Here is a 144,179-nt window from a genome sequence, read left to right on the forward strand (position 1 = left end):
TTAAAAAAAAAAAAAAAAGAGATTTTTTTTTTTGGATTTAGTATCTGGGGGGTCTAAAAGGTGTGCATGTGAAGTTTCAGCTCTGTAGCATGTCCAGAACCATGAAAAAAAAAAAGATAATTTTTCAGTAGAACAGGGATGTGGTTCGGGAGCCTCCTTTAACTTTAACACCTATATGATCTTTTTTTTCTGGTTCTGGACATGCTACAGAGCTGAAACTTCACAGGTACACCTTTTAGACCCCCCAGACACAAAATCACACAAAAAAAGTTCTTAAAAATTGTCATTTTTGATAAAAAAGCCAATTATTGAAAAATTAAAAAAAAAAAAAAAAGAGATTTTTTTGATTTTTACTTTGGATTTAGTATCTGGGGGGTCTAAAAGGTGTGCATGTGAAGTTTCAGCTCTGTAGCATGTCCAGAACCATGAAAAAAAAAAGATAATTTTTCAGTAGAACAGGGATGTGGTTCGGGAGCCTCCTTTAACTTTAACACCTATATGATCTTTTTTTCTGGTTCTGGACATGCTACAGAGCTGAAACTTCACAGGTACACCTTTTAGACCCCCCAGACACAAAATCACACAAAAAAAGTTCTTAAAAATTGTCATTTTTGATAAAAAAGCCAATTATTGAAAAATTAAAAAAAAAAAAAAAAAAGAGATTTTTTGATTTTTACTTTGGATTTAGTATCTGGGGGGTCTAAAAGGTGTGCATGTGAAGTTTCAGGTCTGTAGCATGTCCAGAACCAGAAAAAAAAAGATCGTTTGTATTAGAAAACTTTAAGCACAGGAATATGGCTTCTCTGCTGTAACACCTTGCCGGTTTAATAGCAGGCATTTTTTTGGGTTCTTTGCAGTCAGGAAAAACATCTGAACTTGTGTATAGTGGTACTGTGCACAAGTTCTGATGTTTTGCCTGCCTCCAAAATTCCCCAAAAAATGCCAGCAAAAACACACCTGGGCATTTTTTTATTTGACGCTAGCGTTTTTTTTTGGCATTTTTTGGGGTTCTTTTGAGGCAGGCAAAACATCTGAACATGTGTATAGGGGGGATATATAGACATATATGTCTGAATATATACCCCTAGACATATATAGGTGTGATAGTAGCAGAAATAAATGCTTGCGCTAATGAAATCATTTACAGTAATATATTTCTGCTACTATCACACCTATATATGTCTAGGGGTATATATTCAGACATATATGCCTATATATACACCCTATACACATGTTCAGATGTTTTGCCTGCCTCAAAAGAACCCCAAAAAATGCCCAAAAAAACGCTAGCGTCAAAAAAAAAAATGCCCAGGTGTGTTTTTGCTGGCATTTTTTGGGGATTTTGGAGGCAGGCAAAACATCAGAACTTGTGCACAGTACCACTATACACAAGTTCAGATGTTTTTCCTGACTGCAAAGAACCCAAAAAAATGCCTGCTATTAAACCGGCAAGGTGTTACAGCAGAGAAGCCATATTCCTGTGCTTAAAGTTTTCTAATACAAACGATCTTTTTTTTTCTGGTTCTGGACATGCTACAGACCTGAAACTTCACATGCACACCTTTTAGACCCCCCAGATACTAAATCCAAAGTAAAAATCAAAAAATCTCTTTTTTTTTTTTTTTAAATTTTTCAATAATTGGCTTTTTTTATCAAAAATGACAATTTTTAAGAACTTTTTTTGTGTGATTTTGTGTCTGGGGGGTCTAAAAGGTGTACCTGTGAAGTTTCAGCTCTGTAGCATGTCCAGAACCCCAAAAAAAGATCATATAAGTGTAAAAGAGGGGTCCCACCATCCCTGCTCTACTGAAAAATTATCTTTTTTTCTGGTTCTGGACATGCTACAGAGCTGAAACTTCACAGGTACACTTTTTAGACCCCCCAGACACTAAATCCAAAAAAAGTCATGCCTGCCTCCAAAAATGCCCGATAAATGCAAGAAAAAGCGCCGTAGAGAAGCCGTATTCCTGTTCTAATAAAAATTATAAGAAAATGCTAATTTTTGGGGGGTTCTGGACATGCTACAGAGCTGAAACTTCACATGTACACTTTTTAGACCCCCCAATCAAAAAATCTCTCTTTTTTTTTTTTTTTTTAAATTTTTCAATAATTGGCTTTTTTATCAAAAATGACAATTTTTAAGAACTTTTTTTTGTGTGATTTTGTGTCTGGGGGGTCTAAAAGGTGTACCTGTGAAGTTTCAGCTCTGTAGCATGTCCAGAACCATAAAAAAAAAGATCGTTTGTATTAGAAAACTTTAAGCACAGGAATATGGCTTCTCTGCTGTAACACCTTGCCGGTTTAATAGCAGGCATTTTTTTGGGTTCTTTGCAGTCAGGAAAAACATCTGAACTTGTGTATAGTGGTACTGTGCACAAGTTCTGATGTTTTGCCTGCCTCCAAAACCCCCCAAAAAATGCCAGCAAAAACACACCTGGGCATTTTTTTTTTGACGCTAGCGTTTTTTTGGGCATTTTTTGGGGTTCTTTTGAGGCAGGCAAAACATCTGAACTTGTGTATAGTGGTACTGTGCACAAGTTCTGATGTTTTGCCTGCCTCCAAAACCCCCCAAAAAATGCCAGCAAAAACACACCTGGGCATTTTTTTTTTTGACACTAGCGTTTTTTTGGCATTTTTTGGGGTTCTTTTGAGGCAGGCAAAACATCTGAACATGTGTATAGGGGGTATATATAGGCATATATGTCTGAATATATACCCCTAGACATATATAGGTGTGATAGTAGCAGAAATATATTACTGTAAATGATTTCATTAGCGCAAGCATTTATTTCTGCTACTATCACACCTATATATGTCTAGGGGTATATATTCAGACATATATGTCTATATATACCCCCTATACACATATTCAGATGTCATGTCTGACATCAAACATGTCCTCAAAAAAGCACTGGCAGTGGCAGCCCCTGCAGCATTAAAAAATGCTTGCTGGTGAGAAGCCACATTCCTGTCCCGAAGCAGAGAAATGATCATTTCTCTATAGCGGTCACCCTGCTATGGAAGGGTTTTGTCACCCTGCCATAGCAGTCACTGTCAGTTAACCCTACACTACACTACGGTCCCCTGACACTTAACACTTTCCCTACAGAAACTAAATTTTTGAAGCTAACTTAAGTGTAAAGGAGCACTCTAACTACACTAGATATCCCTTTCCTCACACTAAAAATAGCTAAATGACACTTTTAAAGTAAAATTAACAGAACTGCTTCCACTCTCTTCCATGTCCAGTATAACAATGCTGGGAATATGGCGGGGGCGATCTTATATACTGGGGGGCGTATTCACTAATGATTGGTCTAGGGACCCCCTAGTCACTCCAATCACATTCCTAGCATTCTTCTGCCCCCTCAATTGGCTTTTGCTAATGGTTCTGGTCCAATCACGGGCTTTTAAAGCCCATTTCCTGAAGCATTGCATTTTGGGCGGTTCTGGTTGCCGAATTCCGAACTTTTTGGGCAAAAAGTTCTAAATTCGGCCGAACCTCGAACACCCAATGTTCGGGCCGAACCGATGGTGGACCCGAACCGTTCGATCATCCCTACTGATCAGTACATCTATTGCAATTTACAAATATTTATAAAGCTTTGAGTTTAAACCTAGAACTAGCCTAGTGCCTGTTAGCCACAAAACATACCATTTTCCAATATTCTACAAACTGTAGCTCCAGCAGACTCAACCTGCATGCTCCCCAGGCTATATAGCACTGTCAGTAAGTATGCTCATGTATTCACCTGCCTGCTTAATTGCAGCCCAGGACTGGCGCAAAAGTGGGGTGGGTCAGAGGCTCTGGAATGCATATGAAAGCAGTCTGGGTGAAGTATAAATCCCAAACAGGACTTCTCCAGGCTCTCTGTGAGATGTTCTGCTATAATATACATACATATAAAGTGAGAGAGAGAGAGAGTAAATGTAAACAATCACGTATATAAGAATCTTAAAATGTTATACCAAAACAAAATACAGTAAAACCTTGGATTGCGAGCATAATTTGTTCTGGAAACATGCTTGTTATCCAAAGCACTCTTATATCAAAGCAAATTTCCCCATATTAAATAATGGAAACTCAGATTATTCGTTCCACAGCTATTTATTCATAAATCTTTCAGTTTACAGTCCATATAAAAAGATTATAGTAATGCTATAGGTTGTGTAACCATAAAATGTCCATCCACAAATGGCACCTCCACAAGGAGATTAGAAGCAAAATCCAGCAGGAGCCACAGTGTATAAAAGAGAAGAGAGGTGCCTCTAAGTGTAGCAATATGAAAAAGAAAATCAGGTGCGCCCCCCAGCCTCGCCAATCTTTTTATGGCACTCTGGGAAGACAGGAATATTTTTTCCGAGAGGATACAGGAATTGCTGTTCTGGCGACGTTATATAGACGATGCTATCTTTATTTGGAAAGGAAACGAGGAGAGTTTACACAAGTTTATGGTCCATCTTAACCAAAACAGTTGGGGCATTAGGTTTACCTATTCCTGGAGTACTGTGTCAGTACATTATCTTGATTTAGTCATCTCAAGAAGAGGGAATGGATTCGTAACAAGTGCCTACCATAAACCCACAGATAAGAACGGGTTTATCTAACTCGATAGTTGCCATCATCCAGCATGGCTAAAGTCTATTCCCAGAGGGCAATTCAGGCGGATACGAAGGAATTGTACAGAACGTTCTGACTATTACACTCAAGCAGAAATTCTGAAACAACGCTTCACAGAGAAGGGCTATGATCCCATTACATTGGACAGAGAGATGAAGGAGTTAGAAGATTGCACACAAGAAGAACTGACCGTTCAACGCGATGAAGGAACAACTAAGAAAAGTTTTGACTTTGCTTTCATCACGCAGTTCTCGGGCAACTACAGGTGGATGAACCATGTTTTTCGTAAACATTGGAACATATTAAGGCAGGATAAAGTATTAGGTCCAGTCCTCCCCACGGGTCCGCAGATGATTTTCAGGAAAGCCAAAAACCTGAAGGAGACTAAAGCTCGGACATACGTAGAACCACCTGTAACCCCAATCCTCTTTCCCAACCTCAAAGGTTATTATCCATGTAAGAATTGCAATCTCTGTCGAAGTGCTAGGACCAGAAGAACCAATTCCTTCACATCAACTGTCACTGGAGAAAGTTTTCCCATAAAAGACTTCATTACCTGCCATACTAAAGGGGTCATTTATCTTGTGACCTGCAGTTGCAAAAAACAATATGTAGGCAGGACCATCAGGACAGCTAGTATCCGCGTTTGTGAACATCTGGCAAACATACGGAAAGGGTTTCCAGGTCACAGCTTATCCCAACATTGTGCTATATACCACCACAAAAAACATCATGATTTAGAGGTGGTAGTAATAGAGAAATATACTCCCCACTGGCGAGGCAGCGATCTGAGAAGAACTATATCCAGAAGGGAAACCTTCTGGATTTACCAGCTGAAGAGCTCCCGCCCCCTAGGACATAATGTAGATCTTGACATTAACTCATTCATTAATAATAGGTGAATGTTTAAGAGATCCGCCAACCCTTTGCTCCCTTTTCCTCTTTACACTTAGTGACACATCTTGTTCTGGTAACAGGCAGGTAATTTACCCATTGGCTTTCTTTTTCTTCTTTTATCTATTGCCCAAATCAGGTCAATATTTGAGGTAATATTTTATTGATTTTATTATTTTAAACATGTGATTTAAATATTATTTAATATTGTGTAAAATTTATTTACCTGCCTACATTGATGGCAGGGTTTTACATTGTTTTATTGTATAATGGCTGCATTTAGCTGGGAAGCATTGCGGCATTTTATTTCAATTTTGCACTGTACGGAGTTGTAATAGGCATTTCATATATGACCTTTTATTTGTATGTACAGTACTAGATAGTCCAGATCCCGACTTCCTGTGGCGGCGGGATCGGTCCCCAATACATAGGTGGCGATCGTGCTGCTTATAGTGACATCATGGACTTTGATCCGGATGTTTACTTTTCATGACAGGAAGTATTGGGACGGACTCCTTGTGTGAGGTCACTTCCTGTGCGCGCACAGGAAGAAGGATGCTGCGGACACCGGAAGTGCGTCACACATTTGCTTCTTAAGGGCGGTAGATGACGGTGCAGGCATACTCCTATCTCTGTAGACGACTATTTAGTGGAAACGCGTCAGAGAGGAGCGCCGAGCCGTCATCGTTGGTCGCTGGACCGCACTGCAGGTGGTCTCGGCCTCTCTATTATTGGAATTGGTTTTTGTGATTCGTAACGGACCGTCTAAATGTAAGTGCGTCTACTTTTGTTAATAAAACCACCCAAGATACTGCACTATGGTCTGATTTATTTTCATGAGCCACAAGTTGAAGCCTCCATCCGGGATAATAGAGAGAACTCCCAGGAAGATAGAGGACCGGGATTGGGACATAATACCAAGAGTGAGACAACTTGACCACACTTTGAGTGATCTGGTAAGAGGCCAATTTTGTCTGCACATCCCAAGGTGATCCCCGGGACCCCTAGGACATCACTGGGTTGATTATCCGCCCTTGACCTCTTTCCTATGGTAAGAGGCCAATCCCCATCAAGGTGGTGGAACCATTGCACCCTCACAGTTTTACCCAATACACCTTTGTGGATTGCATTATTATTTGTGTGGGAATTTGGGACTTGTGTACCCCTCAGGGGTTTATATACACTTTAGGTGGTTCACACTGGAGTTTTGGACTTTATTTTGAATTATTTGTGAAGCACCATTTGATTTGTTGATATTATCACATTAAAAATCATTACTTCATCCATCACTTATTATTTGCTAGCACCAGGGTATCTGGTAACACCATATACCCTCCTAGTGCACATCAACTCAGGTACACACTACAGAGGTTGGTTGGTCACTCATTATAGTGTCACACCCAAGTCTTGACGTGTGACATATGTGAATTTAGCGCACCTGATTTTCTTTTTCATTTCATATCACCTATTGGCTCTAAGGTTGCTGCTTTTTTCACTTACCCCATCCAGCGCACTTTTTCTTTATACACAAGTGTAGCAATATGGTCACATTTAATGAAGGTACAACATTTAGCAACTCACATGGTTGATGATTGAAACAGGCACATCACACATTGTAAGCGGGAGAAATATCATAAGACCTGGATACTTTGGAACATCTTTATTCTATCTGATGAGGGTGTCGCTCTACTCAACTCCTAAACAGTTGCGTAGCGGTGGTCTCCATCGCCGGGGAGGAATCTTAATTTTCAACTTCTTCTTGCTATACTCCTCTCCCACTGCCTTTTCTGCCCCCCCCCCCTCCTCTCTGTTCTTCTTTCCTTCTTTCTTTTCCTCCACTTTTCTCTTCCCTCACCCCTCTTTTTTCCCTCTATGTCTCATCTAAAAGAGAGGGGGGGGGCGTACACTGGGTGGTACGAGCAACCTAATGATCTACTTTACTGTCGGTCCTGAACTGTAATTGCTGTAGGAATGTACTTCCATCGTGATTTCCACGCACAGGCCTCTTGGAGGGTGGAGGCTCAACGCTGCATACTTTATACGATTGTTTGGTTTCCTCTGTTTGTAATCCTTGAGTGTATTCATTTCACCCTGCTGTGCCCTCCTCTGTGTTCTAATAAAGTTATATTTGAAAAAAAAAAAAAACAGGCACATCTAAGTATGCAAGAATCGGGGGTAAAGCTGTCCACATAGACCATCCTCCTCACTGCCGGCTCTGACCGCTGTCAGTCTGAAATTGTGACCGGGAAGACTACCCCGCCCTAGAGCGATCTGAAAGCAAGGCTTGAAGCACTCATGGAGCGAATCATGTAAGGGATGATGTCGATGGCAGTGTGGAGGATGGTCTATGTGGACAGCTTTACCCCAGATGCCTGCATACTTAGATGTGCCTGTTTTAATCATCAGCCAAATGAGTTGCTAAATGTTATACCTTCATTTAATGTAACCATATTGCTACACTTAGAGGCACCTTTCTTCTCTTTTATGCTCAGTTGTGACATGATGCTACTTGTATATCAAGACATCGCTTGTTTATCAAGTCAAAAATTTAGAAAAATATTTTGCTTGTCTTGAAAAACGCTCTCAAACCAAGTTACTCTCAATTCGAGGTTTTACTGAAATTTCATTAAGATCTTTCCTAACATTATTAAAGAAATATACAAATTTAATAGACAAGGAGTGATTCTTTTCGTCTTTTCATTTTCATGCTGCTTCAGTGTTTTTAGATCTTTTTGTCAGATGTTACTATGGTATACTGAAGTATTATTACAAGCATTTCATAAGTGTCAAGGCTTTTATTGACAATTACATTACGTTTATGCAGAGTCAATATTTGCAGTGCTGACCCTTCTTTTTCAAGACCTCTGCAACTTGCTCTGTCATGCTGTCAATCAACTCCTGGGCAAAATCCTGACTGATGGCAGCCCATTCCTGCATAATCAATGCTTAGAAATTGTCCGAATTTTTGTGTTTTTTTCTTGTTCACCCGCCTCTTGAGGATTGACCACAAGATCTCAATGGGATTAAGGTCGGGGGAGTTTTCTGGCCATGGACTCAAAATTTCGATGTTTTGTTCACCAAAGCCACTTAGTTATCACTTTTGCCTTATAGCAAGGTGCTCCATCATGCTGGAAAAGCCATTGTTAGGCAAACTGTTCTTGACTGCTTTGGATAAGTTGCTCTTGGAGGATGTTTTTTGTACCATTCTTTATTCATGACTGTTATTAGGCAAAATTGTGACTCCCTTGACTGAGAAGCAACCACACGCATAAATGATCTCAGGATGCTTTACTGTTGGCATGACACAGGACTGATGGTAACGCTCACCTTTTTTTTTCTCGGGACAAGGTTTTTTCCAGATGCCCCAAACAATCAGAAAGAAGATTTATCAGAGAAAATGACTTTACCCCAGTCCTCAGTAGTCCAATCCCTGTACCTTATGCAGAATATCAGTCTGTCCCTGATGTTTTTCTTGGAGAGAAGTGACTTCTTTGCTGCCCTTCTTGACACCAGGTCATCCTCCAAAAGTCTTTGCCTCACTGTTCATGCAGATGGACTCAGACCTGCCTGCTACCATTCCTGAGCAATCTCTGCACTGGTAGTGCCCCGATTCTGAAGCTGAATCAACTCTAGGAGATGGTCCTGGCACTTGCTGGACTTTCTTGGGCATCCTGAAGCCTTCTTCACAAATACAGTGGAAATGTTTTTTATGGGATTAAGTTCATTTTCATGGCAAAGAGAGACTTTGCAATTAACTGCAATTCATCTGATCACTCTTCATACTATTCTGGAGTATTTTTAGATTGGCATCATAAAAACTGAGGCAGCAGACTTTGTAAAAATAAATATCTGTGCCATTCTAAAAACTTTTGGCCAGAGGTGTATATACATACTATGGTCATTATGTCCCTTCAGGTCCTCTACTCATACTGTCATGAGTTTCTTTCCACACATATCATTCCTATCAGTGGCGGCTGGTGCTCAAAATTTTTGGAGGGGCGCAAAAAGAAAAATGTAATAGGTATTGCTTCGCGTCAAAAAACGCAGTAAAAAATTGCGTGACTTTGAAGTCATGGTACAGGCATGGCACAGGTGATGGTATAGGCATGGCACAGGTGATGGTATAGGCATGGCACAGGTGATGATATAGGCATGGCAAAGGTGATGGTACAGGCATGGCACAGGTGATGGTACAGGAGATGGTATAGGCATGGCACAGATATGGTATAGGCATGTCACAGGTCATGGTACAGGAGATGGTATATGCCCCCTTTCAATGCAGTGACCAGCGTACATGCCCCCTTTCAATGCAGAGACCAGTGTACATGCCCCCTTCAATGCAGAGTTCAGCGTGCGTGCCCCCTTCAATGCAATGAACACTGTGCTGTGCCCCCACAATGCAGAGTTCAGCGTGCATGCCCCCTTCAATGCAACTGTGCTGTGCCCCCTTCAATGCAATGAACAATGTGCTGTGCCCCCTTCAATGCAATGAACACTGTGCTATGCCCCCTTCAATGCAATAAACACTGTACTGTGCCCCCTTCAATGCAATAAACACTGTTCTGTGCCCCCTTCAATGCAATGAACACTGTGCTATGCCCCCTTCAATGCAATGAACACTGTGCTGTGCCCCAACAATGCAGAGTTCAGCGTGCATGCCCCCTTCAATGCAATAAACACTGTGCTGTGCCCCCTTCAATGCAATAAACACTGTGCTGTGCCCCCTTCAATGCAATAAACACTGTGCTGTGCCCCCTTCAATGCAATGAACACTGTGCTGTGCCCCCTTCAATGCAATAAACACTGTTCTGTGCCCCCTTCAATGCAATAAACACTGTGCTGTGCCCCCTTCAATGCAATAAACACTGTGCTGTGCCCCCTTCAATGCAATAAACACTGTGATGTGCCCCCTTCAATGCAATAAACACTGTGCTGTGCCCCCTTCAATGCAATGAACACTGTGCTAGGCCCCCTTCAATGCAATAAACACTGTTCTGTGCCCCCTTCAATGCAACGAACACTGTGCTAGGCCCCCTTCAATGCAATAAACACTGTGCTGTGCCCCCTTTAATGCAATAAACACTGTGCTGTGCCCCCTTCAATGCAATAAACACTGTGCTGTGCCCCCTTCAATGCAATGAACACTGTGCTATGCCCCCTTCAATGCAATAAACACTGTGCTGTGCCCCCTTCAATGCAATAAACACTGTGCTGTGCCCCCTTCAATGCAATGAACACTGTGCTGTGCCCCCACAATGCAATGAACACTGTGCTGTGCCCCCTTCAATGCAATAAACACTGTGCTGTGCCCCCTTCAATGCAATAAACACTGTGCTGTGCCCCCTTCAATGCAATAAACACTGTGCTGTGCCCGCTTCAATGCAATGAACTCTGTGCTGTGCCCCAACAATGCAGAGTTCAGCATGCATGCCCCCTTCAATGCAACTGTGCTGTGCCCCCTTCAATGCAATGAACACTGTGCTGTGCCCCCACAATGCAGAGTTCAGCGTGCATGCCCCCTTCAATTCAACTGTGCTGTGCCCCCTTCAATGCAATAAACACTGTGCAGAGTTCAGCGTGCATGCCCCCTTCAATGCAACTGTTCCGTGCCCCCATCAATGCAGAGTTCAGCGTGCGAGCCCCTTTCAATGCAGAGCGCCACAGCATTGTCCCCAATCACTGCAGAGCGCCACAGCATTGTCCCCAATGATTGCAGAGTGCGCCACAGCATTGTCCCCAATCACTGCAGAGCGCCACAGCATTGTCCCCAATGATTGCAGAGTGCGCCACAGCATTGTACCCCAATGATTGCAGAGTGCCACAGCATTGTACCCCAATGATTGCAGAGCGCCACAGCATTGTACCCCAATCACTGCAGAGTGCCACAGCATTGTACCCCAATGATTGCAGAGCACCACAGCATTGTCCCCCAATGATTGCTGTGCCCCCTTCAATGCAATGAACACTGTGCTGTGCCCCCACAATGCAGAGTTCAGCGTGCATGCCCCCTTCAATGCAACTGTGCTGTGCCCCCTTCAATGCAATGAACAATGTGCTGTGCCCCCTTCAATGCAATGAACACTGTGCTATGCCCCCTTCAATGCAATAAACACTGTGCTGTGCCCCCTTCAATGCAATAACCACTGTTCTGTGCCCCCTTCAATGCAATGAACACTGTGCTATGCCCCCTTCAATGCAATGAACACTGTGCTGTGCCCCAACAATGCAGAGTTCAGCGTGCATGCCCCCTTCAATGCAATAAACACTGTGCTGTGCCCCCTTCAATGCAATAAACACTGTGCTGTGCCCCCTTCAATGCAATGAACACTGTGCTGTGCCCCCTTCAATGCAATAAACACTGTTCTGTGCCCCCTTCAATGCAATAAACACTGTGCTGTGCCCCCTTCAATGCAATAAACACTGTGCTGTGCCCCCTTCAATGCAATAAACACTGTGATGTGCCCCCTTCAATGCAATAAACACTGTGCTGTGCCCCCTTCAATGCAATGAACACTGTGCTGTGCCCCCTTCAATGCAATAAACACTGTTCTGTGCCCCCTTCAATGCAATGAACACTGTGCTAGGCCCCATTCAATGCAATAAACACTGTGCTGTGCCCCCTTTAATGCAATAAACACTGTGCTGTGCCCCCTTTAATGCAATAAACACTGTGCTGTGCCCCCTTCAATGCAATGAACACTGTGCTATGCCCCCTTCAATGCAATAAACACTGTGCTGTGCCCCCTTCAATGCAATAAACACTGTGCTGTGCCCCCTTCAATGCAATGAACACTGTGCTGTGCCCCCACAATGCAATGAACACTGTGCTGTGCCCCCTTCAATGCAATAAACACTGTGCTGTGCCCCCTTCAATGCAATAAACACTGTGCTGTGCCCCCTTCAATACAATAAACACTGTGCTGTGCCCGCTTCAATGCAATGAACTCTGTGCTGTGCCCCAACAATGCAGAGTTCAGCATGCATGCCCCCTTCAATGCAACTGTGCTGTGCCCCCTTCAATGCAATGAACACTGTGCTGTGCCCCCACAATGCAGAGTTCAGCGTGCATGCCCCCTTCAATTCAACTGTGCTGTGCCCCCTTCAATGCAATAAACACTGTGCAGAGTTCAGCGTGCATGCCCCCTTCAATGCAACTGTTCCGTGCCCCCATCAATGCAGAGTTCAGCGTGCGAGCCCCTTTCAATGCAGAGCGCCACAGCATTGTCCCCAATCACTGCAGAGCGCCACAGCATTGTCCCCAATGATTGCAGAGTGCGCCACAGCATTGTCCCCAATCACTGCAGAGCGCCACAGCATTGTCCCCAATGATTGCAGAGTGCGCCACAGCATTGTACCCCAATGATTGCAGAGTGCCACAGCATTGTACCCCAATGATTGCAGAGCGCCACAGCATTGTACCCCAATCACTGCAGAGTGCCACAGCATTGTACCCCAATGATTGCAGAGCACCACAGCATTGTCCCCCAATGATTGCAGAGCGCCACAGCATTGTCCCCCAATGATTGCAGAGCGCCACAGCATTGTCCCCCAATGATTGCAGAGTGCCCACAGCATTGTACCCCAATGGTTGCAGAGCGCCACAGCATTGTCCCCCAATGATTGCAGAGCGCCACAGCATTGTCCCCCAATGATTGCAGAGTGCCCACAGCATTGTCCCCCAATGATTGCAGAGTGCCCACAGCATTGTACCCCAATGATTGCAGAGTGCCACAGTATTGTACCCCAATGATTGCAGAGTGCCCACAGCATTGTACCGCAATGATTGCAGAGTGCCACAGCATTGTACCCCAATGATTGCAGAGTGGCCACAGCATTGTCCCCCAATGATTGCAGAGCGCCACAGCATTGTCCCCCAATGATTGCAGAGCGCCACAGCATTGTCCCCCAATGATTGCAGAGCGTCACAGCATTGTCCCCCAATTATTGCAGAGTGCCACAGCATTGTCCCCCAATTATTGCAGAGCGCCACAGCATTGTCCTCCAATGATTGCAGAGCGCCACAGCATTGTCCCCCAATGATTGCAGAGCGCCACAGCATTGTCCCCCAATGATTGCAGAGCGCCACAGCATTGTCCCCCAATTATTGCAGAGTGCCAGCATTGTACCCCAATTATTGCAGAGCGCCACAGCATTGTCCCCCAATGATTGCAGAGCGCCACAGCATTGTCCCCCAATGATTGCAGAGCGCCACAGCATTGTCCCCCAATTATTGCAGAGTGCCAGCATTGTCCCCCAATGATTGCAGAGCGCCACAGCTTTGTCCCCCAATTATTGCAGAGTGCCAGCATTATCCCCCAATGATTGCAGAGCGCCACAGCTTTGTCCCCCAATGATTGCAGAGTGCCAGCATTGTCCCCCAATGATTGCAGAGTGCCAGCATTGTACCCCAATGATTGCAGAGTGCCAGCATTGTACCCCAATTATTGCAGAGTGCCCACAGCATTGTACCCCAATCGATGCAGAGACCAGCGTGCGTGCTCCCTTCAAACTTACCTGGCGGCGGCGCGGCTCAGCTTCTTCCTCCTCTTTTGCGGCGGGTCCTTCTCCCTCGTCTCGGCGGCGGGAACCGGAGGGCGGCCTCTCCTCTTCTCTGAGCGGCGGTGACAGTTAGTGACTGACGCACGCACCGGCACCGCCCCCATTGCGACGTCAGTGATATCCTGGATGATGATTGGTCCAGGCTGTAGACTGGACCAATCACAGCCAGGATATCAGAAAGTGGGGATGTCCAATCGCAAAGACTTGCGCGCAGGTTACCCCCCAGAAGGCAGCCAATCTGCGCCTCTTCTGGGACGTAACCCCCCCCCCCCCCCCCTAGCCACCAGTTCCTTCAGGCGAGGCCGGCGAACCCAATTTTTTTTTTGTACAACTTTATTTGTTCGTTTTTTTTTTATTTTTATTTTCTTTTTTTTAGGGGTAGAGGGGCGGCGCCCTGGCGCCCCCTATGCACGGGCCGCCACTGATTCCTATTATGTATCTAAGACTGCTGACTCCAAGTGGGGTCACAGGATACAATTGTGAGGTCATCATGACAAGAAGTGGCACATGTTATTAGTGCATCCTGGATATGGGTGGCCCTGCTTATCTAACACTTATGCCCAATAACAAAGTAGTAATGTGTGGTGTGTGAGAGAGTCTGTCCCTCTGTCACATGTTACTATTGAACAGGTTTGGGAAGGTACTGTAATTCAGGGCTTGGAAATGGTACTGGACTCCACGCACCATTTCCCAATGCCTTTGTCCTGACTGGGCAGAGAATGAGAAGAAGGGGTTCTAGGGACTGTCGCTATTGATATAAATAGTGCAGTTTTGGTGCTATTTCAACAGAGAGAACTGCCGTAAAGCACATTTTGTTGTGTTTCTGCTGCAACAGCAAATTCTAAACTGATGAAAATTATTCTTTAACCACTTAAGCCCCGGAAGATTTTACCCCCTTCCTGACCAGGGCCTATTTTGCGATTCGGCACTGCGTGACTTTAACGGACAATTACGCAAGTTATTGCGTTTACTAACAAAGGGAAAGATTTTTGTCATTTTTGTTGTTTTTTTTTTAACGCGTTATGGCGGCGATCTGTGATTTTTTTTGCGGGACTGCGACATTGGGGCGGACAGATCGGACCCTTGACTGACATTTTTGACACTTTTGGGGTTACCAGTGACATTACTACAGTAATCCGTGCTATACATATGCACTGTTACTGTAAAAATGACACTGGCAGTGAAGGGGTTAACTTTTTTTGAGAGGGAGGGGTTAAGTGTGTCCCTAGGAGCGTGTTTCTAACTGTGATTGGCTGTGGCTTGATGTGTAAGAACAGTGATCAACGGTCCTACATAGTAGAACCGTTTGATCACCATTCACAGGGAGAACTGACAGGCGGCTTTGTTTACATTAGCCGCCTGCCTTTCTCCCGCTGTCACGGACGATCGTGAGTGCCACGCGCGGGGGGTCCGTGACCGAGCGGGAGCGCGCATCCGGCGGGGCGCGCTCGCTCCCAAAACCCTTACAGGCTAGTGATGTAGCCCTACGTCGCTCTGCCTGTGAGGGGCTGACCGCCGACGTAAATAGTCGTGCGGCAGTCGGCAAGTGGTTAAAGTTAAAAAGCACATCTAGGTGGTAGTAAAGGGTACAAAAATTGGAAGTTTAGGAATTTTAAAGAAGGAAATAAGAGAAGAGTTTGAGGTTAATTATTGTGAGAAATGATGGTGGCAAGTTTGAGAGGCAACAGTTTCATATATCTTTCAGTTATACATAAAGGGAAGTTTTATGAGCAGTTTTATATTTCATGCAATTATGAGGCAAGATTTTAAAACATTATGTCCCACTACAACCTCATTTCCAGTTACAGAGACTGTAATCACTGTTATATTTGTATTATTTTTATTTGGTAGTTCTGAATATATGAAACAGAGGCTCTCAATACAGATCTTCTGAATATAAATCAAAATTTGCATTGCCACTTCCCTTAAAATACATGACTGTAACATACAATGGAATCCCATAAACTTTTCTAGCTGTTTTTTGGGGCCTTGGGCCTTAAAAAGGTTTAGCAAAACTGATCTAAAATATACAGTAACGCAGTGTTTTATTTCTGAGGAAAGATGCTGAATGTTTCAAATTACGGAAATGAAATAGAAAAGGTTATAACAATTGCATGCCCTATTTTTGTTCGCTGACCTTGTTATTCATCTTGTACAATTGTCATTATGACCTTGCCTTAGAAATTGGATGTGACATCTTATTACAGATCAGTCTATATTCTGAAGCTCACTAATACGGTGGACATCTCCCCCTGGTCCCTAAGGTGAGGCCTGTGGTCAGTTCTAGTCAAGTTGCTCCAGAAAATAGATTGAGTAGAATAATGGAAAATAAGACCAAGATTAAAAAAAAATGTGGCTAGCCCGTTATTAAAGAAAGATGGGGTTTATATGTTGTTTGATACTAAAACATTTTTATTACAGAACTTGTTTATCAATCATTTGGTTTCTTTAATTAGCTTGATACGTTTTCAGTAATTGCTTTCAATGTACAAAACTACCAAAACATTACCAAACAGTACCAAAACAAGTTATTATGCACAAGACATGAATGTTTCATGACCCATTTTTGTATTACTATTTGTTAAAAAATTCTTATGTTGGACAACAGATAGTTTAGCAGTGGCTTTCCTTCCTCTCTTTACTCTTCTAAAAGAGTTAGCAGCTCTTTATTCCAGAAAGTTCATTCTTCACAGGGCTGGCAGGACAGATAGTATGTACCAGTGCCTCCAAGCCTGCTACCAGGCCTTGTTTGTAGTTTTTGCTATTCAGATATATGTAGTCTGCACCACTCTTGGGGTTTGGCTTCTTGTTGCGAGCATGTCAACTTAGTTGGCAAATGACCATTTATGAGTAGGCATCAATATTCAAACTACCCCCGCCAATCTCTTGTTGCTTAGTTTCCCTTGTCATGTTAAATGTAACCTTATCATGTTAAACTTTATAATCAGTTGATGTAGTACACAAGTAGGTGTATGTTATTGTGAAAAAAATGAGGTAAGAGTGTGAGCTCTACCACTGGTCCAAATCATTAGGTGGAGGGGGATTATGGTGTGGGGTTGTTTTTCCAGGGGTTGGACTTAGCCCCTTAGTTCCAGTGAAGGAAAATCATGAGGCGTCAGCATACCAAGACATTTTAGACAATTTCATGCCCCCAACTGTGTGGGAACAGTTTGGGGATGGCCCAAGGGCGTAACTACAGGGGTTACAGGGGTTGCAATTGCAACCGGGCCCCATGCTCCAGGGGGCCTGTGCGGCTCCCCTCTACACCTGGATAGGAGGGGCGGCGGGGGCAGCATGTAGAGAAATAACCGTCCCCTTTTTTCCTTCTGTAGCTGCAGGAGGAAAATGGAGGAGATCGGTTCCCCTGTATGCTGCTCCTGCCGCCCCTCCTATCCAGCTCACTTGTGTTCTGCTGTCTCTGGGCCCCTGTGTGCTCCCCTGGCCCCCCCCCCTCACTGTGCTCCCTTCCTTCTCCTGCCGGCTGCTGCAGGGGATGTGTCACAATAGGAACCAGAAAGGGGGTCGGTAAATATGTAATTTACCAGCTCCTTCCTTTTCTGAATTCTGAGTCATAGTCAGTGACATTGTAAAAAAATAAAATAAAATGATAAAAAATAATACAATTAAAATACCAAAAAATACTGACACCAGTGGGTGAACTTCCAGGATCGCAAAGGTCACACTTGCGACCGGGCCCTGGCATTCCACCACCGTGGGGAGGCCCCAAGATGGCAGGAAGGGGGCTCATTGCATAATTTGTGAAAGGGTCCCGCTGAGGGACCATAATAAAGGGCTCCACAACAAGAGTAAAGGGCCCCAGGATCAGTGGGAAGAGCCCCAGGCTTGAAGGGAAGGGCCCGGAGCAGGGGTCCGGGGGACCCTTCATGGTTTCTTGCACCGGGGCCCTGAAGGTTCTAGTTACGCCTCTGGGATGGCCCCTTCCTGTTCCAACATGACTGAGCACCAGTGCACAAAGCACGGTCCATAAAGACATGGATTAGTGAGATTGGGGTGGAGGAACTTGACTGGCCTGCACAGAATTCTGACCTCAACCTGATAGAACACATTTGGGATGAATTAGAGCAGAGATTTTGAACTAGGCCTTCTGATCCACATCAATGCCTGACCTCACAAATGCGCTTTTGGAGGAATGGTCAAAAATTTCCCATAGACACATTCCTAAACCTTGTGGACAGCCTCCCCAGAAGAGTTGAAGCTGTTATAGCTGCAAGGGGTGGGCCAATTCAATATTGAACCCTACGGACTAAGACTGGGATGCCTTAAAAACAAACTTGTCATTCTTAAAAACCCACCAACTCCAGTGCATTCCACATCCCTAAACACAATTCTCTGAGCTTCATTAGCCAATATAGATACACATACTGCAGAGGGACATGCCAGAGCACTGACTTCTAAGCCCAAAGTCAGTATTTGTATTAAAGTATAACTAAAGGCAAAACTTTTTATTTCTCTCCTAAATTTTAAATAGAGAGTAGGGGAATTAGAACACCTGTCAATTTTAATTGCTGTCTGTGTCCCCTTGTAGGAGATTAACCCTCTCTATGTTTCATTAACCCTCTTTACCATTACATTTTGGGTTCTCCCCAGAACAATAATAGAGGGGAAATATTCCAATGGTAACACTTATTCTGGGGACTCTGGTGATAACTAGGGATTCCCCTACTTTAGAGGTAATTCCCCTCACTTCCAGTTTTGGCTATGGGACAGGAAGTAAAGGTAGATCTCCCCAATTGGACGCAGATGACAAAAAAAAGACTCAACAGTGGTTATCTGTGAAGGCTCACAGAGTCAGTGAGGTATCATCCATGTATGCAGGGTGTTCACTGCACATCGGCCCCTGAGGGGGGCCCCACTGTGACCCACCCTGCACACATGCATTTTCCCCTAGTTCACAGCTGGTGCAACAGGAGGGACAGTTGTGAGCACCAATCTCCCTGGATGGCTTTTTAGCTGACAGCCGCTTCTCCTCCTCTCCCTCCCGCTGCTGTCAGTGGAAAAGCACTGCAGGGAGATTGGTGCTCATAGCTGTCTCTCCCACCACACTGATCCCTGGCTGCTCCCTGTGTCCTCCTTCTCCGGCCCCCTCCGTGTGCTCCTCTTCCTCCTCTGGCCCCCTGTCCTCCTCCTCATCCACCCACCTCATCCCCCCGCAGCCAGTTTCCCTCCTCTCCTCTCCCGCCGGCTGCTGGGGGAATGTGTCAAGATGGAGAGCGGAGAAAGGGGTCGGTAAATATGTCATTTACTGGCCCCTTGCTATTCTCAATTGGACATAGTGAGGTTTCGCTACTGATCTCTCTTGCTTCCTGTGTTAACTGAGCAGAATTTACTCTGCTTCAGTTTAAGAATGAACAGGAGACTCTGTCTACTGTTCATTCATATTTAATGCTGAGGCTGCTGAAAAAGGAACTGGGGAATCTCTGGCCTCAGTCCATTTCTCTGACTCAAAGGGGAGATGTCAGGGGTTTGTTTAGACCTGTGCTATCTCACCAAACCCACCAATAGGGCTGATAAAAAAATAAATAAATATTAAAAAATGAAATGGTAAAAAATGGTAAAAAATTTAATTGTAAAAAAATAAAATAAAAAACTACTGAAACCACCCTCCCAACCCTTTCCCCCCAAAAAAGCATTGTAAAAAAAAAAAAAAAAAAACGAATTAAAAAAATAAATACATAAAAATGAAAAACTACTGACACCATCCACTGCTCTACTGACAATGTCCACTAGCTCAAAAGTCTGGTGAGTAGCTCCCTCCAGCCCTCCACTGACTGAGGTAGCTCCTTGTAACTGCTAGTGCTGCTGCAGCTCTTCACACTGTACACATTAACTCTTCAGGGCCCAACCGCTGGCGCCCCCCCTCTACTACTTCAGGGTCCTCTGACTAGGCACCCCCTCTACCGCTAGCTGACTCCTGGATCCCTGGAACCTTCTCCGGAGTGGTCCCCTCTACACTAGGCAGACCCCCAGGGACAGTTCACAGTACTCACGACCTTGGAAGGCTTTCATGGAACTGGACCCCTCTCTCTCTGCTGGTTCTCAGCACACCGGATCTCCTCTGCAGCTCAGCTCAGCCCACTCTGCAACTCTCAGGCAGCCACCCGAGACTCCCGATCCTTCTGACAGGAGGAGAGACAGCCATACTCTCCTTCCTGGGACGCTGCTTCCCACCAAAGACGCTGCGTCATGCGTTCCCTCCAAACATATACCCACTCCCAGAATCCTCTGCGGCAAAATCTGCCTTCTGGGTAGATACATGCCTGGATGTGTCTCTGATTGGGTTTCCTCCACTGCCCGATGAGAATCCTCTCATGGAGCCAGTGGGGAGTCTCCCCTCTCAGCAGATACACCTGGGAGACATGACAACCCAGCTGAAATCATGGCCCTGCTGTTAGGCAGCTAAGGCCCACTATACTTTTACCTAGCACCTACTTGGTAGGGTGCTACACTATGATAAGGCTTACCTATAGGTACTGGAAAAATCTCCTAAACCTGTACCATTTAGGAGATATTTACTGTACATGCAGCTGATGACGTCATCGGCGCATGCACTCTGAAGGAACATCCACCTGTGCTGTTTCTTTAGAACCCCATGCAGTGACTGGCGGCTCCCACGCACATGCGCGGGAGTGAAGTTACGCAGCACCGGCCAGTCACACAGCCCGAGTCTGCGGACCCGGAAGGAAGACGGGCAAAGATGGATGCAGCCTCTAGTGGTGACAACGAGGGCTTCATTTGCAGGAAAGTTTCACATATTGTGCTAGTATGTGATGCATACTAGCACACTATGCTTTTAGTTTGCAGGTCAGGTAAAATAAGAAAAAAAGAGGCAGAGTTTACTCCCTCCTTAATTTAATTTCAGATGTATCAGCTGCTTTGCCCTAAAGTAGAAAACTTTTTTTTTTTTTCATTTAGGATAAAGTAAAGGAGGGTTATAACCCCCGTCAGTTTTTTTTTTTTTTTTCACCATCTGTGTCCCATTCCAAAGATTTCCTCACAGGTTTTCCTGTTGTCATTACTGATGTCACTTCCGGTTGGACACTTCCGTGGACTTGGAACACACTCCGGCTCCCTACGAGCATCCGTGCCAGTACGCAGTGAGGCTGTCTGTGTAGGTGCTCACTGAAGCACCTTGCTATGTAAATGCAATACTTTTATACTTATATTTCCTTATTTTAATAAAATATTACACCATGGGGGTATTTACTAAAAGTGAAGAGTGCAAAATCTGGTGCATCTCTGCAGAGAAACCAATCAGCCTTCAGGTTTTATTGCCAAAGGTTAATTGATGTTACAAGCCGTTTGGCTACCATGCCCAGCTGCTCAAGATTCTGAGTGAAGCAGTTCTAGTAAATCTTCCCCTATGCTTTATATCATCTTTTTTGGGCATGTGGATTATTACATTGGTTGAAAGATTTTTAGTTGGAGTGTCTTACTGCTATGAATCCATTATTCCTTTGCCCTGGGGCTATCTGAAGAGCGACCTAAATAACTTCATTTGAGCATTGTGAAAGACGATTGAGGCCTTTAGTGGTCATTTCTGGTTGGTGAGTGTGCCTTTCTCTCTCATTGTAGTGGCACAATTAAATGGCAGTAAAAGTCACTTTTTATAACAAGGCAGGTTGATTGGAGGACTATTGATTGACTTATTGTTTATTTGTTTGTAATAGTGTATACATGAGCTTTTGGGTTTGTATTAATACTTATTAACACTTATTTTCACCTAAAGAGCAGCACCCAAACTTTTTCATATTTTTGTTTATTATAAGTGTTTATTACTCCCAAAGGGGCAGCTGAACTAGTATTGTTGATGTATTTGAATTATTATTGTCAATTTTATCATATTTTTTTCAATAATGTCCTGAAGATAGCACTGGGTACCAGCAAGCATACATTGGAACAAGGTAACCAGAGGCAAGCCTGTTTGCCCCCCCCCCTCCTTTACCCATTGTCTTGAGCTGTAAGGGAATAGACTGTACAGTAATCACATTTACTTTGGGAGTAGATTGTCCTCTAGCTGTTGTTTGAGTATCCCATGCCAAAATCCCTCTCCTGTTTCAAGTTCTTCAAGCAATAAATCTTAAAAAGACAACCCTTGGGCTGCGTTCACACTGATGCGAATTGGATGCAGGTTTCCCCGAAGACAATTCTCATGACAGGAGACTGTGACGGGCTCTCAATGGAGCTGGTTCACACAGATCAGGGGTGGGGGTGGCCGCGGACCGCATTGCACAAGGGTCCTGTGCATCATTGGCTTCATTTCAGGTCCAAATTCAAGCAAAAATAGGTCCCTGAAATGGAGAACAGGTACACACTGAACCCCTGCTGGATGCCCCCCACCAGAACACTCTGGTCAATGCTTTCAGCCATTGGCTGAGAGCACTGATCTGGAGCCGGTCGGCCGCTGGTGTTCCAGCATGCATGTCCGACAGAAGCTAGCCGAACCGGCCGCCATACAAACGGGTTAAAAGTCAGATGGTTTTTATTGAGCCAGCCAATGCCGCCCAATATTCATCCCGAGTGTACTGGGCTTTAGAGTGTTTAGTGGAGCCAGCCTGAATGGAGTGTTGCTTGGGTGACTGGAAGCATCTATACAGTTTGCAGAAGAACTTGTTAAACTCAACGGCTCCTGCGGGCTACACCTAAGAAATATTTTTTTCTTTTTTTATTTAGTCCATACTGTAAAAAAGAGATACACTACATTATATACAAAACACCCATACATCCCATTAAAATAAATGCCATATAACCTGTGATTCAAAATCAATGTGATTTTAATTCTTTTGTTGATTTGGCAATTCACTTTCAATTCATTTAACGCATTTTACCTTATTAAGAATTATTATAGAATTTCTTGAATATATCTTTTATGGTAAGGTCTTCTGGAAGAAAATTTGCAAGGAGCCTTTTTTTACAATAAGCCCAGATATAGGCTAATTCATATTCATGGAATAGAGTGAGTTTAGTACACCAATTTAAAAAATGATTGATGAAGTGCAGGCTGAGTAGTCTAAGAAGACAGCTGCAGTCCTGTACCTGACGCACAACTGTGTATTTACATTTGTTATTTTTTTAATAGCAGGATGTTCTGTCATTTTACCCTACCTGAGATTTGGAGGATATTGACATTCTGAGACCGAGTAGCATCATAAAGAAACACATACAAAAATGTAACAACAGGGTTCCTATTACTGACAGCATGATAATTATTGTATATTTATATATGTTCTTAATTTTATTGCCATTGTTTAATAAGTGCAGTAATGAACAGTAAACCATAGCAACAGATCTGTTTTCAGCAATTTAGCCAGAATTACCATTTCCTTTGTTTAATACAAATTGCCCTTATGCTTTTCAAATAAACACTTTTTCAGTTTTAATTACAGTAAAGAAGAGTTAAAATCTAGCAAGGTTTTTTTTTTTTGCCTCCTGTTAGGGAGATTTACTCTTACTTCCTGCCCTGAATACCCAGCAGGGAATGAAAGGAAAGCTCTCTAAATCATGCTCTCTAAGTCTAGATTCACATCTATGCTGGCTGTGCTTGATGTTTTTTTTTAGACATGGTTTAATGCATTTTGCATTGAAGCCGGCCGCCGCGTCCTTAACAACTGACGAGCCATCAGCTGTCAGCAAAAAAAAAAAGGCGTGGGGTTCCCCCAGATCCATACCAGACCCGAAGTTCTGGTATGGATTTGTAGACCAAAGTTGTTTTTTAAAATGGCTTGGGGTCCCCCCCCCCAAAATCCATACCAGACCCTTATCCCAGCATGCAGCCTGGCAGGTCAGGAAAGGGAGGGAACGAGTGAGCGAACCCCCCTGAACCATACCAGGTTGTATGCCCTTAACATGGGGGGTTGCTTTGGGACAGGGGCACTCTACACACTAAGACAGAAAATGTGTTACTGGCTGGATCACCAGATAAAAATAAATGGAAAAAAATAAAATAAATAAATAAATTCGGCACTGTGCGATTTAACTGACAATTGCGCGGTCATGCAACGCCGTACCCAAACAAAATTTATGTCTTTTTTTTCCCCCAAACAGAGATTTCTTTTGGTGGTATTTGATCACCTGTGCGATTTTTACTTTTTGCGCTATAAACAAAAAAAAGCGACAATTTTGAAAAAATAACAATATTTTTCAAATTTTTTTATATGAAATTCCCCCCCCCCAAAAAAAATGTAAAAATATTTTTTTTTTTATCATTTTAGGCCAATTTGTTTTCTGCTACATATTTTTGGTAAAAAAAAATCGCAATAAGCGTATTTTGATTGGTTTGCGCAAAAGTTATTGCGTTTACTAACTAAGGGAAATATTTCTGTCATTTTTGGTGTTTTTTTTTAACAAGTAATGGCGGCGATCTGTGATTTTTTTTGCGGGACTGCGACATTGCGGCGGACAGATCGGACCCTTGACTGACATTTTTGACACTTTTGGGGGTACCAGTGACATTACTACAGTAATCAGTGCTATAAATATGCACTGTTACTGTAAAAATGACACTGGCAGGGAAGGGGTTAATTTTATTGGAGAGGGGGGGGGTTAATGTATGCCTGGTGCTTACTGACGTGTGTGGGGGGAGGTGATTGAGTGACACAAGGACAGATCGCAGGTTCAGCTATGCTGAACCCTGCAATCTGACCCTGCCTGTCACTTAGGAGATCCGCTCGCTTTGTTTACACAAGCGGGCGGATCTCCACACTCGATTCACAATCGCCGCTGCTCCTCCCCTGGCCCGACTCCCGCTGTGACTGAATACAGCGGGAGCGAGCCTCCGGCGGCACGCGCACCGCCGAGCAGGGGGAGTGTCTGCCGACGTAGGTCTACGTCGTCAGACCTACAAGAGCCACTTTGCCGCAGTAGAGCTCTAGTGAGCAGACGGCAAGTGGTTAAGGATTGGTAGGCTTCAATATATTACATTTTGTAGTTGGGTTTAATACTGCTTTAAAAACACTTTTTTTTTTCAAATGTGGTCAGTGTTGGTGTTGGAAAGTTAACTTCAATTCCTGTCCGGTAGAACAATGTCACCAAATAGGAAGTGAGGGTTTATTTCTTTAATGTTTATGTTAATGTAATCTTTAATGAGTCCCAGATAGCACTAAAAACCTAACAGAGGCTCTAACCCTCCACCACTCTATACATAACTATGAACAAAGTTTCGTCTGGCTATCATTATGATAAAAATTGCAATTTACAATATTTAATCACAGAGAAAAGTGACATAAAACATTTCTAGAAGTATTCAGAGGTAAATTAAGTGAGGAAATAAAACTTTTCAACTGTAGAACAGCTGGGGTTGCATTCTTTTTTATCCCTAAAAAGAGCTGCAGATTAGGTGTCAGAGGGCCATAAAACATTAATCTGGCATGCCTGCTCTAAAGTGAGGTGTTACCATTGGAACTTTTCCCCTTACCTCCTATTCTGGTGACACCTGTATAATTTTGTATTTCCACCTACTATTCTGCAACCTTCCCGACTCCACAGATAGCAAAGGCAAACTTCCTGTTAGTGCAAACATTAGTATGCTGAAAACAAATACCAGATTGCAGAAAGATTTATATAGCTATTCATTTGGCTACAAAGTATTCCTGGCAACCAAGCTACTGAAAAAAACACGATAAAATACCATTTTATTGATAAAAATTAAAATAATATCATCAAATATCATAAAATCATTTAACCAGCAGGCTGAACAAAAAAAAATCAAAAATCTACCTAATTCCCCCATCCGCACATTTTTGGTGAATGGGGGGAACATTTTCCGCTGAAGTATTGTACTTTTACAGCAGGGAACCTCCCCCACTGTCACAATACAATGACCTGTGTTGTTGGCTACAGCTGGTGGCACTGATCATTAGGTAAAAACCAGACAGATTGACATGTGTACAACCAGGCTGCCCATACATGGATCGAATCTCAGCTGGTCCCTGCTGAACAGATGAATCTTGATCCATGTTTGGCCAGCTTTAAACTTAAATTGGAACTTCGCTCAAAAAGTGAGGTCCCACGGGTGCCCTGCAGCCTGTAACTGAGTTACAGGTTGTTTAGCTGGGGAGGGGGGTTAGTACCAATTGTCATTGGTACCTGTTCCCTTTTCTACAATGCTTGCCAAGTCGTGTGACGTGTCCCATGAGGCTATAAGATCATTCAAAAAGTATTGTGCAGCGGGAAGCCTGCTGTGGTTTCTCGGGAAGCCACAGATGGCTTCTGTATCAAAGATGCCGACACTGGTGACCCTCGGTCCTAGGAAGAATTGGCTGTGGGAAAACAGCACTAGTAAATACCTGATTTTTAAAAGTCAGTTGGCTGAAGTTTCGAGATCCAGTCGCAATGTGAATATTTCCATTGTGTGAATATCGTGCATTAGAAGTTCCTTTGGCTTCCACAAGATCCCCTGCAAAATCCATGGGGTTTGTTGTCCACCAGAATTTCTATCACTTCACTTTACAGCATGCATGTCAAACTGCTGTTTATGAACTGGTGCCCAAAAAATTAACTGATTGAAGATGAAGATGTAACTTTGTGTGTGTGTTTTTTTAGGACCAATGTTATGTACTGTATTTCTTTTTTGGCCTATGCCCCAATAAAGCCAGAAAGTATGTTATATATGTAGTTAATTCTTTTGCCTGTGGTTAATATGCCTATTTGACATATCTTCTCGCGTTACTAGGGAATAGACTTAAAAGGAATATAGTACATCATTTTGCCCCTATAAAAATAAATTATATGTCTTCATTTTCAAACTACAGTTCATTTCTTTTCTTTTTTTTTTTTGGGCACCAGTTTATAAAAAGAATATGTAAATGGAAAGAGTGCCCAGAGATGTAAAACTAAATTTAGAAGGGAAATAAAGCATCTCAATTATAGGGAAGGGAGTAACAGATATGGTAGATTGTTTCAAAAACAACAGACACACAGTAGAGTGTTTAACACAATGATTTGGCCCCTTTCCATTAGGGATCAGGGAGTTATTATTTTGTCTTCTTTTGGAATAATGTTTTGCATTTTTCGTGCTTTTTTTTTTTTAATCAAATTTTATTTATTGAAAAGTTTTTACAGACTTTTTGTCCAAAGCAAGTAAACAAAAAGATACAGACTTCAATAGTATCATTAACATCTCAAGAGATGTACAGGTGCATCTCATATTCAATTGCAATATCATCAAAAAATTAATTTATTTCAGTAATTCAATTCAAAAAGTGAGAATCATATTTTTATATACAGTATCTCACAAAAGTGAGTACACCCCTCACATTTTTGTAAATATTTTATTATATCTTTTCATGTGATAACACTGAAGAAATGACACTTTGCTACAATGTAAAGTAGTGAGTGTACAGCTTATATAACAGTGTAAATTTTCTGTCCCCTCTAAATAACTTAACATACAACCATTAATGTCTAAACCGCTGGCAACAAAAGTGATTACACACCTAAGTGAAAATTGTGGCCATAATTATTTTCCAGCACTGCCTTAACTCTCTTGGGCATGGAGTTCACCAGAGCTTCACAGGTTGCCACTGGAGTCCTTTTCCACTCCTCCATGACGACCTCATGGAGCTGGTGGATGTTAGAGACCTTGCGCTCCTCCACCTTCCATTTGATGATGCCCCACAGATGCTCGATAGGGTTTAGGTCTGAAGACATGCTTGGCCAAGCCATCACCTTTACCCTCAGCTACTTTAGCAAGGCAGTGGTCACCTTGGAGGTGTGCTTGGGGTCGTTATCATGCTGGAATACTGCCCTGCAGCCCAGTCTCCGAAGGGAGTGGATCATGCTCTTCTTCAGTATGTCACAGTACATGTTGGCATTCTTGGTTTCCTCAATAAATAGTAGCACCCCAGTGCCCGCAGCACTCATTGAACCCCAAACCATGACACTCCCACCACCATGCTTGACTGTAGGCAAGACACACTTGTCTTTGTACTCCTCACCTGGTTGCCGCCACACACGCTTGACACCATCTAAGCCAAATACGTTTATCTTTGTCTCATCAGACCACTGGACATGGTTCCAGTAATCCATGTCCTTAGTCTGCTAAGTCTGCTTGTCTTCAGCAAACTGTTTGCAGGCTTTTTTTGTGGATCATCTTTAGAAGAGGCTTCCTTCTGGGATGACAGCCATGCAGACCAATGCAGTGTGCGGTGTATGATCTGAGCACTGACAGGCTGACCCCCCACCCCATCAACCTCTGCAGAAATGCTGGCAGCATTCATACGTCTATTTCCCAAAGACAACCTCTGGATATGACGCTGAGCACGTGCACTCAACTTCTTTGGTCGAGGCCTGATCTTTTTTTTTTTTTTCAAAATATATTTATTAGTTTTGCAAATACTGTAAAGAATACAAAAGAACAAATCAATATGCATATGTATTACAGTTATTCTGATCGGAAAATAATGAGCTATTCACAACAGCATATCAAAAAGAGTGAAACAAGTCATATTAAACAAGATTACAGAGTAAGTAAAATAAAGAAGGACTATAGAAAAGAGTAAATTTGGAAGGAAACGGTAGAAGTGTACCTTGTGTGACAACTCATAAGGGATTGCGTTTTCATTGTATGTTAAAGTATGTGCACCATGGCTGCCAGGTTAGATTCATTATGGTGATGAAGTCGTCCCTAAAGGCCATACTCGTATGCATAAACCTCAATAACCTGTCTGACAACCTCGGCTACCTCAGGAACCTCATTAGACTTCCACTTTCTCATTATTGTCCCTCTGGCTGCGGTCGAGGCCTGTTCAAAATGGAGCCTGTCCTGTTAAACTGCTGTATGGTCTTGGCCACCATGCTGCAGCTCAGTTTTAGGGTCTTGGAAAACTTTGTATAGCCTAGGCCATCTTTACCTAGAGCAACAATTCTTTTTTTCAGATTCTCAGAGAGTTCTTTGCCATGAGGTGCCATGTTGAACGTCCAGTGACCAGTATGAGGGAGTGGGAGCGATAACACAAAACTGAGACCTTGTAACAGTAATGAGTCACATGACACCAGGGAGGGAAAATGGCTAATTGGGCCCAATTTAGACATTTTCACTTTGGGGTGTACTGACTTTTGTTGCCAGTGGTTTAGACATTAATGGCTGTGTGTTATGTGCTGTGCTAATGTGTTGAGTTATTTTGAGGGGACAGAAAATGTACACTGTTATACAAGCTGTGCACTCACTACTTTACATTGTAGCAAAGTGTCATTTCTTCAGTGTTGTCACATGAAACTATATAATAAAATATTTACAAAAATGTGAGGGGTGTACTCACGTTTGTGAGATATTGTAGATGCATTACACACAGAGTGATATATTTCAATAATTTCTTTCCTTTATTTTTGATAATTATGGCTTACAGCTAGTGAAAACCCAAAATTCAGTATCTTAGAAAATTAGAAAATCATATAAGACCAATAAAAAAAAGGATTTTTAATACAGAAATGTTGGCTTACTGAAAAGTATGTCCATGTACAGTATAGTATTCACTCAATACTTGGTTGGGGCTTCTTTTGCATGGATTACTGCATCAATGCGGCGTGGCATGGAAGTGATTAGCCTGTGGCACTGCTGAGGTGTTACGGAAGCCCAGGTTGCTTTGATAGCAGCCTTCAGCTCATCTGCATTGATGAGTCTAGTGTCTTTCATCTTCTTCTTGACAATACCCCACAGATTCTCTATGGGGTTTAGTTCAGGAGAGTTCATGCAAAAGACATGTCATCTGCTGGTGTTGGTCCACTGTGTTTTATCAAGTCCAAAGTCCCTCTACCAGGAAACTCTAGAGCAGTGTTTCTAAAACTTTTTTCAGTCAAGGCACCCTTTAAAAATTATGGATAGTCTCGAGGCTCCCCATTCTAAAATATAAAAACTATTCTAATAGCAACATTTACAAGTCCAAGTAGGGTACCCAACGTTAGTGGTGATTTATTCTTCCAAAGCAAATACATTTTTGTAAACTGGTTTGACTAGTATTCCAATGTTTCTCTTCTCCCTCAGTTTTTCTCTATCATTCAGATAAGGTGAGGGGCAGGGGAGGGTCAAACAAGAATGCTATGCAGGCGACTGACATCCTCCTTATCAACTGATTATGCCAATGGTCATTAGGATGCCGGCAGTTAGAAGGTTGTAAATGTGCACTATAAAAACCTTTTTTTGAAAACAATTTCTGGGCAATTTTTAGCCATTTTGCCAAGGCACCACTGAAGAAATCTCAAGGCACCCCAGGGTGCCTGGGCACACTGGTTGAAAAAGGCTGCTCTAGAGCACTTCATGCTTCCCTCTGCTGACCAGCTTTATGGAGATGCTGATTTTATTTTCCCGCAGGATTTGACATTTGCCCACAGCGCCAAAAGTACCAATACCTGGTTTACTTATCATGGTATCGCTATGCTTGATTGGCCAGCAAACTTGCCTGACTTAAACCCCATAGAGAATCTGTGGGGTATTGTCAAGAGGAAGATGAGAGACACCAGACCCAACAATGCAGATGACCTGAAGGCCGCTATCTAACCATTCTGGGCTTCCATAATACCTCAGCAGTGCCACAGGTGTATAGAGCCAAAAAGATTAGAATTGTGTCGATGTCCCAATAATATTGGACCTGACTATATATGATTTTCATTTTTTGAATTAAATTACTGAAATAAATAAAATTGTGATGATATTCTAATTTTATGAGATGCACCTGTATGTGGAAGCATGCGCATCTGAAAATCATAGACATTTCAGTATGTATGTGACTACATGAAATACACTTCTCAACATATTCTGTATAAACCCACCAGAAAAGTGATAAGGGCACTGTTTGGAAAGTGAACATATTTAACCTTAGAGATTTAATCTCGCAACTACAAATTCCACTTTGAGAAAATGAACTTTCACCCTAACTGCTGTGAAATCTCACATGTTTCTGAAGTCATGCTGATTTTCATAAGGCTGAACTGCATCTGTCAGCTGGAAGATACCCAATGCCAGGGAACTCTTTCACTAAGATGACATTATTGGCTGTTTGAGTTGTAAAAAATTAGCAGCTCTATTACACCCCACCTCTGCCTGAACAGAAAGCAGAATGGAGGGAAGATCATGTTCCACTGGGATGTAATAGATAAGAGAATTTAGGAGGGATGACAGCAGAAAACGGGGAAAAATTGATGACAGTCCTTTTGTATTGTACTTCTAAGGAAGCTTTTCTACAATAACTATATAATTATTTATTGAGTAAAACTATCAAAGGGAATTGCTTTGCAATCTCTCTGCTACATGTAGTAATTGATGTGAAGTGAGGCGTCACATCCTCTCCTGACCTGGAGCTGCTTAAGTCAGATGGATGACATCTCTCTCTATTATAATTGATATTATCACATTCTAGAATGCACAATACACCGTATCAGGACTTCTGGCCTGTGCATTGATTTGTTTTCCTTTGTGAATGGCTCTCTTGGTAGAGCTTTACAGTTATGCATTGAAGATTGTTAAGTTGACAAATCCCGATGCTCCTGCCTTCAACTCCGATATTATTCACCCTGCTGAACCTGTATGAAAACTGCGCCGCATAATTACTAATGAAATCTGTTCAAGTACAGTTTTTATTACAAACATTATTGACCTGTAAAATATTTTATCCAAATGTAAACATTCTACACAAATTGTTTTTGTGAACAGTTTATTGCATGTAGCCCAAAAAATTTTCATACATTGAAAACATTATTCCCAGAAGATATATCATCTGTTTGGGGGGAAAGTTCTAATATGAGAACTCCAGAAGAGGAGTTTACTGTAGTTACATGAGCATGAAAGTGGACCTTGCACTAAAACGCCTAATAAATCAGGCAACTCAAATCACCTCATGATAAGAGGTATGGAGGAGCCCAGCTATGGGGAAAGATTAGCGGAACTGGATTTATTCTCTCTTGAGAAGAGAAGATTAAGGGGAATATTATCAACATATATAACTACATAAGTGGTCCATATAGTGAATTTGGTGTAGAGTTATTCACTTTCAGGGCATTACAGAGGACAAGGCACACTTTACGTCTGGAGAAAAAGAGCTGCAAAATGTGGAATAGATTCCCTGAAGAACTGGTTCCAGCCCATTCAGTAGATTGGTTTTAAAAAGGCCTGAATGCATTCCTAAATCCACATGATATAACGGGATACTATTATTGAATAACACTAGGTGTAGTTGATCCAGGGAATATTTATTTGCCTTGCCAGTGGATTAGAAAGGATTTTTTCCCCCCACTGGAGCAAATTGGATCATGACTTATTGTTTTTTTTTTGTCTTCCTATTGATCAACAGTGGGTGTAGGATTGGATATATGGGGGATTTCAATATCTGTTTCTTGTTGGATGAACTTGTGTCTTTTTTTAACCTCTAAATATGTAACTGAAAGAGTTTGAAAACATAACTTACAGCCAGCTTCACTAACCTTTTTACGAGAGCCTGGGAATGTTGAGTATCCCAAACCTCAAGAGAAAGTGCCTCAGCAGTGCAGGGGCGTCTTATCATGAAATTTGGGATCCTCAGCATTCCTGGGATCTTGCCTAGGTGCCCCAGGCAGAAGTAGCTTGGTAAATAATTCTATTTTTTAACTTTTTCTTTTTCTCACAAGTTGTTTTTTAGGTTTTTATATTGTGATGTGAGTTGTGGGAGACTGAAAGTAAAGGTCTCCTTTAAGCTAAATATGGAATGATTTAGGTAGACTGAGGTAGGGTTTAAATGCAATGGTAGAACTAACACTTAACAACCAATGCCTTAAAGTGTTTCTAAACCCAGAACAGTAAAATCTGTCTGTAGGTGCAGAATAGCATGCTTGTTATACTCACTGTGTAACTTAAGTAATTAATCCTCTGCATTGTGTAAAAAGGCTGTGTGATCCTGTATGAACAGATCCTCCCGCTCCTGCTTGTTCACTCTGGGCAAGTTCAGATAAGCCACAGTAAGTGGAATTCAGCAGAACATGCTCAGTTTGCTGGATAGAATACTTCCTGGTTTTAGTTGAACAATTTAGGTCACATGGTATTACCATTACACATTTGGGTGTTTATACAGATCCTAAATGACAGCCCAGTCCCTCCCTCCTCCTCCATGCCCAGTACCTACCATGCCCAGTACCTAAAAAAGAACACAGTGGGTGGGATATCACATTTTGATTGATGGATGATCCGCCTCCCATAAAAGCATAAGGACACAGGCAAAAGTGGATTTCAAGAGGCAGTGATTCCCACCACTGTACATGTTTTTGCAGTGCTTTTTTTTACTTCTCAACAGCATCAGTTACAGCCTGCAGACATGTATATTGAGGTCATAGATATTTCCAAACTTTTATAAATACATTTATTTCAATATTTCTAAATTCATAAATATTACAGAACATGCCAAAATTGTGTTATGTTTTCTTCTTTTCATATTTGTGATCCTTCTTTCTCTCTTTCTGTTCCTTTCCTTTTTTTCTCTCTCTTTCCCCTGTCATCCTCATCCTACCTGGCAACTAACACCCCAACCCCTGTCATCCTCATCCTCATTTTCATCACACCTGGCCACCCACTGCAACTTTGCTAACACCCCAACCCCTACCATCCTCATCCTCCTCTTTATCAGACCTGGCAACCCACTGAAACCTTGCTAACACCCCACCCCCCTTCTCATCTTCATCACAACTGTAGATAGGCACCAAATAGGCTGACCGTGACATGGCCAAACATCCCAGGGAGCCAGGAGCCTGTGCTCACACAGCCTCCTTTAAATATGGCGGCAATCAAAGAAGGGGGACGGGCGGAAATGCAGGCCACAAGCGTGACGTGTGTGTTCCAGCTTGTTCCCCGTGCGAGCAGTGTGGGACACCGCCCCGCCCATGGGGTGGAACGGTGGCCCGCATCGTAAGTACGCCAATGCAGGTGATTGGGGATGGATGAGGGGAGGGCCGCTGGTAACAGCAGAAAACTCAACCCTGCCAGCCAGAGCCACGTGATGGAAAATGTCAAATCGCAGTGATGCGAACGGCCTGGGTGCGCCGGGTGGACTCCAGGAGAAGCATCAGCCACACAAGCAGAGAGACCAGGGTTCAAAACTAGCAGGTGGACATGCTACATATACAATGATACAAAAAAACAACAGTTTATAAATAAATCCATAACCATGATAGCTTGCAATACAACAACTTAAGATAGATACCCAATCCAATACAGATACAGAACTCAATGTGACAGGACATGCATATCAAAAAAAAAAATATATATATATATATATATATATATATATATATATATATATATATATATTAATATATAAACAAGAGAGATAACTTCACATAGAAAAATTTAGTGGCAATCATTATGATGGTTAATGATGGTAATCATGATTGGATTAGCAGCATTTGGTGTTCATTTTTCAAACCCCCCTGAGGAAAAGCCCTCCAAAAAGGGCTTAAAATGAATAGCATCATTCAACCCAGGGGGAGAGGTGGTTGCAAAGATTATATATCCAACGGAGTTCATAATATAATAATAATTTGTTCCAATCACGGCCACGGGCGGGCAAGTGGACACATCCAAAATAAGAAATTTTATCCTGGGAAACTTTCCGTCATGCACAGCCGTGACATGGCGGCCCCAGGGAAGATCTGGATTACATGTCTTCATACTTAGAATGTGGTGATAAGCTCTCTTCCAAAACTCCTGGATAGTTTTGCCAACGTAAAAGCAACCGCACTCACAGGTCTTACAATTAGCATAATGTTTATGTTTGAAAAAAGTGCCATTGGGAAGTCATATTTTCCTCTCCGTTCACATAAATTGGCAATAATTACAGCCACCATAGCGAAAGATACCCAGATGTTTACAAGGGTCACCTCTTTTGTCATCCCTGAATTCACTGTGAACCAGGTGATCACCAATCGACTTTGCTCGTCTGTAGGTGATTGCTGGTGTGGCTGACACTAAGGGGCCATTCAAAGGGTCCATACTAAGAAGATGCCAGTATTTGGAGATAATGTTTTTGACCTGTGAGTGCTGGTTACTGTACCAGGTAATAATTCTGATACTGTCATTGGTTTTAGTTTTTTTAGGGCCAAACAACAGAGTGTGTCTAGAAGGTAAAATTGCCATCTTATATGCCTTTTTCAGGCAAGTGCTTGAATACCCCCTAGCCAATAACCTACTACATAGAATATCAGCTTCCTTTTTGAAGGTGGCATGATCGGAACAATTTCTGCGAGTACACAGATACTGACTATATGGGATCGATTTTAGTAAAGGTTTAGGATGGAAACTGGAAAACTGGACAATGTTATTCCCTGCTGTGGGTTTCCTAAAGAGGGAGGTAGATAGCTCCCCCTTTGGACCCTTAGAAATGGTAATATCCAAAAATGTAATGGATGTTTAACTGTAATTCATCGCAAAGGTACGATTGTACGTATTGTATGTACAAGCCATCAAAACATCATCAATATATCTATACCACAGAGAGACATGTTTGGAAAATGACAAAAAGTCATCTGCCGAAAAAAGTTAATGCTCCCACTCCCCAAGGTACAGGTTGGCATATGAGGGTCCAGCACCTGGAGGTAGTGGGAGCCATGGAAGGAAAAAACATTGTGGGTGAGTAAAAACTGCAAAGTCTTAATGATAAAATCATTAAATTTCCATGCAGACCTGTCTCTCTGTGATAAAAACCGACCGACGACAGAAATCCCATTTGGTGAGGAATTGAACAATATAAGACTTCTACAGCAATAGAGAACAAAATGGCATCCTCTGGAATATATAGACCATCGAGTATCTGCAGCAGATGTGGGGTGTCCCTGATGTAACTTGGGAGACTAGTTACATACGGTCTGAGTTGTTTGTCGACAAATCAGATAAGGTTTCCCGTCAGGGAACCATTACCAGAAAGAATGGGTCTCCCTGGTGAATTACTTTGGTTTTTATGTATTTTTGGAAGTGCATAGAAGGGTGGAAGTACTGGAAAAGTTGTGCATTTGAATTCCCAAATATGTTGAGGAATAACATTGTCCAGGTATGCCAAGTCTACCATTTCGTAAAACTCATCATTGAATTTTTTGATATGTGACATAGAGAACGGACAGTACCATTTCTTGTTATTAAGGATATTCATGCACATCTGCACATACTGATTATTGTCCTTAATGACTGTATCCCCCCCCCCTGTCAGATGCTTTGATGGTAATATCCTTGAGGGTGGTAAGATCAACCAAAGCTTGTCTCTCACCTGGGGACAAATTGTCCCTCGGGGATTTGGGCTTGAGGGCTTGAATCTCTTTGATTGTTAATTTAAGAAATGCCGCTAGATTGGGATTTAAACTTGGTGAGGGGTATATGTCAGATTTTTTCTTCAAAGAAGATACTTTGGTAGATGAATGAGTAGAGGTAGCCAAAAGAGAGTCCAAGTCTAAAGTGTCAATTAACTCAGGAGGCTCATTGTCATCCAATAGGCTAATTAGGTTGTCAAAAGCTTCTTGATTAACCTTAGAAGCCTGTTCATCTGAGTTATACTTTTTGCCATAAAGCATTTTTAATAAAATTTTCTGTGCAAATAATTGGAGGTCCTTTATGGCTTCGAATTTGTCAGTATTATTGGTGGGACAAAAGTTAAGACCACTTTGTAGCAACTCTAACTCATGAGATGAAAGATTATGCCCAGACAGGTTGATGATATTAAGTGACTCAGAGTTGTGTGGAAAAGTATGAGAAGAATCAGTGGTGTCAAAGTGGCGTGAAGAGCTGGCGAGTAAAAAAGGTCAGGAATAGGGATGATCGAACACATTGGGTGTTCGAGGTTCGGCCGAATTTAGAACTTTTTGCCCAAAAAGTTTGGAATTCGGCAACCAGAACCGACCAAAATGCAATGCTTCAGGAAATGGGCTTTAAAAGCCCGTGATTGGACCAAAACCATTAGCAAAAGCCAATTGAGGGGGAAGGAGAATGCTAGGAATGTGATTGGAGTGACTAGGGGTCCCTAGACCAATCATTAGTGAATACGCCCCCCAGTATATAAGATCGCCCCCGCCATATTCCTAGCATTGTTATACTGGACATGGAAGAGAGTGGAAGCAGTTCTGTTAATTTTACTTTAAAAGTGTCATTTAGCTATTTATTAGTGTGAGGAAAGGGATATCTAGTGTAGTTAGAGTGCTCCTTTACACTTAAGTTAGCTTCAAAAATTTAGTTTCTGTAGGGAAAGTGTTAAGTGTAAAGAGACCATAGTGTAGTGTAGGGTTAACTGGCAGTGACTGCTATGGCAGGGTGACAAAACCCTTCCATAGCAGGGTGACCGCTATAGAGAAATGATCATTTCTCTGAGTTGCTTCGGAACTGGAATATGGCTTCTCACCAGCCAAGCATTTTTTATGCTGCAGGGGCTGCCACTGCCAGTGCTTTTTTGAGGACATGTTTGATGTCAGACATGACATCTGAACATGTGTATAGGGGGTATATATACAGATGTTTTGCCTGCCTCAAAAGAACCCCAAAAAATGCCAAAAAAAACCGCTAGCGTCAAAAAAAAATGCCCAGGTGTAATTTTGCTGGCATTTTTTGGGAGTTTTTGGAGGCAGGCAAAACATCAGAACTTGTGCACAGTACCACTATACACAAGTTCAGATGTTTTTCCTGACTGCAAAGAACCCAAAAAAATGCCTTCTATTAAACCGGCAAGGTGTTACAGCAGCGAAGCCATATTCCTGTGCTTAAAGTTTTCTAATACAAACAATCTTTTTTTTATGGTTCTGGACATGCTACAGAGCTGAAACTTCACATGTACACTTTTTAGACCCCCAGATACTAAATCCAAAGTAAAAATCAAAAAATCTTTTTTTTTTTTTTTTTTTTTTTTTAATTTTTCAATAATTGGCTTTTTTTTTATCAAAAATGACAATTTTTAGGAACTTTTTTTTTGTGTGATTTTGTGTCTGGTGGGTCTAAAAGGTGTACCTGTGAAGTTTCAGCTCTGTAGCATGTCCAGAACCAGAAAAAAAGATCATATAGGTGTTAAAGGAGGGTCCCACATCCCTGTTCTACTGAAAAATTATCTTTTTTTTTTTTGTCATGGTTCTGGACATGCTACAGAGCTGAAACTTCACATGTACACATTTTAGACCCCCCAGATACTAAATCCAAAGTCAAAATAAAAAAATCTCTCTTTTTTTTCAATAATTGGCTTTTTTATCAAAAATGACAATTTTTAAGAACTTTTTTTTGTGTGATTAATAGTTAATGGGGCATGACCCAGAACCCTAGGCACTTTTTAGGGGCATTTTTTGGGTTTTAGGGCTTAAAAATTGTGTTTTTTGATTACCGAAGTTCGGGTCCCATTGATTTCAATGGGGTTCTGAAATCCGGGCCGAACTTTCGGGAAGTTTGGATGTTCTGGCCGAACCAAACTTTTCAAAAGTTCGATCATCCCTAGTCAGGAAGAGGCTGTGGTATTATTGGGGCCTGAACGTGAAGCCAAGATACAACAGGAACTGGATAAACCAGTTGCAGCTAAATTTGAGACAGAATCAAGAGTAGTGGAATTGTGCCCAGTGAAAGTGTTACCTGTACCACCTTATGAAAAAAGGGCAAACATAGGTTTGGATGGAAGAACATCTGAAGAAGGTGATGGGGATAGATTAATGGTGCGTTTTTTTGGGAGACCGAATAGAAGAACCTTAAGGCATAGATCGATCTTAACAGATCTCAGCATTCATAAGTCTTATATACCAAGATCTTGGCAAGCAGAATGATCATTGCGTGCTGCTGATTACCAGTCGCTTTCTTGTTTACTTTCTAAAGTTCCAAAGATTTATATGCTGGGGTGGACTGGGTATTATAGATATTTCCTTTATTTATTTTAAAAGAAAGTGCTTATTGCGAGGTTATAACAAGGTTTTTTTTTTTAATATCATTTTATGGTTATTTTTTGCATTTTCAGAGAGCAAGATATAAGTCTAGGCCAGGGGTAGACAACCTTTTGTGCACAGTGGGGGTTTATTTACTAAAGCTGGAGAGTGCAAAATCAGGTTCACTTCTGCATAGAAATCAATCAGCTTCCAGGTTCTATTGCCAAAGTTCATTTAAAGAAGTTGAGGTTAGAAGTTGATTGGTTTGGATGCAGAAATTAACCTGATTTTTCACTCTCTAGCTATAGTAAATAAACCCCAGTGTGCCGAAAAATATTCATATTGAGCCTGCCAGCTACATAAAAAAAAAGTAAACTTTACACTTTCAGTCAAGAAAAGGAATCTTTAACCTCTTAGCACCGGCACCCCCAGGCCCTTTAACAGGTTTATGATGCCGGGGGATAGGGCGGGGCTTAGGACCACGTGACCGCCTTGATTAGCTGTCACAGCGTTTACGTTACCAGAAAACTCCCGATAGCAAGGACGGATCGCAAGCTTTCGGTCAGGCGACCGTAACTGTGTCAGGAGCAAGCAGCAAGCGTGCTCTCGGCACAGATGTTTTGGCAGCAATTCATGCAAATATATGCCCCCTCGGTGCTAAGGACCTGGCAACAAGAGTCCGCATATTTGTGTACAACCGGCGCCAAGGGGTTAAATAATAAATGCTGTAAATAACTTGAATAATAGTAAGAAATAAATATTGAACTTTACATCTTTACATCTCAAATCACCCCAATTCCTGCACCTTCACATCTCAGGTCACCCCAATTCCAGCACTTTCACATTTCAGATCACCTCCAATTCCTGCACCTTCACACCTGAGATCACCCAATTTCCTACACCTGCACACCTCAGATATTCCAAATTTCTGCACTTTCACACATCAGATCACCCTAATTCATACACCTTCGCACCTCAAATATTCCAAATTTCTCCACCTTCACACCTCAGATCACTACAATTCCTGCACCTTCACATCTCAGTTTAGGCCCAGTTCCTGCACCTTCACACCTCAGTTCACCCAAATTCCTGCACCTTCACCCTCAGATATTCCCTATTCCCATACCTTCACCCTCAGATATGCCAATGCATATGCACCTTCACACCTCAGATCACCCAGTTCCTTCACCTTCACACCTCAGATCACCTCCAATTCCTGCACCTTCACACCTGAGATCACCCAATTTCGTACACCTGCACACCTCAGATATTCCAAATGTCTGCACATTCACACCTCAGGTAACCCTAATTCCTACACCTTCACACCTCAAATATCCCAAATTTCTCCACCTTCACACCTCAGATCACTACAATTCCTGCACCTTCACATCTCAGTTTCGGCCCAATTCCTGCACCTTCACACCTCAGTTCACCCCAATTCCTGCACCTTCACCCTCAGATATCCCCAATTCCCATACCTTCACCCACAGATATGCCCAATAGCCTCAGATCACCCCAATTCCTACACCCTCACCCTCAGATATCCCCAATTCCTGCACTTTCACATCTCAGATAACCCAAATTTCTGCATCTTCACACTTCACATCACTCCAAATCCTGCACCATCACAACTCAGATCACCTCCAATTTCTGCACCTTCAAAATTCAGATCACTCCAATTCCTGCACCTTCATAACTCAAATCTGTTCCAATTTCTGCAACTTCACACCTGAGATCACCTCCAATTTCCTTCACCTTTACACCTTAGATCAGTCCCAATATCTTTGCTTTCAGATCTCAAAAAAACAATGCATATGCACCTTCACACCTCAGATCACCCGATTCCTGCACCTTCACACCTCAGATCACCCAATTTCCTATACCTTCACACCTCAGATATTCCAAATTTGTGCACTTTCACACCTCACTCAGATCACCCTAATTCCTACACCTTGACACCTAAAATATCCCAAATGTCTGCACCTTCACACCTCAGTTCAACCCAATTCCTGCACCTTCACCCTCAGATATCCCCAATACCTACACCTTCACACCTCAGATATCCCATATTTCTACACCTTTACACCTCAGTTCACTCCAGTTCCTGTACAATCACATCTCAGATCACCTCCAATTCCTGCGCCTTTACACTTTAAATCAGTCTCAACTCCTGCAACTTCCCACCTCAGATCACCTCCAATTTCCTACAACTTCACACCTTAGATCACCTCCAGTTTCCTGCACCTTCATAGCTAAGATCAACTCCAATTCCTGCACAAAAGAAATAGAAAAAAAGTAGGACTTCAAAGGTTGCATCGGTAATCCCATAAGGAAACACAAGTACTCAGCAAATAAAAAATATGAAATTTATTATGACAACATAGTAAAAGTATTTTGTGTTAAAACCATATCATATGGAAAAAGTACATGACGAATACAAAATTATATCTCCCAAATGAGGTACTGTAGGTATGCATAGCAAAGGAACCTGTTACATGCGCGTGTCAGACTATGGTCTAGTATGTAATGGAAAAGCTCAGAGTCTGCAATGGTCTTTAGCATATCCGGGTCGAACAGCAATCTTAAGCATCATACCCCAATCGATCTCTATGCGTTTCGCTTATAGCTTCCTTTGGAGATCCTATTGGTACTGGGAGATACAGTATAATTATTAAATTATGCAAAATGCATATCTCTATTTTCACACCCTTAACTGACATGTTACATTTTTTAACATATATTGTAATTTAAAAATATCATATACATATATTAGTATACCACATAGTACTCAAGGGTACCTACCCAAACCCCAAAGGGGAAAAGAAAAAAAGTACATGAAGCACCCGGACCAATACATTGACATAGGGAAGGTCCAACGCACATCAGTTCCAGAGGGGGATGAATACACCAAACACTCTATAGCCTAAAACATTTGATTGGAGGGATTCCTGATTTTGGAGGGATGACCTTGCTACCATCTATTATATATTGGATAGAAACGTACCCACCATTTGTGGCTGCTCTGAAAGTGAGTCCCATTTTCTTGACATACTAATGCTTACATACCTCAGGCACTCTAATACGATTCATAGATACTGACCTGTGGCAAAGCACTTGTGGCAGCGTGAGTACCCTTTATTTCCCTGTTATCCAATGGGGACTTCTTCCATCTGGATTACCTTGTATATCTATATATTGACCCATAACTACATTATACATTTTTTGATAGATTTACATGGCCCTAGGATGAGACTCCTGTTGTTTTTGGCTATAGAATGTTTGGTGTATACATCCCCCTTTGGAACTGATGTGTATGGGACCTTCCCTATGTCACTGTATTGGTCGGGGTGCTTCATGTACTTTTTTTCTTTTCCCCTTTGGGGTTTGGGTAGTTATCCTTGAGTACTAAGTGATATGTCTATATACAGTGGGTACGGAAAGTATTCAGACCCCCTTAAATTTTTCACTCTTTGTTATATTGCAGCCATTTGCTAAAATCATTTAAGTTCATTCTTCTTCCTCATGAATGTACACATAGCACCCCATACTGACAGAAAAACACAGAATTGTTGACATTGTTGCAGATTTATTAAAAAAGAAAAACTGAAATATCACATGGTCCCAAGTATTCAGACCCTTTGCTAAGTATTTAGTAGAAGCCCCCTTTTGATCTAATACAGCCAGGAGTCTTTTTGGGAAAGATGCAACAAGTCTTTCACACCTGGATTTGGGGATCCTCTGCCATTCCTCCTTGCAGATCCTCTCCAGTTCTGTCAGGTTGGATGGTAAAAGTTGGTGGACAGCCATTTTTAGGTCTCTCCAGAGATGCTCAATTGGGTTTAAGTCAGGGCTCTGGCTGGGCCATTCAAGTACAGTCACGGAGTTGTTGTGAAGCCACTCCTTCGTTATTTTAGCTGTGTGCTTAGGGTCATTGTCTTGTTGGAAGGTAAACCTTCGGCCCAGTCTGAGGTCCAGTGCACTCTGGAGAAGGTTTTTGTCCAGGATATCCCTGTACTTGGCCGCATTCATCTTTCCCTCGATTGCAACCAGTCGTCCTGTCCCTGCAGCTGAAAAACACCCCCACAGCATGATGCTGCCACCACCATGCTTCACTGTTGGGACTGTATTGGACAGGTGATGAGCAGTGCCTGGTTTTCTCCACACATACCGCTTAGAATTAAGGCCAAAAAGTTCTATTTTGGTCTCATCAGACCAGAGAATCTTATTTCTCACCATCTTGGAGTCCTTCAGGTGTTTTTTAGCAAACTCCATGCGGGCTTTCATGTGTCTTACACTGAGGAGAGGCTTCCGCTTCGGGCCACTCTGCCATAAAGCCCCGACTGGTGGAGGGCTGCAGTGATGGTTGACTTTCTACAACTTTCTCCCATCTCCTGACTGCATCTCTGGAGCTCAGCCACAGTGATCTTTGGGTTCTTCTTTACCTCTCTCACCAAGGCTCTTCTCCCCCGATAGCTCAGTTTGGCTGGACGGCCAGCTCTAGGAAGGGTTCTGGTCGTCCCAAACGTCTTCCATTTGAGGATTATGGAGGCCACTGTGCTCTTAGGTACCTTAAGTGCAGCAGAAATCTTTTTGTAACCTTGGCCAGATCTGTGCCTTGCCACAATTCTGTCTCTGAGCTCTTCAGGCAGTTCCTTTGACCTCATGATTCTCATTTGCTCTGACATGCATTGTGATCTGGAAGGCCTTATATAGGTGTGGCTTTCCTAATCAAGTCCAAACAGTATAATCAAACACAGCTGGACTCAAATGAAGGTGTAGAACCATCTCAAGGATGATCAGAAGAAATGGAAAGCACCTGAGTTAAATATATGAGTGTCACAGCAAAGGGTCTGAATACTTAGGACCATGTGATATTTCAGTTTTTCTTTTTTAATAAATCTGCAACAATGTCAACAATTCTGTGTTTTTCTGTCAGTATGGGGTGCTATGTGTACATTCATGAGGAAGAAGAATGAACTTAAATGATTTTAGCAAATGGCTGCAATATAACAAAGAGTGAAAATTTTAAGGGGGTCTGAATACTTTCCGTACCCACTGTATGTATGTGATATTTTTGAATTAAAATCTATGTTATATTTATTGAATATTGAAGATTAAAAAGTAACATGTCAGTTAAGGATGTGGAAATAGAGATATGCATTTTGCATCAATTAATAATTATACTGTATCTCCCAGTAACAATAGGTTCTCCTGAGGAAGCTATAAGCAAAACGTGTAGCGATCGATTGGCGTATGATATTTGAGATCCCTGTTCAGCACAGATATTCTAAAGACCATCGCAGGCTCTGTGCTTTTCCATTACATACTGGCCCATAGTCTGACACGGCATGTAACAGGTTCCTTTGCTATGCATACCTACCTCATTTGGGATTCTGTGAGTACCGTTGGAAGTACTGGTTATGATTCTGGCAGGGAGTTTGAAAGTATCATAACAATTGTATTGCTACCCAAGCATGAGATCGAAATAAAAAGTTAGATAAAAGCTATTACATATACAGTGCCTTGAAAAAGTATTCACACCCCTTTTCCACATTTTGTCATGTTACAGCCAAAAACATAAATGTATTTTATTAGGATTTTATGTGATAGACCAATACATAGAAGAAAGAGTAAAAATCCGCGCTTAGGATAAAAAGACAGGGTCTGGCTGCTGCCCACCTCAAAAGTATACCCCCAAGGGGGTGTACAAATGCAATAAAATAAAAGTGAGGTAAATGGCGCTGCCAATAATATATGAGTAAATGAATATAAAAATATATAGTTTGTAAAATCCCAAAGAATATAGGACCTTAAGACACAAGCCTAGAATAAATATAGGTAAAAATGACAAATAAAAGGAACCAGGTATGTAAGATGATAACAGAATGGAAATAATCAAAAATGCAAATCAAATGAAAATCCTAAAATTAAAACCTTCCAATGGATAAACAAGGTGCATTGAAGTGTAGAGATATGGTAAGGTGCACAAATATATATAAAGTGCAAGAGGTGAATATGGTAAATAATTGGCCAAGAAAAGATTGCTAAAACGGAAAATTTGAATAAGGTGCAACGATAAATAAAGTGCACAAGTGAAATAAATGTCAAAAAAATGCCAATGGTAGAGAGTATTGATAGGTGATAAGTGAATGAATTAATATTCCAAGAAAATCATTAAATAAATAGAATTAATAAGCAAAAGAAGCGAATAAATAGTCCAATAATAGTGTTAAAGTGACAAAGGTAGGAAAGAGTTATCCGCTTTCCCCATCCGGAATACCTCCTTGTATACCCTGGCATAATATTGATGTCCCTTGGAGCTCTTACATACATAAATCTGGAGTGAAGGTCCTGTGGCTATATTACTTTATACTGGAGTCCATAGTGGAGAGGAGCCCCTAATTTCCCTCGAGATTTACAACGCTGTTTACCCCTGTAGGGGTACGTAGTTCCGGTGAGTGCAGGCATAATCATAAGGGAGGCACTCTTTACCCCTCACCTGCACCCTACGAAGCAGACCACACTAGGACCCACCCTGTATTTCTGGGCTAACACCACTGGAGCACCATTTTGGACTTTTTTTTATAGTCACTACATTATTGCTCATTTGAGCTTACAGCACTGGTCACTTTGCCTTTATCCCTGGATCACTAATTATATATTATTAATTATATATTTATTCTGGTCACGCTTTCCTACCTTTGTCACTTTAACACTATTATTGGACTATTTATTTGCTTATTTGGCTTATTAATTCTATTTATGTAATAATTTTCTTGGAATATTAATTCATTCACTTATCACCTATCAATACTCTCTGCCATTGGCATTTTTTTGCCATTTACTTCACTTGTGCACTTTATTTATTGTTGCACCTTATTCAAATTTTCCGTTTTGGCAATCTTTTCTTGGCCAATTATTTACCATTTTCACCTCTTGCACTTTTTATATATATTTGTGCACCTTACCATATCTCTACATTTCAATGCACCTTGTTTATCCATTGGAAGGTTTTAATTTTAGGAATTTCATTTGATTTGAATTTTTGATTATTTCCTTTCTGTTATCATCTTACATACCTGGTTTCTTTTATTTGTCATTTTTACCAATATTTATCAAAGTGCCACATAGATGTGAAGTGGAAGGAAAATTATGAATGGTTTTCAAAATGGTTTACAAATAAATATCTGAAATGTGTGACGTGCATTTGTATTCAGCCCCCCTGAGTTAATGCAGGGTAGAACCACCTTTCGCTGCAATTACAGCTGCAAGTCTTTTTGGGTATGTCTCTACTAGCTTTTCACATCTAAAGAGGGACATTTTTGCCAATTTTTCTTTGCAAAATAGCTCAAGCTCTGTCAGATTGGATTGAGAACATCTGTAAACAGCAATTTTCAAGTCCTGAAAACAGATTCTCAATTGGATTTAGGTCTGGACTTTGACTGGGCTATTCTAACACATGAATATGCTTTGATCTAATCCATTCCATTGTAGCTATGGCTGTATGTTTAGGGTCGTTGTCCTGCTGGAAGGTGAACCTCCGCCCCAGTCTCAAGTCTTTTGCAGACTCTTACAGGTTTTCTTCTAAGATTGCCCTGTATTTGGCTTCATCTATCTTCCCATCAACTCTGACCAGCTTCCCTGTCCCTGCTGAAGAAAAGCATTCCCACAGCATGATGCTTCCACCACCATGTTTTATGGTGGGGATGTTGTATTCAGGGTGATGTGCAGTGTTAGTTTTTTGCCACACATATCATTTTGCTTTTAGGCTAAAAAGTTAAATTTTGGTCTCATCTGACCAGGGCACTTTCTTCCACAAATGTACTGTGTCCCCCACGTGGCTTCTCGCAAACTGCAAATGGGATTTCCTATGGTTTTCTTTCAATAATGGCTTTCTTCTTTATACTCTTCCATAAAGGCCAGATTTGTGGGGTGCATGACTAATGGTTGTCCTGTGGACAGATTCTTCCACCTGAGCTGTGGATATCCACAGCTCCTTCAGAGTTACTGTGGGCCCCTTGGCTGCTTCCCTGATTAATGCTCTCTGCCCAGCCTGTCAGTTATAGGTGGACGGCCATGTCTTGGTAGGTAACCTAACCCTCTTTTTAACTTCTACACAACGTTATCCCTGACATGTCTGATGTGTTCCTTGGCCTTCATGATGCTGTTTGTTCACTAAGGTTCTCTAACAGACCTCTGAGAGCTTCACAGAACATCTGTATTTATACTGAGATTAAATTGATTAAATTACACACTTGGACTCTATTTACTAATTAGGTGATTTCTGAAGGCATTTGGTTCCACTAGATTTTAGTTAGGTATGTCCGAGTAAAGTAAGATGAATACAAATGCATGCAACGCTTTTCAGATATTTATTTGTAAAAAAGTTTGAAAGTAATTTATCATTTTCCTTCCACTTCACAATTATGTGCCACTTTGTGTTTGTCACTTTGTGTTGGTCATATAAAATCCCAATAAAATATATTTACATTTTTGGTTGTAGCATTTCAAGGGGTATCACTATCACTACTTTTTCAAGGCACTGTAATATACTGTATATATTTATACACTGCTCAAAAGAATTAAAGTAACACTTTGAAAACACATCAGATCTCAATGGGGAAAAATATCATGCTGGATATCTATACTGATATGGACTGGGTAATTTGTTGGGAATGAAAGGATGCCACATCCTTTAATGGAAATAAAAATTATCAACCTACAGAGAGCTAAATTCAAAGACACCTCAAAAATCAAAATAAAAAAATGATGCAGCAGGCTAGTCCATTTTGATGAAATTTCAATTGTTTATAGTTTGTATGGTCCTCACATGCTTGTATGCATGCCTGACAACATCGGAGCATGCTCCTAATGAGACAAAGGATAGTGTCCTGGGGTATTTCCTCCCAGATCTGGACCAGGGCATCACTGAGCTCCTGAACAGATTGAGGTGTAACCTGGTGGCGTTGGATGGACCAAAACATAATGCCCCAGAGGTGTTCAATCGGATTTAGGGCAGGAGACCATGGGGGCCATTCAATGGTATCAATTCCTTCATCCTCCAGGAACTGGCTGCATACTCTCACCACATGAGTCTGGTCATCGTCGTGTATGAGGAGGAACCCAGGGACCCACTGCACTAGTGTAGAATCTGACAATGGGTCCAAGGATTTCATCCCGATACCAAATGACAACCAGGGTGCGATTGTCTAGCCTGTAGAGGTCTGTGCGTCCTTCCATGGATATGCCTCCCAAGACCATCCCTGACCCACCACCAATCCGGTCATGCTAGATGTTTTTTACAGGCAGCATAACATTCTCCACTGCTTTTCCAGACCCTTTCATGTCTTTCACATGTGCTCAAGGTGAACCTGCTCTCATCTGTGAAAAGCACAGTGTGCCAGTGGTGGAACTACCAATTCTAGTGTTCAATGGCAAATGATAATTGAGCTCCATGGTACCAGGCAGTGAGCACAGGGCCCATTAGAGGACCCTCAGGTCACCCTCATGAAGTCTGTTTCTGATTCTTTGTAAGAGACATTCACACCAGTGGCCTGCTGGAGGTAATTTTGGAGGACTCTGGCAGCGCTCATTCTGTTCCTCCTTGCAAAAAGAAGCAGATACCAGTGCTGCTGATGGGTTAAGAACCTTCTACGGCCCTGTCCAGCTCTCCTAGAGTAACTGCATGTCTCCTGGAATCTTCTCCATGCTTCTGAGACTGTGCCGGGAGACACAGCAAACCTACCTCTCATGTGCCATCCTGGAGGAGTTGGACTTCCTGTGCATCCTCTATAGGGTCCAGGTATCACCTCATGCTTCCAGTAGTGACACTTACCCTATCCAAATGCAAAACTAGTGAAAAAAATTTGCCTCCACCTGAAAAACCATTCCTGTTTTGGAGGTTGCCTCATTGTTGCCCATCTAGTGCACCTGTTTTTAATTTCATTAACATCAAAGCAGCTGAAACTGATTAACAACCTCCTCCACTACCGAACTGATCAGATCAATATCACAGGAGTTTAATTGACTTGATGCTATACTCTAATTAAAAAGTGTTCCTTTAATTTTTTTGAGCAGTGTATATTTGTGGCGATAGATAGATAGATAGATAGATAGATAGATAGATAGATAGATAGATAGATAGATAGATAGATAGATAGATAGATAGATAGATAGATAGATAGATAGATAGATAGATAGATAGATAGATAGATAGATAGATAGATAGATAGATAGATAGATAAATAGATAGAAAGATAGATAGATAGATAGATAGATAGATAGATAGATAGATAGATAGATAGATAGATAGATAGATAGATAGATAGATAGATAGATAGATAGATAGATAGATAGATAGATAGATAGATAGATAGATAGATAGATAGATAGATAGATAGATAGATAGACTGAACAAAATTATAACGCAACACTTTTGTTTTTGCCCCCATTTTTCATGAGCTGAACTCAAAGATCTAAGACTTTCTCTATGTACACAAAAGGCCTATTTCTCTCAAATTTTGTTCACAAATCTGTGTAAAACTCCTTTCACACGGCCGCTCCGTGTGAAAGGTCCGCTGCGGGACTTTTTTTTTTTTTTTTTCCACGGAGCGGATGACATTTCTGTCATCTGCTCCGTGTGTCGGAGTGTTTGCGGATGATATGCGGACCTAATGTAAGTATATGGCACTGCGGATGTCAGCGGATGACACCGCTGACATCCGATTTTCCTTCCTTTCCGTTTTTTACACGGAAGGAAAAATGGGGTTCTGTTCCATTCGTAAAAACGGAACAGAACTGACAGGAGGAAAATCGGGTGTCAGCGGATGGTATTCCGCTGACACCCGCAGTGCCATTCACTTACATTATGTCCGCAAATCATCCGCAAACGGATTGGATGATTTGCGGACACACGGAGCGGCCGTGTGAAAGGACCCTTAATCTGTGTTAGTGAGCACTTCTCTTTTGCGGAGATAATCCATCCACCTCACAGGTGTGGCATATCAAGATGCTGATTGGGCAGCATGATTATTGCACAGGTGTGCCTTAGGCTGGCCACAATAAAAGGCCACTTTAAAATGTGCAATTTTATCACACAGCACAATGCCACAGAAGTCCCAAGTTTTAAGGGAGCATGCAATTGGCATGCTGACTGCAGGAATGTCCACCAGAGCTGTTGCCCATGTTCATTTCTCTACCATAAGCCACCTGCAAAAGACTTTCAGAGAATTTGGCAGTACATCCAACCGGCCTTACAACCGCAGACCACGTGTAACCACACCAGCCCAGGACCTCCACATCCAGCATCTTCACCTCCAAGATCGTCTGAGACCAGCCAGCCGGACAGCTGCTGCAACAATCGGTTTGCATAACCAAAGCATTTCTGCACAAACTGTCAGAAACCATCTCAGGGAAGCTTATCTGCATGCTCGTTGTCCTCATCAGGGTCTCAACCTGACGTCAGTTCGTTGTCGCGACTGTCTTGAGTGGGCAAATGCTCACATTCGATGACATATTGCACTTTGGAGAGATGTTCTCTTCATGTATGAATCCCGGTTTTCACTGTACAGGGCAAATGGCAGACAGTGTGTATGGCGTCGTGTGAGTGAGCGGTTTGCTGATGTCAACATTGTGGATCGAGTGGCCCATGGTAGCCGTGGGGTTATGGTATGGTTATGGTATGGTATGTTATGGTATGTTATGTTATGTTATGGATAACGAACACAGGTGCATTTTATTGATGGCATTTCAAATGCACAGAGATACCGTGACGAGATCCTGAGGCCCATTGTTGTGCCAATCATCCACGACCATCACCTCATGTTTCAGCATTATAATGCATGGCCCCATGTTGCAAGGATCTGTACACAATTCCTGGAAGCTCAAAACATCCCAGTTCTTGCATGGCCAGCATACTCACCGGACATGTCACCCATTGAGCATGTTTGGGATTCTCTGGATCGGGGTATATGAAAGCGTGTTCCAGGTCCTGCCAATATCCAGCAACTTCGCACAGCCATTGAAGAGGAGTGGACCAACATTCCACAGGCCACAATCAACAACCTGATCAACTCTATGTGAAGGAGATGTGTTGCATAGCATGAGGCAAATGGTGGTCACACCAGATACTGACCGATTTTGACCCCCCCCCCCCCTCGATACAATAAAACTGCACGTTTTAGAGTGACTTTTTATTGTGGCCAGCCTAAGGCACATCTGTGCAATAATCATGCTGTCTAATCAGCATCTTGATATGCCACACCTGTGAGGTGTATGGATTATCTCGGCAAAGGAGAAGTGCTCACTAACACAGATTTACACAGATTTGAATAGTTGAGAGAAATAGGCCTTTTGTCTACATAGAAAAAGTCTTAGATCTTTGAGTTCAGCTCGTGAAAAATGGGGGCAAAAACAAAAGTGTTGCGTTTATAATTTTGTTCAGGATAGATAGATAGATAGATAGATAGATAGATAGATAGATAGATAGATAGATAGATAGATAGATAGATAGATAGATAGATAGATAGATAGATAGATAGATAGATAGATAGATAGATAGATAGATAGATAGATAGATAGATAGAAAGATAGATAGATAGATAGATAGATAGATAGATAGATAGATAGATAGATAGATAGATAGATAGATAGATAGATAGATAGATAGATAGATAGATAGATAGATAGATAGATAGATAGAGTCTCCATAGTTCTTTTCTAAATATACCCTTCAACCAAATATATGCTTTTTGTTTCTAGCCTCTGCCAGCAGAAATATAATTGGTTGCTATAGGTAAAACTGACAGCTTCTAAGAGTTTTGATATTAGGACTTACTATTCAAAAATTAGTTAATGAATATATTATTTATAAATTGATATACCTAACAGTACATAGACATTTTATGAGCTAAAACACAACTGCCTTACTCTAAGGCAAATGTCCCATCCATGGGATGACAGAATGGCTTCTCTTCCACTGGAATTTAATGAGATCTCACAATAGAGTACAACCAGATTAAAATGAAAAACGGACCACATTACAATCTGTTTCGACAATTATTATCAGTCGCCTGTAATATAAATATGCAAATTCCTCAGTGTGAACTTTAGCATCCTTTGTAGAGGCAATTCATCTCTTTAAGGTATTAATTTAAGTTGTAAAAAAGGATCCATACATCACAGCGTGTCATTTTGAAAACAAATATTAATCAATTTTACACTCTGCAATGAACACTGTGCAGACATAATGTGCATTATTTGAGAAGTGGAAAGGAATTTACATATTCACCCTAATCATACGATAAAGCGGGAACAAGCCTAAGACATTGAAACCTTATCATGTCTTGTGTAACAGCATCACAGACTGCAGCCAGATTTCCAACATTCCGCTATGCAGATGAAGTGTATATATATTCTGTGCCCCTATCACAATAACCTTGAATTTGTTGACAGGAGAGTCATAGAAGTGAGCTTTAGCTACTTCACAAAAACTTTACTGAAATTATTATTTTTTTTTTTTACTTCTGGTCCGTCAAATAAGAAACAATGGAGGTTCGCTGACTTAGAGTTTACTGAAAATGGCTTTATGTTTTGCAAATATTTACTTTGCAAAGAAAACCTTTAATGGGGCATTCTACCAGAATTTCCTTGTATTTTACAGTCCACTGGCGATGTCAGTAATGAACAGATTTTGTGACATTTGTACTGCATTCACATAAGGCTAGAATCTCCACCATATTGTTTTGGCAGGAGAGGCTTAGTTATATAAGTAACAAAGTACAAAGGTTGAGAAGTGTTATATAAATCAGCCTTTTTCAACAAAGGTGCCCAGGTACCCTGGGTTGCCTTAAGGTTTCTTCAGGGGTGCCTTGGAAAAATGCCTAAAAATTGTCCAAAATTTTTAAACAAGCCAGCGTGTGGATGAAGGATGCCTTTTTTGTTTCAGTAAGTCACAGGTTTTCATTGTGCACCGTTACAACCTTCTAGATGTCGATCAAAGGCATCATCAGTAGGGATGATCGAACTTTTCAAAAGTTAGGTTCGGCCAGAACATCCGAACTTCCCGAAAGTTCGGCCCGGATTTCAGAACCCCATTGAAATCAATGGGACCCGAACTTCGGTAATAAAAAAAACACAATTTTTAAGCCCTAAAACCCAATAAATGCCCCTAAAAAGTGCCTAGGGTTCTGGGTCATGCCCCAGGGACTATTAATCACACAAAAAAGTTCTTAAAAATTGTCATTTTTGATAGAGAGACAATTATTGAAAAAAAAAAAAATAATAAAACATTTTTTTTTTTTTTGATTTAGTGTCTGGGGGGTCTAAAAAGTGTACCTGTGAAGTTTCAGCTCTGTAGCATGTCCAGAACCAGAAAAAAAAAAAAGATTGTTTGTATTAGGTCACTTATAGAACAGGGATATGGCTTCGCTATTTTCACACCTTGCCGGTTTTGTAGCAAGCGTTTTTTTGGGCATTTTTTGGGGGACTTCGGAGGCAGGCAAAACATCTGAACTTCTGTGTAGGGGTATATATACATACACCCATGTCTGTATATATACACATACACATATATAGGTGTGAAAATAGCAGAACACTATGCTTGTGCTAATGAAATAATGAACACCAATAGGTCTCCGCTCCTATCACACCTATATATGTATATATATACATATAAGTGTGTGTGTATATATACCCCTATTGAGAAGTTCAGATGTTTTGCCTGCCTCCAAAGTTTTGCCTGCCTCCAAAGACCCCAAAAAAATTAGTGCAAGTATAGTGTTCTGCTACTTTCACACCTATATATGTGTATGTGTATATATACATATAAGTGTATGTGTATATATACCCCTATAGAAAAGTTCAGATGTTTTGCCTGCCTCCAAAGACACCACAAAAAATGCCTAAAAAAATGCCTGCGCCAAAAAAAAAAATGCCCAGGTGTATTGTTGCAGGCGTTTTTTTTTGGGCATTTTTTGTGGGTCTTTGGAGGCAGGCAAAACATCTGAACTTCTGTATAACTTTATATATACACACACACTTATATGTATTTTACACATATATAGGTGTGTTAGGAGCGGAGACATATTGGTGTTCATTATTTCATTAGCGCAATTATAGTGTTCTGCTCCTTTCACAAATATATATGTGTATCTGTATATATACAGACATGGGTGTATGTATATATACCCCTACACAGATGTTCAGATGTCATGCCTGACTCCAAACATCTCCTCAAAAAAGCCCTATAAACGCCTGCAGCAAAAAGCAGGCTGACCGGCGAGAAGCCATATCCCTGCTCTGAAAGTGACCTAAGAGAAACGATCTTTTCTCTATAGCGGTCACCCTGATATGGAAGGGTTTTGTCACCCTGCCATCGCAGTCAGAGTCAGTTAACCCTACACTACACTACGGTCCCCTTACACTTAAAACTTTCCCTACAGAAACTAGATTATTAAAACGAACTATAGTGGAAAATAGCACCCTAACTACTCTAGATATCCTGTTCCTCACACTAAAAATTGCTAAATGACACTTTGTAGCAGAAGTCACAGAACTGCTTCCACTCTCTTCCATGTCCCTGTATTACAATGCTAGGAATTTGGCGGGGGCTATCTTATATACTGGGGGACGTATTCACTAATGATTGGCCTATGGACCCCCTAGTCACTCCAATCACATTCCTAGCATTCTTCTGCCCCCTCAATTAGCTTTTACTGATGGTTCTGGTCCAATCACGGGCTTTTAAAGCCCATTTCCTGTGCCATTGCATTTTGGTCGGTTCTGGTTGCCGAATTCCGAACTTTTTCAGCAAAAAGTTTGGAATTCGGCCGAACCTTGAACAGCCAATATTCGGGCCGAACCGATGGTCGACCCGAACCGTTCGATCATCCCTAATCATCATTTGACAAAGAGGATGTCATTTGCCTGCATGGCATCCTTGTTTGACCCTCCCCTGCTCCTCTCCATCAGTGTCGAGGTCAGTGAGTGATAGGGAGTGATTGGGAGTGATAGAAAGAAACTGAGGGAGAAGAGAAACATTGGAATACTAGTCAGTACCAGTTTGCAAAAGTATATTTGCTTTGAAAGAATAAATCACCTCTAACATTGGGTGTCCTATTAGGACTTGTGAATGTTGCTGCATTATGTAAAACTATTAGAATAGCTTTTAAATTTTAGAAGGGGTGCCTCGAGACTGTCCATAATTTTTAAAGGGTGCCGTAACTGAAAAAAAAGATGAGAAACACTGCTATATATTTACAGATCCTTAAAGAACTCTTAAAGTGTTACGAAAGCTTTGTTTTTTTTCCCTAACAAACATGTCTATACTTACCTGCTCTGTGCAATGCTTTTTCACAGAGCAGCCCCAATCCTCCTCTTCTGGGGTTCCCCGTGCTGCTATTGTGCATGTCCCTGGATCGGATCGGGCACAGGTAAGAAAAAGGAGGGTCTGGAGGAGGGGGAGCTGCAGCTCAAAAGGTTTTTTTTACCTCATTGCAAAGAATGCATTAAGATGAAAAAGGAATGCATTAAGGTGATGTCAGACATTGCATGTGATTCGCAGCGCACTGCTCTGCAAATTACATGCGATGTCTGTGCATTGCGAATTCAGCCATACAGATTGTATGGCTAAATTTGCATCGCCTTCGGACCAAAATCGCACAAGGCCCTTTTTTTGGTCCGCGATATGCAAACTTATCTTATCGTTAACTCTGTATTGACACCCCTAGCGATTCACATATGGCAGTGTGAGCTGCCTGCGAGTCGAGTGTGATGGGGGAACCCGCAATGAATTTGCAGGGTGCCCACATTGCATATGTGTGAACCGGCACTAAGGCTTTACCGCCACTTTAACACTGAGGCTATAACAGCAACAAATCGGGCTTGCACCGTGCTGGAGAATCTTCTAATGAGATTTAGGATCCTCAGCATTCCCAGGATATCATCGTAAGGTCAATGATATCGCTTTCACTCACTCACTGCAGGCAGAAGCGGTGGTTTAGGGTAAAAGTATTTTTACATTTGTCTCATAAATTGTTTTTTTTTTTTTTTTTTTTTAATGCAGCACTTTTATTGGGGTTTGAGTCAAGCTAATAAGTGGTCTTGCATTTTGATGCAAAGTTTGCTTTAAAGCGATCCTTTCACAAAAAAAAAAAAAAAAAATCATAAAAAGTAAGACCTTCAAAAAAGCATAGAAAATACTTACCTGTCCCCCTGCATACTTAGAGCTGATCTGTTAAAAAGGAACTACCCCCAGAGTCTTCTTCTTAAGACTTTGGTTGTGTTGGTTTCCTGGTCCCCCTCAGCACTCAGAGGTTCTTTCCTCTGACTTATCTAGATCACTAGATATTATTTTATTTAAAGCTGCAGATTTGAAAGTATTTAAAATAACATTTAAAATCACATTAACATGTTGAAGATAATATCAGATTTTAGAGATTGGGTTTACTTTAACCACTTAAGCCCCGGAGGATTTGGCTGCTGAAAGACCAGGGGATATTTTGCAATTCGGCACTGCGTGACTTTAACGGACAATTGTGCGGTCGTGCGACGCTGTACCTAAACGAATTTGACGTCCTTTTTTTCCCACAAACAGAGCTTTCCTTTGGTGGCATTTGATCACCTGTGCGATTTTTTGATCATGCGCTATAAACAAAAAAAGAGCGTCAATTTTGCAAAAATAACAATATTTTTCAAATTTTTTATATGAAATTCCCCCAAAAAAATGTAAAAATCAAAATTTTTTAACATTTTCAGCCAATTTGTTTTATGCTACATATGTTTGGTAAAAAAAATCGCAAAAAGCGTATTTTGATTGGTTTGCGCAAAAGTTATCGCGTTTACTAACAAAGGGAAAGATTTTTGTCATTTTCGTTGTTTTTTTTTAACGCCTAATGGCGGCGATCTGCGATTTTTTTTGCGGTACTGCGACATTGCGGCGGACAGATCGGACCCTTGACTGACATTTTTGACACTTTTGGGGTTACCAGTGACATTTCTACAGTAATCAGTGCTATACATATGCACTGTTACTGTAAAATTACACTGGCAGTGAAGGGGTTAACTTTATTTGAGAGGGAGGGGCAGTGTGTGTCCCTAGGGGCGTGATTCTAACTGTGATTGGTTGTGGCTTGAGCTGTAGGAACAATGATCAATGGTCCTACATAGTAGAACTGTATGATCATTGTTTCTACACAGGGGAGAATGACAGGAGGCTTGTTTACACTAGCCCCCTGCCTTTCTCCCTCTTCCTCGATGATCGCTGAGTGACATCGGGTCCGCCGGTCACACACGCAGGGGGCTCCGTGACCGCGCGGGAGCGCGCCGCCGGTGGCGCGCGCTCGCTCCCCAGAGCCTCACAGGCTAGTGACGTACCGATACGTCACTCTGCCTGTGAGGGGCTGACCGCCGCAGTATATGTACTTGCGGCGGTCGGCAAGTGGTTAATGAAGGCCCCTTGACCCCATCATCTAGGAAAAGGGAGCCTTGACTGCTGGAAGCTTGGCAGCTATGTGGGCATTGTGATAAATGGGGAGTTTAGGTGGATTTGACGGAATTGGCCACTGAGACACGAGGTGATGGGGTGGAGCCTGAACTCTAGAAAAGGGGGCTACGCAAGGGCATGTCCCACCACTCTGAGGAGATTCTGACATTACAAGAGTTGCCCGCCCACCCATTGCAAATTTGTCACAGCCTTATTAGTGGTTTTACCTTGCCATCGATGGATATTTCTTTATGGGCCATGCCCTCAAGTTTAAGTCTGGGAACAATTTAATGCCTGTCTCGCACTGATGATGGAGACAAGCTTTTTAGACTATCTGTGTTTGTTATGATGCTCATAGTATAGACCGTGACTGGCATCGTTATGTGGTAATTTAATATTGTTACAGTTGATAAGTTCAAAAAAACTGTGGCCTTGCCCTAATTCCAACTTAAACAAGTCTGTGTGTCTTTTCTGGGGGGCAGGGTCTTGTGTTCATAATAACTGGTCAAAATGGCCCTAAGCTTATCAGCAGTCATGTATTATCCTGTGCAAGAGTGAACATTTTACTTCATGTACATGTTATGATTTTGCAGGTTAAGATGTTTACACATAACGTCCACTGTGCGCAATTTCCTAAAAATGACTTCTGTCTCTAAAGCTTTAACCTTTTCCATTACACATTTCCCACAGCTGCTTATACTATAACGCTATTATTCCCTAATCTGTATTGTGTTAAAACCATCAGAGTCTTTGTTAGGACATATCACTATTTTAGCCGGTCTCTTGAGCACTCCGACAACCCCCTGTCCAAAGAATTAGCATACTGGGTAGTATAAAAGCTGGGCTCATTATGCAGTTACCTCAGGGAATATATACAATCCTGGGCTTAGGCACCACACATGATGAAGTTATGACAGCTACCAGGCCCTAGAGCCATCAATGTCAACTACAAGCTGTCTAAGCAGCAGATAAATGATGATAAAGTGAGCCCCTTAGTTTAGAGTCAATAGAAATTGACATGATACTCTCCCCTCCTAATAAATGGCTAAGACTTAGCATAGCAATATGCTGAATGTTCAGTGATTATATACATCACAGCAAATGTACTACATTTTTTTCTGAATTAAAGGGTAGCTTTAACTTTAAAATAATAATAACAAAAAAAAAAAAAAATATGACTAACTCACGCTGCCTAGCCCTGCTGAACTAATCTAAACTAAAACCTACCACACATACTTCTTACTTACTTGAGTAGCACAGCAATGCCCACCACCAATTTTGTATGGGGGGTTATAGGGATTATTCAATGCTACAGGTCACCAATGATTTTGGGGGGGGGGAGAAAACTTACTGCCACTGATCACCAATGATTTGTGAAAATGGATCGAGAGGATTAATTACTGCTACTGGCCATCAATGATTATGGGGGGAGGGGGGAACTATTTACTTACATTGACCATAAATGAGATTTTTCCAGCCACTGACTACTAATTATTCAAGGGTGATTTTTACTCTTACTGACCACTAATGATTAAGGAGGCTTACTGCCACTGACCAGCAATGTAGGGGACAGGATGTTACATACTCCTGTCTGCTCTATGTTATATACTGTGTTGAATCTAAAGGCCCGTACACACGTACCGATCGTCAGCGAACGATCGGCCGTCTTTTGTCCCTGGGCTGTCGGTGTCTGTTGAAAAGTGCAAAGACAGCACAAGAATTTTGTCCGCCGACTACAGCCGACTGCAGAAGTGATGTCATGTAATGGTTAACTTTCCCTGTGTTTTTTCTTTTCTGAGCATGCCCAGTCTTGCAAATCTGCGGTCTGTCGTCTGAATTCTGTACTGACTGGCGAACAATCGGCCGCTCTGGTGTCGGCATACAAAAATTTTAATGCTTGCAAGACAGACTCTTGTCGGCAGAATGTGCGCTGACGGCTGTCGGAGGCACCATACTAACAAGCGTACAATCGGCAGATCTTTCGTCCCCCGACGTTTGTATGCCGACGATCGGTACGTGTGTACGGGCCTTTAGATTCTCTGACAGCTGCACTCTATACATTATGTTGTATGTTGCATGCTTTGACCACCGCATTCTGTACATTATGTTGTACATTAAATATGTTTATTACAGTAAATTCCTGACTGCTACACATTATATGTGATGTTGTAAATTACATAGTCCTGACCGCTGCACTGTATATTGCTAAGGTGTTCACTGCACACTTTATACAACTGCACTCTTTACAATATATTGTATGCTACATAGTCCAGACTAAGGTGTTTATTGTCCCAGCAGTCACTGGTAAGTAGACCCACAAATGTTTTATTGACATTCTTCTAATGGTAGGCTAAGACAAAGTGTTACAGCGCTTGCACAAAAAATTATAAATCACATAAAAACAAATGTGCCATAAAAAATAATAACAGTCAAAGGACATCTCCTTTGATGACGCCCTGGGGGAGGGGCAAAATGCGTTGACACATTTCTGTTTTTCGTCCAACCAACGACGTCACTTCCTGTCCTCCGTGGAACGCACGCTACCAGTGGTGAACCCAGAAGAGCCTCTGATATTGCTATATGCCTGTGTTTTCTGCAAATCTTGTAAGTGATTTTTTATTCTGCGCAATAAACTTTTTTTTTTACTGTACTTCACTATGGGTACCATTTATCACATTGAGCCCAAAGGTCACCAAAGTCACCCCAAAACCAACAATTGGTGGGACCCGATTTAATTGTTTAGCGGGCTGGATTCCATCTCACCAGAGACAAGCTTGGTTGACCCCCAGACTAAAAAGCTGTGGGTCCATTCTTTCTGGTGAGTGGGGATACAAGAGGAGAGTGTGACACTTCACGGCATGTTTTACATGAAGCACTTCTGCACCTTGTAATTGAGCACTTTATATTATATTTTGAAAGACTTTTCATTATTTTTTTATGGCACATTTGTTGTTATGTAATTTATAATTTTTTGTGCAAGCGCTGTAATATTGTGATTGTCATTTTCTGAGTTTTGCACTTGGTGTACAGCAGCTGCACACTGATGTTTTGATTTATTCACATAGCATGAGTTATTAAATGATTTTAAAGACAAAGTGTTAGCTCTCTGTCTGTGTGAAGAAAAGCATATAAAGCATGCATGTGAGACTTTCACATGTGGCACAGTACTTGAGTATTTTGTGGTTACTTAGATTTCAGGATATGTATGCAGTGCATACTGTAAGTAGGTACAGATTATTATATTTTAGAGCACATGTGTAGGGCCTTCTTTACTCTCTTGTCTTGAATTGTATTATAACTTTACTGTCAACCTGTATTTTGTAAAACTTGTGCAAAATATTGGCACAATATAAATATAGTATTCCCATATTAGCCATATTCCTTAAAACTTTGCCTAGCACTCAACACAACATAGTCACAACACATTTTTAACTACAGAACGCCAGCTATATTAGCATTTAGCATGTCCTTATTCCCGAGTTCTAAAGTTCACATGTATGACCCAAACTTCTCAGTTCATTTCTTCCCACATCCATTGGAACTTTGCACATTTGGAAAATTGACACATAAAATCTATTTAAATTTTTTTTTCTTGGTTCTCTTGGATTTTCTTTTCTTTTTTTCTTTTTAATCTTCTTAATCTTTATTTAATAAAGTCCTGTGATTTTTGAAGTTTGAATGATCAGTGTTTAAAGAGGGATGCTCATAAAAAAAAGTCTGTATTTCTGACAGCATCAATGCACAGTCTTGAAAAGAGAGATGCTTATACAATGGCACAGCTGCACATTAATAAATATTGCAAGTTTGATTAAAAATATGGATAGTCATTTTTGTTTCCTTTTCTTCCAGAAAAAAAAAAGTATGTTCAGACACAAGATGTGATCTGGCTTTCGCTCATGTTTACTGCCTGCAAAATACAGAATAAAATGTGTGTCTTGCCCAGCTGTTAGCTATTGTTCTTGTTTATCAGCTCTAAGGGCTGAGGAGCAGAATAAAAAAGATACGCTTGAGTTTGAAATGTGCCAGTCAGTCCATTGTTAAAGCAACAAAGGCTAATTGTCTGTGCTGGCAAAACTGTGCTTTTGGTAAAAGTCCAGTTTTTTGTTAAGAAAAAGCTATTGAGGCATGCAATTTATTTAATATGTGCAGAGAAAAGAATCTGATTTCACCCTAAAAAGAAAAAAAAAATGTTACCCCATTCATACATGCTGGTCAGGCTCTGGATTCATTGCTTGGTAAAGAGAGAAACAATTATTTAAGCCTAATTCAATGCTTGTCAGTCATTAAATATAGCTGTGGCTGTGCAGATGTAGTGGAGGTCTATTGGCAAGGATCTTCCCACTTGCGGAGGATTACTTATTAGGTAAATGACAATGTGAAATTCAGATTAATGTGTGGATGGGGTTAACAAATTTGCATATTAGTCCAGGGAGGAAACCTGTTGGGTAGATAAATCTTCTGATACATTTTTCCCAGGCTACAAAGACAAACCCCTAATGTTTTCTAACTGTCTGTGTGATTTAGGTTACAGGAACACAGGCGTCAGCCCTACATTGCCTCCTGGGGTTAAGCGCCAGTGCACCCTTTGCAATGGGTTAAAGAGACATCACAAGAAAAAAAAAAATAATTTAAAGGAATTATACTGTCTACTGCCTCTGCAGGTGGTGAAACAAAAAAACGTTAAGAGTGTCTAAACTTACAAAGATTGGTAGGTATCAGATCTAAAAAATCATAGACCTAGTTTAAATTTCTCTTTTAGTGTGTTTTTTTTATTCTTTTTTTTTCACGGTACAAAAAGGTGTAAATATTGCCTAATGGCCCGAAAGAGAAAAAAGAGTACATTAAAATCCTAATTGACATCATATGATCCCAGTAAGTGAATAAATCATGATAACATAAAGAATTTCAGAGATGAAAACTCTATATACTAAAACATAAATACTCTTCAGCCAAAACCTGTTGAATGTTTTTCCGTTTAGTGCTTCCAGCTGGTAAAAGTAGCACCTTGAAAATACTGTAGGTAAGGTGTATCCGCTCATTATGCTTTTATTGTCATTGGAGAAAAACCAAAGTAATCAAAGACAATAAAAAAGGAAAGTTATAAAGAATAACACAAGACATGGAGAAATGTATAAATCAGAAGAATGGATGCCCAAAAGAACCTATGGATTACTTAAAAGGGGTTGTAAAGTCAGAAGGTTTTTTATCTTAATGCATTCTAATGCTTACCTGAGCCCCATCTTGATCAAGCGATGTCCACAACTGTCTCAGCCATCCGGGACTCCACTCCTTATTGGCTGAGACACATTAGCAATACCATTGGCTCCCACTGCTCTCAGTCAAAGTCAGGTAGCCAATCAGGAGAGAGAAGGGGCTGGGCCAAACTGCAGCTCTGTGTCTGACTGGATACACAGACCTGTGACTCAGCTCGGGTGCCCCCATAGCAAGCTGCTTGCCGTGGGGGCACTGAATGGGAAGAGTGGCCAGAAGAGACAAAGAGGGACCCAAGAAGAGGAGGATCCAGGCTGCTCTGTGCAAAACCAACTGCACAGAGCTTGCAAGTATAACATGTTTGTTATTTTTAATGAAAAAAAATAAGTCTTTACAATCACCTTAATGCTGTCAGGCTGAATAATGTGCATGTAGGTATGCAGTTCAGCATACCAGCTGGACAGTTCCCATCAACAACACTGCTCAAGTAGCATGAGCATTGCTTGACTGGAACACTGTGCAGGGAACGTGCCATGGGACAGTACAAAGGACTAAAGATAAAACCTGAAATGAAAAACAACTTTTGTTTTAATTCATGAACTATCATGGCAATTGTGTTTATTAAGGGGTAACCCAAATAAAATTATAATAATCCATAAAACTTCATCAATATATTTTACCTTTAAAGTCACATAAGTATGATAACTCAGTTTATTTACTAATCGTTTTACATAGTCCATCCAAAACTCTACTGGATGACAAACCCCACTAACAAATGGAATGACAATTTTTTTAAAGAAGGGAAAGTGGGTTCAAGCAACCTTGGCGCTCCGTCCTCTAGCAGGATCTCCTCAGGCAGCTGCCAGAGAGGGAAAACAGCTGCTCTTATATCTTCTGTGCATGCTAGCCAGCACAAATTGGCCAATAAGGAGATGTTGCTATGCACTCCGGTCTTCTGCCATCTCCCAGGGCAACCTGTAACAAAAAAAAAAGGAGTGCCCAGATGGGACTTTGAATGAGGTGCACGCAATAGTTACTACTATGGAATAATGAATGTATTTATTTATTATAAAAACATAATTGAATATGAACAAGTACCGACAAGTAACAGATGTCAGATATTAATACAAAACATGATCAACATGACAGGATTACAGAGCAACATACATATGAAGCAATAAACTTAGTATATAGCTTAAATTGAGTAAAAACATACAATAAAAGTATAATGGTTTATGCACAGGCCAATGAGCATCAGTGCAAGGCATATGTAGCAGTAATACATGAATAGAATGTCTTGGGTTAAAACTCAACAGAATATCTTGTATAAAACTCGACGCGTTTTGTGAGTCTGTTGGCCCACTCATCAGGAGTAAATAAATATGTAAGCCTGTCAAAGACAATAGTGCACATGTTATAAAATAACCAGCAAGCATGGAATATCAACAAGTGTATGACCCAAGTGGGGAAAACCATACTTACATACGGCTAAATATGACTAGTGGAGGGAATGCTGTCATGTGGTGGAGGTACCATAAGTCTGACCCGGGAGCTGAAGGGACAAGGATTGGTGGCAAAGGGATGGAGAGCCAGGCGAGAAGACGTGTGATATGAAAGTATGATGATAGCAATGTGACACCAACTGAAAAACGCATGGATAAAAATCTCAGTGTTAAAAAAAAAAAATGTGTAAACTGTATCACCTAGTGATAACAGAAAAAAGTATTGGTATCCAAATATATTACAAGTATATATATATATATATATATATATATATATATATAGTATCACATGGTGATAGCAGAAAAGGGTAATGGTGTGAAAAAATGTTGCAAAAAAACAGATAAAAATAAAACCAAGAGAGAAAGGGTGAGAAGACTGAGATCACATCACCTGGTGCTGATCTGATAGACATAGGAGTGAAGGGAATAGTACAAGGTGTAGAAATTAGTAGAGCTAGGTGTGTGATCCAACTTGGTAAATTGGCACTGACTGAACGTTCATAAAAATGTAACAAAGTATTCAAAGTTTATAAGCTGTAACACAAAAGTGACAGCATAATAACGAGATATAGAGTATCTTAGTACATATAAGAAAAAAATATATATATATAAAATTATTTTTTTACATATATGTATGTAAAAATATATAATCCAGTCAGAACCCAAGAGGGACCAAAAAACAGAAATAAATTGTGATATCTACACCATATAAGTGGTGGGTGAACAGAAAGTAATGATAAAAAAGTGAGAATGTTGAAAGTGTATTCCTGTGGGTGTCTCTGGTGGATAGTGTGGAAGCATTGTCAGCCCATCATATTTAGTTTCATCTATCCCTGCATATTCGATATTTTATTAGCAGGATGTTATTGGCATAACTTGAGCAGGGATTGGTTTCCCCTGTTTTTGTTATTGCAGCTTGGAGGATTTTTCTATTTGGGTTTAAAATATTCTCTTGCTTATTTTTTAACAAGTCTCACTCATAGCGCTGCACATCGGCATTAATCATCCTTTGGTTTTTTCTCTCTCTCTTTTTTCACATTGGAATGAGCTGCTTCTGTGTGCAGAGCTGTGGGTTGTTTAAAAGAAGTGCCTTGATTCCAACTGATTGGTTCCAGACGGTGCCTTCGGAGTGGCTCCTGACGGAGGCTTCATGTTGGTAAGCTAGTGCACTTCCTCTTTGTATAAGGAATGTGTGGTTAGTATTTGCATTAGAGGATGAGTCGGCTGGAACGCATGCCGCTCCTCCCCTTCCGCTGTTTTTGGGCCATTTAATGTGGGTGATCGGTGGTGTCTAGCCACGCCCCCTGATGACATCAACATCTGACGAAACCGGTAGGGGACCGGCAACGTCCGCACTGTATGCATCTCCCCAGCATCTACCTGTCTCCAGCTAGAGGCTACACGACTGCAGCTACCACACTGCCCACTACATGACTTCCCTACAGGAACCTGACTTTTGATGCTTGTTTTACCCAGATTAAATGTGAGTGTTACATTGGCTTTTAAGCATTAAAGTGTTTGTGTTTCAACAAACTACACTATGAGGAGTTTTTCTTCTTCTTTCATATGATATTTGGGTTGACACCATTTCCTGTGAGGGGATCATCTCTGAGCGTGCAGAGGTTTTACCTGTAGGAGAAGATTGCACATCCATCCATTGCGGGGTGTGAGGAGTTCCCTTTAAGGCATAATGAGATCCCTGTAATAGGGATCATATGCTTTTGGTAAGAGGCCACACTTGTTGGTGTCTGGTGGAGGTTATCTCTTCAATTTCATCACCTGGTTCAATCTTTTTCTTATCCTATCTAAATAACGAAGGTTGCTTGAACCCAACCAGATAAGTCTTGGCACCATTTCTGAAAATACCAACACTGTAAATGGAAATAATAACTTAAAGGAGGATAGATCCCTTTTCATTTCTCAAATGAGATTCCAAGTCCTAATCTTGCCCAGGTCTTGAGCTCCGGCATGAATAATAAGTACATCTGGAGAAGGCCATTGTCCAAGGAGATACATTAACTGATCCCTGGTCTTTCATCCAAACCAAGATTTGTTTTAGAATATCTGAATGAAGCTCTTTTTTTTGCCCAGTATATAAAGGAGTGGCCAACTATCCAGATGACCCATCTGGCAGAACCTAAATTATTATTATTATTATACAGGATTTATATAGTGCCAACAGTTTGCGCAGCGCTTTACAGTATGAGGGAAGACAATACAGTTACAAGACAATTCAATACAGGAGGACTTAGAAGGCCCTGCTCGTTAGAGCTTAGAATCTAGAAGAGATTAAACAACGACAAGATCAGGACGAATATATGACTTAAATCTATTACTTTTCCAGCATCCCAGCTTTTTTAGCTCATCACCAGAAAAGCCAAGGAGACTGGCTTCAGTAGCCACACCTTTCTGAAAAGAGTGTGAGGAAAATTGAAAACTAGATAAATTGAGTTTTTTCAGGCAGGAAGAAAGAACAGAAGAAAACTAAAATCAAGTTAAAATGAATAAAAAATGAACCTGAAAATTGTGGACAGATGTTGAGAAATCCTGAAGACTCGACAAATACTCCGAGAAGGGGCTCTATAAAGAATAACCAAACTACCCTTTCCCTATTGGTCGGTCTTAGACCTATGAAGAAAGAACCTTACTGGGTCTCCAGATACCAAAGTGTCAGGATACAACAAAAAGGGGAAGAAGATTTATTTGGCGCTGTGAACTCCCCAATTCGAAATGCACCAAAAAATACAAAAACAAAAGCTGTTCTAAAAAAAATTGTGTTGAATGGGGAGAAGCAAACAGAATCCAAAACAGAAATAAGCTTCAACAATAAATCAGCAGAGATTGGACGTCTCCAATCCACAGAAGGGTAAGACTTTTTAAAACCCTTTAAAATTTGTCTAACTGGAAAAAAGAAAGATAACAAAGGCAGTCCTAAAAATTTTAGAGAAAAGGAGACCCCTGCCAAAATTTTGATAACTGATGAATAGCTGAGATTTGCTTGATTTAAAGAAGAGACAAAACCTAAAGCCATGAAGGGGTTCACTGTATTAGAGTAAAGATTATTAATGGAGCAAAAGGAACACCATTTGGACCAGGCTTCAATATAGTCCTCCAGGTTTTGGGGGCAACAGAATTCTTTAAAATAACTGCGATTAGTCCCAAATCAAGCCCCAGGTAAAACCCGGGCATGGAAATCCTTCCCGATCTGCCTCCAGAGCAAGTTCTCAAAACCACTGGAACTGCAAACAAATTAATGAGTCAGCAATTTCATTAGTAAAACTGGGAATATGTTTTGCTTTCAACCAAATGTTATAAGTCATACACTGTAATACTAAGAAACAAAGTAATTTTATAACTAACTTTTTACTATAAGCATTTTACCGCAAAGAATATGCCTTTGTTGTCCGTGTGCAAAATGATGCGTCCATTCTGAAAAAATTGAGGTCAAGTTACTATAGATACCAGTACTGGAAATAACTCCAGCAGAACTAGATTGCAGTTAACAACAGGAGATTTCCAATACTGATGCCTATTACCGGCACACCAGTGACCATTCAGAAAGGCACTAAAGTGAATAGAACCTGATGCATCTGTGAATAGGTATATATCCAAATCTAAGTTCTAAACTTTGCAGGTATAACACAAACAACTTAGTCCATTTCTTCCAACATGCATTGTAACTTTGCTCATTTGGAAATATACACATAAAAAGAATTAACATTTTAGTTCATACAGATTTTTTTCATTCAGCCTGCAGGCTAACAGAAATCTACCAGATTTCTGCATCCAAGCTACAAATTTCAGATGAACAAATCTCCAGCTGTGGCTATTTTGACAGTTGGCCCTACCAGCTTTCAAAATACCTGAACAGTACCTGCATCTGATTAAATGCAGGTGCTATTCAGCTGACAATTTTCCAACCGCTCTTTCCACTGTTCAATCAGGGCCACTTACTGAGTGAAATTCAGCTGGTTGACCAGCAACTGGCTGAAACTTGTTATGTGTATACTCAGCTTTAGGCCCCTTTCCCACTATCCGTCCGTCAGACGGATTCCATTTTTCTCAGCGGGGGATCGAGCGGAGACACAGCTTTCAGTTCCTCATGCATCTCTATGGGGGAAATCGAAAGGGAGCGGACCATCGGTCCGTTCTCATCCGATCCCATCCGATCCGCTGGATCGATGGAAAATAGGGTTTCCATCCGTCCAGATTTGACGGATCGGATCGGGTCGGATGTCAGTGGACATGTCTCCGCTGACATCCGACGCCCCATAGGAATGCATGGGGGGACCGTTCAGATCCGCCAAAAAAACAAACAGGCGGATCTGAACGGTCCGCCTGTGTGAAAGGGGCCTTAATCTCCTGCCTTTAAATTACCCTGTCACATGCTCTCCTCCAGAAGAAACTATGCACATTGCCCTGAAATCCTTCCCACCCCCAATTTCTTCAAGATAAAACAGTTTTTTGCTATCCACAGGACATTCACTAAGGGTTTATATCTACACTAATTTTCAGTCTGACTTCGGGGGCGATTTCCCAGATATCTGTGTGGGTTCCTGCACAGATGTCTATTGAAATCGCCCCCCAAAGTCGACAAAAGTGGTGCAGAAACTACTTGCCGGCAATTGGCTCTGATTTGACATGTCAAATCGCATGTCAAATCGGCCCAACGTGAACGTGGGCTAAGAGAGCAGATGGTGCCTACAAGACCTACGCTATTCAGCCCTTATGCACTTTATCAGCAGCATGTTCTATGTTTTCCCTATGTCATTGTCAATATGGATGCTGGTAACTCAACCTTTTACAGTGATGAGACTGACTTATCCAAAAGCCCCCTTTTTTGCCATTCTAAGACAGATGACCTAAGTTCAAAAGCCGTAGTTTGGCAAGTCCCTGAACCATGAACAAGCAGGCACCTCAAAACCATGGTAGACCCAAACCTGAACCTCATGCTTAGATAACAGTAGGAGTTTTTCAAGATGTTGCTATGAAATGTTTAGGTACCAATATGCTGATAAACATCTATACATTTGTTATTTGTTATTTCATGGCAAATTAACCTGTCATAGAGAAAAAATGTAAAACTTAAGCTCCTCACTAAATTAGGTTCTAATTTTCCTTGTTGACATGGGATCTATATGGGGGTCTATATGCTAAAGAAATGTTTTATATATATATATAAAATTCTACAGTAAACGTTTAGATTTAGGGTAATTCCATTTATTGGTTAACTCAATAGATTGTAATGCAAGTTTCGTGGCACACTGGCCTTGAAAGTTTGCACTACAATCCATTTAATTAGCCAATAAATGGTATCATCCTAAATCCAAACTTCTACTTTGTCAATACCTAACACAATACAACTGTCACGATCAGGGGTCAGGCTCAAAGACTAGTAGCTATAGCAGTGGCAGCTCACACAGGAATTAGCAGGATAGGAACACAGGCAGCAGTGGTGGCTTGCAGTGGCGGCTGGTGCTCAAAAATTTTGAGGGGGGGGGGGGCGCAAACAGAAAAATGTAATAGGCATTGCTTTGCGGCAAAAAAACGATGTAAAAAAATGTGTGACTTTGAGGTCACAAAAGTGTGAAAGGGGCCTTCAGGAATTAAGGTATAGCTTGCCCCCTTTCAATGCAGAGAGACCAGCGTGCCCCCTTCAATGCAGAGATCATCGTGCCCCCTTTCAATGCAGAGATGCCAGCATGCCCCCTTTCAATGCAGGGATGCCAGCATGCCCCCTTTCAATGCAGAGTGACCAGCGTAAGCGTGTGTCCCCCCAGCGCGAGACCAGTGCACTAAACTGGATACAATATCATTAAAGTGAACCATAAAGTAACTTGATACAATCTTCTCATAGGAGTAGATGAAGCATAAGTGACATTCTGATACTTTCCCCATCATGGGTCTACGAGCCACCAGTGACTTATCTGGATACAGTACAACCACCCTTGCGGTCATCCGTGACATCTCAGTATATTTGTAATTTTGGGGTGTAAGTAACTTCAACTCTGGTCAGTTAGATACAATGTTACTATTGTGGGGGTAATCAGTGTGATCATTCCCAGTATAAAAGAATACAGCTGCAGCCAGTTGCTCGGGGGTCGACCCTTATGTTGCAGAAGGTCGTTCTTTTATAACCTCTATAGGATATGATTGATCTCAGTCTCCCCTGTAAAAAACACTATAGAAGAACTCCATTATTGGGGAGGGATACGAGTGATCCCTGTCTCCCCAGTACAAACCAGTATAGAAGAATCCCCCAACAATTAGGTAGGAGTGATCCTAGTCCCCAGTACATACCAGTATGCAGGTATTCCCTATGGTGGGGTAGGAGTGATCCCAGCCCCCCCCCCCCCCAGTATATACCAGTATAGAAGAATCCCCCTATTGTGGGGTATGATCCCAGTTCATACCTGTATAGAATAAACCCCCCAATGGAGTATGATCCCAGTTCCTCTTAGTACATACTAGTAAAAAAGAACCCCCCCCCTATGGTGGAGTATGATCCCAGTTCCTCCTAGTACATACCAATATAGAAGAATTCCCCCCTATGGTGGGGTATGATCCCAGTTCTCCCAGTACAGAAGAAATCACCCATGGTGGAATATGATCCCAGTACATACTAGTGCAGAAGAACCCCCCCCCCCCCATGGTGGGGTATGATCCCAGTACATACCAGTATAGAAGAATCCAGCAGCAGCCAGTTGCTGGGGGCTGAGGCTGGTGTGTAGCGGCCAGTTGCGGAAGGTCCCCATGCGGCTGGTCATGTCCAGTAGCTCGGGGTAGACAGCGGGGTCCTCGTTCTCCCGCTGTCCGGGCAGTCGGTGGATCTGGCTGAGGATGTGTCCGTCCGGTAGGCCAGGTTGTTGGGGGATGGGGATGTTGCTGGGCTCGGTTCCCCGGAGGAAGGGACAGGTAGGAAAGTATTTTCGGTGCTCGGTATCTGGTCGGTCCCCAGGATTCCCCCGCAGGAGAAGCACTGTACCTGATCCCCGGTACCCAGATAGAAGAAGCCGGCCCGGGCCAGGTGATGGGGGGACACCGAGCCAGCGGCGGCTCGTGGCTTCTCTTCGTGGCGGCGTCTCCTCAGTCCTCCCGGCTCCCGCCTCCTCCCCAGCCAATGGCATGGGGTTTGTCTTTCGGCCAATCAGGGAGCACGTATCGGACCTGCTTCCTGATTGGCCAGGAGAAGGATCTGAGTCACAATAGCGAATTTTCATTCGCTATTGTCACACAATGGGTGGGCTCAGGGCGCACTGCTCTGCGCCCTGGGTCCATCCTTTCCTGAAGCCTATTAGAGCCTCTGGCTCTAATCAGGTGATGGGAAAAAAAGCCCCATTGAGCTCCATGTGTCCGGCGCCCCGCATGCAGATTAGGGGGCTGGACACATGGATAGGGGGATGGCGCCCCTGCGCCCCCAGCGCACCGGCCACCACTGGTGGCTTGTCAATAGGGGGGGCAGGGGCGCCGCCCCCCAAGGCTAGTCATCACCAAATTCACTATTAAAAAAAAAAGCGTTCCCTTAAGTGTGTGCAGGGCGCCGGACACACTGCTGTCTATGGAAAGTGAAGGGGTTTTGTCAGCACAAGATTGTGTCTGGGGAAACGTATTGGCCGCCTTAGAATTGTCCTTGGAGCGCAGAGCAATGCGCCCTGAACACTCCCACTGTACATTGGCTTCCTGAGTTTGGTCCAGGAAGCACCCCCCCCCCCCATTCAGATATTCCCCATTAGTAATAAGGAATATCTTAATATATTGCATGGCACAATTCCTGTACTAATAGGTAATATATGAATACATAGCAAGTGGTGGCAATTCCTGTACTAATGGGGAATGTCTGAATATATTGCATGGGACAATTTTTGTACTAATTGGTAATATATGAATATATAGCATGGGGCAATTCCTGTACTAATGGGGAATGTCTGAATATATTGCATGGGACAATTCTTGTACTAATTGGTAATATATGAATATATAGCATGGGGCAATTCCTGTACTAATGGGGAATGTCTGAATAGATTGCATGGGACAATTCTTGTACTAATAGGTAATATATGAATATATAGCATGGGTCAATTCCTGTACTAATGGGGAATGTCTGAATATATTGCATGGGACAATTCCTGTACTAATAAGTAATATATGAATATATAGCATGGGAAAATTCCTGTACTAATGACCTATTAGTACAGTAATTGCCCCATGCAATATATTCAGATATTCCCCATGAATACTTTTTCAAGGCACTGTACCTTGATTTCTGAAGGCCCCTTTCACAATTTTTTGCCGCGAAGCAATGCCTATTACATTTTTCTGTCTGGAGCACCAGCTGCCACTGACAGGCAGGTCACTCTGGCAGATGATGCAGGCTCACCTGAGGTGCAGAATCTAAGTACTAACCGGTGTTCACCAGCGCTTCTGATGGTGGAGCTGGATTTTGCTGCATGTTAGTAGCAGGTCACGGTCCTCAGGATCGCCCCACCAGAAGGTGAGCAAGCCAGGGTCCGGTAGCAGATATAGCAGGTAGGAATCAAGCAGAAGTGTAATCAAGGAGTAGCCAAAGGTCGGTAACGAGTAGTTGCAGGTTGGGATTAAGCAGAAGCGCAGTCGAGGAACAAGCCAGATGTCGATAACGAATGGTAGCGAAAATACAGACGGCAGCAGGAGAGACAACCGAGATATTGGCTGGTGAAGGCACAACCAGGAAGTGCAGAGACATGGCTTAAATCAGGAAGTTCATGGGAGGAGCAAAGGGATCAAGGTTCAAGGCAATTAAGATTCACAGAAGGATCATTCAAGGATTTGTCCATGGAGCTGTTCAGCATTCCAGGTGCCTCAGCAAGTATAGTCATTGCCAGACACAGTGGAGATTCCAGGTTCAAGTCTGGGTCCTGACAACAACAACATTCTGCTGCTGCTAACATTCTACAGATAAATATGAACAACTGCAGACAGCTGTTTCTGTCATAACTGCAGACAACATTTGGCATATAGTAAATGTCTATAGAAACATTATGGTGCAAGAGTTCCATAGTTCAAACTCACATTCTACAGCAGCCACATACATTAACCACATATTTTTAGCATGTAGCTTTAGGGAAGATTCCCACTTATGTACATGTAATAAAAAACTGAGAATTTCTTTAAATGAGAAGGTAATTTGTAAAAAAAAAAATCCCAGAAGATACACATCAAACTCAATGATTTTGGAAGACTGCAACACATCTAAGAGCATCATTGGGATAAGGTAAGACGTTCAAAGGACCATTTTACTAGTTCACTTTGCGAAGAGCAAGTCATTTCTTGCCATGTGCTCCAATTTATATTGAAAATACCACAATGACTAAATGTTTCAGAAGAATACTGAAGCTCATGAGGAAAGACATAGGTAGCACACAATTATGAGGCACATTTTTACTGTGATGCTGTATTGTGCAGAAACTGTTAATAGCTAGAGATGTCCCGAACTATTCGCCGGCGAACAGTTCCCGGCGAACATCGCTTGTTCGCGTCCGCTGCTGCCGGCGAACATATGAGATGTTCGGTCTGCCCCCTATACTTCATCATTGAGGCAAACATTGACCCTTTACCTCACAGTCAGCAGACACATTCCAGCCAATCAGCATACCTCCCTCCAACACCCTCCCACCTCCTATAAAAAAGCAAGGGCAGCATCCATCTTAGATCATTCTGAAGCAGTGTGTTAGTGAGAGCAGGGAGAGCTGCTGCTGCTGCTGCTGTTAATAGGGACAGTTGTTAGATAGTGTTCTCAGTCCACTCCTGCTGTAAGGACAGCATTCTGACAGCACCCCAAAAAGCCCTTTTTAGGGCTGGTATTTCAGTATTATTTTATATATATATTTATTGTGCAGTTGCCTGCCCGCCGTGTGTGAGAGGCCACAGACCCACCACATACTGTACTGTGTGCACACCACACTCATATCGGGTGGCACAGTACCTTGCAGTTTAAAAAATATTTTTTTTTTCCTCTGTCATAATTGCAGTTGCCTGCTGGCTGCCAGTGAGTGTCAGGTCCACAGAGTGTACTGTGCCCACTGCAGTGCCCACCTCTCATATATATACAGTGGCACAGCACCTTGCAAATTAAAAAAATATATATTTTTTATAATTGCAGTTGCCTGGCCTGCCAGTGAGTGTCAGGTCCACAGAGTGTACTGTGCCCACTGCAGTGCCCACCTCTCATATATATACAGTGGCACAGCACCTTGCAAATTAAAAAAATATATATTTTTTATAATTGCAGTTGCCTGGCCTGCCAGTGAGTGTCAGGTCCACAGAGTGTACTGTGCCCACTGCAGTGCCCACCTCTCATATATATACGGTGGCACAGCACCTTGCAAATTAAAAAAATATATATTTTTTATAATTGCAGTTGCCTGGCCTGCCAGTGAGTGTCAGGTCCACAGAGTGTACTGTGCCCACTGCAGTGCCCACCTCTCATATATATACGGTGGCACAGCACCTTGCAAATTAAAAAAATATATATTTTTTATAGTTGCCTGCCAGTGAGTGTCAGGTCCACAGACTGTACTGTACCCACTGCAAATGGACTGTTTGCGGTTGTTTGCAGTGCGTTAAACAGGGAGTTTAGTCTGTCAGAGTTTGGTCTGTCACTGTGAAGCAGGCGTAACCCTTACACTACCTGATTGATACAACATCATACCTGGTCGTATACACACACTGGATGTTTTAAAGCACGTTATTCCAAACAATTTAGGAATGTTAGGTGATTTATGCCCTTTATGGATTAAAACCCGACTCTGCGTCAACTACGTAATTTTCCATGGGAGTTTTGCCATGGATCCCCCTCCGGCATGCCACAGTTCAGGTGTTAGTCCCCTTGAAACAACTTTTCCATCACTATTGTGGCCAGAAAGAGTCCCTGTGGGTTTTAAAATTCGTCTGCCTATTGAAGTCTATGGCGGTTCGCCCGGTTCGCCCGTTCACGAGCATTTGCGGAGGTTCGCGTTCGCGAACGGCAAATTTTAGGTTTGCGACATCTCCATTAATAGCATGATGTTAATTTGAGGTTCTTGAATTCAGTTACGAGCCATTAGAACTCGTGGGGCTATTGTGTACTTTTTATTCTAGTGTATCCTTTCTCAGCTAGGGTTCCTCCGAAGTTTTCTAGGGGTTCCTTGAGCCATTAGAACTGCTGGGACTATTGTGTACTTTTCATTCTAGTGTAGCCTTTCTCAGCTAGGGTTCCTCCAAAGTTTTCTAGGGGTTCCTTGAGCATTGAACAATTTCAACCTCTCAGACATGTGACCCTAACACCAATGATCTTTTTAGATATTTATATATATAAATATATGTGGGACATTCCTCCTACTGACCACCAGTGTAAGAGGCATTCCTCTCACTGACTACTATAATAATGTATCATTAGTTGTTGATATAGTGGTTATTGGCAAGGGTTTCCTGAGACCTGAACATTATTTTAGGGGTTCCGCAATGTTAAAAGGGTTGAGAAAAGCTGATCTAGAGGTGCAGGTTAGAGACAGAGCGTCTGTGGCTGTATACCAAACTTTAAAAAATTTGCTCAAAGAAGGATTAAGGATGCTAGGAACTGAACACACAGATAACAGACTGTATAAACAAAATAGATTTATTCATAATCATCAAAAGTTAGTTTAGAATAACAGAGCAATTACCTGAATGCAAAATATGTGTTAATCCCAACACCACATATAGACACCTCATGCCAACAAGATACAGACAAATTAAAAACAGAGCTGTAGATTAGACAACTTCTTATAAACCCACCTGGCTAGTCTTAATAGGAAAAAAAACCCATATGGAGTTTTTTAATTGGCTTACACACCAAGCCACCAATCCACCATCCACCAATGTGTATGTTTGTGTAGACTCCTTTCAGTGGTGAGGTCACAGGGACATATCTCAATTTAAAGCGTTTGTTACCCCAACACTTCATATTTCTAATATGTGCCTGCTGTACAATGTACTTTTATGAGAAAGTATCCTGTTCTCTTTGTATTGCTTCCTTTATGTGAAATCCCTGGTGTTCCTACCAGTCCCTCTGCTTTCCTATTAAAAACTGACCACACCAAGCAGGAGAGCACACCATAGTCAGTTCTCTAGCTATGCTTGGAATTTATTATCAATTATCAGACTTGTCCTGACATGCCCCCACTACACAGCCATTCACTGGGAAGCTCAGTGTGCTGCTGCTGCTTCTCCTCCCCCCAACTTTTATGCAGCTGAGAACAGGGGGAATGTGATCACCTAGAAAAAGGGGGGAAATGTATTTAAAATGTATTTTTATATCAATACAAAAATGTTTTGTCTTTCATTTCTATTTTAAACTTTACAAGGTGATCATTTACAATCACGTTCAGGTTGTATAGGTGTAAGAATTCCCTCCCCTGAAGAAGGATTTGATGAAGGGATGAAAAGCGTTGACTTGTTCTAAGGCATTACAGTGTAAGTGAACATACACTGTAATGCCGCGCTATTAGTGCTCAATTTGATAAGTAGTGTCAAAAATTCTTTATTAAAAAAATATATTGTTGGTACTAATTATAAATAATTGCAAGTGTCAAAAATCATAAAGGCCAAACCATATATCACAGATATTTCCAATATACTCAAACTAAAACAAAAGTGAGTGCAATCTAACATAAATATAGTGCAATCCAAAAAATGTTTGTGCAGTCCCAAAAAAATATATTTTATAAATGTCCATGCAAACATAAAAAACATGTGTAACTTTCTCCAAATAATGATCCACAAACGGTGCTTCTCAACCACTCAACTTCTTTCCTGTAAAAAATCATGGAGTGCTCCCCCCACCAGGAATAATCTCACCTGGGATTGTGTGACCACCAGAATCAAGTAGGGCCAGAAATAGCCTTTTAGCCTATCAAGGGCTACATCCAGCTCCTCCAACCTTCTTCTCTGTTATCTCCTCATAACAGGATCATGGCATTCAGAGAGCATATATATAAAGGTAAAAAGACCAATAGTGCTTAACCACTTAAGCCCCGGAAGATTTCACACCCTTCCTGACCAGGCCCTATTTTGCGATTCGGCACTGCGTGAATTTAACGGATAATTGCGCGGTCGTGCAACACTGTACCCAAATGAAATTGACGTTCTTTTTTTTCCCACAAACAGAGCTTTCTTTTGGTGGTATTTGATCACCTGTGCGATTTTTACTTTTTGTGCTATAAACAAAAAAAGAGCTACAATTTTGAAAAAATAACAATATTTTTCAAATTTTTTATATGAAATTCCCAAAATAAAAATGTAAAAATCAACATTTTTTAACATTTTTGGCCAATTTGTTTTCTGCTACATATGTTTGGTAAAAAAAATCCCAATAAGCGTATTTTGATTGGTTTGCCCAAAAGTTATTGCGTTTACTAACTAAAGGAAAGATTTCTGTCATTTTTGGTGGGTTTTTTTTAACGAGTAATGGCGGCGATCTGCAATTTTTTTTGTGGGACTGCAACATTGCGGACAGATCGGACCCTTGACGGACATTTTTTATACGTTTGGGGGTATCAGTGACATTACTACAGTAATCAGTGCTATACATATGCACTGTTACTGTAAAAATGACACTGGCAGGGAAGGGGTTAACTTTATTGGAGAGGCAGGGGTTAAATGTGTCCCTAGGGGCGTGTTTCTAACTGTAAAGGGGTGTGGCTTTTCGTGTAACCACAGAGATATACGATCCTACATAGCAGGACCGTATGATCTTTGCAGTTACACAAGGGAGAATGACAGACGGCTTCATTTACATTAGCCACCTGCCTTTCTCCCTCTGCACCGGACGATCGCGAGTGACCGGCGGACATCGGGTCTGCAGGTCACACGCACAGACTTGTTAGGGAACGAATGGGGGCGGGAGCGTGCCTCCGGCGGCGCGCACTCGCCCCCTAGAGGCTCACAGGCAAGGGACGTTGCCCTACGTCACTTTGCCTGAACGGGGCTGACCGCCGCAGTAAATAATCGCACGGCGGTCGGCAAGCAGTTAAATCCTTCTAAAACTATTTATTGAAAAAACATACTCAGGGTACTCACTTTTATCTGGTGCTTCTAGCACACCAGACTAATACAGGCATATAGACTCAGTTTCTGGGAAGATTCCATTGCTCTCATAAAAATCACAAGCCTCACCAACACTATCTGGCATCCAGCTCCACCCTGGTTCCTCGTGTCAACACCCTCCTGGCCCCTCCCCAATAGTAGGTGAGCCTATTAGCTGCGGAATCCTGTGGTGATCTGCTGTGGTGTGCTCTAAACCCACGTGGGTGTCAGGAAAGGGCTCATCTGCTGGTGGCACTGTGGCTCCCAGGTCCATAGGCTGCAGTTCCAGCGTCCACCAGTGGGTGTCTCTCAGCAGCCAGAAGCTCATATTGTTACTCATCACCTGATGCTCATTGCATAAAGTATATATTTATAAGTCCTGTCTGTCCTTCTCTTGTTGCCTTGGTGTTGTCTCCATGTGCTCCTGACCTGTGTTCCAGTGTTCCTGTATCTTGCATCCTGTATTCTGTTGCTGGACCCTTATACCGACCCTGCGGCCTGATCCCTTCCCTGTCTCCTGTTACCCTCTCCCTGTCCCGTCCTGCTCCCAGCTCCCTCTGCTTGATCTCTTGTGCATGACCATGACTCTGTTACCATTATGTTTGCATTGCCTACTTGCTGTATATATTTGGTTTAGTCCCTTTTCACACTTATGCGACCTAAAAGACGCGCAATTTTACTACAGTTTTTTTTGCCTCGATTTTGACTGGACTTGAAGCAATGCCTATGTCTATGAACCTCAAAACGCATTAAAAACGGCCCAAAGTAGTGCAGGGACTACTTTATAGTCACTGCACCTTAAAGTCGCACAGATATGAATTAACACACATGAAAAGGACGGCTGGCGCTCTGATGCACTGGGGTACAGCTGATGTGGGAGAAAAATATCAGACAAATGTATAGCAAAAAATGGAAATCGGTATATGAGAACATTACCTATATAACTAGAAGTGGGGCAAAGTCCATGTGGTAAGAGAGAGGGGCTGTGGGATGAACGTATGCACGAAGGGCCGGCTCAGCTACACAGGAGTCAATCTGTAGACAGGATAAAGAAAAAACAAGCGGAGCGCCTCTAAGTGCAATACGTTTAATGAAGAGATACACATACAGTGTGAAATGACTCACTAGATACGAGGAAGTGAAGGCTATGGTGCAATGTCCTAGGTCGAGCTGTCCAGTAACTGATGCCGAGAGTAAAGACGTCCAAGATGGTGCTATCCGGTGGATGGGATGGCAGGGAGATGCCGGCTCTTGCTTCCCCGGGACCGGACTCTCAAGGCGGGCTGTGACTCAGCGTCGACCATGTGACGAAGGCAGGGTCAAGGTGCACACAACGCGTTTCTGAGCGTGCGCCAAGCTCGTGAAGAGAATGCGCGCTCTTTCTTCAGGTGTAGATCGATATGAATGGTACTCATTGGAAATCATTGGAAAACACCAGAGGCGATCAAGGGGTTAAGTGAGCTCCTAGGGAGTGCTTTCTAACTGTGGGGGGAGTGGATGCACTGGAGGAAAAGAGAGATCTGTGTTTAAGCTTAGCTGAAACACACAATCTCTCTTTTTCTCCCTGATAGAACAGTGGTCTGCCTTGTTTACATAGGCAGACCATGGTTCTGTCATTCCCCTGAATGATTGGCAGGTCCCGGTGGCCATCCTAATCGCCTGACCCACTGATTGGCTCCCACTTTGTCCAATCACAGCAGGAGCGGCGCTCCGGGGGCAGGCACGTGCCTCCTACATCCCCTGCACAAAATCACATACATGTACATGTTTTTGCGCAGCCGCGCCACTCTGCCGCAGTATATTTGCGGTGGGCGGTCCGGAAATGGTTAATTGAACAACATGAGGTTTGAGGCTGATTGGTTTCTATGCAGAAGTGAGCCTGATTGTTCACTCTCCAGCTTTAGTAAATAAACCCCAGTATTTTCTAACCAACGGCTGTCTTCACTGTGTATGAATGACAGATACATTTAAAGGATTTCTCAGGATCCTGAACTGCTCCAATACAGGAAATGAGTCACTCCTCTGATCATTAAACGGGGCCTTTTAAAAACCAGTATCTGACTTGTAATAAATGCAGAGCCTTCAATAAGATCAGTGCTGCAAAATTACAACATTAAGCCTAAGCCAGCAGAATGTACTCTTTTTTTTTTCTCACCTTGCTCCTTATAGAATGGATTCCATTGTTAATTACAGTTACAGCATGCTGAGATATTGAAGGGCTCAGATTGCCTACATATGCGGACTTTTTCCCCCTATCTCAGGTAATGAAATGTCAGCACAGTTCTTTTTCTGGTTTTGTAGCATGTTGATCAAAATGACCTTTATTTTTATACCAGACACAGATCAATAAGCAACTGCGCAGTGTTTGACAGAAGAAAGGTACAATATACAAGAGATGACAGGACAGACAGCCGGGGAAATCTGGCCAGTTCATTTTTGCTGGTTTATTTTCAGACAATGTAGCATGTTTCCTCTCAAAATGAAAATTCATTTTGTCCATTTAATAGGAGGTGAGGATATTAAAAGACTCTATTTTGTTTAACGTAATGTTTCAGGTTCTGAGAATAATTTACACACCAGTCACTATCTGCCCTGATGTTAAATTTATTACATTTTGGTAAGACATTGTAACGTTCAGGAAGTGAATAAAATAAATAATAATGTTTTCTTTTTTTTTTTTTGTTCTTTTTTTTCTTTTATTCTTTGTGTGAGCCAACTGTACAGTATCTAATTTCCTTTTTGATTTTGTGTTTTTCATTAAAAAGTTCTTTCAAAAATTGCTTAGAAATTTCAGGTCAATTAATATGGTATTTCCCAACAGAATAAGAGATGCTGATAAAGATGAACTCTAGGCAGGTTAAAAAAAAAAAAAAAAAATCAATTAATACAATTATCTATTTAGTAAAAAAAAAAATATGAAATATTACAAATGCAGTTAATATAACCTGAAAATGTATTGATATTAACCTCCTATGGAGTCATTCATCCAAGTGGACTAGCACTGTGCCAGAAATGTAAATGAGCTCAAAGGATTGGAAACAGGCAGGTAAGTTTATTTTGTTGCATGTCTCTTCTGCAATAAAGAGCCTCCCTGTCTGTACTTTTTTTTTTGGATCCACTTTAAGTAAAATGCACATTTTTTTAATGGGTTCGCATTGTGACCATATGTTAGGGGAGTGGCTTAAAAAAAAATATATATATATATATATATATATATATAAATAACTTTTGCCTACTAGGCACACAATATACAGTAGAAAAAAAGTAAGATGGTGTGAGGACAATTAACTCAATTTTCTTGGCAATAAACCCGTAACATTAGGATCAAAACATAATGAAGCCCTGTCCCTTACCCATCCGTGCACAACTTGATTGCCGCAGCTGATTTTCTGGGGTTCCAATACATTTTACAAAAAAATTAACAAACACACATAATTACAAAATGTGGGGTGTACTATGTCTTTTTCTGATTGTCATCTGCAGCAATACCAACATGATGAATGTTGCACATCTTTTCACAGCAGGGGAGAGCGACTACTTTTAATCAGAGTAAGTATATGGGGATGATTCACTGCTAAAAAAAGAATTGTGAGCAATTGCTACTATGTTATCTAGAGCTAACAGAAGCAGTTAATTGAGGCAGACTTTATTACAATGTACAATGAACAAGGCAAACATTTTATGGAATTTTTGTCTTTTTACAGATAAAGGTAAATAGCTTTTGAATGTATATATTTTTGTCCGGATACTATGTTTTGCCTGGAGTTATCCTTTAATGGCCATTAAAGAGAAGAGAAGGGAAACAGATCTTTACTTAAGAAGAACTAAGGTTAGATTTCATTTTTCTGGTTGTTGTAAAGCAGAGATTATAAACTAGAGGTAGGAATCATACTCCTAGTGGGACTTTAGACAGAATATAAATTCAATATTTAAACAAATAATATGTATTACTATCAAATCAGTTTATTTTGTCAACTTCATGGGGAATGTTTAGATTTTCTTTTGGTGTTATAGAGGGTTTTAATGTGCAATCCAATTTGGAAAAAAAAAATCAAGTGTACTCTGATAGACTGTACCTTGGTTGGTGCGGCAAACTAAAAAGCAAAATTTGCACGCAATCTTCTAAGCCAGTATGAACTATAGGGAGCCCATAGTAATGAAATAACAATCACTTGATCCAGCAAATTTTTGTCAGATAGGGGAACAATTTTATGTCGGTGGGTAGCAACCAAACCAGCCCTTTTATCTACTACCATTGTGAAACTTTGGTTGGAAAGATAGAAAACTTCCTTCCTGCACCTGGCAGCCTCATTCGTCTCTGTCCTCCTCCTCTCTCTGTTCCTATCATAGGCGTGCGCACAGGGTGTGCCAGGTGTGCCTGGGCACACCCTAATCACCTAGCGCACATTAGCATTATCGCTCTGTGTGCGGGTGGGGAGATGAGAAAAATCTCACTCTTACCAGCTCAGCCATAAGAGAAGTGCTTAAGCACTTCTCTTTCATTGTGCCAGCAGGGAGATCAATGCACCGAGGCCATATATATTTAGACACACACTTTGCATGTGTGTTTGAGATTTGGGGTGCACACCATAATGCAATAGGCTGCGCACACCTATGGTTCCTATGACCAGGAACATTCTGCCCGCAAAGCGTTTATGTTCATGGGTTCATCTGCCAATCCATTCTATACAGTGGAAATGAAGGAGAAATCGGCAGCACACCACCAGCTGCTAGGAAGATGAATTCTTTATTAACATACGTCAAAGTAACACAGGATACAGAGATAGATGCATTTCACACTTACAAGTACAAAGTGAACAAGAACTTTGTAGGTGTGAAACGCATCTATCTCTGTATCCAGTGTACCTTTGACGTATGTTAATAAAGAATTAATCTTCCTAGTAGCTGGTGGTGTGCGGATGAGTTCTCCTTCATTTCTACTGTTGCAGCGGTGGCGAGTCGGGGCCAGCACCCACAGCCCTTAGATTGCTCACCTAAGTGGTGGTTGTCTTCTCATTTTCACCATTCTGTACAGTGAATGAATCCTGAAGTGCTCTGATATGGGGGACTCCGGGTTTACACCTTCGTTGTGCCAAAACTGTAACCTGACTGAGTTCCACATTGGGGACTGCAGGTGCAATACATACATTATTATAGGTATTTACATTATTATAGGTAGAGAAATAATTTTAGGGCATTTCTTTTTAAATCCATAATGTGCAGTGCATGTATATCAAAAATGGAAAACTGGCCTAGTAGCACAAGAATTATTATCTGAGAAAACAGGAATGAAAAGGAGTATTTTTTGGTGAATATTCCGTATAATGTATATTGTATCTATAGCTTTTTATGTCTAGTTGGAGAAATGTTGCTTCTTTTTCTGTCCAAGAGACACAACAAAGGGAAAAAGGCAATCTCTACAAAGTGAGCGGAAATTCCCTCTTAGAAAGTTGTCACCAGAACATTTGTCCCCATTGACATTTGCCCTCACCACGATTCTGTGACAACTGTAAAATTGTGGACTTCCCATCACTTTCTGTCCCATTGACAATGGTCACCAAGATCAACAAAGTTGAATTACCCTAGAAAGCAAACAGACAATAAAAAAAGCTTGGCTTGGTTTTGATTGTTCTGCACTCTATACAAAACAAACAGAAATATTTTACTAGGAATACACATACAACTATCATTGTAATATTTACCTTAAAGCCTATTTTTAGCCAGTGCCCCACTTATCACCCAACTAAGGAGGAAAAAAAAAAACAGACACACACATTAAAGCTCTAAATAATCACCTTAATGCTGAGTACATGCAGAAAGTTTTTTTTTGTCCAACCTAGCAGGCTAAACAAAAAAAAAACGTACAAATTGTTATACTAATACATCCATTGTTAATGTGGCCATCTCCCCACTAAGCTATTGTGTTTGGACAGGGGGAATGTGCCCCCGCCAGAACACAGTGATCAGCCTTGGCTGCAAGCGCTGTTTGGATTATGGTTGTCCAGCATGCTCATTTGACAGAAACCATTCATGAGACACACTTCTGATGTACGAGGAGCTGTACAAATGAGCCAAACCGACTGTTTTCAGCGGATTTTCGGCCTGTGTGTACCCAGCTTAATCCTTAATCCATGGTCAAGTGATGTACTGGGTCCTGAGCTTCCTATGGATTACAGAGTGGGAGGGTCCCTCTTCAGTTGTCCACATCAATAGTTGGGTGTCGTAGACACTTCCTATTGGCTTTCCAGTAGAGCAGGGGTGTCCAAACTACGGCCCTCCAGCTGTTGCAAAACGACATGTCCCATGAGGCATTATAATTATCTGACATTCACAGACATAACTAGGCATGATGGGAATTGTAGTTCCTGAACAGCTGGAGGGCCATAGTTTGGACACCCCTGCAGTAGGGGGTCCTCTCAAGCTCCAGACTGCAGCAGCATGATGACATCTTGACAAAGGGCAGCAATGAGACTATTGAATGTCAGTCCCAGACTGTGGAACTGGATCACCAGACTCATGTCCCAAAAGAGGTGCCAGCAAGGGACACTGAAAGTGTTTTGACAGTGAGTGAGTTAAAAACAGCTTTGGAAGTTTTTTATTCTATTTCATTTGGATTGGTGGAAGTGGAGTAGGTGGGTAGCAAAGTATGTAGTGATCTGTAGAGTGGTTCATTAAGGCAGCAAACAATCAATCTGAAAACATTTTCTTCTTAGATCTTAAAGTAAACCTGTTTTATGAAAATTATGGAAGATAAAACACTATCACTTTTTAAGAATACTAGTCCCTTGGCTGTCATGCTAATGCATTAGCTTCAGCACTATCTAAGATGCTGATCCAGGACAAGTATAAAGAAGAAGGACTCTTATACCAGTAGAGTTTTTTTTAAAGGGGGCCACTAATGGTAGCCCCAGTACTTTTCTAATGACAGGTATGCTTTATTGCCTCCTTCACATGCGTGCCTCTTACAGGGCCATGTTTTGTCAGCACGGGGATGCACAGGTGTTGCGTGCATCCTCCTTCCAGCAGTCCCATTGTTGCCTAGTGAGACACAGTGGCTACATAGCCCCAAGCACCCAGACAGATGTCACATAGATAACAATGGGACTGTTGACATGGGAATGCACGCAACACCTGTGCATCTTCATGCTGACACGGCCCTGCATGGGCATGCATGTAGTTGCCCTATGGGAACGAGGCCTAACAACTGTTGAGATATCTTCGAGGAGTGTATTGTTTTCAGTAAGTTGGCCAATTGGTAGACATGCATTGTGAGAGGAAGCAATAATGCACACCCACAATGAGACCCTGAAAACAAGAAAGCAGAGATTGCATATGTAATAGTAAATATACTTAGTCCCATGTGTATATATAGCTACAAATTATAGTTTTTTTAAAAAACATAAAATCTATTTTCTACTTATATCTAAAAATAAGCGAAAAATATCTTAAAAAGGCCCTGATTTTTATTTTCAACTTTATATGCATCATAGGGTATGTAGGGATAAAGAGTAGACAACTAATCCGCAAAGCATCATTATTTGTATCAAAAATTTGCTTACATATATTTAAGGGATTCTGGAAGTAAATGTGCACACTATAGGAGTAAAGGGGTTGTTTTCATTTACTTTACATTGTACAACATCATAACACAACTGCTTTAAACTCTACTGTATATCATTAAAGGACCTTGGTCTAATACTAAATTTATGAGAGTGCATGTAATACAAAAAAAACAATAAATGTAAATGGCTCATAATTGAAGAAAGAATAGGCAACATCGCAAGACTGTTCCTTTTTAGTAATCTTTACCTTTGGGCTGATTACAGGAATTTTCTACAGTGCCATTTTATTAAAGCAACACTTTCTACACAGGCAGGTTTCATACAATCCTACACGAAGTGGAGGAAATTTCACTCTGCCTCCCCGGTGTGTAGTAAATGTAAAGAGATAGATCAATGTCTGTGAACGCCTGCTGTCTCTCCACAGTCAAATATTGGGACACTAAGCAGACGTGAGCCATTAGCTGGTGAAACTGTGGTGTCGTTATTGTTGGAGATTTTAGTCAAACAAATTGAGTTGAACTGTTGTCCATGGGGATCAAGGGTTCATTTACATGATCATACACCCACCAAGGTTTGATAAACTTTCTGAAGATATAATCAATACGCTTGGTCTCTTTTAATGTTACTACCCTCCAATGTAAATGAATACTGAAACAAGTAAATAGTATTCCATGTTGACTGCCTCCAGAAAACTTGCAGATATAGAAATAATTATTTATAATTTTTACTATGCGAAGAGTGTTTGGGGGACATTTTCTTTAATTTGGAGGGTATGTATAAACTCATTTTAAAAGTGTGTGCATGTTAACCACAACCATACAAAATTAATACATGTGTGGCTGTCATTAATACAAACAGTACTGTGTAAATTACATACATCTGCAACTGTCTTTTGGGATCTGTGCTACAGAAAATGGGGGGTCCAACACAGACATTTCTGAGAAAAATCCCAGTGTAAACTAGGTGGCCTACAACATCTAGGCACTCCAAGAAGGTTTGCACTTTGAAATTATACCCTTTGATTTCTCCCATCATGCAGACCCTACTGTCATTAAATATTATTATGGAGATACCCTCTTTCATTGGGATTCCTATTATACAGCCTCCTCATTTATTGTTGTAGCACTGCCCACTTGAGGACTGCTGGATAATACACTCTCGGGTCCCCCTGGGTCACCGTTAACTACATTAGCATTCACAGATTAATACTTTACTTCTTTGGCTCAGTCAATGTCAGTCCAGGGGTATGTAGTTGTTTTTGGTGTTTTATTTTGAATAGGGATGGGAGAAGGGAAGAGTGGGATACTCCAAATTGAACTATTCACAATGGATGAGGACTCCTGTCTGGAGAAGCAGCCAGGCTCTGATGATGTCACTTCCTTGACGACACGCGTCAGGTGATCCGGATCGAGCAGCATAATACCGCGGTTTTATTGTATTATGCTTGTATACATCCACCGTTGTGTGAGTATGTTTTTATACATCCATTAAAACTAGAGTCTGTACAGTCTACACTATGTCCTGCCCCTTTCTTTTGAGGTGAATTGATTATTGCTGGGACCATATATTCAGTCTGGTGGTACGTTTTGAGCCTTCATTGCCCTGTTACCATGATCTGCTGAGGCATTGGGAATTGATGATATTGATCCGTTGGCACTGTCTGTGATTGATGGCCCAATTTGAGTTTAGTTCATCGCCTATATCCACCTAACATCTGGTAAGCAGTTGGCATATCTCCACGCTTGGGTGTTGGCTTCTTTTCATCCGCACGGCTCTGAAACTGGGAATTGGTCTCCACTACTTTCATCTTTTTTGGACTGTTGGGACTTTCTGTGAACACTCCACATTGACAAATCTAGTTTTATAAGTTTAGTGTTTGGCGCTACTACACCTTTTTATCTAGGCTGCAGATTCACCTTGCCACTAGATGAATTTAGGTTAACTCTCTGTTCAGACAACTTATTTGGGTAGATTATCTTCCGGATACCTTCCTAGTATCCCCTTTCACTCCACAGACTGACACCCGTCCTCTGACAATCCTACACCGGGGTGGCCCCCCTCAGGTCAGGCCCCTAGACACAATCCCCTGTACTCACGATACTGTTTTTCGAGGGTCTCCAGTGTCTCTACCCCTCCAGTCAGTTCTCCTGGACCTGTGGATTCAGTTCCTTTCCTCTGGTCCCCAGGCCGACTGCCTGTGACCACGTGCCACTGCTACATAGTAGGAGGCAGCCGCCACCCTTCCCTCCGAGACTCTGCTCACCAGCCAAAGACCCCACATGTGCCCCTGGCTTTTATACAGTATCTCATAATGCATAGAGACAGCCAGTCTCTACCAATCACTGGGACTGTATCAAGGCCTGTGCAAACATTGGTCAGGCTTCCTCCCACTGTCCAACATGCCTCCCTTTTGGACCAGTGTGGAAACGCTATCTAGACTCAATGAATCACACACTGAGCACACTGAGCAGACCTAACTCACAGATCCTTCTCTCTGGTGGACAGAAAGCAACATAGATTTCCCCTCTGCTCCTCTGATAGGCAGACAGAGCCAAAAACGTTACTCTCTCACTAGCATTTACCTAGGAGGGTGCTACATTGTTATTTGATAAGCACCAGCAGTCCTTTTTTGGGACTTTTTCTTCCTTCCTACATGTGTGTCAGTGATGGGTTTTATTGCTAAGTTGCTTCTGTTTCCCTTTTTATTTTTTGGGTGATGTTTTGTTCACAAAAGCTCCCCCTTGTTTGCAGCAGAGCCCTACTATTGTGGTGCAGTTTGGTCCTCTAAAGCATCAGAGTGTCAGGTGCACCAATGAACCACATCCCCCATACAGCTCTTGCTATGGCTGTTAATAAAACTAGGGAATAACCACTTTACAATCATGTCTGGGACAACTAAAGGCAGAAGTTTTTCTATGTAGCTATCATAAGGTGAGCAACTTCTGCATCCCTGGTCCAGCAAGCATGGGCAGGAACATTTTATCTCACTCACAGCCCACTTGGTCACTTTGGCCGCTGGGAAGTGCTGGACCTGGTTGTGCATCAGGATACCTGGTGATAGTGACAGATCAGTCACCTCCTCCTCTTCCTCCATTCCCTTTTCCAGTGAGTCATCCTCAGATCCAACAATACCCCCCAAGCGTTTTAGTAGCTATGTAGTAGCTCAGGCAAAAAAACTGCCATGTAGATTTGCAGCTGGCATGTCTAGGGCATAGGAGCCACAATGGGACAATTACTGTCAGCTCTGCAACAGCAGGCCCAGTCCAGAGGTGGGTTATTGTTATGCAATCTTGTGCCAGGAAAGATTGTGTGTGACAATAACACCAACCTGCTGTCCACCCCTTGGCAGGAAAAGTTCACACCGTGCCTTGTCTGGCACACATTCCCAGACTGGTGGTAAAGCCATTCCTGGTTAGGTACCCTGGCTTACAGGATCTTTTTAACGCAGGCCAAACGAGTTTTTAGCCATTTTAAGAAGTCATACCCTGTCAGTGTTTAGCTGGATGAAATTAAGCAAGAACTCCATTCCCCCTCAAATCGCCTGATGTATCAAATGCCTACCTATTGGAACTCTACCTTGGCACTATTGCAGCAGCTGCACATGCATCAGTGGGCCATAAGAGAGTCTTTGTGTGAAGTTGAGGACAATTTTGTCCTCATTGACCCCAAGGACACAGGTTTTTCTGCCTCCCCAGGATTTGTGGCATTAAGGAGAGGGACCATTACTGGTTGGCCACCCTCCTGGATCCACTTTATAAGAGGAAAGTTGCAGAGATCACCCTGCCCTCTTAAAAGAAACAAAAGATAAGACGCCTGGAGGATGTTCTGTGGAGAAACCTGTTAGCCTCCTTCCAGAGGCTGGCTGTATACAATTTATTGGACAACATGGCTTGAAGCCTCCTGTCGGTCAAAGGAGGAGCAGCAGTGGTGGTGGCAGTCTAAGTGAACTTTCAAGACATTCTTCTATACCCTGAGCCCAGGGCTGTCTGGTGCCAGTAGCTTCAGGCAGCGGCTGAATAATATGGTGGAAAATTGAATTGGGTAAAGTGCAGATGTTGACATCCTTCCAATTGATAATCCCCTCGAGTATTGGGTTACAAGGATGGACCATTGGCCAGAGCTTGTCTAGAATTAAATTGAGCTGCTGGGCCTCAATGCAGCCAGCCTCCTTTCTGAACATAGATTTAGGTCCTATTCAGATATTACGTTGCAGGAATGAGCATTCCTTCTTGTGATTTTAAAAGCGTGATTTATGTGAAGTGAATTGATTCATTTTTTTTGCTAGGTAAACACTGCATCGGCCAGTATTTATTGTTGCATTCAGGTGCAATTTTATTTTTGTACATACTGCTCCTCAGTGGGAAAAACAATGTTTGGCTTTGATGCAGGCTACATCATGCTGTTTTTAACAATCGTTGGGCCTACTTGAATGCACTAGCATGATCTTGAATTTTTTGGGGATACACAATGTTTAAAGTAGTGTGACTTAATGAGAGCGGAGCTGTGTGTTAGGTACAAACATGAGCCAGGGATAGTTTAGGGAAAAAGGACATTGGGTTCTCTAACCCCAAAAAAAAAAAAAAAGACCAATTTCTACCCTCACACTTTGACTCTGCTCTATTACTACCTTAACCGGACTTGCTCCAGGTGAATCTACAGTTTCTTGGCAATCTACTTGAAGGTGATCCCCAAGAAACCCTGTCTTCTTCTCTCCCCCTCTCTCACCAACCCCAATCTGCTAATTGTTTATTGTACTTTTGTAACTTAATGTTCTAATAAAACAAAAAGAAAAGTTGTGAAGTCACTCTCAAATTTCATCCAAGCATGAGGCCCCCCCCCCCTTAAATCTCACACCAAAACACTTATTTGAGAATGCAGGAAAAGAGGGAAACGAGTGTGCAGCCCCTTCCTGAACCATAGAAGGCTGCATACCCTCAAAATAGGGGGCCCCTTGCTGAAATTCCATAATGTCATTAACCAAATATAGTTATGTTCATATATGGTCAGTAATGTTTCCTTAGAGACTCCACCCCCTTGTATATAACAGTTGTCATCCGTTTGTCCTGTAATTCAGTGGGTGGGAATTAAAATGACTAGCTGTGTCTGGGCATGCAGCTTTTTTTTTTTTATCTCAGGCATTAAGATAGATTTTTTTTTTTTTTTTTTATATAGGGATCCCCCTTAAAATCCATAGCACAGTGGAAGGGTCTGGCATGGATTTCCTGAGGAACTTCACTCTTTACTTATTGTTTGGTATGCATGCATTTTGGTGGGGCATTTTTTTTCTTCATTCCTGCTGTAGGATGGGCTACAGCAAAAGTGATATTCTGTTGTAAGAATACAAGATATTCTGTTGTAAGTTACATCTGCAGACACATTATATTTCATTGAATTCTTTAAAAAAAAAATGCACACTGACCCCCCCCCCAAAAGTCCTCTAAATTATATAGTAGACCATCAATGGTCTGCTTTTTAAAAGAAGAAGCCAGCAGGGAAAGGTAATTTTCAAACAATTTTAAACACTGTTTTCCTTTAAAAATGTCAGTGCTTTAACAAATTACAGCTCCCCGCCAACAATATTTTTTTTTGCATTGGTGCATATTCCCCAAGACAGTGTCCACCCCCACCTCAGCACCTTTGCTTTTTTTTTTTTACAACCCTTTGCCTATTAGCTCAGAAAATTGGCCTTTTTTAATATTTTACATAGTTACATAGTCTGTGAGGTTGAAAAAAGACATCAGTCCATCCAGTTCAACCTATGATGTGTGTGTGTGTTTGCTTTTAACCGTACATTGTATACCCCTTTATGTTGTGGTCTTTAAGGTGCCCATCTAATAGTTTTTTTAAACTATTGATGCTCCCTGCTGATACCACTGCTTGTGGAAGAGAATTCCACATTCTTACTGCTCTGACAGTAAAGAACCCCCTACGTATTTTAAGGTTAAACCAATTTTCCTCTAGTTTTAGTGAGTGGCCACGTGTCTTATTGTATTCCCTTTCCCTAAAAAGTTTGTTCCTTATGCTAGGGTCCTCACCAGTACAGTATTTGTACATTGATATCATATCCCCTCTCAAGCGTCTCTTCTCCAGAGAGAATAAGTTCAGTGCTTGTAGTCTTTCCTCAGAGCTGATGTCCTCCATTCCGCTAATTATTTGTGTTGCTCTTCTCTGGACTTTCTCCAGTTCCAGCACATCCTTCCTGAGGACCAGTACCCAGAACTGGACAGCATACTCCAGATTTGGCCGGACCAGAGTCTTGTAGAGTGGGAGAATAATCTTTTTATTTCTGGAGTGAATCCCCTTTTTTATTTTGTTGGCTTTGCTTGCAGCGGCTTGGCATTGCATGCCACTGCCAAGCCTGTTGTCCACTAGTACCCCCAGGTGCTTTTCCATCTTAGATTTACCCAGAGGTTCCCCCCCTAGTGAGTAGCTTACTTTCGTGTTTCTGACGCCCAAGTGCATTACTTTACATTTTTCAACATTGAACCTCACCTGCCATGTAGTTGCCCACCCCATTATTTTATTCAGGTCCGCTTGTAAGGTTTCCACATCCTGCATAGAAGATATTGGCATGCTTAGTTTAGTATCATCCACAAATACCGAGATTGTGCTGGATATCCCCTCCTCTAGGTCGTTTATGAATAAATTAAACAGGATTGGCCCCAGGACAGAACCTTGGGGGACTCCACTTTCCACACCCGCCCAATCGGAGTACTCCCCATTTATCACCACCCTCTGTGCTCTCTCCTGGAGCCAGTTCTCTAGCCAGGTACTCACCCTATGGTCCATACCTACGTACCTTAGTTTGACACAGTCCCCCACAAACGCTTACTGTACAAATGCCTTTGCAAAGTCCAGATACACCACATCTACAGGCCTTCCTTTGTCTAGATGGCAACTCACTTCATCATAGAAGGTTAATAGATTGGTCTAGCAAGAACGATTTTTCATTAATCAATGCTGGTTACTACTAATAATACTGTTTTCATTACTAAAGTCTTGTACAGTATATAGTCCCTTAACATCCCCTCTAAAATCTTTCAGACTACAGATGTTAGGCTGACCGGTCTAAAGTTACCCGGGATAATCAGCTGGCACCATACCTGTCTGTAGACTATCCTTAAAGATCAAGAATATTGGTCTGGCTATAACCTGGCTGAGTTCCTTAAGTACCCTCGGGTGCAAGCCATCCGGTCCCAGTGATTTATTTATGTTAAGTTTCTCTAGTTTAGTTCTAAGTCTATCTTCTGTTAACCGTGGCGGTACTTCCTGAGGTGTATTATTTAATTTAGCATTATGAGCTGGGTTAGTGTAGCCCCCCGATTCTTTTGTGAATACTGAAGAGAAGAAATTATTTAACACTTTCGCCTTCTCTCTGTCCTCAGTGGCCAGCTTCCCTTTGTCATCTTTTATGGGGCCAATGTGTTCTGGCCTCGCTTTCTTACTATTTATATATTTAAAGAATTTCTTGGGGTTTTTTTTTTAATTCTCTTCCGCTATATGTCTCTCGTGTTCAATTTTAGCTGCCTTGATTTCGCCTTTACATCTCTTATTGCACTCTTTGTAATGCTTGAATGCTGACAATGAACCCTCAGCCTTGTATTTTTTTTTTTAAGGCCTTTTCTTTAGTATTTATATGCTGGAGTTTAGCCACCCAGGGTTAACTTCTGCTCTTTTAAATTTATTCCCCTTTGGAATGCACTGGCCAATCCCTTTGTTTAGTATGCTCTTGAAGCAATTTTTCCTCCGTGTTCTTTGTTCCCAGGCTTCTATTCCATTTGACAGAATTTGCTCTAAGTGATTTGATTAGGGGATTCAACATCTGAAGTTTGCAGAATCCTTCTCAAACCGAACCTAGAGCAATTTGGTTCATCCCTACCTAAAAGTGATTCCTTAAAAAAAAAAAAAAACACTTGGTCCCACACTCTACTTCTGAAATTTGTGGCCTATTAAAATCTGCACTGATAATTTGTTCAACATTTTTCTCCTTTGTCAAAAGGAGAACAAATCTTTATTTGTAATTAAAGTTAAAGTCTGCTTGTTCTCTCCCCTTTGAATTTCCTCCCATGAAATGGATTCTGTCAAGCAAACCTGTATAATTTTCAGATTCCGACAATTAACAGTCTCAAATAACAGTTTGGGTGAAATATAGCCCTCTCCTTCAACAATTATTTTTTTTTTAGAGTTTTACATTTTGTGTGTCAAATCTTTTCAATTGTGTACAGTCTCTCAGCAAAATTAGAGTGTATATGAATTTTTCTGGCTAAAATATCTCTCTGCTTTTGAAATTGTCTCTTATTAAGGAAAATTAGATCATGTGCAGTAAACCAGTACAATTTTATAATAGTGTTTGATAAATAGTAAAAAAAAGTCTTGTTGATTTTTTGGACGGATATACGGCTTCCCCCTGCTTCTGAAATGACCTTCTATTAAAAAAAGCAATTCTTTTCATTTTTTATGAAGTGGGTCAGAAAAAATAAATTGTCTTTCTCTTAAAATTGCCTCAAATAAAAAAGGATGAGATTCAAGTTTAGCAGATCTGTTCATCTTTTTCAAAATGTTCTACAGTTTAAGTTAATTTTCAAGCAAAACATCACAGCCATGGCATGTGTACACACCACTGCCTCTGCAGCCAAAGGGGGTAGTAATTGAAGGGCCGTGGCTCAACCACTAGGGATGATCGAACTTTTGAAAAGTTTGGTTTGACCAGAACACCCGAACTTCCTGAAAGTTCGGGTCCGGATTCCAGAAGCCCGTTGAAATCAATGGGACCCGAACTTCGGTAATCAAAAAACACCATTTTGAAGCCCTAAAACCCAATATATGCCCTAAAAAGTGCCTAGGGTTCTGGGTCATGCCCCAGGGACTATTAATCACACAAAAAAAAAATTCTTAAAAATTGTCGTTTTTGATAGAGAGACAATTATTGAAAAAATTATTGAAAAAATGAGATTTCTTTGGATTTAGTGTCTGGGGGGTCTAAAAAGTGTACCTGTGAAGTTTCAGCTCTGTAGCATGTCCAGAACCAGAAAAAAAAAGATTGTTTGTCTTAAAATTGCAGTAGAGCAGGGATATGGCTCCGCTATTTTCACACCTGGCCATTTTTGTTGCAGGCGTTTATTGGGCTTTTTTGTGGACTTCTTTGGAGGCAGGCATGACATCTAAACTTCTGTGTAGGGGTATATATACACACACACACACACATATGTATATATACACATACACACAAGTAGCGGAACCCTATGCCTGCGCTAATGAAATTATTTGCAGGCATAGATCTCCGCTCCTATCACACCTATATGTGTGTATGTGTACATATACATATATGTGTGTGTGTATATATACCCCTATACAGAAGTTCAGATGTTATGAAAACGCCCAGGTGTGTTGTTGCAGGCGTTTTTTTGGGCATTTTTTGGGCGTCTTTGGAGGCAGGCATTACATCTGAACTTCTGTATAGGGGTATATATATACACACACATATATGTATATGTACACATACACACATATAGGTGTGATAGGAGCGGAGCTCTATGCCTGCAAATAATTTCATTAGTGCAGGCATAGGGTTCCGCTACTTTCACATACTGTGGTGCGATTAGCTCGGTGGCGGGTGTGGATGACCCCTTGGGGGGGTTCGTTACACAAGGAGATAGCCGAGAAGTGGTTGCAAACAACAGTTTGGTTTATTCATGCAATTTTCTTCACCAGACTGCAAGCGTCAAAAACATCCAAAAAAAATTAAAACACAAAATAAATCCTTGCCACTGTGGGCGGCTACCTTCTCACACACAGGAACCTACCTACGGAAGTCTGTCTCCAACATACTGTTGGGTGGACTTTGCTGATCCTACAGCAGACCATCAATAGTCCATTTATTTTCTCTTCACACAACAAATGTCCATTGAACAGGTCCCTTTTCTCTTCACATAGAACATGTCCCTTTTCTCTTCACATAGAGGACATTCCTTTGGTTTTCTCTTCACACAACATATGTTCATTTATTTCTTTTCACATAGAAATAGTCCAAGACCTCACCTTGAGTAGTCTTCACGCTTTTTACCCTCCTCAGCGCACATCGCTCCAGGAGGTCTTCCCCTCCCATGCTCACACAGCTTCAGGGGGCACCCATCTGACTGTCCTCCTCTACCCACACGGCGTCAGGAGGCAGCAATCCTTCTCCCATGCTCACACAGCGTCGGGAGGCACACATCTGACTATCCTCCTCTCCCCAGCTCACACAGCGTCAGGAGGCAGCAATCCTTAGACTTCCTTTGGACAAATTATAGAGGCCTTAATTTCCTCATTCTGAACAGCTGAAGTCTGTTCAACGTCCTTAGACAGTTCTGGCTACCTTTGCAGCCGACACCCTATAGTAATTGGTGAATTTTCTAAACCAGGTGGAAATGTATCTCCTGTCTGTGACTACATCCACAGATTTACCTGACTTCCTGTCACAATACATATATGTGTGTGTGTGTATATATACCCCTATACAGAAGTTCAGATGTTATGCCTGCCTCCATAGACGCCCAAAAAATAACCAAAAAAACGCCTGCAACAAAAATGCCCAGGTGTGTTGTTGCAGGCCTTTTTTTGGGCATTTTTTGGGCGTCTTTGGAGGCAGGCATAACATCTGAACTTCTGTATAGGGGTATATATACACACACACATATATGTATATATACACATACACACATATAGGTGTGATAGGAGCGGAGCTCTATGCCTGCAAATAATTTCATTAGCGCAGGCATAGGGTTCCGCTACTTTCACACCTATATGTGTGTATGTGTATATATATCAACAAAATCGGGTATACTGGCGCTCCCGGACAAAGTAACAGAAGGACAGAATGGATGCTGCTCAGGATCTTGAAACATTAAAACATATTTATTAAAATGGGTTTAAAAAATGCTCCTTGACAGACAAAAGCCGGCAGTGTGCCCATGGTATGACAGTCAAATGGAACAGCAGTCGGATGATGTAGCAGTCAAAAAATACCTCAGAACAAGGGAGACCCAGGAGCGGGAGGACAACGACTATCCAACTGTGGAGCCTGGATGGTGTGGCGCTTGGGAGTGGGATGTCAGCCTCGATCACCCAGGGGAGCCTTGCTGCTGATGTGCCTCCAAACCAAGTGAGGTCCAAGATGTTGGGAGGAGGGGGGGGAGTGGAATCCTCGACCCCCACAGACCGCACCGGTTCCGGATGGTGCACAACCGAGGCGGCGGCAGCCGCTGCTCCTCGGACCCGACTACAGTGGCGCCGGATGATGACATCACCGGGCGCCTGTCAGGGACGTGCACACTGAGGGCTGCCTTGCAGATGTGAGTCTACGGCTGCTGGACTGGTTCAGGGGAAGCACACCGGCGACTGTACTGTCAGCTAGCAGAGCTGATAAGGATGGCCACGGATAGAGGGGGATAACATGTTTCGGGCCAAGCCCTTCTTCAGATCTGAACACCATCCAGGCTCCACAGTTGGATAGTCGTTGTCCTCCCGCTCCTGGGTCTCCCTTGTTCTGAGGTATTTTTTGACTGCTACATCATCCGACTGCTGTTCCATTTGACTGTCGTACCATGGGCACACTGCCGGCTTTTGTCTGTCAAGGAGCATTTTTTAAACCCATTTTAATAAATATGTTTTAATGTTTCAAGATCCTGAGCAGCATCCATTCTGTCCTTCTGTTACTTTGTCCGGGAGCGCCAGTATACCCAATTTTGTTGCTATATTCCTTCTCAGTTAGGATCTGGGTTTGGGTAGGCTGCAGCCCGGACATGGACATGTAACTGATGGCAGATCTCTCTGGGCATTGTCCGTCCTTACTGTTCTATCCCTGTATTCTGGTCACCGGCACCACAGCGCCAGGATTTTTGTACATATTCATGTGTATATATACCCCTACACAGAAGTTTAGATGTCATGCCTGCCTCCAAAGATGTCCACAAAAAAAGCCCAATAAAAGCCTGCAACAAAAACGGCCAGGTGTGAAAGTAGCGGAGCCATATCCCTGCTCTACTGCAATTCTAAGACAAACAATCTTTTTTCTATGGCGGTCACCCTGACATGGAAGAGTTTGGTCACCCTGCCATAGCAGTCAGAGTCAGTTCACCCTACACTACACTACGGTCACCCTGACACTTAACACTTTCCCCACAGAAACTAGATTATTGAATCTAACTATAGTGGAAAATAGTACCCTAACTACACTAGATATCCCTTTCCTCACACTAATAATTGCTAAATGACACTTTTGAAGCAGGAGTAACAGAACTACTTCCAATCTCTTCCACAGCCCCTGTATTACAGTGCTAGAGATTTGGCGGGGCTATGTTATATACTGGGGGGGCGTATTCACTACTGATTGGCCTCTGCACCCTCTAGTCACTCCAATCACATTCCTAGCATCCTCCTGCCCCCTCAATTGGCTTTTACTGATGGTTCTGGTCCAATCACGGGCTTTTAAAGCCCAGTTCCTGTCCCATTGCATTTTGGTCGGTTCTGGATGCCGAATTCCAAACTTTTTCTGCAATAAGTTCGGAATTCGGCCGAATTTCAAACAATCAATGTTCGGGTCGAACCGATGGTCAACCCGAACCGTTCGATCATCCCTATCAACCACGACTGTTTACCACTCCCCAACCACGTATGTGAATGAGCCCTAACAGTGCAGCCAGTCACAGTTCTCTGATCACCACCACGCCAGTCACAGTGTCGCTAGACCACTTCAGCTAGAATTGGTGTTCTTGATTGCCACCACACCAGCGCAGCAAGCAACAGTTTGCCTGACTACTGCCACACCAGTCCCGGTGTCACAAGACCTATGTATGCTAGCAACAGTGTTATTTTTATTAACTGTCCCACCAGTTGCAGTGTCCTCTGTCTCTGTTATCTGTCTCAAAAATTACAAAAACGTAATTTGGGTACAGTGTTGCATGACTCAGTAATTGTCATTCAAAATGTGACAGCGTGGATATCTAAAAAATAGCATGGACAGGCAGGAAGGTGGTGAAAGTGATTAATGGCTGTGGTACTAATCTCTAACTGTACAATTTTCTGTCTTTAGTCTCCAAAAAAAAAAAAACACTGAATTTAAATTTTCAGATGCAATATGCACACTGAATCTCTCAGAAATTGTGGTCCATACAAAGAGGCTTAATAGCTGTGGTGCAAATGTGAGAAATTTTTATTTTTCCAACAAGTATATGCCTGCTCTGAAATTGTGACCTGGATCAAAAGGCTTACTGTTATATCTGTTATACCTGTAGTGCAAATCTGTAACATTTTTCCATCTTCATCCAGTCAGAAAAAAACACAATTTTTTATTTCCAGATACAATCTGCTTTCTCTCTACCTGGAAAATTTTGAAATATCCAATAAAGGCTTAGAAAGGTATGCTTTAAATCTATACAATTTTTTAGTCCTCACTCAGTCAAACAACAATTGATATTGTTACATGGACTCTGCCTGATCTCTCTCTCTGAAAAAGCAGATTATCAAAAATCCGGATCAGTAAAGCCAAAGTAATGCCACTCTAGATGAGTGACTGACTCTCACATTTTGTGATTTGGAATCCAGGGCACTGCACAGCTTGTCTGTGAGATTCAGTATCATGCACACATCCGGAATATTGATGCACTCCTTGGTATCTTTATTGAAGAATTTTGAATCACATTACAGGTATGACAGGAACATAAAATATAACGTGTTGCATGCAAATCTCATTTACACAAACATTGCAGGAAATATATATATGCATGATACAAGTGAGGATGGTATGGCAATTAAACAATCAACCAATAAATCAATTAGAAATGCACCCCCATAACACTAATGAGAGCCTATGCTCATGGATTTCCAAAAACATCACAAACAGAACAAGCCACACAAATCTGCTCCAACCCATCACCTACTGCGGGAGAGAACAGGGAAGGAGACAGTCAGCAAAATACAGCAGAACACCCTCACAAACTAAGTACACATAATGTCACAATTTGAGGGATACACATGATGTTGTTTCCTCCTCCGCCAGGCTGTGTAGCTAACAAGCCATTCACAGTATGCCAGACAGCCAATGATAAACTATAACAGGAATCTTCAAACTTACAGCCCTCCAGCTCTTGCGGAACTACACATAAGGGAATTGTAAGACTCTGAAATTCACAGACATGACAAGGAATGATGGAAATTGTAGTTCCTGAACAACTGGAGGGCCATAGTACCCCTGACCTATAACAACAGTGGCACCTTACACATTTGTATGAATAAACAAGGGGGCTGTTAGTGCCATATGGAGGGTGTGTTGGTCTGTATCCTTGTATGGTTGTGTGATATATATTATTATATTATATTATATTTTTTGTTTAACTGTACTATTTCTGTATAGGGTTCCCAGGGGTCCTGTTTTGTTGGATTATTTTGATTTTCTTTTGATTTTTATTCATAATTTTTTATTGATTATTTGTTTGTTTTTTAATTTTTGGACACTTTATTTCATTTAACATATTTTGTCGTTTTCAAAACCGTTGTATTAAGTTGTTATAGGTCATCATTGGTTGTCTGGCATACTGTGAATGGCTTGTTAGCTACACAGCTTGTTGGAGGAGGAAACAACATTATGTGTATCCCTTATTTTGTGACAATACTGTATGTGCATTTAGTTTGTGAAGATGTCCTGCTGTGTTTTGCTGACTGTCTCTTTCCTTGTGCTTTCCTGTATGGTCATCCAGCAGTTGCTGCTGGATCTGTGTTGGTGGGTGACGGCTTGGAGGAGATTTATGTGGCTTGTTCTGTGATTTTTTTGTTTTTTGATTTATGTGTCATATGACATGTTAGTATGGGAAGGCAATGAGCATAGGCGGAGTAATGGGAGTAATGTAATGGGAGTGCTTTTGTAATTGATTTATTAGTTAATTGTTTAATTGTTTGTTTGCCAAACCATGCTCACTTGAATCAATCATATATATATATATATATCTATATCTATATCTATATATATATATATATATATAGCTATATATATATACACATAGATATATCTATATCTATATATATATATATATATATATATATATATATATATATATATATATACAGGGGTGGACTGACAACTCATGGGGCCCCCGGGCAATCAGAGATCATGGGGCCCCCTGTGTCCACACTCAAGCCACACAAAGCCCCACCTACAAATTGCAGCTCAGCCACAGAGTGGGCATTTAAATATCTACCACAGCATAGCCTGCATGGAAGTTCCTGGCTTCTTTCTGTAGTGTGTAGCCTCTCATGGGGCCCCCTACTGACCCTGGGCCCTCGGGCAGTGCCCTAATCCTCGAATGGTCAGTCCGCCCCTGTATATATATATATATATATATTTATATATATATATTATGCAATGTATTTGTATATTAGGTTTAGGTAAACGCATGAAACACATTACCTTTTATGTTCCTGTCATACCTGTGATGTGATTTTAATGCTTCAATAAAGATACCAAGGAGTGCAGCAACATTCCAGATTTGTGCATGTTACAGATTATCAAAAAGGCTTCAAAGACTCTGCAGCATGTGTAAATTTTTTGGTCTTCAGACTCAGAAAAAGCCAGTTATTTGTTTGTTCCACATGAAGTCTGCCTGATTTATACCTTTGTATTTTAACTGTAATGAATTAAATACTATCCAACAAATCAATTTAGTTTTTTTTGCATAATAAATTGTTATTTTTTTTTTTTCACAATAAAATATGCCTTATCTCTTCTTTAAACAAAATGGCGAAGTACGAGCAGTGCTTCTATACATATTATTCACGGCTACTGTCTTTGAATCATCATGCACTGCTATTTCCTTAAAAAAAAGACTAATCTATCCCTAGTACGTTGCTGCCCTGGACCCAAATAAACTGCTTTTATATTCTCCAGCCACTGTGCCATATGTTTAGCTGTTGTCTCAGAAACTTGGCACTATCATTTAATTTTACTTCAGCATAACAAATAATAATAAAATATGTAGTGCAGCACTATCCTCGCTAAACTCAATTCACAGAAATAATCCAAATAATCAAGTGCTATAAAAGGAGGCCTGTGTGGACTCCAGTAGGCTGGCCATACTTCCAGACCTTTGGTAATAAGATTAGAATTATTACAAGAGACGAGACACATAATGTTTCTCAACATTTTAAAAAGTACCACAAGGTCCCCAGTGGTCTGACATTTTGGGGAGAAGGTGAATACAAATTGAAGAGGGGAAATCACATACTGTAAGATAGGTGAGCCAAAAAGAATCCTGTTTGAAATGGAGGTATTAGTTCCATCTTGTTTGAATATTGATTTGAACTGTTTTAGTGACTTATAACATAGTATTAGTGTTTAAGTGCCTTACTTTGATTATATTTTGTTAGTATTATATCTTTTATTATATTCTCATACGTATATAAACGTATAAAATTTTATCATGGTTCAGTGGGAGAATTCTGACCTGCCTTGCAGAAGACCTGGGTTTGATTCTAGGTAAATCTTTTATAGGGTGCAAGGAATAGTTGTATATTGTTATTTTTGTTATTATTATTATTACATAATAATATTATAATTATAATACAATCAACTTTTAAAGATTCATCCCCCATCATTTCTTTCACAGTGGGGCTCTAGAAATTGCATAGGATTGTTTCCTTGTGATTTTATCTGGGGTTCAATAATATAATATTTCGCCTGCCATGTGGGGGGGCTGGTTTCAATTCCTGGTCAATTTTTTATGGAGTGTAAAGAATAGTCATATTATTTTACACAGTTAACTTTTAAAGATTAGTCCTCTGTCCTTTCTTATCTAGAAATTGTGTTGGACTGTTTTCTATCTTTTGTTATTTTGTTTGTTTTTATCATTATAGTTTGTGTAGATGTATTTATGTGTGTATGTATATATATATATATATATATATATATATATATATATATACATAAATATATATAGTATAAATCCACAATAGTAGTTTTGCAGTACCTCAAGTGCTTTATTAAATTTATTGCAAAACCCAAAACATTCAAGTCATGTTATGCATACAACATTTTCTAACTGTTGTATATATGTTATCCATTCATGAAACTGAAGCTGACATTCACATTCTTAATGTATTAGTAATTTTCTCATGTGAATTATTTACAGGCTACACTGTGGATGGAAAATAAGGTGAAGACACCAAGATACAATGTTTCCAATGTATTGTATTATTATATAAACATTTTGTGTTTGTTTCTTTCATGTTGCTCAGTGTGAGCAGTCCTTTCAAACAAATTAGTAAAGATGTGTGCACAGATGTTGCATGTTACTGGTTGCAATTACCATTTAGGAATGCATACGTCAGTTTGAGTTTAATGCATGCTTTACTTGAAAAAAATATTGTGTAAGATTCAAAATTGTTGTATACTGTATATCACATGACTTGAACGTTGTGGATTTTGCAGGAAATTTAAAAAATCTACATATGGGAGCGGAGTGCAAAGCTCCTTAGCGCTGTGTGCACTCAGCATCAGTGAATTTGGTTAGAGGTGAGAGCTCTCTATTTTTAGTTTTTTTTGCATTTGCACTACTTACCTTATTTTACATTGGGTGGAGCCCCATGTTAAATCTAGAATTAATGAATTAATGAATGGGGTTAATATGGGCTTAATTTCTTGAAGTAAAAGAAAACTTTTTTTGCACTATTTGCACCTTTTGTATTTTGACTGGAAGAGTAGGGGCTAATCCCTGAAACAACATAAATCCTCCCGCTGTGGATAAGGTAAACTGTTTTTGTTTCTTTGCCTGGGAGATCCTCAGTTTGTTCACATGAATCTATGGCAACAGACTTGATTCATCACTTCCAGGTTTGCAGTCACATGATTTTGATAGGAATGTATGATTTGAAGCACTGTTGTTATGTTCCCAAGGAAACTGAAAGGTCAGGTGAAATACTTCAGAGTCCAGTGATCGCATGACCCAGATGTGTGCAAAGGAATCCTGGGTAAATTAATACTAGTCTTTATATGTGTGGCTGAGGTGGCAGCAGGTGTCCACCTTCTGAAGAATTCCCATTGTAGGACAAAATGTGTAAAGGGGTGGAGCCTGAGATTTTAGACACCACCATGCAAATGGGGGCCAAGGATCCAAGAGAGTAGTGCCGAGCTGTGCAATTGGTGCTATCCATTTGGTTTACATATATTGGCTTGGTCTACATGTGCTTTTACTACTCTGATTGTGAGTGTTTGTAATCCTTATTATTGCTGAATAAAGCATTCAGCGAGAACTATGAAAGTTTTTTTCTCTTTCATATGGATGCATATCTGGTGATCAGTATCATGCAGAGCAGTCTTTGTTCTGGAAAACCTAAAAACAACCCTTGATTAGACACGTACAATTAATTTCGGTCCGAATATAAAATTGGTCACATTTTTGATTATTGGGATTAATGAAATAGTAAGGAAACTAATTGAAATTCAGTTAATTTTGTTTTGTATATTCATTTTTTAATGATTTCCATTTTTCTTTTTTTAATAAAGGGCTTGTCAAAAACTGTCTCTTTGTTGTTATTTACTTTGTACACTTTTTTGGTGAATGAGTAGGGGTACTATGCACCTCATACTCATTCACATAGGGGCCAGGATCTGGGAGCCACCTTGATAGAGGGGGCTTCCATATTCCGAAAAGTCACCCCAAGCATCCCCACAACCACCAGCCAGGGATAAAAACAAAAAGCGGAGCGCCTCTAAGTGTAATCAGTTTAATAGAGCAAATCAGGTAAGGTGCGAGAAAACTGCTCACATTAGAACAATAAGAAAAAGGCTCATCTGTTTAAGGGTCTGCTGGAGTGAGGAAGTCCACGTCCCAATATTGTGGCTCCACTATGGTAGTCATGCAGGAGATGGTACAGGAGGGGGAAGCGTGGTGAGCTGAAGATCCGTGCAACTGGATGGCCGGTGGCTTCCGGGTACTTCTCTGTTCCTCCGACACCGACATGCAAGGAGACCTGGCATGACGTCAAAAGTCCAGCAGCCAATCGCACGTCCAGCAGCCAATTGTCAGTGTCTGGGGGGCACCCAATTGTCAGTGTCTGGGGGCACCCAATTTTTGGGTATCAAAATTTTGGCATTCAATTTGTATTTTTAACATAATTTATTCAAAATAGCATTCATTAAAAAAAAAAAAAAAAGTGTAGGATTCCCTCCCCACCTAATTCATGCCAGGACTTTCAGATCTGGAATAGATTTTACCCCATGCCAAAATTTTATAAAAAAAAAAACAGCATGTGCCCCCAAAATCCATACCAGACCCTTATCTGAGCATGCAACCTGGCAGGCCAGGTACGGTGGAAACGAGCAAGCACCCTCCCTCCTGAATCATACAAGTCCACATGCCGTCAACATGGGGGTGCTTTGGCTCTGCCCCCCCCCCCCCAAAGCACCTTGTCCCCATGTTGATAGGGACAAGGGTCTCTTCCCCACAACCCTTGCCAGTAGTTGTGGGGGTGTGGGGGGGGTGACTTATCATGATCTGGAAGCCCCCTCTAATAGGGGGGCCCCCCAGATCCCAGCCCCCCCTATGTGAATGAGTAAGGGTACAAAAGTGTCAAAAAAAGAATAAAACACAGGGATTTGTATCTGTAAGACTATATAAATATATCTACTCTTTATTATAGTAAATAATTGCCTCTGCATTTGATTACTACTGGTTTTAGTAATAACTTAAAGCAGAGCTCCACCTAGGTAAAGAGTTGTTCACCGCTCCTTTTAAAAAATTGGCACTTTTGATGATAGGGAGGAGCGGGTACCGACTGCCTAGGTGATTGGGGTGGAAATTTTCCATCCTCCCCCCCTGCAGTTTTCTGGGACAACTTTTATGATGTGCAGCGCTGCTCACGCTTGCGCAGGGAGCCGCAAGCTGTCACAGCTGGGTGCCCATAGTGAAGATGCCGGCGCAGGATCGTGGGACAGGTAAGTGGCTGTTTTTTTTTTAAGTAAGAAGCTACAGTTTTTGTAGTTGCTGACTTATTTTTTTTCACAGTAGACTAGAACTCCTCTTTAAGACTTAAGCTGTAAAGGGCAGGTGCAGACTGGCAAGGATCCCACTCACACTCCTGTAGAAGATGAAAAAGTAGGGTCTCACACCACTGATCTCATCACCAAGAAAAGTTTTTTGAGACTGCACAGATAGAACATAGTTCTGCCATGGAGTTCTGTGTGAGTGTCTCCAAAAAAGCTACCAGTGGTCTCTAACCCTCCTTTTCAACTGGCATAGAATTGTTTTATTTTAATAATAATTATAAGCAGATGTCTAGAGTCCCCTACCCTCCCTTACATCACAGTGTACCCCTCTTTACCTTGTGCTGCTGCTACTGGAAATAAGCTGGGGTGGATCTGGGACACAGAAAGTGCCATGGTCTGGAAGAGGATCAGAGGAGGGTTGGAGTCAGCTGTGGGAATCTGCTGAATACTGAGATGAGGGGGTGCTGCAGGTGCACAGAGAAGCACAGGGTATGTAGAAGGAGTTCTGTCGTCCTCTCTACTGCTGACTGTTGAGGTAGGGGGCAGAGACGAGCCTCTCCATGTCTGCATGAAGAAGTGCAAGATATGGTGGAGGATTTCTGTTATCCTCTCTACTGCAGACAGCTGAGACGAGGGGTGTTCCGCAACTGCAGGAGAGGCGAGGGCCTCATGAAATGGCCTGGAGGGCCAGATTCAGGTTACGGGCCTTGTGTTTGACACGTGCTATAGATGATACTCTTGATGAAAGCAAGAGTTGGCCTTGCTATCAAAAATTTAAATTTGCTGTCCCGGTCAAACAGGTTTTTTAAAAAATTGGTCTTTGGGTGTTGGCGGTGCCTTCACCCTGTAACCTTCTAGAGGTACTCTTGATGAAAGCAAGAATTTGCCCTGCTGTAAAAAACTGCGGCTGGGGAACATGACTGCCAATTTGTTGTTTTTTTTTGGTGCTCTACCTCTCTGTAGGCTCATGTTACTCCTCTACCTCAGAACCAACATCAGAATCAAGTAATGTGTTTGCATCCTCAAGAAGGAAGTGGCTGAAGCTGTGTTCAAAACATTCAGCTGACTTCTTAATGCATGATGCTGGGGCTATTGCGGGAGTAGATGGGGACAAGGAGGCAGAATAAGCCGCTGTGGCAGCTGTGGTGGACTGTGCACTAGTGTCAGCTTGGGTCATACTGACACACTATACTCGTGCCTCACTATACTAGCACTACAGTAACTCTCTACACTCATAGTCATAATGAGTGAACACAAGAGCTCCCTAGTAGCAAACTAAGCCCTTCTCTATATATCTCCACTCCAACAACACACTGTAAAAGATTCCTGTGGGAAGGAACCTTCTATAGTGTGGGGTGGAACTATGAGCACTGAGTGGTTGCTGAACATAAAGTCATCATCGCTTTGTCCAATCAGGGCTCTGACAATGCTCTGTGCCCTAATTGGCAAAGCCTTGCACCTGACCAGGCTTTATCCAATTGAGCCCTAGAATTCATTGTGCAGCGCGCAGTGGATTGTGGGGTGCCGGGCAGGCGAACATCCTACCGATTTCCCCAAAAATTCATGAACGGACGAAAATGGGGATGTTCAGGCCGAACTTTTGCTTGGCTCTACACAAGGTGCTTTGGGGGGAGCGGAGCCCCCCTGCCCTAAAGCTGCCCCCCATGTTTACGGCATGTGGCCTCATATGGATTAGGAGGGGTGCACTCACTCGTTCCCTCCCTTCTCTGATCTGCTGGGCTGCATCCTCAGATAAGGGTCTGGTATAGATTTTGTGGGGACCCCATGGCATTTTCTTAAAAAAATTTGGCGTGGGGATCCCCTCAAAATTCAAACCAGACCTAAAGGGCCTGGTATTCATTGAGGGGGACCCCACATCATTTTTTTCCCAATTTTTTTTTATTGCCAGAAAATTTGTTTTTTTTTACATTCAGCTGTCAGTGGGAAGCCCACTGACATCTGATGACTCATCAGTTGTCAACTAGCTAATCACAGTTTGTTATAGAGGAAAAAAATAACCCACAAACTCATGTAAAAACGCATTAAAATAACAACACTTGCAATTTTTGTGTGGGTCCACTGAAGTCTATTACATAAACGCAATCTGCTGCCGGAAAAAAGGTTTCTGGCCCTTTCCAAAAGTGCAGTGGCTGAAAAAAGTGCAAAACACGCAAAAAATGCATTGGTGTGAACCTAGACTAAAGGATAAGTTCACCTTATGTAACATGTTACTCCCATTTTCAGGGTGTAACATGTTACAAATGTTCCAGCCCCCGATCACCCATTTTGGCAATTAGTGGGGGATCTTCTCCCCTCCCGCTTGCTGCCATAATTGAAATAAATAGCAGCTGTGTGGAGCTCCACCTGCCAGCTTCATTCATTTACAGTATTCTGTGTTGCCTTTGCGGCTTTTGGCTTGTAGTTCTCAATGAACTACCACAGCACTGTTGAGTGCTGTGGTAGTAATTGATTCTTCCTGTCAGTGTAAAACGATGTACAGGCAGATGGCTTACACTGACATACATATTTGCCAGCACACCATGGATCTTGCACAGCAGTCCGAAGAAAATTTTTATTGCAAAAGGATCACATCAGGATAAGTACAACCTTTCAGAGTCATGCAGGACCCCTTCGTCAGGCATGTGAGGGGTCCTGACGAAGGGGTCCTGCATGACTCCAAAACGTTGCACTTATCCTGATGTGATCCTTTTGCAATAAAAAAGTTTCTTCGGACTGCTGTGCAAGAAGATCTATGGTGTGCTGGGGAATATGTATGTTTATCTGTGATAGATCCAGTGTCCAGCTGGTGATCGCTGCAGCACCCACAACAGATGTGCCTTTATCCAGGAAGGTGTGCGATGGGAATATGAACTATTCTGAATCAACTTACACTGACAGTGTGCAGGAGACCGGCATGGCATCAGTGATCTGCTGACTGCTGGTGCAATGCTTTCCAGGCTCCTAAAACAGAAAATAGTAAATGCACATTTTTTTGCAGGTAAATTATTTTTTTGTTAAAAGACAAACTTATCCCTTAAGTTATTTACCTAGAATAATCAATTACAAATGTCGCAATTGCATGCTTTGGAAATATTTAAGAATCTATAAGTAAATGATGATGATACCTCTAGTATACAGACAAGATTTGCACATAATACATAATTCTTTTATATAAAGTTTCTTCTGATTTATTTTTTGTCTCTAGAACCTCCCTCTGACTTCTGAGAGTATATACAGTATATGGCCAGAGGGATGTAGACTGGAGACTGAGAAAAGTTAGCCATTGCTCCTCAAAACTCTCTCCTCCTCCACAGCATCAGTGGTCTGCTCAGACCTGCTCTTTGACCAGGAGACTACAGTGGTGATGATCACGTCACTTCTGTAGTCACCAAAGGATGGGCAGGCCAAAGGCAAATCCCATATAAAACCTATAGATCTAGTATGTGTACTACCCTATGTCAGAGGGGTCCTAGCTCTGTTAACAACATGTTAGTGAAGAAAACTCACACATTGTGATAGGAGAGCCAGGGATTCCTTTGAAGCATTCCTGTAGGCAGTGCAACTGGTGTATCAATGAATTGGCTTCCACCCAGAACTGAGAGTTTTTTTTTGGGGTGCCTGGGAAAGAAAAAAAAGGCTTGGATATCCTCTTATATAAGCATGCTATCCATTTTTTCTGCCTCATTTAAGTCCCAATTAACAAATGGTTAACAGTGTGGAACAGCGCTACCACCTGACATAACTAATTGCTGAAATAGTGACATTTCCCATATAGAGTTATAGACAATAGTGAATTATGGGCTTAGCTGCCCTTCTCAGTTCCTTGATAAATGTGTTAGCTGGAGGTCAGCATGGCAACATCTATTAAAAATATTGTTTTTTTTAAGCATTACATTGATTTGATTTAACCCCAATCAATTTAAAATGGTTCTGACAATTAGCAAAAGCTTCAAATTTGACCTTAAGGTAATAGGATTCATTAGCTATGTTTAGGATTAAATTTAGTCTAATAAGGTGATTTTTCTTTCCCTGTACATGAAATGGTGGTCACGCAGATCAATTATTATAAATTATACAATTTGAGTTGATTATGTAGAGTCTGCTAATTTGTATAATTAATGACTTCAGACAATGGGAGCCATTTATTAATAACTATCTGTACACTCAGTCTGTATGACACTTTATTTTACAGCTGCCGGCTCATCTGTTAAACAGGAGGTATTATATACAAGGATGCCAGACATGTATGCTAATTAAACCCATAATTAATTGAAACAGTTATAGTTAAAGTCAGAATGCTGACAGGCTCTGTGTCTTATTGTTCATGGTAATCAACTTATTCAAAAGGCAAATTCAATCAGCAATTCATAACCAAACCAGAGGTTTGTAATATGCCCTGTGAAGCTCTGACAGCTGCCGACTGCAGGTCTATTCATACAATAAAAGTATAACCTCCCCTTAGACATTTAGCACTGCTATTTGATATGATCCTTTTGTAACAGAGCTGGGGGACATGGCTTATAATTTACTCAGGCAGTGTTGCTGATACAGCTTACACATTGCAGTCACAAAACATGGTAACCTTCTAATGAACATTTCTTTCCCCTTATTAGAATATTGCATTGCAGCAAAAATGCATCCAGCCGTATATTTGTGTTCAGCTACTGACTAGACAGGACTTCTTTATATGAATTCACTTGATCAGAAATGTTTATATATATATATATATATATATATGGATTTATATATATATGGATTTAGATGATAGATAGACAGACAGACAGACAGACAGACAGGCAGGCAGGCAGGCAGGCAGGCAGGCAGGCAGGCAGGCAGGCAGGCAGACAGACAGACAGACAGACAGACAGAGAAAAGTAGAAAATAACTACAGTGTTAAAAAATCATTTGCAATTGTTATTGAACTGTTACATAGTTACATAGTAGGTGACGTTGAATAAAGACAATAGTCCATCCAGTTCAACCTGTGTAGGTGTTTGTGACTGTAATCATCTCACATAGCCCTGAATGTTCTGATCCTTGAGATGTACGTCTAAGAGTCTTTTGAAAGCCACCATACTACCCGCAGAAACCACCTCTTGTGGTAGAGAATTCCACAATCTTGTAGCCCTAACAGGGCTTAGCAACATTTTTCCGGTTAGCATTTTTTCCAGATCTTTTCTATGGAATACAAAACACGTCCTCCCATTGTTATGGAGATAAGAAGTAAGGGAGATTCATTGTAGTCCTAACATGATACTTCTTGTCCTAAGATGACAATGCTGCTTTTCCATATTTACAGTACCATGAGTGAGTAAAGTGACTGTAGGATGGGAACCAGTGGCGGTTTTAGGCATGGGCGAACGGGGCAGCATTTTTGCATGACATGTGGGGGGAGGCATGACAGTGTTCCCCAACCCCCGGGCCGCGGACCGGTCCATGGATCAAATGGTACCGGGCCGCCCGAGGAACTTTGAATAATTTCACTGTGGCAGCCCCAGGCGCAGAGCATTGCTCCCCCCCGAGCCCGCCCATTGTGTGACAATAGCGAATGAAAATTCGCTATTGTCACACTGATCCTCCTCGTGGCCAATCAGGGAGCGGGTCCTCCCACTTCCTGATTGGCCGAAAGGCAAACCCCACACCATTGGCCGAGGAGGAGGCACCCCGGGAGGACTAAGGAGACGCGGGGAATCCGGAGACTGAACTGAAGAGAAGTGAGGTAAGTGCACGGACGGGTCTCGCGGGGGGAACACTGGCACTCTGCATTGAAAGGTGGCACGCTGGCATCTCTACATTGAAAGGGGGCAATGCTGTGGCACTCTGCATTTATTGGGGGCATTGCTGTGGCACTCTGCATTTATTGGGGGCATTGCTGTGGCACTCTGCATTTATTGGGGGCAATGCTGTGGCACTCTGCATTTATTGGGGGCATTGCTGTGGCACTCTGCATTTATTGGGGGCATTGCTGTGGCACTCTGCATTTATTGGGGGCAATGCTGTGGCACTCTGCATTTATTGGGGGCAATGCTGTGGCACTCTGCATTTATTGTTATGTTGTCATGCTATTTTTTTTTGGGGGGGGGGGGGGCGCAGGGAGGGAGTCTTGCCCAGGGAGAAATTTAATGTAGAACCGCCACTGATTGGAGCATCAGGTGAAAATAAAGGGTAACATCCTTAACCACTTCCATACCAGGCAAATTCCAGCATTCTGTGTGTATATATATTTATATATTGCAAAAATGTGAGGGGTGTACTCACTTTTGTGAGATACTGTATATATATATATACAGCATCTCACAAAAGTGATTACACCCCTCACATTTTTGTAAATATTTTATTATATCTTTTCATGTGACAACACTGAAGAAATGACACTTTGCTACAATGTAAAGTAGTGAGTGTACAGCTTGTATAACAGTGTAGATTTGCTGTCCCCTCAAAAAAACTCAACACACCGCCATTAATGTCTGAACTGCTGGCAACAAATGTGAGTACACCCCTAAGTGGAAATGTCCAAATTGGGCCCAATTATCCATTTCCCTCCCCAATGTCATGTGACTCGTTAATATTACAAGGTCTCAGGTATGAATGGGGAGCAGGTGTGTTGAATTTGGTGTTATCGCTCTCACTCTCTCATACTGGTCACTGGAAGTTCAGCATGGCACCTCATGACAAAAAACTCTCTGAGGATCTAAAAAAAGAATTGTTGCTCTACATAAAGATGGCCTAGGCTATAGGAGGATTGCCAAGACCCTGAAACTGAGCTGCAGCACGGTGGCCAAGACCATACAGCGGTTTAACAGGACAGGCTCCACTCAGAACAGGCCTCGTCATGGTTGACCAAAGAGGTTGAATGCACGTGCTTAGCGTCATATCCAGAGGTTGTCTTTGGGAAATAGATGTTTGAGTGCTGCCAGCATTGCTGCAGAGGTTGAAGGGATGTCAGTGCTCAGATCATATGCCGCACACTGCATCAAATTGGTCTGCATGGCTCTTGTCTCAGAAGGAAGCCTCTTCTAAAGATGATGCACAAGAAAGCACGCAAAACAGTTTGCTTAAAACAAGCAGACTAAGGACTTGGGTTACTGGAATCATGTCCTGTGGTCTGATGAGACCAAGATAAACTTATTTGGTTTAGATGGTTTAAAGTGTGTGTAGTGGCTACCAGGTGAGGAGTACAAAGACAAGGGTGTCTCGTCTACAGTCAAGCATGGTGGTGGGAGTGTCATGGTGTGGGGCTGCATGAGTGCTGCCTGCACTGGTTAGCTACAGTTCATTGAGGGAACCATGAATGCCAACATGTACTGTGACATACTGAAGCAGAGCATGATCCCCTCCCTTTGGAGACTGGGCCACAGGGCAGTATTCCAACACACCTCCAAGACGACCACAGCTTTGCTAAAGAAGCTGAGGGTAAAGGTGATGGACTGGCCAAGCATGTCTCCAGACCTAAACCCTATTGAGCCTCTGTGGGGCATCCTCAAACGGAAGGTGAGGGGAGCGCAAGGTCTCTAACATCCACCAGCTCCATGATGTCGTCATGGAGGAGTGGAAGAAGACTCCAGTGGCAACCTGTGAAGCTCTAGTGAACTCCATTCCCAAGAGGGTTAAGGCAGTACTGGAAAATAATGGTGGCCACACAAAATAATGACATTTTGGGCCGAATTTGGACATTTTGACTTAGGAGTGTACTCACTTTTGTTGCCAGCGGATTATACATTAATGGCTGTGTGTTGAGTTATTTTGAGGGGACAGCAAATTTACACTGTTATACAAGCTGTACACTCACTACTTTACATTGTAGTAAAGTGTCAAAGTGCCCTCTGATTCCTACTGTATTAAAGTGTATTGTATTTGCACTGTCCACCCTCAAGTTGTAAGGCGCTGCGTAAACTGTCGGCGCTATATAAATCCTGTGTAATAATAATATATATAGCAGAGACCCTAGGCAATAAAATGTACTTGCAATTTTTTATGTCACATGGTATTTGCGCAGCAATTTTCAAACACAATTTTTTGTGAAAAAAAAAAATAAAAGTAAACAGTAAAGTTAGCCAAATCTTTTTGTATAATATGAAAGATGATGTTATGCCAAGTAAATAGATACCTAACATGTCATGCTTTAAAATTGCGCACGCTTGTGTAATGGCGGCAAATTCGGTCCTTAAAAATCTCCATAGGCTACGATTTTCACATTTTTTACAGATTAGAATTACTGCTCTCTCTAATGTTTGTGGCGATACCTCACATGTGTGGTTTGAACATTGTTTACATATGCGGACGTGACCTACATATGTGTCCGCTTCTGGCCGCTTACATTTAAGTTTTTTTGTTTATTTTATTTTAAAAAAATGTTCACATCCCCTTTAAACTTTTTCTTTTTGATCACTTTTATTCCTGTTACAAGGAATGTAAACATCCCTTGTAATAGGAATAGTGCATACAAGTCCTCTTTATGTAGAGATGTGGGGTCTATAAGATCCCAAATCTCTCCTCTAAAAAAAAAAAAAACTAAGATTTCAGGCTTTCCAGCCAAATACATGGCAGTGTTTACAACTGCTGGGGCAGGACGTGACGTCATACACACCTGGCCTCCGAGAGTCATAGAGATGAATGGGGACAATCTGGTCCTTGATCAGCTCTATGGTAAACTTCCAGTGGATTCCTTCTCCGGCTTACTGATGGGGGGAGCCAGTAGAAGCATGGGAGGGGGGCTGAACTGCCCCTAGGATTGTTTTTACGGTGCAGGTAATTGCCAGCTGAGAAAGATGTTATCTGATTGATGCTGATAGCTGCAGGCATCGTTCAGATATCTCCACTGAAAGCCCAGGACGTCATATGACGTACTGCTGTATGGAAGTGGTAATGCTGCCACCACCTCATGTAAGATCTAAAAATAATGCAACATATTACATTTTTGTTCTTGGATTTAAGGGGAACTATATTTGAATACAAGACCTGGAAGATCAAAAAAAAAATTCAGAGAGAACTGTTGTACGCTGGCTGGAAAGCCTAACCTTTACATGACTGCAAAGGACCCGTAAGAAGGCTTGACTGCCATTGAAGCTGTGTTGCAGCATTCCAATGTTGCTTAAGCTGGCCATACGCTATACAATTTTCTTATTGAATTTTCTTTAGATTTACGTTTAACTATGTAGTGCAAGAGTCTGCCTGATTGCATACAAATTGAAAGTGTTTGGGTTTGACCTCATATTATATGGTTTTGGGAAATCTAAAGGAAAGTTGTTGAAGAAAATTGTATAATGTATGACCAGCCTTACACAAATATGATAGAAAGTCATGAGAGGAAGCCTTACTTGTGACTTCATCACAAACATCAATATCTAAAGTAAGCAAAACATCATCAAGACAAACTAGATGACTTTTGGAAAAAAGGGATATGAACTGATTAGTTAAACTGGAACACAGCACTTTTTTTACAGTGCATAATCGCAGTGTGGAATACAACAGACAACACCCTGGGCCTGTCAGATATGCAGCATTTTTTGGAACAAGACCCAAAGCACAAATAGCCCCTAACTGAACAGCATTTAGTTTGCTAAAGCACTGGGATTGATCTACTAAAGGAAAATAGACTGTGCACGTTCAAAGGTACATTTTACAAAGAATACACAGTCACATGCAAGGAAACTTTAAACAGCATTTTTGCTTACATATGATTGGATGATGGAAGTTAGCAGAGCTTCCCCTCATTTAATAAGCTCTGAGCAACTGCACTTGCAAAGTGCATTTGCCCCTTGTAAATCAACCCCACCATGTATATAAAATGCTTGGTTTGACCTTTTTTTCATTCTTTGCTAAATCTCAGTGCTGCTGATCCTATGCAGACTTCTTATAGCCAATTCATATCTACTGTGAGAACTAGCTCCAATTCATAAAGCTTTAGGCCCCTTTCACACTAGTGCGACTTGTCCCGCGATTTTGGACCGCAAAATCGCATGACAAGCAGTTTTCCATTATTTTCAATGAGTCCCATTCATTACAGTGCGTTTTGAAGTCGCACCGACTTCAAAGTAGTTCCTGCACTACTTTGCCACGATTTGATTGCGTTTTGAGCCATAGCCATTGGTTTCAAAATCGCGTTAAAATCGCGGCAAAATCGCGCCGCAAGATCGTGGCAAAATCGATCGTCGCATAAGTGTGAAAGGGGCCTTGAAGTGATTGTAAAGTCTTCTTTTTTTGTTTTGTTTTTTAAATAACAAACATGTTTTACTTCCCTCCTCTGTACAGTTGGTTTTGCACAGAGCAGCCTGGATCCTGCTCTTCTCGGGTCCCTCGTTCCTGCTCCTGGCTCCTCCCTCCTATCAAGTGCCCCCCAAGCAAGCAGCTTGCTTGGGGGGCACCGGAGCCAAGCTGCAGCTCTGTATGTCTATTTAGACACAGAGCTGCCATTCGGCCCTGCCCCCTCTCTCTCCTGATTGGCTCACTGACTTTGATTGACAGCCATGGGAGCCAATGGCACCGCGGCTGTATCTTAGCCAATCAGGAGGAAGAGTCCCAGGACGGCCGAGCCCGGGACAGCCTCCTGGCTTACACATACATAACTGCGGCTCTGGACTTACTCTTCAGGCCCTTATCTGTGTCCTACAAACCATCCTCTCACAAACTTTTGGTCCATACACTTAGCAGCCGCTTGCTGCTCTGGTTCCCTCCCCTTTCTTAGGTTGAGTCCTTCTGACTCCTTGGCAGAGACCTCCTCTTCCTGCCAGGGTGGGGCCCCAAAGCCCAGTACACACCTGCCCAATTAGTGTGCTGCTGGTTCCCAAGACCAGTACTCAAGATTGGAGATTTAATTCCTGCCAAATCTCCATAAAATCTCAGGGATCCAAGTACCAAACCAGGTTTTATCAACCGATGAGGAACCTGAAAAGCCGTTTTCCTCTAAATGGCACAAGCACCCTGGAGTCCCTCAACCTGCCTGGATGAGATTCCTGGGTAATTAACTCTTTACACCATGGCAGGGCACAGCAATGTCACACTACATACCTGCACTACAGTGATGACTGCATGGCATTTCTCAGGTTGTTCTTTCCTGATGGTGAAAACAGTTGACCATGCCTGTGTATTGTGTGTTGAACCTTCCTCCGTTGGAAGCCTTTGTGACAGGGTGACAGCACAGGTAACAGAACATGCCTGGCAACAACCTTCATGGCATGATCACCAGGTATTTCTAAGACCAGGCCTTTTTTGACACATGTGAAAATCAGTATTGTTTAGTAGAAATTACTTAGGAACCCCAAACATTATATGTTTTTTGGCAGAGGCCCTAGAGAATAAAATAGTGGGTTTTGCCATTTTTTATGACACACAGCATTTGCTCAGTGTTTTTTCAAACGCAATTTTTTGGGAAAAAATACACTTAAATGAGTTTTAATGCACACAAACACAATGTAATAACTAATGTTTTTGTAAAATATAAAACATGACATTACGCTACGACATGAGCACAGGGGCACTTTATTTATTTTTTATTATTATTATTTATTTTTTTACACTGTTTCTTTAAAGTGTTACTAAACCCAGGACTCTGCATTCACTATGTCTGGTCTCTCACAGTACACAGAACATGAAAATGTAATTATTTTTGTAAATATAAACTGATAAATACTTTTTTTCATCAGTCATATATAGCATTCTTGTGACTTCAATTAGTGTCGGCCGAGCACTGGTTAAAGCTTGTAGGTGGAGTTTTAATGTCCTATGAGGCTGAATGACCCTTGACCCTCTGTTTGGACAGTACTGATTGGCCATGTGCCAATCACATGCACCCTTCCAAAGAAAAAAAGCTCTATAGCAATATGCACCGAACTGAGCATGTGCAGAGTACCCCCAATGCTCTGTACCATCTAGAGATGGATTGGGGGCTATGGAAGAAGGGGAGAATCATAGAAGACAGGATCAAACAGCCTTTTTACACAATGTGCAGGATTAACCCCTTAGGTTCCACAGTGAGTATAACAAGCATGTTTTTCTGCATATACAGACTGATTTTACTGCTGTGGGTTTAGTGACACTTTACAAAAAATTTGTATCCCTTTTTTTGCTGTCACAACACAAGGAATGTAAACATCCCTTGTGACAGCAATAGGTAGTGACAGATATTCTCTATGGAGAGACCTGGGGTTTATTAGATCCCAGATGTCTTCACTGCCCTTAAAATCTTCTGATCACACCAAGATCAGTGTGATCAGATGTTTTTGCAATTCAAAAATGGTACCGTTTACATTCAGGGAAACTGGAAGTGACAAATTACTAGTCACTTCCGGTTTCCTATACTTTCCAGTCCTCGATCAGCTCTCTGGTAAGCCAGTGAGAGCATCGACTTAATTCCGAGCTTGCAGGTGGGACGGTAGCAGTGTTGCCAACCACCCAATAACTTACAGGCATCCCGTAAATTTCAGCCCATCTTCGGGCTGCCTATAAATGCCCATCATGGGCAGTGGTGCCCATAAAAAAGATTGCTGTGGGTTGGTAGTGTAACTGCGCATGCGCCGTTCCGAAACCCGCCGGGCTCGGGTAAGTTCGTACACGCTCGCCCAGGTGGGCACATACAGTGCCTCTTGAATGCTCGGCCGGGTGGGCAGCCTCTTACCACCTCCTGTACTATGTCCACAGTCTCTGACCACCTCCTGTACCATGTCTGCAGTCTCTGACTGTCTCCTGTAGTATGTCTGCAGTCTCTGACCACCTCCTGTACCATGTCTGCAGTCTCTGACTGTCTCCTGTAGTATGTCTGCAGTCTCTGACATTCTCCTGTAGTATGTCTGCAGTCTCTGACCATCTGCTGTACCATGTCTGCAACCTTTGACCATCTCTAGTCTTTTATCATGCCTGCAGTCTCTAATGGGGAGTCTGGAGTGGAGTCAAGTGTGAAAGCACCGCCGGAATGGGGGTCATGGGAGAAGTCAGATGTGTGTGGACTGTGGAGAGGAGACTATAGGATAAAACCAGAGCTGCCAAGCTAGAGCCGTCTGACTGAGCCCTGCACAGTGCACCTTAGAGGAGGTCAGTGACAGCGCAGCCAGGCCAGTCTGATGGGGGGGTCACTATTGTAAGGGCGGGGGGTGAATACAATAATGTAAGGGGGCACTGATAAAAAGCCACCCCCATATTATTAACCCCCCTTATCTTAATGTATTCACTCTGCAGGAGGTGGTCTCTTGTCAACAGAGTGGCCTTTACATGAGAGTTCCTGGCATTCCCCTTTACATCAGAGTCTGCAGGATTCCCCCTTACAGTGCAAGGGGAAACTCTGTGGACCCTGATGTAAGTGGTATAAGGTACAATGATAAGGTGGTCTCTGGTCACAAGAACCCCCCCCCCCCCCTTACATCAGAGTTCCCCCTTAGATCATGATCTGCAGTGTTCCCCTTTACATAAGAGTTCCCTTCCACTGTAAGGGGAAATTCTGCCGACTCTGATGTAAGGGGGAACTATGTGCTGGCTGGGTTATAGTAACTTGATCTTCATGTAAATGGAGAATTATAGTTTTTGACTTTTGTTCAACTTAAACACATTGCTAATAGCACTAGCTATGTGTTTATAATTTAAATATTAATATTTGCACTGTTAAGCACTGAAAACAGTCATTTTAGGTACTTTTTTGCAGTGTTAGTAAAAAATGCAGCTGTCAGTAAATTTCATGATTTTTGTATATTTTGCTGCCCTGCCAGTAAATTTCACTTCCAGGGCATGGCAACACTGGAGGGTAGAGCCAGAGAGGCACCAGCTACCCTCCTACCACCTGTAAAAAGCAGGCCAGCAGCTAACTAGCCGCTAGGATGGCTTTTATATGAAAGCCATCCACCAGCTGAAAAAAATAATACCGGAATGATGTCTGTAGCTACAGACATCATCCTGATATACCACTTAAAATTGCTGACGTATATGTATGTTAGGAGGTCGAAAGCTGTAGAATTAAAAATACTACAAATGACTTTTGAAATTACATTATCATGTTAAAATGTATAGGTGATTTTAGTAATCGGGTTTATTGAACTCCATAGAAACAGGTTAATACACTGATTAAATGCATATAAAAGAGCTCTCAGAGGGTTGGTCTGCTAAAAGATTTGTATTCTATCCACTCAGTCCTAAGATGTATACCACTCTGCCCACACCACAGCCTGGCCCAGCAGGGGAGGAGACCTGATTTTCCTCCGATGCAGTATCACTTTCAATTACAGGTCCCCTTCCTCATCCTGTGACTGGACAGTGAAATAAGCAGCAGCACACTGATGACCTACTCTGTCTGTGTCATTCTGCTCTCCAATCAGCATGTTCTTTGATGGGCTCCTTCTCTCTCACCCTTACTGAGCTCTGCTGTACGGACTGTACAGCAAACTGAAAGAGGCTGATGCCAAGTCACATTCAGGTACTTATACTGCTTGCATTTAAAAAAATACATTTAATCTCTGTTTCCACTAGTGCGACTTGGCATGTGACTTTGGACACACAAAGTCGCATGACAAGTCACAGCCTATTGATCTCAATGGCACCCGTCCCCATCTATGCGACTTTGAAAAGGTACCTGCACTACTTTGATGCAACTTTTGATGCAACTTTGATCCAGAGTGAAAAGTTGGATCAAAGTCCCACTCTAAATCGTGCAGCGTTGGGGTTGCAATAGTGGAAACGTAGAATAAACTAATACTAAAGCTACATCAATTAATGGCCTTTATATCTGCATAGAGAGCAGCTTTGAAATATTTATTTTTAAACCAAAAAGTGTAGACAGAAATAAAAAAAAAAAAAACATTTTTAGCAAAGTCATTTACAGGTGTGTGGCACTTAGCAGAGGCGTCCTATGATACTATTGCCAAAATAAGCTTTACTGGGCACCCAGTACTATTCGGCCTCCAGGGGGTTTGTCGCCATTCCAAGCAAATCGCACTCATTCTTTGCCACAGTTACAAAAAAAAAAAATCAAAATTATTTTTTCTTTCTTTTTTTTTTTTTGCAGCTTCCCAGAAGCCATCAAGCTGAAGTTAATGACAGGCTAAAAAGTATTAGTTACTCAACAGCTGGCAAACAACACTTCCCTGTAGCTTTATGTCACAGCATATGCCAACCACTCAGAATATGATATAATTCATACTCGATCTCCTACCACAAAAGCAGATGGGTTGAAGTATTGTTATTCTCACTCCAGTTCCCAGCCCTTGAGGGATCACTAAATAAAATAAAGCAGATGGGCCATTACAGACTCATTTGTGCTTGTTACAATGTAATGCACCCGGATATCAAACGGCATAAAGCAAAACAAAGAGCAGGATTAGTAGATACTGTGTAAATCAGAGGGGCGCGAGTGGGGGAATCCAGTGTAGACCTATTTATCATGGTATTATCTCTTTTGAAAAGAGTTATTCTTCATTTGCTGGTTATATGATCCCTGTACGCTGCTTGGTGAGCATTGAAGCCTAACAAGTGTCTGCCTCAGTACAAATAGAAGATGTCATATCCTACTTAGTGGCAGATTAAACGCTGGTACACAGAGCTGGTGTATTGGCAAGAATGCATCCATGCCTGCTTATTACTTCTGCCAAAGAACAAATTGCTCTGCATACTAAAGAATGAAGATGCACTGAGGCTTGTGCTCCCATGGACAATTTTCCTTCAAATGGTTCCAGCTGAATTCTTTCAAAACTTATGAATCTGCACAATACAGTCTGGGTATAATCCAATTTCAATAACAATTACAAGCACACATGTAAGTTTGACAAGAAGGCAAATGCACATCAAGACACTATATACAGTTGTAAGAAAAACGTTTGTGAACCCTCTGGAATTATGTCCATTTCTGCAGGATTGGCTTCTAAAAATGAAAGTGATTCTAAACCTATACCGTTTTTTGAAAGTAGCAAACATACTTACCGGCTCTGTGCAATGTTTTTGCACAGAGCAGCCCAGATCCTCCTCTTCGGGGCTCCTTGCTCTTCCTGCCTTCAGAGTACCTCTCTGGCAAACCTCTTGCCATTGGGATTTACTCGTACAGGCTCGCTCCTGGGATCCACTGCTTGTGTCCATAGACTCAGACAGTGAGGCTATGCTCCACCCCCTGCTCCTTCATCATAGGATTTGATTGGCTGTAGTAGGAGCTATAGCAGGGGCGTAACTACAAGGGTTGCAATTGCAACTGGGCCCCATGCTCCAGGGGGCCTGAGTGGCTCCCCTGTACACCTGGATAGGAGGGACTGTGGGGGCATCATGTAGATAATTCTCTGTCCTCCTGTTTCCTTCTGTAGCTGCAGGAGGAAAATGGAGGAGATTGTATGCTGCCCCCGCCACTCCTCCTATCCAGTTCACTAGTGTTCTACTGTCTCTTGGCCCCCCCCCCCCACTGTGCTCCCTCCCCTCTCCTGCCGGCTGCTGCAGGGGATGTGTCACAATAGAGAACCAGAAAGGGGTCAGTAAATATGTAATTTACCAGCTCCTTCCTTTTCTGAATGGACAGAGTCATAGTCAGTGAGTCAAAAAAATCAAATTAAAGCAGAGTTCCGGCCTCAAAATAAAAAAAATCGATTTTGGGCCATCCGCTTGCTGAGGGCAACCTGAAAGAGAAATGTATAGTGATGATTTTTTTTTTTTTTTTTGGTCACTTACCTTATTATAGAAGAAAATATACTCACCTTTCTTCCACTTCCTCCCTCTGCGGCTCTGGTTGAAAAAGGCTGGTTTAGGAGATATTTACTTTGCATGCAGTCAGCCCATGCCGTTCCTTCAGAGCCCTGTGCCATGAATGGCCGCTCCCGCGCGCATGCGTCATCAGATGGCCAGAGAATGCAAACCCAGAAGGAAGATGGATGAAAATCTCGGCTGTGTCAGCGGTGAGTGGGCAGCGCTGCGGGGGCTTTGTTCTCAGGTAAGTATTTCATGATGAGCAAGTAGGCGATGCATACTAGCTCACTATGCCTTGGTCTTGGGGGTTTTTACTTTTTTTTTTTTTGGAGGTTTACAACCTCTTTAACCTCCCTGGCGGTCTGATTATGTCAGGATTTCTGTGCTAAAAGCGGTACATTGTTTTGCATGGAAATCTGTTGTTTTATATTTTAAAACCCACCTTACCACGCGATCCCCCGCCATCCTTTCGCTGTGTGCTCGGCCGATGCCAGCACCTCTCTTCCGGTTCCCTTCGCTGCGAGTGTGACGCAGGGGGGTGGAACCGGCAGCAATTTCAAAAATGTAAATACACTAAATGACATGATACAAAGATGTGATCCTAACGGATTACATTGTATCATGCCATTTCAGCACAGGATTGCACCTGGTGACTTTTCCAGTTCCCTGCCTGTGCTTTTCCAGTTCTTTGTGCCTGGAAAATAGAGAACGACCATGGCGTCCAAAAAGCGTTCTTTTTGCGCAAAAGCGATTTTAGACAAATTGGAAAACAGCAACAGTGAAACTGAGTTACTTGAAGAACTGAGCGATAGCAATTTGTGGGAAAATTTTTTCATCAGGTACGGAAAGTGACGACAGCGACGATTCTGATGTCTCTTTCTGGCACATAGCTCCGTTGGAAATTGTGAAGAATCATTTGATATACAGTACTTCCCAAATTCCAAAAGCTATGTTACCCTACAACAATGTTTCTCAACTTCAGTCCTCAAATTCCCCCAACAGGTCATGTTTTCAGGATTTCCCTCAGATTAAAGTGGAGTTCCACCCTAAAATTTAACTTCGGTCCATCTTCTTGCTCCAGATCACCTGAAAAACAAATGGATAATCGCAATTTTTTTTTTTAACTTACCTTGTTTTAGAAGATAATATACTTACCTTACTTCCTCTTCCTCCCTCGGCGGCCACGGCGAGTCGTCACTTCTTGGCTTGCAATGATTCCTGGGAGCTGAACGTCATCGCTCCCAGGAATCAATGCGCCTGCACCGGCCCCGACGTCAGTTCCGGTGCAGGCACGTCATACCTTACTAAACAGCTTCTGGGCATGCCCAGAAGCTGTGCAGGGATGACGCTGCAGCGGTGGGGCCAGTGCAGTGCATCGTGGGACGGAAGAGGACGCAGAAGAGGATCGCGCTGGCTTCAGCTGACCACACCTGAGATGGCAGCGCTGGACAATACATTTTCAAAGTAAGTATTTCTTCTAAAAGGTAAGTGCAACCCGGGACAGTTCAGAGGCTATCCATTGTGGAATGCACTAGCCCTGACTGTCCCGGGGGTATTTTTATGTATTTTTTTTTTTTTTTTTTAGGTGGAACTCCGCTTTAAACAGCTGTGGTAAAGTTACTGGTGTGGCAGTGATCAGGGAGTTAGACTGGTGACAGTATATTAAAATAATAATAATAATAATTTTTTATTTAAGTTTTCAAAAAAAATTTAAATTTTTTTCTCAATTTTTTTAAATACTTTCATCGTAGTAGTTTAGTGTCACCATAGTAACATTGTACTACTTGGGGGGGTAATCAGGAATGTTTTTTTTTTTTTTTTCTTTTTCTTTTTTTACACTTTGATTGCTGTTACAAAGATGATTATTGTAACAACGTTTTCAACTCTCAGATGTGATTACTAGTGATCTGCGATTGGCTACAGCTACTCACATGGTACAGGGTGCTGTGATTGGCCAAGGTACTGTGTGATAGCTGTGGGCCAATCACAGCATCACTATATATGAAACACAGGTTTTATGAATGAAGCTCATTCATAACAGCTTTGTTGACATTGTGATCATGTGTATACCAATCACATGATCCCTGGGCCACTCAAGGCGGCTGGGTATTGGGAACAGCATTTTGCTGTGTCCGGTGTGACCTCCGTGCCCCAGGCTGGATGATGTACATGATCCAGCCTGCCCCCAGTAAATGTACTGTGGGCAGTCGGCAAGCGGTTCATTTATCTTTTATTTATTTTGCATGGAAAGGGCATTCCTGACGTGTTGTAGAAAACACAGGCAGGGAGGGCAATGCCAGGACTATGATACTGACACACATGTTACTCACCTAACAGTCTGAACTGTTATCCTAACCTCTGTATTTATAGTTGTATAATGCATACAAGAGAAATTTTATGGCATGTTATGATCTTAACTACTGTACTGTATATCCCTAGTACAAAACTGAAAATAAAGAATTAAAAAAAAAGTTGTGTTATTTTACATAAAAAATAAAACCCTGAAATATTCCATGGACTCCATGCACATTATGTAAAAACCTTTACTATGTAGCAGTTTCAAAGCGAAAGATCAGCCAGATTTAAACCACAGAATTAAAATGAGGATGTATTATTTCACAGCAAAAAAAAAAAATTAATTTGACTTAATGCCCTGTATTTAACAAATATATTCGGCCAGAATTTCAGAGGGAGACACCATGCATCTTTTAATCAAGAAACGAAAATGAATACACTCTGTATTATTTCACAGAAAAGAGCCAGAAGTATTGTGCTATGTCGTTTTTAATAGAGATAGAGCAGTTTGATAGAGAGACATCAGGCAGATTTTAATCAAGAAATCCTAATAGGAGTAAAAAAAATAAATAAATAAAAATAAAAATAATATATATATTTATATTATATATATATTTTCCATTTTCCCTTGTGTATATATGTATATATTTATTTTCATTATATCATTTTTTTTGCATATATACTTGCTTTCTGCAACCTAGTATTATGTAGGATTATGATGTTGGATATGGAAGGATATTATGAGATGAATTATTTGTAATTGTTCACATATTTATCATTAAAAGATGTGGTCTTCTGTTAATAGGTTAATCATTGGATACTACTGACAGTGTGTTGAAGAATGGACTCGCTATATGTAGCCACATCCTAGCCCTTTAAATAATGAATTGAAAAAGTCTGTGTTGCCTTAATTGCTAATTGATGGCTGAATGGATTCCTAATTACTATTGAAACATATATAAGTTTGTGTATATTTGTGTTAGATGTATTTTATCTGAAAAAGGGTGCTATCATACCAGCCCGAAATTGTTATGTGAAATACTTCTGAGATGTACTGAATTGTAATTTATGGAATTTTTTTCAATAAATTTTATGTGCAGCAATCCCTGCAGATGTCTCTGGGAGCTGCCTGAGAATCCAGAGGGTACTGAGTTGAGCTGAAGGGGATCCGGTGTGCCGAGAACCAGCAGAGAGAGAGGGGTCCAGTCCCAGGAAAACCTACAAAGGTCGTGAGTACTGCGGATTGCCCCTGGGGGTCTGCGTATTGTTAGAGGGGACCACTCCGGAGAAGGTTCTAGGATCCAAGTGTCAGCTAGCTGTAAAGGTGGTGCCTGGTCAGAGGACCCCCTGAAGTTAGAGGGGGTACCTAGTCAGAGGACCCTGAAGGGTTAAAGGGGGCACCCGCAGTTTGGGCCCTGAAGAGTCAGTGTACAGTGTGGAGTTTACCAGTTGAGAGTTGCAGCAGCACAGTAATTTACAAAGAGCTACCTCAAGCCAGTGCAGGGCTGGAGGGAGCTATTCAGTGACTTTTGAGCAAAGTAGTGTCAGGAGTCAAGTATGGGATCACACACAGCATTCATACTCTATTAATCTCCAGACATGCATAATGACTACAAACAAATACTTTATTGGCAAAATATTTGGCCACGGCCTTTATTATTGGTTTCAAAGTAACATATTGTTAAAACTCATTAACTTCTTACCAACAACGATATCACGTAAACTTTTACTTTCAATACCATAAATTCCAACTCAGCTATTACAGCTCGAGCTGAATTACCACATAACTTTATTCATTTCACTGTCCCCAAACAGACAGGGGGAACGCGTAAGCACTCCACCTGTCTACACCCACACCCGCGGCCTGTTCAATGCATGTCTGGAGATTGCTATGAAATATATCTAAACCAATATCTTAAAGGTGTAGATCGTCCTCCCTATATAAACCTTTAAAACCTCCTTCCAACTTCCAATGTCTATAAGAGAAACCGTAACCCAAAGACATAAATTTTCCATAACTCTATTTATTCTTTTCCTAATTTTTTTGAACGGACGAAATGTCCATGATCTTAACCATTTTAACCTAGGAATGATTTCGGAGAAGACTAAAAGCGAGTCAGGGTACAGTGCCTTAATTGTCTTCACAAAATGTTTCATTTGAAACATCAGCTCCAACGTTTTCTGCTTTCCTATATCGTTCCCAACCAGGTGCATAATTAACACGTCTAGATGGGGGAGCAAATAAGACATTACCCTCAACTCAGTGAGAAGCTCCTCCCAAACCATACCTCTTTTCCCATGCCAGCACACAGTAAACAGATTATTGTCCAAACCTAACGACTCTTTGTAAATTCTATCTGATGCTCTTCTTTGTGCCCAGAAGATAAAGGAGTGTCTGATAATCCAGACTACGCGATGTGCCCCTAGATGATTCAAAAGATATTGTTAGGTCTCACATACAACTTAAATGCATCCGACTTCCATCTACCCAATTTCTTAATACTACTTGCATCCAAACCTAACCTAGCAGCTTCCGTGGCTGCACCTATATGAAATGAATGTGAGGATATAACCACATCCTTTAGCTTACTGCACTTCAAAGCTTTCTTTAACACAGCTTGGAACTGGAAATTCGTGAGAGGTAAACCTTCTTGATGCACGAACAAGAAACCATCAACTAATGGCCTCTTTTCCAAATAAATAAGAAATATAAATAAAACCCGCGCCCTTATGAGCAGCGAACTCATACAGCTGGATGTATAGTAAATATAATAAAAATGGGAGTCGCGCTGTATATAAGAACAGTCAATGAACCACATAAGATGGCTAAACAGCAAAAACTGAAAGTCCCATCTCAGCTATAGTTCAGCCTCAATGTATACACAGTTCATGATGGTATATAGGATAGTGAACTTCCACCCTGGTGCATGATATAGACGGACACTTGTGAAGCCCTCCAGCACATACAGCCTCTTACCAGAGAGGGATGGGAAATGCACAATAAGTAGTTTGAGGACTACTTTGCCTGTATCCAGCACATCAGCTCCAATACGAGTCCAATCATATGATGGCAGTTCATGTATCCCATTGGTGGCTATCATATGATTGGACTCGTATTGGAGCTGATGTGCTGGATACAGGCAAAGTAGTCCTCAAACTACTTATTGTGCATTTCCCATCCCTCTCTGGTAAGAGGCTGTATGTGGTGGAGGGCTTCACAAGTGTCCGTCTATATCATGCACCAGGGTGGAATTTCACTATCCTATATACCATCATGAACTGTGTATACATTGAGGCTGAACTATAGCTGAGATGGGACTTCCTCTTTTCCAAATATAAATTCAACAATTTAACTGGACATATTAAGCTGTTAACACACTTTGCTAATGTAGTCCACGCACCTTTACCCAATTGGTTCGTTTTTGATTGACGCAAGAATAACCTAATAAATTTTGAATTAGCTAAGACATCCTTATACATCAAACCCGTCTTACTTCTAATATTTTTCGGAACTAATTCTGATATTCTCAGAGCCGCAAAAAAGCAAATAGAGAATGCTGCCCTGAACATATCTGCTTCATTAAAGGAAAAACATACCTTGTCTAAACTACTACCTAAATCACCCAGGATTTGGATTGTAATAGGTTGTCTCTTATCCAAGGATAACCTTGCTTTTTTATAACCCTTCATTGCCTGACGAATCGAAAATAATTTATAGAAAGATGGTAATGAATGTAGCTTGAGAAAGAAAGATACCCCCAATAACATTTTGTTGATATGTGACCAGGAATATCGCCTCTCCATCAACCCATTCAAAAATAGCAAGGCTAGATGTTCCGAGAATTCAAAAACTCCTTGATTATGAATATTCAAAAAAGACAAATCAAGTGTAAGAAAAAGTGACCGCACTCCGAAAATTCAAATCAAAAAAGGAGTAATTTTTTCTTCATCAAATAACATCAAAGATCAAACTGTGAGACATGGGACAAAAGAAGGTAGACGTGTTTCACGACACAAGAGGTCGCTTACTCATTACCACATCATCAAAATTAACACTCCTCTGCTGGCCATTTCTAAATCGGCAACACAATTCCATCCAGAGCCTGTAATAATAGCACATTAAAGTTTAAACATGTATTGTACCACCACATAAGCATAAGTAAGGGGCATCTACTAAGCTGCTGAAAACTAAAAAAAATTAGGAAAAAGGCTTTTCTTATATTTTTCCCTAATATTTAATGTTGGTAATACATTCATGTAATGACATTACAGCCAAAGGAGTTTACAGTTTTTTGGGTTTTTTGTATTTTAAAGTTGCACTTCGATTTGTCAAAAAACAATATTTCTGTTTGTTTATGAAACTCCGTTTTATTTATAAAGATTTTATATATCACAATGGCTAAATCTGTGTCTGTAGTGTGTGTTCAAACCTTATAATAACATATTATTAGATTTTTACTCCAGGAGTATACAATTAATTTGGAAATGCTAGAGAAATGTTTAAATAATGCATTACAATTAACCTAAACCTGTTCAATTTGTAGTTGACTAAAATGTATAAGATTATAGTCGACTAAAATGTACTGGAGATTTTAGTCGACTAAAATATGACTAAAACTAAAATCGCATTTCAGTCAAAAGACTTAAATACGACTAAAACTAAAATGGCATTTTAGTCAAAAGACTATAACTAAAACTAAATCCAAATTTCCTGCCAAAATTAACACTGTCTCTTATGTAACAAGCTTTAACCCAAAGATTCAGAACTAAACATTTCTAAACGAAATATCTAATTAAACGAATTACCAGCCTAGATTTGGACGACAGACAATTCAGTGCATACAATACCCCTTTGTTGTCGGTCGTGCATAAAATTATTTTATTTCTAAATTTTTCCCCCCATAACTCAATCGCTGCTACTATCCGGAATAATTCTAAAAGAACAATATTCCTAACTAAACCATTGGTCCTCCACTTTGTCGGCCAACTACCTGCACACCAGTGGGTCCTCCAGATTACTGCAAAACCCAACGACCCTGCTGAATCTGAATAAAGCTTAAAATCCTGATCTACTACAAATTTGTCTTGCCAGGCTGACCTCCCATTGAAATCCTCCAAAAATGTGTACCATACCATCAAATCCTCTTTCATGTCCAAAGATACTCTAATATGCGCGTAAGGGTTTTTAAATCCCACGATGGCTAAGTACAAACCTCGAGAAAAAATGCATCCCATAGGAAGCACCCTTGTCGCAAATGCTAATAAACCCAACTGTTGCATTATCTTAACTGACACTTTCTTTAAACAAATTATCTTTAGGATCAAAACACAAATCATGTGCACTTTATCCTGAGGCAAACTAAACTCCATTGCCTGGGAGTCGATTTTTATACCAAAGAATTCAATGCACGTAGTAGAAAAAAATGTCTTATCATTTGCCAATGGGATGCCAAACTTGCTACATTCTTCAAAAAATGTAAACAGCAGCTTATCACAATCCCTAGTACCTGGCCTTCCAAAAAATAAAAAATCATCCAGGTAATGAAGCATAATATTAGACTGCGCTTCCTTTGCTACCACCCACTCGACAAAGGTCGAGAAGCTTTCAAAATAAAAGCAAGAAATACTTACCGCCAAAATGAAAACCTAGCGAGTTGAAACTTTCGGGATAAATGGGGAGGAGCCTAAAAGCCGACTTTATATCAGCTTTTGCTAACAATGTTCCTCGCCCCCATCTCTTACAGCTTTGAAATTGCCTCTTCAACGGATGCGTAAGATACTGAGCACAATTCCTCCCTGAACTGGTCATTTAGAGAGTAATTATGCGGATATGATAAATGGTGTATTAATCTGTAGCTGCCAGCCTTTTTTTTAGGAATGATACCTAGCGGTGACAAACGAAAATCCCTAAAAGGAGGCTCATCAAACGGACCAGCTATCCTAAACTCTTTCAATTATTTAAATAACTTACCACTGATGACTTCTGACAGGTCGTCTACTGATTTAAAATTTTTACTGAATTTATAACCTGAACCTTCAAAACTTGGCAATTTGAAACCTATAGCAAAACCCTCTTTAACCACTTTACCACCGGAGGATTTTGCTGTCCTACATACAAGGCCACTTTTTGCAATTTGGCACTGTCCGACTTTAACTGACAATTGCGCGGTCATGCAACGCCGTACCCAAACAAAATTTACGTCCTTTTTTTCCCACAAACAGATCTTTCTTTTGGTGGTATTTTATCACCTCTGTGCTTGTTATTTTTTGCGATATTAATAAAAAAATGCGAAAAATATCCAATATATAACATTTTTGCCATATATTTAGGCCAAAATGTATTTAGCTACATGTCTTTGACAAAAAAATTCTCAATGAGCCTATTTTTAACCGCTTTAAGCCCGGAAGATTTTACCCCATTCCTGACCAGGCCATATTTTGTGATTTGGCACTGCGTTACTTTAACGGACAATTGCGCGGTCGTGCAATGCTGTACCCAAATTAAATGTATGTCCTTTTTTTGCCCACAAATAGAGCTTTCTTTTGGTGGTATTTGATCACCTGTGCGATTTTTACTTTTTGCGCTATAAACAAAAAAATAGCAAGAATTTTGAAAAAATAACAATATTTTTCAAATTTTTTTTTATATGAAATTCCCCCTCAAAAAAATGTAAAAATCAAATTTTTTTAACATTTTAGGCCAATTTGTTTTCTGCTACATATTTTTGGTAAAAAAAATCGCAATAAGCGTATTTTGAATAGTTTACGCAAAAGTTATCGCAGCTACGGGAAATTTATGTCATTTTTATTGTTTTCTTTTTAACTAGTAATGGCGGCGATCTGCGTTTTTTTTTGCGGGACTGCGACATTACGGCGGACAGATCGGACCCTTGACTGACATTTTTGACACTTTTGGGGGTACCAGTGACATTACTACAGTAATCAGTGCTATAAATATGCACTGTTACTGTAAAAATGACACTGGCAGGGAAGGGGTTAACTTTCATTGGTGATCAAGGGGTTAATGTATGCCTGGTGCTTACTAACGTGTGTGGGGGGAGGGGACTGTGTGACACAGGCACAGATCGCAGGTTCAGCTATGCTGAATCCTGCAATCTGACCCTGCCTGTCACTTAGGAGATCCGCCCGCTGTGTTTACACAAGTGGGCGGATTTCCACACTCGATCCCCGACGATCGGGGAAGAGCGGCAGTGATCACCGCCTCTCTTCCCCTGGCCCGACTCCCGCTGTGACTGAATACAGCGGGAGCGAGGCTCCGGCTGTGCGCGCGCGCCACCCACAAGGGGAGGAGTCCAGCGACGTAGGTCTACGTCGCTGGACAATATCGAGCCACTTTGCCGCAGTACGGTCAACGTGACAGGTCGGCAAGTGGTTAATTAACTGTGCTGTTACCTTGTCTGGGTACATGCGCAGCCATGGCTCCATGTTTATTAGATTCACCGTGGAGTTGGCTTTTAAGAAAAATATCTTTACCTGGCTGCCGCAACAATTTCTTGAAGCATTTACTTATGGGATGAGGGCCAGAACAAAATGCGCATTCATGACGAAAACAACATCTACTCGGCCATTTGCATTGCGCATCATTGAACGAGAAACAAATTCCCTTTCTATAATTACCGGATTGACTAGTATGATGTAACATATTTGAACGAGGGGGCGGGGGGCGTTGAGGGACAAATACATTTAACCAGAGCCATACATCCTTATCCCCCCATTTGATTTCAGAATGAACAGCGATTTTTGTGCCTAAACGCCTCGTCATAAAAATACCAACCTAGGCCCCCAGGATGATATCCATATGCTCTGGAAATTTTTCACATAAAATACTTGCATAAGTAGCCAAAGCTTGAAGCCAGTTGTTAAAGGATCTTGCTATAGGTTTCTTTTTATCTTCTTCATTCCTTTCTTTTTCAAATCTATAATAGTACTCCTTCTGACTTGGGAGCAATGACAGTAGATCTGTGTATTCCCCTCGCCAGATCTTTACAGTACACAGGGGATCACTTCCTTACAACCAGTGGTGGCTGGTGCTCAAAATTTTGGGGGGGGGGGGGCACAAAAAGAAAAATATAATAGGTATTGCTTTGCATCAAAAAACGCAGTAAAAAATTGCGTAACTTTGAGGTCATGGTACAGGCATGGCACAGGTGATGGTATAGGCATGGCACAGGTGATGGTCCAGGCATGGCACAGGTCATGGTACAGGAGATGGTATAGGCATGGCACAGGTCATGGCACAGATATGGTATAGGCATGGCACAGGTCATGGTACAGGCATGGCATAAGTCATGGTACAGGCATGTCACAGGTCATGGTACAGGCATGTCACAGGTCATGGTACAGGAGATGGTATATGCCCCATTTCAATGCAGTGACCAGCGTACATGCCCCCTTTCAATGCAGAGACCAGCGTACATGCCCCCTTCAATACAGAGACCAGCGTACATGCCCCCTTCAATGTAGTGACCAGCGTACATGCCCCCTTCAATGCAGAGTTCAGCGTGCGTGCCCCCTTCAATGCAATGAACATTGTGCCGTGCCCCCTTCAATGCAGAGATCAGCGTGCGTGCCCCCTTCAATGCAATGAACACTGTGCTGTGCCCCCTTCAATGCAATGAACACTGTGCTGTGCCCCCTTCAATGCAATGAACACTGTGCTGTGCCCCCTTCAATGCAGAGTTCAGCGTGCATGCCTCTTTCGGTCTCTGGCTGTGTATGGCTCCTGCAAGGGCTGTAGCGGTGTACAAAGGCAGGCAGTATATAGATGGAGGGATGATGGTGGGTTGCTGGTCTCTGGCTGTGTATGACTCCTGCAAGGGCTGTAGCGGTGTACAGAGGCAGGCAGCATATAGATGGAGGGATGATGGTGGGTTGCTGGGCTCTGGCTGTGTATGGCAGCCCCCTGGGCTGTAGCAGTGTACAGAGGCAGGCAGTATATAGATGGAAATGCAGTGTGCCACCCCCCGAGACCAGTGCACTTACCTGGAGCAGGTCCCGGACTCCCGGCGGGCGGCTTCTTCTCACTCCAGCGACGGCGGACGGCTTCTTCTCACTCCGGCGATGGCTTCGGCGGGCGGTTTCTTCTCACTCTGGCGACGGCTTCTTCTCACTTTGGCGGCGCGTCTTCTCTGGTCCTCCCGCTCCCGCCTACTCCTCGGACAATGGCATGGGGTTTGCCATGCGGCCAATCAGGAAGCCGGTATTAGATCGGCTTCCTGATTGGCCAGGAGGAGGATCGGTGTGACAATAGCGAATTTTCATTTGCTATTGTCAAACAATGGGTGGGGTCAGGACGCACTGCTCTGCGCCCCGGGACCACCCTTTGCATCGCCCTATTAGAGCCTCTGAAACCCATTGCACTCCATGCGTCCAGCGCCCTGCATGCGGATTAGGGGGCCGGACGCATGGATGGGGGGGCGATGCCCCTGCTCCCTCAACACACCAGCCGCCACTGCTTACAACTCTCCATTGTTTCCTTAGAAGCATAATTTACCTGACCTATTTTAATAGCTGGTGAGTTAACCATTAGTTTTTCCTCTTCTCTGTGTTGCCCTGACCCAGTATTCACCCGACATACAGATGCTACATCCTCACTACTCTGAACAGTGGCACCCTGAGGTGAAACTGCAGGTAAGTTACTAACTAATTGCGGCAAAGTAGCAGACAATGCAGACAAAATATTCATTTGCCCAGACTCACCAGCCTCTTTAAACTTCACCTCCTCCTCTAACTCTCTCTCTCCTACCACTTCAGCCTGAATTATTTTACTATTACTGAAGCCTGGATTAGAACCCACGGCTTCCTGATGCATTGATCCCTGCTCTGACGGCTTTGCCGGTCTCCTAGTCTGTGTTGGTCACGGCCGAGCTCCGCCTGACTTCTTCTCCCTCCGCCTCTGCTGCTTCTTCTAGAGGCTGCCGCCTCCTCACACTCTTCACTCCTTTGGAGCGACTCTGCTGGGCTGTAGGGTTTCTTCTGTATCCTCCGCCTACGGTCCGGCCTCCTAACCTCTGTGGTTACTCCCCTCGGCGCTCCTCCTCGCTGACCTCTCAGCTGCAGTTCCGTCCCTACTGCTTCCTTTTCATCCAGAATGGACCCCACTTCACTGCAGGCTGCTACACTTTTTTCTTCAGCCGCTTCTGGGTCATTTTTGGGCCTTTTGCCGCCAACCTCCCTGACCATATGACCCGCAGGTAGGCTCAAACAGTGTCTAATCTATTTTTCACCGCCTTCTGGTTTAGCTCTCTCAGTAAGCTGCCTCAGCAGTGTCTTAATTTTGTTGTTGAGGGGTATTACTGCTGGCTCGATAGTAAGCTCCTTTGCCTGAGCTCCTCAGCATGTCCTTCCCGCGGTGACTGGCAAAAATTCCAGTCAGAGAGCCCCTTTTATTAACTCTCAAGGGGCTTCTAGCAAATTCTACCTGCTTCTAAAGCTTCCTACCTATCAGGTAACAGACTCCCCTTAACCACGCCCTTACCTGTAGGGGAGACTTGAAACCCTGAGCTGTGGTGATCCCATGAGGGAAAAGGGGGGCCTTGAAACTCCTGTCCCCTTTTCCTTACATTCTACAGTCCTGGATCTTCTGAATTAAGTCAAGGTTCCAGCACAGTTTTCATTGTTACAGTGTATTTAAGCGTCAGGAAGCGATGGCTAGCGTCAAAACAACGCTAATAGGCATGTCTTGCCAAAAGAGTCCTAAAAGTGTACCTAGTTGAGCCAGAGGAGTATCCCACTCATTCCCTTCTCCCATTCCCTATATACAATAAAACAACCAAACCAAAGATGCTGGAATTGTCTCACACCTGGGGTCACAGCTCACATGGGCTGGAGAGGTAACCGGTTACAATGGTAGACCCACATCAGGCTCAATGCCTAGAAAACCTGCTACATATACTATTGTACATGTAGTATGAGTCCATGCATAGCATTTAAGTATTTTTACTAGTCTGCAGGACTAGAATTCTGACACACTTATTACTCACCCAAGAGTTTGACCTGTTATCCTAACCTCTGTATGTATGTATATATATATATATATATATATATATATATATATATAGTTATATATATATATATATATATAGTTATATATATATATATATATATATATATATATATATATATATTAATGGAATGATAGTAGCGCTGAAACACTATATAAGAGTTCCTGAAATAGACAGTGGATGTCCACTAAATAAACACTGTTTATTTAGTGGACATCCACTGTCTATTTCAGGAACTCTTATATAGTGTTTCAGCGCTACTATCATTCCATTAACATTGTTACCAAATATTTATATTTGTTCAAGTAGCAGCTTCAGGGTTATCATTTTATTTCCAGCAGGTGCTGGTGCATCCTAAAGCGCGGAGATAGTCACACAGTTTGGGCGGTTACTGAGGATTATTATTTTATCATATATATATATATAGTTGCATAATGGATACAAGAGAGATTCAATGGCATATTATGATTATGCCTATATTTAAGCCCTTGGCGCTTGTAAAAAAAAATTAGGGTGTATTATTTCACGGGAAAAAACATACATATTCTACCTACTTCATGCAGAAATTAAGAAATGTCATACCATATAATATGAGGTCAAACCTAAACACTTTCAATTTGTATGCAATCTGGCAGGCCCTTGCACTACATAGAAAAGGTAAATCTGAAGGAAATCTAACCACAAAAGTTGGATAGTGTGTATCCAGCTTTAGGCCCCTTTCACACATGCGGACCGTTCAGATCCACCTGTTAGTTTTTCAGGCGGATCTGAACGGATGCCCCATGCATCTCTATGGGGCAGCAGATGTCAGCAGAGACATGTCCGCTGACATCCGATCCGATCCTGTCCGTCAAACCTGGACGGATGGAAACCCTATTTTCCATTCGTCTGGCGGATCAGATCGGATGAGAACGGACAGGCGGTCCGTTCTCATCCGATCCCCCATAGAGAATAGCGGGGATCTGACACCTCCGTCTCCACACACAGAGCGGAATGGAGCCGTGTGAAAGGGGCCTTAAAAGGGAACCAATAGAGCCATCACATCTAAGAATTGGTAAGCTGCAATATAATAAATGTTTGCTTTTGGGTTTTTTACTGCTTTAACTACTTGCCGACCGCCTACAGCATTTGTACTGCAGCAGGTCAGCTTTACAGCATGAAATTATGTACCTGTACGTCATTTCGTGCAATAGAAACTGGGGGGCGCGCATGCTGATTGGACACAGGGGATTTCAATCAGCACGTCCGGTGGATCGTTCCCAGGAGAGGCAGAATGGAGATTTGTGTATGTAAGCAAGCCAGATCCCCGTTTTGACAGGGGAAAGATAGAGATCTTGTGTTCCTGCTAAGCAGGAACACAAATCTCTGTCTTCACCCAGTCAGAGCAACCCCCACACAGTTAGCAAGCACCAGCTAGGCACACAGTTAATCCTTTGATCGCCCCTGATGTGAATCCCTTCCCTGCCAGTGTCATTAGTACAGTAATAGTGCATATTTTTAGCGCTGATCACTGTAACAATGTCACTGGTTCCCAAAAAGTGTCATTTCGGTGTCCGATCTGTCCGCTGCAATGTCGCAGTCCAGGTAATAATTGCTGATCGCTGCCATTACTAGAAAAAATATAAATAAATAAAAATGCCATAAAAATATCTCATAGTGTGTAGACGCAATAACGTTTCAGCAAACAAATCAATATTTGCTTATTGTGATTTTTTTTTTACCAAAAATATGTAGCAGAATTGGCCTAAATTGATGAGGAAATTTGATTTTTTTTTTTGTGGGAAAAAAATTATTATAATTATATTATTCGTGCAATTGTCATGTAAAGTAACGCAGTGCAGTATCGCAAAAAATAGTCTCTTCATTAAGGGGTTAAGACTTTCCGGGGCTGAAGAGGTTAACTCATTTTTATTATTAAGAGCAATCTCACCCACCAATCTATGTCTCCATAGCTTGTTTTGTTGCAAAACTTTGAAGCCCCCCCCCCCCCACTATCGCATTTCTAGCCCAGGACATCTTGAGTAAGGGCCAATATTTTGTGTAGCACCTATTTCCTGGAATCCATCTGCCCTTTGCTCAAGCATGCAGGCAGAAGGAAGTGCTTTGCTGAGAAAGCCACTCCTTCCCTCCTCCAGATGAAAGAAAAAAATGTCTGTGTAGGCTCCTGAGATGTATGAAATCATTGTGGCATAGGCCAGAAATCAGGAAGCAACTGAAGAAAATAGGATGTTTGTACTTACCATAAAATCCATTCCTCTGAGTTCATTGATGGAAACAGTGCTCCAAGAACCATAGGGTTATATCGCCCCCTACAGGAGTAGGACACTAGGGAGAAAAAATACTTGGCTACGTCTATGGGCAGTTCTAGCTGGTATACATCCCCCTCTCTGCTATAGGCCTTCAGTTCAGTAACAACAGTATCAGAAGTATTAAAACTCCATAGAGGGGTGGGTGCTGTGTCCATCAATGAACTCAGAGAAATGGAAGTCTAAACACAAGAGCCACCCAGGTAACAGGAGCTCAACAAAACACAACTGGAGCCCAACTTGAACAATACACCCCCAAAGAGGGAAAATACCCTCTAAACAGCAGCTTGCAAAACCTTGTGGCCAAAGGAAGCATTGGCAGATGCCAACACATCCACTCTGTAGAAAGTGTAGTGAAAGTGTGCACCGACGACCAAGTGGCCTCCTTGCAAACCTGTGACACTGGCGCCTGATGACGGAAGGCCCAGGAAGCACTAAGCGCCCGGGTTAGGGGGAAAGGAGGAACCTGACCCTTGATAGAATAGGCCAGAGTCACCGTCTTTCTGATCCATCTGAAAAAGGCCGCAGAAGAAGCGGACAGCCCTTTACTTGACCCGTCCATGATCACAGTGAGGCTGACCTCCAAAAAAGACTCTGTGGCTGCCAGATACACCCGAAACACACAAACCACATCCAAGGCATGAAAAGCAAATTCCTTGGGATGAGTGGGCCTGGGACATAGGGAAAGCAACCACCTTAAGAAGGAACAACAGACGTGGACAAAGAACCACCTTATCTTTGTGGGGTACGACAAGATAACACCGCCATTTCCGACACCCTGCAAGTAGAGGTGATTGCCACCAAAAAAGCTACCTTCTGAGACAGCGTAAGCAGGGGAATCGCCTGACTATTTTAAAAGGGAGGCTTTTGGAAAACTAAGCGCACCAAGTTCAAATCCCACATCGGTAATGGAGACCAAACCAGAGGAGTCAGGTGTCGAACCCATTGAATAAAACTACGCACCAATGAATGCGTGGCTAGGGGTGGCTGAAAGAAGACTGCCAAGGCAGACACCTGGCCCTTGATGATACTCAAGCCCAACTTCTGCTCAACACCACGTTAAAGGAAGGTCAAAATCCGAGCCACCGGAAAAGAACAAGGCTGAACACTGATCGATCCACACCATGAAATGTACGCTTTCTGCGTACGATGCTAAATCTTCCTAGGGGTAGACTTCCTAGTGTTTAGCAGTGTCGGTCCTGACTAGGCAGAAAAAAAACGTAAGGCCTATAGCAGAGAGGGGAATGTATACCAGCTAGGACTGCCCATAGGCATAGCCAAGTCTTATTTCTGCATAGTGTCTTACTCCTGTAGGGGGGCGAAATAACCCTATGGTTCTGAATATGGAGCACTGGGTCTGTCAATGAACGAAAGAGAAATAAAAGTTTAAAACAAGGTAAAATATTATGCCTTCCTATCTATTTACTAATGCTAGCAATGCAAGGATTAAAAAAGTATCATCAGTAGTAACCTTAATCAGCATGGATTTATGAAATATCATTCTTGCTAGACCAACCGGTTAACATTCTATGAGGCCTAGGGCGGCACTTTGCAGGGGGCAGCAAAAAAAGCTGCACCCCGCATAAAAAAACCAGCCTCCTCCCTGCTCCCGCACAAAAAGGGTTCCCGCCAGCTTGCGCTACACTTTTAGTATAGTGCCAGTCTTATGGGGCGAATTGGGCCAGAGGACAGGGTCCAGGAGGCAAATAAGTCTGGCACCCACATAACGCACTCACACTGCTACCAGCCAGTATGATCATACCGGCGGGTGAGGACATTCGAACAGACTGCAGGCGGCCAACCACACTTAATACAACTGGCCCGACGGCCCCCAATGCTAATAAGTGTGGCACTGCAGTCTAATACTCCGCCTACCCTCCTCTGCCCCCAGGTATGGCAGGCATCATGTCAATAATATAATTTGTATTGACTTGCATCATATACAATTAAGACTTTTAATTGTATATGATAGCAATAATATTTTGGACCTACTTATCCCATATGTCCTATCGCAATATGTCACTGGCTTAGTAAGATTACTCCAATCTTATAAGATATTTGGACTTGTGTTTGCTGCCACTGATTATTTCACTTATTTATATAATGACTTTGGACGTCCTAGTCATTATACAAATAAGTGAAATATTCCTATAATTACAATCAGTGGCAACAAACACAAGTACAAATATCTTAGGCTGCACTAATGGGCACTGATAGGCTGCACTGGTGGCCACTGATAGGGCTGTACTGATGAGGCTACACTGATATGCTGCACTGATGGGCAGTAATGAGGCGGCACTGATAAGGCTGCACTGATGGGCACTAATGAGGCTGAACTTATGGGAACTGATGAGGCTACGCTGATGGGCACTGATACACTGTGGTTGTGGTCTGTGGTTTACAGATGACAGAATGGGTCAGAAACAGGAAGGGGTGTGGCCTTTACAGGAAGGGGGTCATATTTAAATTAGAGGGTGCACAAGTTTAGTCAGGCCTAGGGCAGCACAAAACCTAAATACGCCACTGACCTGTGGTCTCCAAATTGTAGCCCAGGGACCGAATGCGGCCCTTTGCATTCCTTTATATGGCCCTTGAGGCACTATTCCTCCCACTGACACCAATAGTGGGGCAATAATTCCTGTATTGACACCAATAGTGGGACACAATTCCTTCCACTGATACCCATAATGGGGCACTATTCCACTGACACCAATGATAGAACACTATTCCTGCCGCTGATACCAATGATGGTGCACTATTCCTCCCACTAACACCAACAATGGGACATTGTTTACTCCCACTGACCACAGTCCAGCCCCCCCTAAAGTCTGAAGCACAGTAAACTGAGCCTTTGTTTGGAAAGTTTGGAGACCCCTGACATAGACGATAGTGTATGTAACTGGATAGAAAATTGGTTACAGGAGCAAGTCCAGAGGGTAGTGATAGACAGCGTATCTTCTGAATGATCTGGAGTTGTAAGTGGGGAACCCCAAGATACTGCCCTGGGACCAGTTCTGTTTTACTTATTCATAAATGATATAGAGGTTGGTATAAATAGCTCCATCTCATTGTTTGCTCATGACACATAACCAAGCAGGCTAATAACATTACAACAGGATATAGCAACTTTACAAGAATACTAAGTTAAGACGGAGTTCCGGGCACAAACGATTTTTTGTTTTGTGCCCCTCCGCTAGGTAGAGCTCACCTGAAAAGGAATTGGATAGTTATTTTTATTTTTTTTGTTTACTCACCTTTTTATTGAAGATCGTAAATACTCACCTCTGACTGCTTCCTCCCTCTGAGCCGCGGCTCACCCCGTCACTTCCTGCCTCGAGATGATTCCTGGGAGCTAAACGTCATAGCTCCCAGGAATCAATGCGACGGCACCGGCCCGCTCGTCATTTTCGGGCGACGCCGCATTCCCCTGCTAAACAGCTTCTGGGCATGCCCAGAAGCTGTTTAGGAATGCGGCGCCGCACCTGAAGTGACGAGAGGGGCCGGTGCAGTGCATTCTGGGACACGAAGACGCGGAAGAAGACAGAGAAGAGGACCGCGCCGGCTTCAGCTGCCCACAACAGAGATGGAAACGCTGTGGAAGAAATTTTCTAAGTAAGTATTTCTTCTAAAAGGTAAGTGCGAACCGGGACAGATCAGAGGCTAGCCATTGTGGAATGTGCTAGCCCTGACTGTCCCGGGGGTATGTTCAGAAAAAATCATTTCTGTGCCCGGAACTCCGCTTTAAGATAATTGGGTGAGCAACTACACGGCAAATGAGGTTAATTATTAAAACATGTAAAGTAATGCACTTGGGAGCTAAAAATCTAAATGCAAGTTACTTGCTGGGAGGAGAACCTAGGGAAATCTAGGCTGGAAAAGGATCTGGGGGGGTCCCAGTAGATCACAGGCTCAGCAATAGTATGCAATGCCAAGCTGCAGCATGCAAGGATAGAATATTAGCTTGCATAAATGGGTATTTACTCAAGAGATAAAACTATAATTATACCACTTTTCAAAAATATGGTTCATCAGCATCTTAAGTATGCCATCTAGTTCTGGTCACCAGTCCTAAGGAAGGATGTGCTGGTGTGACACTGTCAAATATTGGAGGGGATGATATGGAGCTATATACAGACTATTGATGTTAGGCTAACAGGCCTGTAGTTCCCAGGGATAAATCTCCACCCCTTTTTAAATATTGGTACCATGTTGGCTTTTTTCCAATCAGCTGGTACCCATTCCCATCCATCAATGAAAATTAGGAACAATGGTCTGGCTTTCATCTGGCTGAGCTCTTTAAGGACCCTCGGGTGTAAGTTATCTGGTCCCGGTGACTTATTTATGTTTTTTAAAGTCTAGTTCTGAGTCTGTCTTCTGTTAACCATAAGGGTGCTTCCTGTGACGTGTTATTAACTTTAACATTACAGTCTAGGTTACTGTATCCCCCCAATTCTTTTGTGAAGACTGAGAAGAATTTATTTAGCACCCATCGCCTTCTCTCTGTCCTTTAGCTAGATTCCCTTCATCGTCCTTTATGGGGCCAATGTGTTCTGGCCTCACTTTCTTACTATTTATATACTTAGAGGTGTGGCACTATCAATGGTGGATTGGACACAAAACGCCCCTTAGATTCACAGAGCAGCTCACCACATAAGCATGTATAGAGTATACATAGGGATAATCCTCATAGCATAAAACCATTAAGATGACCTTTATTAAAAGTTGCACTTACAAAGAGGCAATGAATCACAGGAAGTGTATGAAGCACGCCGGTTGTGATCTCGCTGGTCGTGATGACATCACATGCAAACTTGGCCCGTTGCATTTCCCCAAAAATGGTATCCTCTGTAATTGACAGACTGATGTCTGTGCCCTCATTAGGGAGATTCACCCTTTCCATTTGTACTGTTTACTATTATTGTTGAAAGTGAACTCAAAAGAAAATCCCAAATTTTGGGTTGTCCCCAGAAAAGTACTAGAGGGGAAATCTTCCAATGGGGACAATAGTTCTGGTGACCTGGGGACCCAACGGGATTCCCTTAGTTTGCAGGAACTTCCTCTCACTTCCTGTTTTGGCCATGGGATAGTAAGTGAAGGTAATTCTCCCCAATAGGACACAGATGGCAAAAAAAGAAAGAACTGGCAATGGTTCTAACCCTTTATTACTCTATCCAAAATTAAAAAGAAAGTTTTGCCTTTAGTTACACTTTTATATAGCCTTTTCGACACAGAGGACTCCTTGAAATATTTTTAAAGTCTCAAGAAAACCCTGCTAAAAATTACTTTATTGACAATTTATGATACTTTAATGTGATGGTCAGTGGAAAGAATGTTTCCTACACTTGGGGTCACTGGAAAGAATTATCCCCTTAAAAATAGCTAAAAAGATCAATGATGTTAGTGGGAACTTGTCTGTGGGAAGATATCTCTAAAAATAATTGTGAAAAGGTAAAGTATCCCCACTACATATACCATATGTAGGGATTAGACCATTTTTAATAGACATGCACATTGTATTATGTTAGGAGTGATTGGGAGATTTTTTTGCAGCAAATGATGTAAATGCTTGTGTAGCAAGGTTTCCAGGCCTGTGGCCTGATGTGGGTCTGCCATTGTTACCGGTTACCTCTCCAGCCCATGTGAGCTGCGACTCTGGGTGTGAGGACTGAGACATTTACAACTCTGGCATCTTTGTTTTGTGGTTTTATTGTATTGAAAGAAGGGAATGAGTGGGATACTCCTTAGGCTCAACTAAATACACTTGGGACTTTAACCAGGAAAAATGTCTGTTAACGCTGCTTTGACGCCAGCCGACGCTAGCCAATGCTCACGGATTCTCAGAACACACTGTTACTTGATAGAAGTGCTGAATCCTCGACTTTAGGTCCAGAAGATCCAGGACTGTGGATTGTAGAACTATGGACACTGTGGTACTGCAAGGTCACTGACTACTCCCCCCCCCCCCCCCCCAGCCTTGCATTGGCTTATGGTTGTTTGTTGTAGATGTATGGCTGCAACTCTCAACTGGCACTCTCTACAATTCAGGGCCCAAACTGCAGGTGCCCCCTTTAACCTTGAACTCTTCGGGTAACTTCAGGGTCCTCAACCTAGGTACCCCCTTTCCTCAGCTAGCTGACACTGGATCCTAGAACCTCT

The sequence above is a fragment of the Pelophylax lessonae genome (genome assembly GCF_965119305.1).
Source record: "Pelophylax lessonae genome assembly, chromosome: 10".
NCBI classification, from domain to species: Eukaryota; Metazoa; Chordata; class Amphibia; order Anura; family Ranidae; genus Pelophylax; species Pelophylax lessonae.